This window comes from Notamacropus eugenii, chromosome 3 (assembly GCF_028372415.1).
Source record: "Notamacropus eugenii isolate mMacEug1 chromosome 3, mMacEug1.pri_v2, whole genome shotgun sequence".
Lineage (NCBI taxonomy): Eukaryota > Metazoa > Chordata > Mammalia > Diprotodontia > Macropodidae > Notamacropus > Notamacropus eugenii.
Window position 1 is genome coordinate 226,405,260 of NC_092874.1, and position 121,896 is coordinate 226,527,155.

At 45.3% G+C, this 121,896-nt stretch overlaps 6 protein-coding genes and 1 long non-coding RNA gene across 49 annotated transcripts; 4 read left to right on the forward strand and 3 right to left on the reverse strand.

Annotated features, from left to right (window-relative positions):
- Positions 1 to 5,507: 5,507 nt before the first annotated feature.
- Positions 5,508 to 13,309, forward strand: AMHR2 (anti-Mullerian hormone receptor type 2). Its single transcript, XM_072654816.1, has 11 exons — positions 5,508 to 5,663; positions 5,951 to 6,133; positions 6,365 to 6,556; positions 6,917 to 6,988; positions 7,390 to 7,502; positions 7,711 to 7,941; positions 8,877 to 8,991; positions 9,111 to 9,283; positions 9,506 to 9,653; positions 10,172 to 10,308; positions 11,807 to 13,309. Exons 1-11 carry the CDS (start codon positions 5,615 to 5,617, stop codon positions 12,041 to 12,043), a joined length of 1,650 nt encoding a protein of 549 aa, XP_072510917.1. The 5' UTR covers positions 5,508 to 5,614; the 3' UTR covers positions 12,044 to 13,309.
- Positions 13,310 to 50,297: 36,988 nt separating this feature from the next.
- On the reverse strand, positions 50,298 to 57,694 carry LOC140534154 (uncharacterized). The gene is made up of 2 exons (XR_011977181.1): positions 56,901 to 57,694; positions 50,298 to 51,739 (listed from the first exon to the last, which is right to left on the reverse strand). It is a non-coding gene; the product is annotated as an uncharacterized lncRNA (long non-coding RNA).
- A 67-nt stretch (positions 57,695 to 57,761) lies between these two features.
- PRR13 (proline rich 13) lies at positions 57,762 to 61,401 on the forward strand. The gene is made up of 4 exons (XM_072654859.1): positions 57,762 to 57,873; positions 58,282 to 58,318; positions 58,691 to 59,076; positions 60,768 to 61,401. The coding sequence occupies exons 2-4, from the start codon at positions 58,300 to 58,302 to the stop codon at positions 60,810 to 60,812; spliced, it is 450 nt and encodes a 149-aa protein (XP_072510960.1). The 5' UTR covers positions 57,762 to 57,873; positions 58,282 to 58,299; the 3' UTR covers positions 60,813 to 61,401.
- A 7,944-nt stretch (positions 61,402 to 69,345) lies between these two features.
- On the forward strand, positions 69,346 to 91,689 carry PCBP2 (poly(rC) binding protein 2). Of its 36 annotated transcripts, none has more exons than XM_072654825.1 (15): positions 69,355 to 69,607; positions 71,945 to 72,090; positions 73,259 to 73,282; positions 73,375 to 73,407; positions 73,834 to 73,950; positions 75,611 to 75,742; positions 76,580 to 76,707; positions 77,582 to 77,669; positions 79,627 to 79,719; positions 80,829 to 80,870; positions 82,169 to 82,241; positions 82,708 to 82,746; positions 83,708 to 83,760; positions 84,629 to 84,798; positions 87,802 to 88,528. In XM_072654825.1, the coding sequence occupies exons 2-15, from the start codon at positions 72,022 to 72,024 to the stop codon at positions 88,151 to 88,153; spliced, it is 1,413 nt and encodes a 470-aa protein (XP_072510926.1). In that variant the 5' UTR covers positions 69,355 to 69,607; positions 71,945 to 72,021; the 3' UTR covers positions 88,154 to 88,528. The 36 variants fall into 36 exon arrangements, with proteins under 36 accessions (XP_072510947.1, XP_072510934.1, XP_072510926.1 ...); XM_072654827.1 differs by having other exon boundaries at positions 69,356 to 69,607; positions 76,580 to 76,708; positions 77,595 to 77,669; XM_072654822.1 differs by having other exon boundaries at positions 69,356 to 69,607; positions 83,705 to 83,760.
- Positions 91,690 to 92,650: 961 nt separating this feature from the next.
- Positions 92,651 to 110,585, reverse strand: MAP3K12 (mitogen-activated protein kinase kinase kinase 12). Of its 5 annotated transcripts, none has more exons than XM_072654821.1 (14): positions 110,480 to 110,585; positions 100,246 to 100,726; positions 99,440 to 99,623; positions 99,040 to 99,231; positions 98,745 to 98,903; positions 98,214 to 98,372; positions 96,728 to 96,836; positions 95,781 to 95,890; positions 95,526 to 95,642; positions 95,214 to 95,351; positions 94,404 to 95,025; positions 94,111 to 94,181; positions 93,742 to 94,027; positions 92,651 to 93,387 (listed from the first exon to the last, which is right to left on the reverse strand). In XM_072654821.1, exons 2-14 carry the CDS (start codon positions 100,688 to 100,690, stop codon positions 93,289 to 93,291), a joined length of 2,691 nt encoding a protein of 896 aa, XP_072510922.1. In that variant the 5' UTR covers positions 100,691 to 100,726; positions 110,480 to 110,585; the 3' UTR covers positions 92,651 to 93,288. The 5 variants fall into 5 exon arrangements, with proteins under 5 accessions (XP_072510922.1, XP_072510919.1, XP_072510918.1 ...); XM_072654818.1 differs by adding an exon at positions 109,458 to 109,634 and having other exon boundaries at positions 95,526 to 95,890; positions 110,480 to 110,574; XM_072654817.1 differs by having other exon boundaries at positions 95,526 to 95,890.
- Positions 110,586 to 112,472: 1,887 nt separating this feature from the next.
- TARBP2 (TARBP2 subunit of RISC loading complex) lies at positions 112,473 to 118,501 on the forward strand. 4 transcript variants are annotated; one of them, XM_072654870.1, is made up of 8 exons: positions 112,473 to 112,669; positions 113,334 to 113,533; positions 114,041 to 114,143; positions 115,957 to 116,029; positions 116,309 to 116,426; positions 116,918 to 117,045; positions 117,732 to 117,924; positions 118,080 to 118,501. In XM_072654870.1, exons 1-8 carry the CDS (start codon positions 112,533 to 112,535, stop codon positions 118,235 to 118,237), a joined length of 1,110 nt encoding a protein of 369 aa, XP_072510971.1. In that variant the 5' UTR covers positions 112,473 to 112,532; the 3' UTR covers positions 118,238 to 118,501. The 4 variants fall into 4 exon arrangements, with proteins under 4 accessions (XP_072510971.1, XP_072510972.1, XP_072510974.1 ...); XM_072654871.1 differs by having other exon boundaries at positions 112,475 to 112,669; positions 113,334 to 113,503; XM_072654873.1 differs by having other exon boundaries at positions 112,491 to 112,669; positions 113,339 to 113,503.
- Positions 118,502 to 118,720: 219 nt separating this feature from the next.
- NPFF (neuropeptide FF-amide peptide precursor) lies at positions 118,721 to 119,603 on the reverse strand. Its single transcript, XM_072654875.1, has 3 exons — positions 119,394 to 119,603; positions 119,028 to 119,149; positions 118,721 to 118,929 (listed from the first exon to the last, which is right to left on the reverse strand). The coding sequence occupies exons 1-3, from the start codon at positions 119,499 to 119,501 to the stop codon at positions 118,812 to 118,814; spliced, it is 348 nt and encodes a 115-aa protein (XP_072510976.1). The 5' UTR covers positions 119,502 to 119,603; the 3' UTR covers positions 118,721 to 118,811.
- Between the last annotated feature and the right edge of the window lie 2,293 nt (positions 119,604 to 121,896).

A 121,896-nucleotide genomic window follows, 5' to 3' on the forward strand; every position in this document is an offset into this window, starting at 1 on the left:
GAATTAGCCAAATGGAAAAAGAGATTCAAAAGCTCACTGAAGAAAATAGATCTTTCAAAACTGGAATGGTACAGATGGACGCTAAGGACTTTATGAGAAAGACAGATATCACAGAACATAGTGTGAAGATTCAAAAAATGGAAGATAATGTGAAATATCTTATTGGAAAAACAACTGACCTGGAAAATACAATCAGGAGAGACAATGTAAAAATTCTGAGACTACCTGAAAACCATGATCAAAAGAAGAGCCTAGACATCATCTTCCATGAAATTATCAAGGAAAACTGCCCTGAGATTCTAGAACCAGAGGGCAAAATAAATATTCAAGGAATCCGCAGAACACCGCATGAAAGAGATCCAAAAAGAGAAACTCCTAGGAGCATTGTGGCCAAATTCCAGAACTCCCAGGTGAAAGAGAAAATATTGCAAGCAGCTAGAAAGAAACAATTCAAGTATTGTGGAAATACAATCAGGATAACACAAGATCTAGCACCCTCTACATTAAGGGATCGAAGGGAATGGAATAGGATATTCCAGAAGTCAAAGGAACTAGGACTAAAACCAAGAATCACTTACCCAGCAAAACTGAGTATAATACTTCAGGAGAAAAAATGGTCTTTCAATGAAATAGAGGATTTTCAAATTTTCTTGATGAAAAGACCAGAGCTGGAAAGAAAATTTGACTTTCAAACACAAGAATGAAGAGAACCATGAAAAGGTGAACAGCAAAGAGAAGTCATAAGGGACTTACTAAAGTTGAACTGTTTACATTCCTACATGGAAAGACAATATTTGTAACTCTTGAAACATTTCAGTATCTGGGTACTGGGTGGGAGTACACACATACACACGCACACACGCACACATACATAGAGACAGAGTGCACAGAGTGAATTGAAGAGGATGGGATCATATCTTAAAAAAAAAATGAAATCAAGCAGTGAGAGAGAAATATATTGGTAGGAGAAATTGAGAAATTGAATGGGGCAAATTATCTCTCATAAAAGAGGCAAGCAAAAGACTTATTAGTAGAGGGATAAAGAGGGGAGGCAAGAGAAAAACATGAGGTCTACTCTCATCACATTCCACTAAAGGAAAGAATAAAATGCACACTCATTTTGATAGGAAAACCTATCTCATAATACAGGAGAGTGGGGGACAGGGGCACAAGCAGGGTGGGGGGGAGGATGGAGGGGAGGGCATGGGGAGGAGAATGTAATCCGAGGTCGACACTCACGGGGAGGGAAAGGATCATAAGAGAATAGAAGTAATGGGGGTCAGGATAGGATGGAGGGAAATATAATTAGTCCTGTACAACACAACTAGTATGGTAATCATTTGCAAAACTACACAGATTTGGCCTATATTGAATTGCTTGCCTTCCAAAGGGAAGGGGTGGGGAGGGAGGGAGCTAAAGAAGCTGGAACTCAAAGTGTTAGGATCAAATGTAATGTTCTTACCACTGGGAAATAAGAAATACAGGTTAAGGGGTCAAGAAAGCTATCTGGCCCTACAGGACAAAAGAGAAGACGGAGACAAGGGCAGGGAGGAAGGATAGAGGAGAGAGCAGATTGGTCACAGGGGCAATTAGAATGCTTGGGTTTGGGGGGGAGGGGATAAAAGGGGAGAAAATTTGTAACCCAAAATTTTGTGAAAATAAATGTTAAAATTTAAAAAAAAAAAAAAAGATTTGTATCTCTCAGACTACAGGCCAATTCACTTACAGTCCGCAGCAAACAGTGGATGACAGTTTATACTCACCCATCATCCCCTGGATGTGACCATTCTCAGTTCCAGTTAATGTTCTCCAGAGAGCCATCCAAGCAGGGTCAGCTCTACAACTGCTTTTCAGCCTGAAGAAACTCCTGAAGCAGAGACCTTCTTTTTTCCCAAATGAATTTGGGTCCCAGCTCTTGGAGGGGGGAATAATGGAGTCCTAGTAGAGCTGCCCCCAGCCCCAGTAGTCTAAATTCATTACAGGCCTGCTGTACCTACCTAGCCCCTGCCCTCACCAATGTCCTGACTTCATACATATGCCTCACTGCTCAGGCGTGTCCCTGAAACTCATAGTCCTCACAGAAACAGCAGGCATAGGAACCTAGCCACTGCCTCTACCCAGCCATGACCCCCAGACCCATTCCCACAGAAACAGGGGTGTTCTTGTGGTCAGTCACAATCACATCATCCATCTAGCCTAAGACAGGACCACAATACCTAATTATCTCTCTTGACCAGACAGGACCACAATAGCTGGCTAATTGGAAGGCAGCATGGCCAGAATGTTTAACCACCAAACCATAGATGGGACCCCTCCTCCATTACCTAATCCTTTAACAAGGTCCTCCTGCCTTTTAAATATTAATCAGATTCCTATATTCTATGTAAATTTCTGTTATGTAATGGTATCTTTACCCTATAAGAATCCATCTTGTTTTCTCTGAAGTTGCTGGTTCCTCTTGGAACTTAGCCTGCTTCATGAGAGGCATCAATCTCAATAAATGCCTATACTTGGATTGGAGGTGGTCTGACTGAATTCTTGAGACAGTTCCACCACAACACATCATGACACCTCAACAGTTTTTGGCATACCGGGGTTTCAACCTCAACACCAGTGCGACTCTAAAAGCATCCTTGACCTGTCTGGGCCTCGGTTTCTTTATCTGTAAAATGAAGAAAGTTGGACAAATCAATAAGCATTTACTTACTATTGTGTGACACTGGATAAGTCACTTTACCCTGTTTGCCTCAGTTTCCTCATCTGTAAAATAAGCTGGAAAAGGAAATGGCAAACCACTCCAGATACTTGGCCAAGAAAATTCACAATGGGGTCATACAGGACTGAAAATGATTGAAAGGGTGGGGGAGGATTTAGGGGATATGAGTTATATTTTGGACGTATTTCAAGATGTCTACTGGACATCTAATTTGAGATGTCTGAAAAGTAGTTGGAGATGGGAGACTTGAGGTTTGTAGACAGGTTAGGGCAGGATAGGTAGGTTTGATAATAATGTAGAAATATTATAAATGAGTTATTTTGAATTATTTGTTTATAATTACTATAAATAGCAATTGTTTCTGTTTCAACCAGAAACTCTGAGGATCTTGTCCTCCCAGATTGATTTTTTTTTTTTTGACCAGGTTAAAGAAGTCATTCTTTGCCTCATTTCTTACCTGGACTTAATCATTGAGTGGGTATTGCCTCAGTCAAACGGAGACCTGGGAAAAACCTTAGTTTAGAAAGACCAAGGTCTCCTAGTGCATCCAGGATCATCTCCAGTCATCCTCATCTATATCTTGCCACTGGACCCAGATGTCTCTGGAGGAGAAAGTGAGGCTGGTAGCTTTGCACAGCCCTCCCTCACTTTAACCCAATTCACTTGCAAGTCAAGACATTACCTTCCTGATTTCATGGTCCTCTTTGAGATAGAAGAACAAGCAACAAAAATAGAAATGATAATTAAATTCATGGGAGTTGAAGAGATTATCAATATAGAGGGACAAGGGAAGGGGGCCCAGGACAGGGTCCTGAGGGTCACCTTGGTTAGATGGTTAGTACCTTTCAGATCTACAACAAATGCTCCTATGGTGATGAAAAGAGAATCTGTGTTGACTTTTGAAAGAACAGGTTCTATAGAGTGATGGGGAATGGAGAAATCTTAGAGATGGAAGAACAGAGGCTGACTGGCCTAACCCTTAACTGTCCAACACTGCCTTGCTCATCTGATGTTTGTCCTTTCTTCTCGAAGAGGACCGTGACATCAGGAAAGGTGATGCCATGACATGCAAGTGAATTGGATTTAAGTGAGGGAGGGCTGTGCAAAGTCACCAGCCTCACTTTCTCCTCCACAGTCATCTGGGTCCAGTGGCCCAGCTATTCATTAGGACAAGTGGAGATCGCTCTGGATGCTCCAGGAGACCATGGCCTTTTTGAACTAAGGTCTTCCTAGGCCATGTTCAGCCAACCTCTGCTTGAAAGACTCCCATGATGGGGAATTGGCTATCTCATGAGAGGCAGTTCTTCTTTGGAATAGCTGTTATTGATAGGAATTTTTCAGTGCTGCTGTGTTCCTAATCATAACGATAATCATAATAGTGGCATTTAAGCAGCATAGTGGACAGAGCACTGTGTCTGAAGCAAGGAAACTTGAGTTCAAATCTGATCTCAGATTCTTACTAGCTGTGAGACTTTGGGTAAGTCACTTAACCTCTATTGCCTCAGTTTCCTTTATGGTAAAATGAAGACATTATATATTATATATAGTTACATATATAATACTATTATTATTATCATTATCCCCTACCTCCCAGGGTTGCAGTGATATCAGCTGAGATAATATTTGTAAAGAGCTTAGGGCAGCATCTGGTACACAGTATAAATATACTATGTAAATATATATTATATAATATATATTATATATAATATATATCATATATAGTATAAAAATATATACTATAAAAAATATAAATCCTAACTATTATGATGACTATATCCTCTCACCCCCCTGACAAATCTTCTGATTTTCCTGCTAAAGTCTAAGAAGTCAACAAGCATTGATTAAGTGTCTACTGTGTCCCAGGCACTGATCATGCATCCCTTTATTTAATCATTACATATTCTTCTGTCTTCTCGCCATCCCAGTCACTGCATTTGGGATACAGTCCAGCTTCTCTAAGCCAGAATGCAAAGGACTGTGAATACAGCAGGTAGCAGGGAAGTGCAGGTTTTGAGCACAAACAACTTTTTTTCCTAGAAATTTAAATGTAATGAATCAGGGAGAAAGGGGATAGTGAGAGCAGAATTAAGGGGAGAGGTTTTTTTCTGTCTTTTACAGTGCCTAACTAATACAGGAGTGTAGGTGCCCAGTGAATATTTATCAGTTAATAGACAATTAGTAAATACCTGTTGATTGACTGATTTCATTGACTTAGGGTTTACACCTAGATGGCACCACCCCTCCTTCCCCCCATGGGTGCGCTGACCTCTTGTGGTACTAGACTAAATTACAACATAGCCCCTGGATAACTGTCTCCTCAACTGAGTCTGAAACCTCTAAAAGGCCAAACTGGGTCCTCATTCTAATGGGTGTATTGAGGCCATGATCTCCTGGATATTTTGGTGAATCATGGGGAAAACTGAGGCCTGGTTGGGAGGAGGAGGCATGCAGCCAGTTGAGGGATCTTTGGAGGGAATACTTGGGATTTCTAGCAACTGAAGACTGCGCCTTGGCTCTCTCCCTTCAGGCAGTCCCACACCTTTTCTTTGTGCCACAAAAAGGAGAAAAAGTTATAAAAAAGAGGTATCTCTGAGTTTTCAGTTAAACATCAAAGCCCCCCACTCCTTCTGACCAGACAAGGAAGGAGTGCATGAAGAGGCTGGAGAATCTCAGATTGGTCGTTCTCCTCCCTTCCTCTCCTTCCTCCCCCCCATCCCCACCGCTCCCACAGCTGCAGTCTCCCCCACACAGGCTGGGGAAGGAGGGTGGGGGCGGGCAGGGAGGAGGAGTTGGGGACGGTGGGATCTGAGAGCCCCACGGTGCCAGGCGGTCAAAGGGAAAACGCCAACATTAGCTCAACCTCTCCGAAACCTTCTCCTTCAGACCCCCTCCTCAGTCATGTTGGGCACCTTAGGGTTTTGGATGCTTCTCCCTGCAGCTGTGCAGGGTAAGTATCTACAGGAATGGGTTGTTCAACTGGCTTTCTGGCTTTCAAAGCAGGTTACCCCTGAGACAGACTGGGTGGGGAGACATTTGAGATAATTGACTCGTTGACTCTTAGAGAGAGTTGAGTGAAGGCAAAGGGGGAGGGGGTCTTATTTTAGACAGCTGCTGACTTCCTGGCTTTTCCACCTTGATCCTGAGATGTGATATGAGTTTTCTCTTTGACTAGATGTTTGTCTGTCTGGGGTATAATCCCACCTTCCTTCTTCCCTGCCTTTATCTTGTTCTCAGCCCCACCAGGTCACCGGACTTGTCTTTTCTTTGAGGGTCCTGGGGTACAAGGCAGCACAAGGGCCCTGGGGGAGCTACTAGATGCAGGACCAGGGCCCCCCAGGAGTATCCGCTGCCTCTACAGCCACTGTTGCTTTGGAATATGGAATCTGACTCAGGATGGGGCTCAGCTGGAGATGCAGGGTGAGTGGCCAAGTAAGTTGGCAGGGATGTAAGGGGAGGAGAGGGCTGTTACAGAAATGAGACATGGGGAGGGCGAAGCTAGCTTCTCTGAGAGGAATGATAGCACATCTATAAGGGAAGAAAGGCCATTTCAGAGATTGAAGGGACACTTCCAAGAAAAAAGCAGGAGAAAGGTCCCCTAAAAGTGGGCTTTATCGCCTTCTGTCCCCTTCTCCTTCCCATCCCAAACAGGTTGCCGAGACAGTGATGAGCTGGGTTGTGAATCCCCCCGGTGTGAGCCAGCCCGCCGTGCCCACCCAAGCCCTGGCTCCACCCTCTTCACCTGCTCTTGTGGCACTGATCTCTGCAATGCTAATTACAGTCACCTGCCACCTCCAGAGATCTCAAGGACCCCCAACTCTCAGGGTCCCCAATCTCCACCTGGTAATCCCTACTCTGGAGCCCAAGTGTCTAGGCTGGAAAGCTAGGCTGGGGTTGTGTGTACAAGGCGGGGGAGAGTGGGGATTGGATTGTAACTGGGAGGAGGGCCATGCCCAGTTTTCCCTCTGTCCATATTCCTCCCAGTCCAAGCCTCCTACTCCCTCCTCCTGACCTTGGGATGTTTTTTACCCTGGTGACAAGAAGATAACAGGAAAAATTCTATGGAAGCAATGGGAAGGGGATAAAGAACCCAGAGCATGGGTTCCCAGGATCTATGTCTTTCTTCCCCAAGGGAAGGGGAGGCTGGGAATATTCTAGAGTATTCCCTTCCTCCAGTCCTAAATTTATTCTTTTTCTGTCCAGGGGAGTCCTTTCTGGTGGTGGTGTCTCTGCTGGGGCTGTTTCTCCTTCTTATGCTGGGCAGCAGCATCTTGGGTACAGACTTGACCCCTGTCACCCCTCTCCCCCCCAATGCCCTTTGGGCATCCTTCTGATGCTTTTTTGTATCACCCACATACACACAAACACCTCCCAGGTACTCTCTGGGCCCTTTGCCCCTCTGCCATGACCATGTCCTCTGTAGCATGGAGCCATGTCCTCTGACCTTTCTCTGCCCCCAGCCTCCGCTAGATAGTAGTCCCTATCATCCCTCTGTCCTCAGTAATCCTCAAGGCCTTTTTACTTCCTGCCCGTGGTCTTGGCCCATGACCTCCATTTCCTCCAATCCCTTCCCATTACCTCTCAAGAACCTTGTACCTCCCAAGCCCCTGGTTCTGTGCATGCTGGCCCCTTGCCTCCCTACCCTATGGCACCCCCACCACCACCTGTATCTCCAGCCCTTCGACAGTGGAAGGCTCTTAGGGCCTCGGGGGGCCAGGAACTAGACCCGGAACCAGGCAGCAGTTGGAGCCAGGAGTTGCCAGAGCTGGAGGAGTTATGCTTCTCTCAGGTCTCTGTTCCCCATGTCATGGTGGGGAAGTGGAGGGTGGAAGACAAAAATCCTAATGCCTCAATTCCAAGGATTGGGCCCTAGATCGTTCCTTTGCTGTGATAGATAGGTTGATGAGGGATGAGGGCAAGAAGCAATGAATAGGCTAGAAGCCCAAAGAAAAGGTGGTGAATCCAACCCCCTTAGCATATTGTCCCCTTTTGTTCAGATCCTACAAGAGGGAGGCCATACAGTGGTATGGGCAGGACACCTCCAAAGGGAGCCGGTGGCCATCAAAGCCTTCCCCCCTTGGGCGGCACCCCAATTCCAGGCAGAAAGGGCACTCTACGAGTTATCTGGCCTGCAGCATGACAACATAGTACGATTTATTGCCGCTGGCAGAGGCGGCCCCGGCCCCCAGCCTCCTGGACCCGTGCTGGTTCTTCAGTTGTACCCCAAGGTAAGAGTCTAGTGATGGAGGAATTGTGATAATGGAAGGCCGTCTGGGGCTCTCTGCTCCCATTTCTCTTGTCCTGTGACTTTCCCTCCATCCCCCATTGTCCCTTTCCACCAGTCTTGGTGTCTCCCCTTAATTCCCTCCATACCTGTCTATCCCTATATCTACCTTGCTTTCTCCTTATGGATAGTTAGCTAGCTGATGACTTGTTACTCATTGCCTTCCTGTCTGATTTTCTACCTCTTTTTCTACAGTCCCATACACTTTGATATTGTCATTCAGTCCTTCATGTGCAGCTCTTCATGAGCCCATGGACCAAAGCACGCCAATATTGTCCAAGAGTTTTTGTTTATTTTTTTTTTTTATTTTACAAAGATAGAGGCGTGTTTTGCTATTTCCTTCTCCAGCAGATTAAGGCAAACAGAGATTAAGTGATTTACCCAGAGTCACAGCTAGGAAGTGTCTGAGGCCAGATTTGAATTCAGGTCTTCCTGACTCCTGGCCTAGCACACTCCCCACTAAGCCAACTACCTGCCTCAAACACTTAGTAGGCACTAAATAATTGAATTTCATTTGAAGCTATCTGTCTTCTTCCAATGTATCTAACTTCATCACGGTTTCTATATATAGTGAACTGGCATAAGAAATTAAATGGGAATTTTGGGGTTTTGCAGAAGCCACAGATGATACACGAAGGGCAGCAGACAACATGCAAAAAAAGTTTAGAAACTCAGAAATGCATAAAATGTATGCATAATATTGTATAATAGCAACACCCCACAAAAGAAAAAAGAAAAAACTCAGACTTCTCTGGTACGAAAGGAGGGCCAAAAAACTTTTACCGAGGAGGGGGGTGCTGCACTCCTGACCCCTGCAATGTGGAAGGGATCACTGTAATGATGTTTCCCAAGGCTCATGTGTTTTTCTCTTTCCTCTAGGGCTCTCTCCGCCACTACCTGGCCCACCATACCTGTGACTGGCGTCACTCTATAAACCTCGCTCTCTCTCTGACTAGGGGTCTGGCCTTCCTTCATGAGGAATCCTGGAAGGATGGTGAGCCCAGGGGAAGCTGGGATCCTGTCTCCTCCTGGGTATGGAAAGGAGGAATGAGAAATTGGGGGTTACAAAGAAGAGGGTAAAGGATAACCTTTGACTTCTAATCCCATCCTCAGGTCAATATAAACCAGGCATCGCCCATAGGGACCTGAGTAGTCACAATGTGTTTGTCCGGGATGATGGCTCTTGTGCCATTGGAGACCTGGGCCTCGCCTTGGCTCTTCCTGGTCTCACTCAGCCACCTACCTGGCTCCCCGCTGAACCCCGGGGCCCAGCCACCATCATGGAGGTGGGGACTTTGGGCAGAGGAAAGAGGGAAGAGGAATGTCCCCAGTTTGACGGCAAGGGTTTTGATGGAAGTGATGGCATTGGGAGAAATTGTATTACGAGTGGAGGAGGTGTTCTTTAGGTAGCTGCATGGAGTGGGTTGGGGCGGGGACAGGGGCCGAGTTGAGGCTTTTGTTACTGTCAGATTGTCACGGTAATAGTGCAAGGTCCTCTTTCACCCAAGGCTGGAACTCAGAGGTACATGGCCCCCGAGATCCTGGACAAGACTCTGGACCTTCAGGACTGGGGGATGGCCCTTCGGCGGGCTGATATCTACTCTCTTTCACTGCTCTTGTGGGAGACGCTAAGTAGATGCCCTGACCTATGGCCTGGTGAGGGGCTAGAGCACCCCTGAACATACCCCACACATCCCCACCCCCAGACATACATACCAGGAGCACTACCCACTCTTTCCTGCTTCTTATCTTCTCCTCAACTGCTCCCCGGCTCTCTCCCTGCTATTACCAAACACTCGCCTTTCTATGACATTGTACCTGTGGGATAGACCAAAAAGAGTTCATTGTTCTCATTTACTAGAGAAGGCTTGGAGAAGCTTATCTAATGTCATGATACCCAGCAGTGGGAAAAGCTTGGATTAGAACCCAGCTCTTTTAAGTTCAGTTTAGTAGGTCCTCTCGTCCGAACATCACATTCCTTGAACTTGATTCCCACCCCCATCCCCACCCCCAATTCCCACCGTCTTCAGAAGTTCTGACCTGTGTCTCCTTTGGGGGCTCCTCTCCTAAGCTATTCCTAAACCCTACCGTCCCCTTACTTCTCCCACCCCTCACCCATCCTAAGGGAAACACCTTAGACACTGACTCCTATTCCCCATCTGCCTGACCCCCAGACCACAGGCCCCCACCATTCCAGCTAGCCTATGAGGCAGAGCTGGGGAGCAGCCCCACCACCTGCGAGCTCTGGGCCCTGGCAGTGGCAGAAAGAAGGCGGCCTCGCATTCCCCCCAGCTGGTACCGTACCACCATGGTGAGGGGCATACAGACCAGGAGAGGAGAAGGAGGGAAGGGACAGTGCGTGGGTGGGGGGAAGGGAAGGGGGATGTTACAAAGAGGGAGGGACATGACCTTAGAGGGAATTAATTTCCACATTCTGCCCAAACTTCTCTATATAGACCTCCTTAAACCCAGCTAATCTCATCATCTCTTATGACTTTCCTTAGCTCTCCATTTCTCTTTTCTGTGACCATATAGACCAATTCCCACTCCTAGGAACATTCTTTGTTCTCCTTCTCTCTATCTGGCCCTGTTTCCCCCAAATTCCCTTCTTCTAAACCACAATGTTCATTTCCTTTCTTCAGGAAGGTCTTCCTGTCACACCTGCCGGCTCCCTCTGAGCATCATCCCTCTACTACTGGCATCCAGAGGAAAGTGCCCCTTGATGCCTCAGTTTCTCTTATTGGAGTTCTTGTTTCTATCTCTATGCTGTTTGCATTTGTGTCTATGCCCCTGGCCAGGCCAGCCCTTGGCATAGGTGAAATAAGTGATTGCCTATTCTGACTGGTTTGAGTAATGGGAAATTTTCTCACTCTCAAAATATCTTCTAATCATAACTCTATCATCTCCTTTCCTCCTTCCCCCTACTCACTGGGAATAACCATAATGCTAATTTCTATGAGATCCAGGGGTGGGGAATCTCTGGCCCTCTAGGTCCTCAAGGGCAGCCCTTTGACTGAATCCATAGAATCCTTCATAGAATAAATTCCTTAAATAAAATCCTAAATAATAATAAAAATAATAAATTTATAATATAAAGTTATGTGATAATAAATAATAAAATTCTGGGATTTGTCCTATGACATTTGGCTTCAGTCAAAGGGCCCCCTTGAGGACCTAGAGGGCCACATGTGACCTTGAGGCCATAGGTTCCCTACCCCTGGATTAGACAATAGGGGGAGATCCCCATAAAAAAAAGTCCAAGTTGTTTGGAAGGAGGGAAGATCTTTTTCCCATTAATATATCAGCCTGCACTAGTTTAAGAAACAAATTGTTTGACACCTTAGAAGGTAGAAAGAGCCTGTTCTTGGGGAAAATAATCTTTGTTACTTTGAAAGGGGTTTATGGGACATGAGTCCATGCCAAGAGTCGTGCTAATAATGATGATAACCCACATTCCCTCCATGATCCTCACAAGAGCTTTGTGAAGTGGATAGTACATTCTGCAGATGGGGAAACTCAGGGTCAAGGAGGCAAATTAAGACAAGGTGACAGAACCAGGACTTGAACCAGGGTCTTTGGACTCCAAGACTAGTGTTCCACACAGACTCTGAAAAGGCCTCAGTTTCCTCATCTGTAAAATGGGGTGATTGGATTAGGTTATTTCTAAGATTTATTCTAGCTCTAGATTCCAAAAACCTGTAAGGGATACTAGAGAAGAAAGCTGAGATGAGGAAACAACAAAGACATCAAGACAGGGGGGAGGAAGGGGCAGGAAGGAGGGTGGCCTCACTCTCTGTCCTTTCTCCCAGGAGCCTGGTGGGTTGCCTGAGCTGCTGGAGGATTGCTGGGATTCGGATCCTGAAGCCAGACTTACAGCTGAATGTATACAGCATAGATTAACGAGGCTGAAACACCCCCCTGAGACCCCTGATTCTGGAGAGGCCTCTCCCAATGTCCTTCCATCCTTGTGCTCCCAAGCCTGTCCTTCAAATCCTGGGATAGCAACCCCACTCCCTTGGCAAGGGACCCCTTTAGATCCTAGCTGAATACGTACAACACCCCTTTACCAAAATGGAATGTCTCAATATTCCCCTTACCAAGCATTGTCATGATCATGTAAATATGTAGATATGTAGTTCACCTGTAACCCATGTACATATAGGCATGTATGTACATACACCAAGACACATACAGAGTGATTGTATGACTGGTTGTTTAGCCACACAACCCTGCCCTTTCTATCCTACTGGCTTCTAGGTTTCCTGCTTCATAAATACCAGTGAATGAATCTGGAAACTAGAAGACTCTGGCAAAATGGTGGAGGAGGGGTGTACAGATGGGAAAGGGAAGAAAAAAGGGCAAAGAATAGGCAGCAAAGAGATGTGAACAGATTTATAGCTTAATGAAAGACCATTTTCTCAATTCTTATATTTTTTTACTTTCTAGACGCTTTTGCGACTGCTCTCTCTTGCATCTCTAGCACTGTGCTCAACTAGGTTTTGTCTGAATTTTCCACCCATCCTGGTTAGAGTAGGCCCTCTCACCCAGTGAAGGAGGGGCGGTGCCGATAGAGACAGCTAGCATGAGTTACCGATGAATATCCAAGAGTGAAACGACTTATTACCAAGAAGTTCTACCAACCCTGGTGTTGAGACTGGTACATAGGGGAGATAACCCGACTTCTGCTTTCTCAGAATTGTTTATTGTTTGTTCTTCATTCTTGAGGAGGACCAATGACACTGGGAGGATGATGTCCTGACTTGCAAGTGAATTGGATTTAAGTGAGGCAGAGCTGTATAAAGTCATCAGCCTCCTCCAGAGCCATCTGGGTCCGGTGGCAAAATATAGGTCAGGATGACTAGAAACGGCCCCTGATGCAGCAGGAGACCTTGGTCTTTTTAAGCTAAGGTCTTTCCCAGGTCTCAGTTTGTTGGAGGCAACACCCACTCAGTAGTTAAAGACTACGTAAGAATGGAGGCAAAAAAAAAAAAAAAGTCCTGGTGTTGAGACTGGTATATTAGGGGATAACCTGAGTTCTTTCTCAAAATTGGTGCATTTGTAAAAGGCCTTCCATGCCTCCCTTTGTAAATCAGCATAAAATAAAACCAAAAAGCCTCTAAGAGATATGGACCCTCAGACCTGGTCTAATGCTTGGATAGAGGTAGTGGTTTTAGAGTTATATGGAGCTTCATTTCCCCAAAGAAAGCCAAATCTGGGACCCAGAATGGCAGTAAGTCAGGGCACACATCTTTTACCCTTCTTAAATAAATCCATTCACTATTGTAAACTATCAATAAACCAATTGAATATGAGGTTTTATCTCTGTTCCTTGAAATCCTAGACCAGATGAACACACTGCCATAACCTGTCTTCGTTTTTCTTTGCACTCATTCTTTTTCCTCCCACTCTTTATTAGTAGGTATTTTGCAAGGCTCAGTCTTGGAAATTTTTATTTCTTTGAAGATGGTGCTAGATTGGGAGCCAAAAGATCTAAGCCCCAGTGGCTCCTCTGCCAACATCAAGCTGGTAGACCTTGGTTCTAGCCCCTCTCTGACCTTCAGGTTATTCATTTATATAGTGACTTGTTGGGGTAGATGAGTTCTAGCAGAGAGAAACTCTCCTGGTTTCAAGGTTTCTATTGTTACCACTTTCCCATTTTGTCTTGTTTCCCTTATTAGCCTCTAAGATCCTTCAAGGCAGGGATCTTGTCTTTATCATCCTTATATGGTCCCCCCTGCCCCACAGAATCTCATCTATAGCAAATATTTTAGTAATAAATGGTTTGAAGCAATGATTAATCATGACTACAAAGAATTGATGATACTACCCAAACACTTGACAGAGAAGTGATGGATTCAAGCTGCGGAATGTGAGACAGACATTTTTGGACCATGGCCACACAGTGCAAGTTTGTTTCATTTGACTGTACATGTTTGTTACAAGCATTAGGTTTTTCTTTTTTCTTCATCAGGGTGCAGGGGGAGGTGACAGAGAGAAAAAATGTTCACTGAGAAAATTAAATAATAAATATTTTTTGAATGTATACCATTCCCTCTACTTATGCTCAATGTGGGGGAAAATATACAGTTTGAGTCTCCATCCCATTCAGTCTCCAATATCAAAGTATGTAATTGATCATAGTAAAACAGCTAACAGGAAAACCTTTGTGATAAAATCATCCTTAACTCCCCCTAAACAAATGAGAAAGAACTTCAAAAAGTCCTTGTACCAGTGGGGAAAAAGAACAAATTCTTTTGGCAGGGTGCAGCAGGGCCTCAAGCTCCAAGGACATTGGAGGGAGAATTGCCTTGTGTCACTACAGAAATATTTCCCTGGGGAACTTGGGGCCACATTCCTCCTCGGATGCCACCTGCTAAAGAGGTGTCCTTCAAGGCTGTTATTCACTGAAACTCTAGCAACTTTGTTGTGGGTTGCTACAGCTCTGCTATTGAACAAAACTGGGCAGGGACAGCTTCCACCTCAGGCTGCTTCACTGACATCTGCAGAAGCTTTGCCCCTGAATTTCAGTTCAATGTTCTTCAAGGGTTGTTAGAGCTCTTTGAAAGTCAGCCCAACTGGGCCACATGCTGCTGTTGTGGTTGGGGGTGGACTCATCTTATTGCATGACTTGTGTCACTTGAGCTGAATATCCTCAAGAGGGGTCAGTCAGGGAGGGGTCAATCAGCAAGATTTTTTCTTTCACTTTTTGGTTCTCTCTTTGCCCCCTACTCCCACCCCCAGCTAAGGGTCCTCAACCCTCAACATCAGCTGAGTTAGGAGAAGTGGTTTCATCGACTCTTCTCTAGACTGCAGATAGTAGGACTCTCCTCCTCCTTGTCTCTGAGGCTGAGGACAAAACTCTTTGTGTTCTCCTTTCCATTCCTCTTGCACCCTCCCCATCAACTAGTGCCTGGCCTGCAGATATTTTTTGAAGATTTGCTATGCCTCAGGAAAAAAACCATTCGTGGTTTTTCTACAGACATTCCTACCTACATTGCCAAATCCTTGTTTCCCCTCACATGTAAAGGAAACCCAGATCTCTAACCATGACCTGATCTCTCCTCCTTTGACTAGTTCCTTATTTCCAGTTATCTATAAAATATCTTTCCTTGAATATTCATTCTGCTGTTACCACAAATCATCTTCATTTCCTAACTCTAAGAAGGTCCCTGTTACCATGTTCTCAACACTTTTCAATGGTTCCATGATTATCTCCTTTCTAAGGCTCATAATTATTTTTGATTTCTTCTATTTAAGACTTTACCAGTCAGCAAGTACTGCCTCTGTAGTTTCTCAGATTTCCTTTTTCTTCCAAGGTCCAGTCTATCAATACTTCAGCCTGGTTTAGTCCCCAAGTCTCCTTGCCCTCCTTCTAAGCTTCTGAAACAGTATATGACTACTACTTCCTGTAACAGCAAATTCATCACTTTTTTCCCCCTAATTAAGAACCCAGAATGACTTTACACTGCTTTTCTTATGAATTCAAAATTCTCATCTCACTATTCAAGGTCCTTGGACTCCATTACAATCCATATCTCATTTCCTTCAGGTCCTTGTTTTGATGCTTCAGCAGCTCTAAGATCTTGCTGATATCATTAAACCCTTTCTAACATTTCCTAATAGTGAGTGTATGTGCTTTTGGCAGTGTGTGGGGTTGAAGGTGAAGAAGGCTTAGGAGCAAGAGAGATAGGTACTGCCTTTTGGCTAGCACCAAGAGCCTTCATGTAAGAGACATTCTGTGTTCCTAACTCTTCACTTTTTAAAAAAATATTTTATATTTTCCAATTAAATGTAAAGATGATTTTTAATATTCATATTTTTAGAGGAGGTAGTCAGAATTAAGTAACTTGCCAAGAGCTACACAACTAGTAAATGTTGAAGGCTGGATTTGAATTCAGGTCCTCCTGACTCCAGGGCTGATGTTCACTGCGCCACCTACCTGCCCCAACATTCATTAAAAAATTTTATACTTTCTATGTAGAACCTATACAGAATTGTATGCAGTCATGGGGAGGGAGGGGGGTAGTGGGGGGTAGGTGTGGGGGGGATAAAATCTCAATTGTATGGCAGTGATTGTTAAACATTAAAAAATTTAAAAAAAATTTTATACTTTCCAATTTTTTTCCTCTCACTCCATCTTCTCTCTTCTCTCCTCCCCCCTCCTTAAATTTTATATGTGCAATCATATAAAACATACCTCCATATTAGTCATGTTGTGAAAGCAGAAACAGAACAAAAGGGAAAAAATGAAAAAAGTGAAAAGAGTATGCTTCAATCTGCATTCAGAATCTATCAGTTCTTTCTGTAGATGTGGATATCATTTTCCATCATGAGTCTTTTGAAATTGTCTTGGATCGTTGTATTACTGAGAAGAGCTAAGTCATTCATAGTTGATCATCACACAATGTTGTTGTTACTGAGTACAATGTTCTCCTGGTTCTGCTCATTTCACTTTGTATCAGTTCACATAAGTCTTTTCAGGTTTTTTTTTTTTTAATCATCCTGCTTATTTCTTATTGCGCAACAGTACTCCATTGTATTCATATATCTCAACTTGTTCATCTGTTCCCCAATTGATGGGTATTCCCTCAATTTCCAATTTCTTTGCCACAACCAAAAGAGCTGCTATAAATGTTTTTGTACATGTAGGTCCATTTCCTTTTTTTATGATCTCTTTGGGATACAGATCTAGTAGTGGTATTGCTAGGTCAGAGGGCATGCACAGTTTTATAGCCATAGTTTGGCTGATTTCTTTTGAGGCATTCATAGATCTATTTTAGGAGGCTCAGTATTTCTCTGGAGCTCCACCTAGCTGGTTCAGTGCATAGCGTGCTATACACAGAGTCAGGAAGATCTAAATTCAAATCCTACCTCAGATACTCATTAGTGGTGTGATCCCAGGCACTTGACCTCTCTCAGTCTCAGTTTCCTCATTTGCAAAATGGGGATAATTTCTCCTATGCCATAGAATTGTTATGAGGCTCAAGTGAGATAATATCTTCAAAGCATTTTATAAGCATTAAAGCAGTATATAATGTTAGGGCCGCTAGGTAGTGCAGTGAACTGGACCTGGAGTTAGGAAGACCTGAGTGCAAATACAGCCTTAGACACTTGCTAGCTGTGCAACCCTGGGCAAGTCATTTAACCCTATTTACCTCATTTTCTTCATCTGTAAAGTGAACTGGAGAAGGAAATGGCAAACCACTTCAGTGTCTTTGCCAAGAAAACCCCAAATGGAGTCAGGAAATATTGAACACAACTGGAAAGACAGAATAACAACAACAAATAGATGTTAGCTATTATTGTAATTAATACACAAATTAGGGCCCCTCACTGCAGCTGATTACACTCTGTGTGAATTCCTACATTGAGTGGCAAAGACTTCTCCAAATGAGTGATTGTGTGGTAACTCAGTGTCTGTACTAGGATACTGAGTGAAAAGGAGGCCTATTCACGAGACTTAGATGTTCACGATAGATTTATGAAACAATCTTTTTTATAGCCAACTTTACTGACAGCAATGGGGCTCTGTGGTCCTCCAAACCCCTGACCAGGAGATTTGGCTGCTCCAAAGATGGCATCTTAGCTTGCCCTTTCTGTACAGGACTTGTATCTGTGACATGCAAGATGCTTCATCCTGTAGAGGATGTGCCAGGTGGGGAGCAAGGCAAAAGGCCTCTGCATTCAATCTAGTCTTTGGAACTTTTGAATTCAGTAATTGTTTGAGAGGGATAATTTTATGGGATGGGAAGGCTTCTTGATTTATTCAAGGTTGGCTAACAAGGGGGATGTGAAGCATCTTATCTATGTTCCCAGGGGCTATAAGGCTATTTGACCCCAGGTGGACATTTATCTATGAAGTCATAATTAGGAAAACAGGGCAACCTCCTTTTTAGGAACTTTAGAACTTTTTAGGAACAAGAGGAAAAGAAAGCAGTAAGCAATTAAAAATACATATGTATACAAGATAGTAGCCAATTAATGTGAGCATGAGTTTTCTCAGGGAGTTCTGCCTCTAAACTGTTTGGCCAGTGCAATGAGAATGACCTTGAGTTGTTTTCTCAGGCAAGATCAAAGGCAGAAGAGTATATAACTTTTCCCTTGGCATTCTATAAATGAAGGCTAACTTAGATTTTAAGAGGAAGGAGGAAACCAACCTTCCAGTACACAAAGGTTCTATGGGGGACAAAAGACTCAATTATGTCTAAAGTTTGTAAAAGGGGGATGACACATGGTGACAAAATATGAAGAAATCATCATCTTCTTATACATATAAGAAATATAGAAACCACATAAAAAGGTTCTTTTAAATGAATCACTGTAGCGACAGTATAATGGGCCTTGTAGAAATAAAATTATCATAGGGTCACCCACAAATAAGAGCACCTAGATACTCTTCGTATTTATATGGAATCCATCCATTTATACGGAATCCATCTTGGACTCTGTGTTGTACACCTCTGTGACAATGAAAGAGGCTGGGGAAATGACTAGATGACAGCAACAACAAAAGAACGTGACCATAGAAAGTTACTGTGGTGACAGGGAAGATCAAGACAAAAATGCAAACGACTAAGAAGTCAAAACAGCTACATGCAAAGCCTCTAAGAAAAATGTGAATTGGTCACAGGTCTCAAAAATATTACCTGGAAGAACTCAAAAAAGATTTTAAAAATCAAATAAAAGAGACAGAAGGGAAAATGGGAAAGAAAATGAGAGTAATGGAAGAAAATAATAAAAATAAATAAATAATAAATAAATAAAATTAAAAAAGAGAATCAACAGCTTGGTAAAAGAGACAATGGTGTCACAAGGAAACCTGTGTGAAGTACAGCAGGTAGAAGATTCCTTCCCCCTCATACATACTCTGAATAGGAGTGTTTTCATCATATCTTGTGAGATTTTTAGGCATAGTGCTGCCAAAGAGGGAAATTGAGAAGAGTCAATAAAGATGAACTGGGGTAGTCAGATGGTATAGTAGATAGAGTACCAAGTCTGGAGACAGGAACAAATCTGGCCTCAGACACTTCCTAGAAGTGTGATCCTGAGCAAGTCACTTAACTTCTGTTTGTCCCAATTTCTTCAGCTTTAAAATGGGAATAATCTTAGTAGCTACATGTCAGGGTTGTTGTTAAGACCAAATGAGATAATTGTAAAGCACTTAGTAAGTGCTATATAAATGTTAGCTATTATTATTATTTTTATGTATTTTATTTTTCCAGTTACGTACAAAGGGAGTTTTTAACATTCACTTTTATAAGATTTTGAGTTCCAAATTTTGCTCCCTCCCCATGACAGCAAGCAATCTGATATAGGTTATGCCTGCATAATCATATTAAACATATTTCTACACTAGTCATGTTCTGAAAGAAGAATCAGAATAGAAGGGAAAAACCACAAGAAAGGAAAAAAACAACAAAAAAAAGTGAAAATAGTACGCTTTGATCTGCGTTCAGATTCCACAGTTCTTTCCTCTGGATGTGAATAGCACTTTCCATCATGAGTCTTTTGGAATTATCTTAGATCATTATATTACTGAGAAGACCTAAATTTATCATAGTTGATCATCATCATGATGTTATTATTAAGAATAGAAGAAGAGAGAAGGGAAAAAGAAAAAGGAAAATGACATTTACTTAAGATAGGATTAAAAGCAAGCAGCACACATTCTGATCATCCATTTCCCAAAAACACATCCTTCTGTTCTAATTTCAGGACAACCGAGTTCCAGATTCTCTCCCTGAAATTCTTAATCCCCTCTTCCACCCTTGTACTACTTCTTGGTTCAATGTTACAAGCAAGGTTAATGCTAAAGATATTATAACTTGCCCAGTGGATGAATGCTAAAAGCTCAGTGCCTAGGATGGTGTTATCTTTTTGGCCCTGGAAGACTCAGGTTCTAGCATGGATGATGATGCCTCAATATAGGTAGAGCACCATCACATTAGCCTCCAAAAGTCTAGCTTTAAACTGAACTGGGAAGCTCCTAGTTGTAGCAGCTAGAGCTAAAGAACTGGAATCCAGCCTGACGTGAATGAGGAAAACTCCCAAATATAGAACAAAAGACCTAGTTGCTCCTGAAAGCAAATCCCTGAATCTCCACCCCTTTTCCTTTCTCTGGCTCTGGTTTGGGTTTCATCAGCCACACTTTGTTTTTAAGCTAATTTATTTATTTTCAGTTTTCAACATTTAATTTCATAAGTTTTAAATTTTCTCCCCCTCTTTCTCCTCCCCTCTCCCCAAAATGGCAATGCAATTTGACATAGGTTATACATATACATTCCTATTAAACATATTTTCACATTAGTCATGTTGTATAGAAAAATTAGAATGAATGAGAGGAGTCATGATAAAGAAAAAAGAAAACAACAACAACAAAAAAGAAAATAGTCTGCTTTGCTCTTCATTCAGACGCCATAGCTCTTTCTCTGGATGTGGATGGCATTTTCCATCACGAGTCCTTCGAATTGTTTTAGGTTCTTGAATTGCTGTGAAGGGCTAAGTCTATCAAAGTCAGTCATCACATACTGTGCCATCAGTCATTCTTACTCTTCATTACCCAGCTCAGTCGTCAGCACCAGACCCATCTAGCCACCACAGCCTCCCCTTTTCCAAAGCAAAATGGAGTCCTGCATGGGGAGTCCACCCTGGCCTCTTTCCCAGCTTCCTTCTTTTCTTCCCCTACAGAAGTTTATCACTCTCTCCATGATCAGGAAGGGCTTGTAGGAGCACCTGGCTCTCTGAGTCACCTGACATTTATTGATCTATCTCTAAGGGAAGTCACTTAACCTTTGTTTGCCTTAATCCACTGGAGAAGGAAATGGCAAACCACTCCTGTATCTTTGCCAAGAAAACCCCATGGACAGTGTGGTCCACAAGGTCATGAAGAGTTGGATACAATTGAATAAAAACAATTCTAATTAATTTATTTTTCGTTTACAACATTCAGCTCCATATGTTTTTGAGTTTTAAATTTTTCCCATCTTCTTCCCCTTCCCCCTCTCCAAGATGACGTGCAATCTGATATAGATTCTACACACACATTCATATAAGACATACCACAACTCCAAGGGAAGGTTAGTACACTCCTCCTCAAGATGAGGGTTACAGACATAACGTTGGGCCATCTCAGTCTGGGATAGTTTTCTGTTTTTTTTGAAATTTGTGGAATTTCTCCCCTCCTCTACTTTCTTTAAGTAAGAATATTGTGAGTTTTGCTTCAGTTTCCTCATCTGTAAAATGGGGATAATAACACCTGCCTCCCAGGGTTATTGTGAGGATAAAATGAGATAATAATTGTAAATGTGCCTGGCACATAGGAGGTCCTATATAACATTAGCTATTATTTTACACATCAGAACTTAAAACGGCACTAAGACTTTTGGGACAGTAGTAATTTTCTAGGCTCTAATTAATAGCAATAAAAAAAAAACTCTCTCCAACCCCCTCAAACTCCTGCAGACCAATTATTATACATTATAATCACCCTAATCATTACACTGTTGCTTCACAGTGCTAACGAAACTTTGCTCTTGGTGCTATTGCTTAAATAACTGGGTTGCTAACACTGTATGTTGCCTTTTGAATAGTAGAATGTGTGTGTATGCGTGCTATTGCTGAAGTCATGCTGTTGAATCAACACAGTTGTGTATTTAAATAGTCACTGTGGGTTATTGTAGAGCTGGTACTCAGTGTCATGGCTTAACTTGATTGAAGACTCTTGGTTTTGGGGCTGTTTAGGGATTGATCTAGTGACTGGAAGCAGCGAGGTGGGTCAGTGCACAAACTGCTGGGCCTGGAGTCAAGGAGATCTGAGTTCAAATCTGGCCTCAGATACTTTCTAACAAGTCACTTAATCTCTGTTTGCCTTAATCCACTAGAGAAGGAAATGGCAAACCACTCCATTACATGCCAAGAAAGCCCCGTGACAGTATGGTCCATGGGATCACAAAGAGTCAGACATGACTAAACAACAAAAACAGCAACCGTGCCAGGAAATGTACTAAGTTATGGGACTGAAAATACAAGAAAAAGAAGGTCTTTGCCCTAAAGAGGCTTCCATTCTAATGTGAGGAGGTGATACATCAAAGGGAGCTGAAAGCAGTGTTGAAGGCCAGAAAGTCAGAAGCACAGACAATAAAGGAATGAAGTTTCTCTGTGCTGGTTCCTTCCCCAAAATGAAAGTCCTGAGAAGAACTCACCAATGGGAGAAGGGGGCTGGCATGGTGGAGGGATGTTCCACTGGGAGAAGGACTGATGATTGTTCCAAAATGAGGAGGCCCCAGGCACCAAGGGACTTTCCAGCAGGAGACTGCATTTGAGATTTAGTGTTGAAGTACTGATAAGAAAAGACGGGAAAGATTGTGTGCAGTACTGTGGACCCATTGGGAAAATATAGGGTACCATCTATGGTACCCAAGAAGGAAGATTATGCAGTAGCTCCATTGTGTAAGCTCCCTGAAGAGGGATACATCCCAGTATCCTCAATGAGACTGATGTCATTGGGGATTTTGGAACACCAGTTATTAAACTGTAATTTGGCAATTAGGACCTAATGATGACATTTAGACTTCTCAGACAAAAGAAAGTATCTAACGATTTCTTTCATTTATTTTAGTCTGACTACATAGCATGACTATAGTGAAAATATACTCAGTAGGAAAGTATATGTAGAATCTATACAGAATTGTATGCAGTCGTGGGGAGGGAGGGGGGTAGCGGGGGGTAGGTGGGGGGGGATAAAATCTCAATTGTATGGCAGTGATTGTTAAACATTAAAAAATAAAAAAAATTAAAAAAAACAAGTCAAAAAAAAAAAAGAACTACAAAAAAAAAAAAAAAGAAAGTATCTATTTGAAAGGAGAGCACCACCTCCAACATTTCATTATCAAGAAATGCCATTCTCTTCGACAGCTCCTTGTGAGGAAGGGATAGTTCGATCTTCAGCATCCAGGATGCAGTAACAAGACTTAGGAACAGAGTTCAGAATGTCAGCCTGCTCCAAGCACCATTTTGTAGACTTTGGAGTCAGATGACCTAAGTTCAAATCCCATATCTGGTACTTACTACCTTGGGGAGGTAAATTCACTTCTCTGGGCTTAAATTTCCTTATCTCTTAAGTCGGTGGGTTGGAATAGATGGCCCCTAAATTCCCTTTCAGCTCTAAATCGATGATCTTGTGCCTTATCATGGAAGGCAGCAAGACTTGAGAATTTTAATCAATGCAATGACCAATCAGGATTCCAGAGGACCAGTGATGAAACTTATTACCCTCATTCTGAAAGAAAGTTGACGGAGTCAGAGTGCAAGGTGCATATACATTTTGGTCAAGGTCAATACAGGACTAAATTTTGCTTGACTTTGCATATTTACTACGATGGTTTTGCATTTTTTCCCCCTAATGGTGAAGGTGGAAGCAGGAGAGAAAATTAATTTTTTTTCATTGAAAAAAATTTAATTTAATTAAAAAAAATGGAGAAGCATCTAACCAGCTCAGGGAAATATCCTTGTTTGCCAAATGAGAAAGCATCTGAGTTCTGACTATGACATTTGACTGAAGTGATGCAACAGTGATAGATGATCTACAGAGAAAAGAAAAGACCTCAGGGACTCAATTCCAACCCAATTCACTTCCTGAAAATGCAGTGTCCTGAAATCACCAGTAATCTGAGTGTTTACAATGCCTGGATGGACAATGTGACAGTGTGGAGAGCATGTTCATTTCCTCAGTGCCCTTTCTCCTCATTCATCCTGGACTATGATGAACTCTCCAGGGTCGTTAATAGCTTATAGGTCCTGCCTTCAAATTGAGGCAGGTGTATACTCCAGGGTATATGTTCTGGTTGGGAGAGTGTTGATATATACAGGATTCCCTTCCACAGGAGAGAAAAAAAGTCTCTGACTTTGTATTTCCTTCGAAAAGGTGACTTTTGGAGGGTGTTAGACCAGGGACTCTGGAATGTAACATCCCTTAGGATTGCCTAGGTACCAGCAAAGAGACAAAATGCTGGAGGCGGATGCCTGCCGGCCCTCATAGAAATCCCCTGCAGCATTCCCACCTAGAGCCCCCCAGGGAGTTTGTCCTACCCAGCAGTTAAACTGACAAGGCTGTCTTCAAATCCCAAAAGGGGAGAGTGGAAGTAGCATCATCATGCCTGAGCTCTGCTGATAGAGGAGAGAACAGAGATGCTAGCGGGGAGGAGACAGAGAGAATGTGGACAGCCTCGGTGCTCCTGTTGTGATCCTTGCAAGATGAGGAGAGGTACTACCCCAGAAGCAACAAAAGAAAGGCAAAACAAACCCTCTCCCCAAAGAGAAAACAGCCCCTTCCTCTCATGGAGCTCACAGTGGAGCGGGAGAGACACAAAGCAAATAATTATGTACTCACAGGCAGGATAAACTGAACAAAGCATGTCAGTAACAATCGGTTATTGGTTGTTGTCCTTCGTCTTCAAAGAGGACCAAAATGACATCACCATGATAAAGTGAAATTTCAGCGTGTCCGACTGTGGCTGATCAGACCAATACGAGCTCAGAATGTTCTACCACAGGTTGGGCACAGATAGTCCGTATGAATATTTGGGGTGGATATCCCAAATTTGTGCATCCTACATTTCCTTTGTGCTGTCTCAATTCTGCTTTACTCAAAGAGCACAGCACCTTTTCTTATGTGAGCACGCCATGCTGAACAGTCCTGTGCCAGTGTCTCCCATGTTGCACAATCAAATCCAAAGTTCTTGAGAGAGACCCTGAGAGTGTCCTTGTATTGTTTCTTCTGGCCACCATGTGATCGCCAGCCCCATGCAAGTTCTTCATAAAATGGTCTTTTTGGCAAGTGTACATTTTGCATTCCAACAATGTGGCCAGCCCATCAGAGTTGCGCTCTCTGAAGCATAGTCTGAATACTTGGCAGTTCATCTCGAGCAAGGACTTCAGTGTCTGGTACCTTATGTCCTAGTGATCTTCCCTAGGGAGGTTATAGTGGTCAGAAAGAAGACCGAGTTACATCTAAGACTAGTGAGCATCTCTGGATGCATTGATTAGGATTGACTCTACCTGGTGCAGTCACTACCTGAATACCCTGACAATCCATGAGTCCCCTATAGAAAATGAAAATGCCTGGATGGACAATGTGACAGTGTGGAGAGCATGTTCATTTCCTCAGTGCCCTTTCTCCTCATTCATCCTGGACTATGATGAACTCTCCAGGGTTGTTAATAGCTTATAGGTCCTGCCTTCAAATTGAGGCAGGTGTATACTCCAAGGTGTATGTTCTGGTTGGGAGAGTGTTGATATATACAGGATCCCCTTCCACAGGAGAGGAAAAAAATCTCTGACTTTCTTCAGAAAATGAAAGTCAAATGGGAAGGAAACATAAAAGAAACAACATGAGGAATCAAGAGGACCTGAGTTTCAATTCGGCCACGGAAACTCACTAGCTGAGTGACCCTGGGCAAGTCACTTATCCCTGTTTGCCTCAAAAAAGGAAGGGAATAGGAAGAAACACTGCACTCTTCAAGGTCAGGGCAAACCCAGAGAAGTTTAACTTTGATTGCTTTTCAACATCTAATGAATAAAAAGAAGGATGATGGAAGAAGAAACTCATTGAGAGAGCATGAGAATATATTCTCTTACTGAGTGGTGGGAAGTAGGGTTTTTTCATGGAACAATACACATAATCCACTCCAAAGATGGATAACATTTTGCAGAATGATTTTGGAAGATTTTGTAGGATAGAAAACCTCAGGAACCACAAGAAAGAATGGTTAGTGAACGGCACCTAAGAGTCCCATAATCCATATGCTTTGCTTGTAGCGATGTGGTGTGGACAAAGCTTGGAAACAGTCTGCTAAGACACCAAATGTTTTCAGTTTGGAATTTGCCCTGTGGGAACTATAAGACTCCTGTGGCAATAGTACTACTAATAATGACAGTATTTATAGAGTACTTTGAGGTTTGCAAAGCATGTTACATATATTGTTATCTCACTTGATCCTCACAACTCTGGGACATAGTTGCTATCATAATCCTCATTTTACAGATGAAGAAACTGAGGCAAACAGGAGTTTAGGAACTTACCCAGAGTCTTATAGCTAGGTAAGTGTCTGAGGCAGGATTAAAACCCAGATTATTTATTTATTCATAGTTTTCAACATTCACTCCCATAGGTTTTAAATTTTCTCCATTTCCCTCCCCTCCCCAAGACAGCATGCAATCTGATATAGGCTCTATATATACATTCCTATACAACACATTTTCACATTAGTCAGGTTGTATAGAAGAATTGAAATGAATGGGAGAAACCATGAGAAAGAAAAAAACAAAACAAAAAAGAGAGCAAATAGAATACTTCTATCTGCATTCAGATTCCATATTTCTTTGATGGATAAGGATGGCATTTTCCATCATGAGTGTTTTGGAGTTGTTTTTAGGTCCTTGAATTGCTGAGAAGAGCTAAGTCTTTTGTAATTAGTCATCACACAATATGGCTGTTACTATATACAATGTTCTCCTGATTCTTCTCCCCTCACTCAGTATCAGTTCATATAAGTCTTTCCAGGCTTTTCTGAAGTCCAGTAGTTCATCATTTCTTATAGAACATTAGTATTCCATTACATTCATATGCCACAACCCGTTCAGTCATTCCTCAATTGATGGGCATCCCCTCAATTTCCAGCTCTTGGCCACCACAAAAAGAACGGCTATAAATATTTTTGTACATGGGGTCCTTTCCCCATTTTTACAATCTCTTTAGGATACAGCCCTAGAAATAATATTGCTGGATCAAAGGGTATGTACATTTTTAGAGCTCTTTGGACACAGTTCCAAAGTGTTCTCCAGAATGATTGGGTCCATTCACAATTCCACCAACAATGCATTAGCGTTCCAATTTTCCCACACTACCAGCATTTATAATTTTTATGTCTTGTCATGTTAACCAATCTGATAGGTGTGATGCAGTACCCAGGAGTTGTTTTGATTCATATCTCTGTAACCAATAGTGATTTAGAGCATTTTTTCATATGACTCTAGACAGCTTTAATTTCTTCGTCTGAAAACTGCCTATTCATATCCTTTGACCATTTATCAATTTGGGGAATGACTTGTATTTTTATAAATTTGACTCAGTTCTCTATATATTTTAGGAATGAAACCTTTATCAGAGACACTGGTTGAAAAAATTATTTCCCAGTTTTCTGCTTCCTTCCTAATCTTGGTTACATTGGCTTTGTTTGTGCAAAATCTTTTCAATTTAATGGAATCAAAATTATCCATTTTGCATTTCGTAATGTTCTCTTGCTTGCTCACAAATTCCTCCATTCTTCATAAATCTGATAGGTAAACTATTCTTTGCTCTCCCGATTTGTTTATAGTATCAACCTTTATATCTAAATTGTATATCCATTTGGATTTTATTTTGGTATATGGTGTCAGATATTGGTCTGTGCTCAGTTTCTGCCATACTATTTTCCAGTTTTCCCAGCAGTTTTTGTCAAATAGTGTGTTCTTATCCCAGAAGCTAGGGTCCTTGGGTTTACTAAACAGTAGATTACTATAGTCATTAACTATTGTGTCTCATGTACCTAACCTATTCCACTGATCCACTTTATTTCTTAGCCAATACCAGGTAGTTTTGCTGACTGCTGCTTTATAATACAATTTAAGATCTGGTATGGCTAGGCCATCTTCCCTAGCATTTCTTTTTCATTAATTCCCTTGATATTCTGGACCTTTTGTTCTTCCAGATGAATTTTGATATTATTTTTTGTAGCTCTATAAAGTAATTTTTTGGTAGTTTGATTGGTATGGTACTGAATAAGTAAATTAGTGTAGGTAGAATTGTCATTTTTATTATATGAGCTAGGTCTACCCATAAGCAACTAATGTTTTTCCAGTTATTTAGATCTGAGTGTTTGTGTGAAAAGTGTTTTGTAATTGTATTCATATAATTCCTGGGTAAAACCCAGATCTTTTAGATTCCAATTGTAGTACTCTATCCACTGCTCCACCTAGTTGCCTCAGGGGAAGATAAGGAAAAGTGATTTTAATGTATTTTATAGGAGTCTATTGGTTTTAATGCATGCCCTCAAGGGATTTAGGGCAACCCTTTCTTTTTCCATGTACATGACACACTTTTTCTATTCCTTATAATTTTCTTTTTTATTACAAATTTAACAAACACCTCTACCTCTATAAGACTTCAGATCATGAACATGAACCTTCCTTGACAAACTTCTGGTCTACTGATACTCTTCCAGAATTCACTCTTCAATGGTTATCATACCTCCCTGTCCTTTATACTGTGGCAATCCCAGTGACGTTGATCCCCAGACTTTTGAAGAACAAATCCAGTTCCCCAGCTCCAGTTGTTCAGTCTTTTTTTCCAATCTACATCAACCCTACTTCACAATGTCCCACTCCAGATCTTCTGGCCCCTGGAACTCCTGTTCCATAATTAATATGCTTTGTCTCATCTTAACCCTCCTCCTCCTAGGCAAGTCACTTAGCTTCTGTTTGCCTGACTTTCCTGAACTATAAAATGGGGATAACAATAGTACTGTTCTCTCAGAGTTGTGGAAAAAATCAGATGAGATAATATTTGTTAAATGTAGCATAGTGCTTGGCAGTTGTAAGTACTTAATCAATGTTTGTTGCCTTGATCTAAGTACCTATGGGAAGGAGCCAGTTCATTAAGATAATACTTTGAGGAAGGGCAGTCTATTTGATGAAATCACTATAGATTTGCTGAATGCCAGTATGACTAAGCCCTATCCATTAGGACTAACGTGTTGTTATTCCCTCCAAGTCACTGGGCTTAGGGGTACCCACTCCTTGATCTGGAAAAATCCATGGAAAATTTTTGGCCCTCCCTTTGTACCAGAAGAGAAGTCTAAATTTTTTCTTTTTCTTCTATGGGGTGTTTACAGTACCATATTATAAAATTTGAAAAATAAAATAAAATTTGCGCTAAGCATTTGGTCATAATCTATATGTAGGTCAAAATTATGTACTTTTTTCTGTGTCATCTGCTGGCTTTCACGTGTTGTCTGTGGCTTCCTCAAAACTCCCCCAAAATTCCCATTTAATTTAGTATAGTGACCTGCAATATATCAAAACCTCTGTGGGGAAAGTCACGATGTAAAAGAACTGTATAACATTTATTCCTTACACCCTTATTCCCCAACCCTGGTTTGCATGGGTATGTAGGCAATCATGTGAGCACCTGGCAGTAGTGCTAGCAGTCAAAGGCCCCTCCCTAGTGCTCCCCTGCTCCCCTCCTACACTCCACCCCCCCAATCAAGTCCCCAAGTAGACTTTCTGAATGACAAGAAAAAGAAAGTGAAGATTCATTAGAACACACCTGTGTGAACCACATTCAAATCTGATTCAGGATCTGATCAATGTTACATATTCAGCCATATCTTCATGTATCAATTTCCTTCCACATAGGAAAAGTTCACAGAGTATGGCTTGGTTCATTCAAATAATTTCCCTCCCTAGAAGGAAAATAAAAGACCACAGAATATAAATATTAGAGCTTCAATGTTTTAATTGCTTTTCATATGAAAAAACAAGATGAAGTTTAGCATTGGATTATAAGGGTCCTTTCTCGTCTTGTCTACCCTAACTGAAAATGCTTATGTCTCTTAATGGCCAGCATCCTTTGAGAGCTGCCTCAATTCAATCATCTTTTTGACCTTGGCCTTTCTCCTTTTTCTTCTCCCTCCTCACCCCTCCCCCAAAATAACTAGCTTTGTTTAGCCATTAGAACATTTCAATAAGGATTTATTAAGCTCATACTATGTGTTAAGCATGGTGCTAGGACTACAAATATGAGCAAAAATAAAGACAGTCCCTCCCCTCAAGAAGCTTATATTCCAACAGGGGACTAAGGTAAGAAGGGACGGGGAGAGGGAGATAAAGGTAGGTTTCTGGAGCTTGGGCATGGGAGTGAAGTTCGAGTTCAGCCTGGTAAGAATTAAAAACATAACTGGCTGGGAGGGGCCATCCAATCACAGGGATGAAGGGTATGAATTCTAGGGCTCGAGTTATCTTCCAGGATTGGCAGAGAAGTGCAAAGTGTAGCCTGTTTAGAAATCACAGTGACTTTTTCTTTTATTAAAAATTAAATTTTTATTCTTTTCAAACACCTATTTTTTTCCCTCTGTCCTATGTCCTGACTCTGAAAAAAAAAAAAAAAGGTAAACCAATAAAATTCTTGTAATAAGTAAGCACCCAGAGTAACCACATCCAAAAATTTGTGCCTCATTCTACACAGTGCATTCCCTCTCAAGAGCTGGGCAGTACTCTTTATTCTCTGGAATTTGGAACTAGACATCTCTAGTCACCTCAAATTCAACATGTCCAAAACAGAACTCATCATCTTTCCGCCCCCCCCCCCCCCCCGGTATTCAGTACAGTGTCTGACACATAGTAAGTGCTTAATAAATGTTGATTGATTTGATTTCTCCAATAGGTGGAACTGTAGAGGACTTGGAGGGAACTGTGCCTTTCCCTTCTTTAGCTCCTCCTCTGGGCTACTTCCTCCGCTTGGCACTCACATTAGAAGGCTGGGTTTCCCAGAGGGCAGCTACTATTCTGAAATTCCAGACTGTAGGCTGTAGACCCAAGCTCCCTCTGTTTTAGGACATGAGCCCCCATCAGTGTACTTCCCATTAACAGCTATCCAAAAGACATGATTAGTTTTTCATTAAGGCATTTCCTAAAATGGCATAGTAGAATGGTAGTTACAAAAATAGTACTTACAAAAAATCCTCTCCCTTATAAACTTGAGTACATTCTTTAGTCTATACAATATTCGTAGGAAGAATGGACATCTACATAGATTCTAATGGTGGTAAAGCATACCTTTAATGAACACATGTGGCTAAGGCTACTCATTTCTCTAATATTGCTAGACTTCGAAATCTTTTCTCTTTTGCAGAGACCCCACAAAGCTCTGGCCCCTGGCTACAACATCTCTGCTGAGAAGATTGCTTAACTCAGTTCCTCTCCACAGTTCAACTCCTGATTGCCAGGGCTAGCTTTCCAAACTCGAGGGCATAGCAAGCATTCTTTTTTCCTGCAAGATGTCCTACTCCTCAAATTCTCTTCCCCCTTTGAGTGACAGTGATTCTCTATATCTATGTCTGTCTGGAGTGTGTGTCTGTACTCTCTCAACTATGCCTCAAACTCTCTCAGGGATGATTCTCCAAGTTCTCGATGAGAGAACTCCTTCTGGGTGAAGCTATAGCTAATATGAGTGAGGAGAGACTATCTCCTCTTTACCTTTCCTCCAATAGATGACTAGCTGGCTCTTGCTTTCACTACCTCCAAATGATGTCTTTTAAGAGTCACCTGAGAGTATGTCCATCTTCTGTTAGTTATAGAGATCTGATTTTCTAATTCAGTCAAGTATTTCTTACTTCTTTAAAAAAGAATTTATTTAAATTTTTATTCAGTTCCAAATTCTCTCCTCTCTCCCTTCCCACCACCACCTATTGAGATGGCTAGAAATATGATACATATGAAGTCATACAAAATATATTTCCACATTAGCCATGCTGCAAAAAAAAATAAAGTGAAAAAATGCTTCAATCTGACTTAGAGCTCATCAAATATCTCTTTGGAGGTGGATCACATTTTTCATCATGAGTCCTTTGGAATTGTTGTGAGTCATTGTATTGATGAGAGTAGCTAAGTCTTTTACAGTTAATTATCTTTATAGTACTTCTGTTATTGTATATAATATTCTCTTAGTTCTGAAAAGCCTCTCAGTTCCTAAAGAGTTAACATCTGGTTAATATATGATCACTTTATCTTATCATTACAATCTGTGACTATTTCAACTGAACTGGGGAAAGCCAGGACTTAACCAGAGAAAAGAAGCAGATCATGAGGTAGCAAACTAACTGTAAAGATGCAATCAGGACAAATGATCCTTTTATGAGTTACAAACAGATCCCTTGAGTGAATTAGAAGGCAAGCAAAGAGATATAACAAAAAATGACTGACCATATCTTCTGAGTGATTTTTAAAAGTCAATCCACATAGAAGTCATTCTGAAAGAGGAATCCAGCTCCTGATAAGATCCCTAGAAGATCCATGAAACTGAAGTAGTCACTAATATGGATGAAAGATTACAGTACTTTTGCAAAGAAGGGATCAAGCTCGATTGGACCAGAATTATTTTTTTGAGTGTGGGCCATGGAAGCAAAACAAGGGAACTACACTGATGACATAACAGCTACTGGGCCTGGTGTCAAGAAGACTCAACTTCCTGAGTTCAAATCTAGCTTCAGACAGTTTCTAGCTGTGTGACCCTAGGCAAGTCACTTAATCCTATTTACCTCAATTTCATGGTCAGGAGAGGGAAGTGTTAAACTACTCTAGTATCTTTGCCAAGAAAACCCCAAATGGGGTCATGAAGAGTTGTAAAGGACTGAAAACAACTAAATGATGACAGCAACTGATGTTACAGATTTGAAAGCAGTCCACAGAAGAGCGAGGTGAGAAAGGAAATAGTAGACAAAGCCATTCCTTATTAAAAAGATAAAGGACCAAGAGGATATACAGAAGCACAAAAAAAAAAAAATCTGATGCACGAATATCCCCATTGGGACATATCCAGAGAAGCATATTTATCTTCTGTTATAGTTGTGGATTAGATGACCATACTATTGAAGAGAATGTCTTGATCCTGTAGAATCTGAAACCTCTTGAATCAAGAGAATTGAGAATATTGAGAAAAGGAGACAGGACCAGAGAAGAATGTTCTCCCTTGACTCCAAGAACATTAACATTGACCTCATCATCCATTATTTATGCGTCCATGAATCCTAAACTAATACTACTGAGATTTACTGAGTACATATACTGAGATGATGGAAAAGATTGAGCATGTGTACTGCAGTGTCATCCTTGACAAGACGTCTCAAGTTATCATCATATTCTAATCATTCTATGGGAGACGTTTGAGGAAAGTACCCTTACAATCTACAAAAAGACTTGCACTTGGTGGGGTGAGTTATAAAAACTACGCATATCTGAGATGTGGCAGGATGAGCTTGAAGTTTCTCAAGAAAATTGCTGGCATCAATAGAAAGGTGGACACTGTAGCTCTGGTATGTTCAGACTAACCAGTCCTCATTAAAAGGTCAGCCTGAACTGGAACCAATTCCATCCCATTCAAAATATGTAAGCAACAAGCTAGGACCCAACACCTGTACACTTTGATCATTCAAAAAAGCCTCTGAGGATTTTTATAGGAGTAAAAAGTTAATATGCCCAAAGGGTTATAAAAATGTGCATACCCATTGACCCAGCAATACCTCTTCTAGTGCTGTATCCCAAAGAGTTCATAAAAATGGGAAAAGGACCCACATGTACAAAAATATTTATAGCAGCTCTTTTTGTGGTGGTCAAGAACTGGAAATTGAGGGGATGCCTATCAATTTGGGAATGACTGAACAAGTTGTGGCATATGAATGTAATGTAATGCTGTTGTGCTATAAGAAATAATGAGCTGGCAGATTTCAGAAAAACCTGAAAAGACTTATATGAACTGATGCTGAGTGAAGTGAATAGAACCAGGAGAACACTGAAATCAGTAACAACTACAGTGTGTGAGGACTGACTTTGATAGACTTAGCCCTTCTCAGCAATGCAATGATCTAAAACAATTCCAAAGGACTCATGATGGAAAATGCCATCCACATCCAGAGAAAGAACTATGGAGTCTGAATACAGAGTGAAGCAGACTATTTTCTTTGTTTTGTTTTCTTTCTCATGGTACCTCCCATTCATTCTGATTCTTCTATACAGCGTAACTAATGTGAAAATATGTTTAATAGGAATGTATATGTAGAACCTATATCAGATTGCATGATATCTTGGGAGGGGGAGAAAATTTAAAACTTATGGAAGTGAATGTTGAAAATTAAAAATAAATTAACTTCAGTAGACCTCATGAGAGCACTGGATTTTCAAAGACAGGAGTGGGTCTTGAGATATTTAACTTTGACTCCTCAGGATCAGAAGAATGGAAAGACTGGTTGAGGCAGAAGCCTAACAAGAGGACAGACACACATTATACAAGATTAGAAGCTGGGATGTGCCCAAGAAGCAACGCAGAGAATTTACCTCACCCATACACAACAATTCCAGGAAAACCTCTAGGAATATCCCTTTGTCTGTGATAAAAGATGTCAGGAATCATATTAAAAGAAGTTGACTAATGTCATCATTACAGTGCCCAGAAGCCTGTATACAACATAGTATTGATACCAAAGAAGAATGGAAAAATATGCATGCATATGGACTATTAGCCTTTGAACAAAATAGGTACACTATGCCAAGGGTTCAAGATATTCCACAGCCAGTGGTTCTCAAACTTGGATTCACATAATGTCTTCCTGTGACTTTCATATTCTCAGATGAATTTGACCAATCTGAGTGCACATCTCAAGGCACCTTGGGGGTACTTTCCACTCTCCAACAGCTAATGTATGAAATAGTTGGAGACATGAATTACATGGAAGTGTTTGTGTACCTAAACAACCTCATTTTCTTTGACATTAGAAGAACACGAGGAAAGACTAATGAGCATAAAATTGGCTGGAGGAAGCTGATGAGTTGAGCAGTACCAGTTTGGCAGAATCTCTGCCCAGTATGTGGGTCCCATAGTATCACAGCAAGGTATAAGCAAAGACTCGGAAAAAAGAAGTAGCCCTGACTTGGCCACATCCACAGAACCTTCAAGAACTTTTTGTAGGATTTAATATACATTACAAGTTTATTACGAGCTGTGCTTTCATTGCCAAACTGTCGAATCATCTCACTTGTGCTTATACGACTGGACAGAAGCAGAAGGTCAAAAAGAGGTTGATTTGTCCTTTGGAGACAGATGGAGGAACAGAGTTGGACGAGCTTTCAATGGTTTGGTCAATTGCCTAGGATATCCACGAGTACTGACCTGTGTGAATCTAAACAAGTCTTTTATACTAAGGACAGACAGATGGCAGCTTGGAGGGATTGAGAACAGTCCTATACCACAAGAGTGATGGAAGCCAGAAACTTCTGTCAACTGTGGGTTGAGTGACAGTCTCATTATCCCATACAAAATATGCTAAAGTTCTTAGCTTTGAAGTGGCCTGAATTGAGACATTTAAAGACTTACAGATATGGAGCAAATTTTCAAATGTGGGATGACAACAACTCATTGTTATAATCTGACCAGTGACAAGCTAGGTGCTTCTTGCCAGAGACGAGTAACAGCACAAGTTGACAATGAATTCAGCAAACAATACCATCAAAGAAGCCCAACTTGTTCAGGAGTGTGCTGGTAAATATTTAACAACCAGCTCTCTGGGAAGACAATGCACATATGGCACACTTTTTCCAACACACACTCCTGATGCAATTGCACTTTCCTAAACACCAGGTGATAACTGAAGCTATGTAAATACATAAGGAAGGAGTGGAGACTTTATGTGACACCCAGGAAACAGCTACAATCACGAGAAAATGAGCAGCTGGAACTTCCAGAGAGCATTCTAGAAGCATATATGAGAAACTTTTTTTCATTGAACCAATTTTCTTTATCTCAGTTGTCTGAAAGTGACTAGCAACTAGCACAGAGAACTGATGAAAGACTGTGATACATACAGTCCAAGAGGAAAAGATGTGATGCTACAGGACTCAAGTCCTAGTCCCTTAAAGGTACTTTCCCATTAAGATAATGGTAAAAATAGGAGCTGTGTGATGGAGTACCGAGCCAGTACTGATCCCAAGCATGGCTCCAAAAAGTGTTCTTGTTACCCAGATCACGTCATTCTATGGCCATAACAGTGCTGTGTGATAACTTTGGACATATGGGTCAAGAGAGTATCTTGGAGCAAGTCAGCAAAAAATAATTGACCAGCCCAAGTTGCTACTAAGAAGCGTGAAACTTGGACCCAATGTATGCCAAAAAAAACACTGCCAACTCATGCTGCATGTTTGGAGTATATAAGCAACAGCAAACCTTTGGAACTTGTCTGTGTTGACTTTTCCTCTTTAAAAGGAGATCGCAAAAATGTAAGTCCTATCTTACTGGTGACTGATCATTTCACCAGATATGTACAAACATCCCCAAATAAGAGGCAGAAAGTTTCCACAGTGGCTGTAGGATTGTGGAAGAAATATTTTTCAGGGTATGCATTCCTCACCAGCGTCCATTCTGACCAAGGCAGAGACTTGGAGAGAGAGCTACTCACGGAAATATTAACTTTGGCAGTTAACAGAAAGCATAGAACTACCCTTGACCATTTAAAGGAGACCCACACAGCCTGGGAATTTCAACCACATGCTGTTGAACATGCTAGGAGCGCTGAACCTGAAACAAAAGTCTCATTGAGATCAAGAGATGAAATATTTCTAGTATACATGTACAGTCCCACCAGAAATGAAGCCACAGTCTTTCCACCCCATTTGCTTACATTTGGATAAGGGTTAGGCCTTACCTATTGACTTGTATGTTGGCTTTTCAAAGGATGGAGATGACGCTAATGCAACCAGTACGTTGCTTAACTGAGAAGCTAAAATAAGCCTTGCACAATCTCCAGACTTCTGAAATTTTTTAGTGAGTGCCCCCTCTGTGCCTAGAATGCTTTCTGTCTCCACCTCTAACTCCTGGCTTCCTTCAAATTCCAGCTAAAATCTCATCTTCTCCAAGAAGCCTTTTCTGATCCCCCTTAATGTTAGTGTGTTCTCTCTCTCCATTATGCTTTCTTGATCTTACATCTGTTTGTGTTTGTACATGGTTGTTGGAATGTTTTCTTCCCCATTAGAAGGTGACCTCCTTGAGATTGGGGACTATCTTTTGTTTTTCTTTGTATCACCAATGCTTAGCACAGTGAGGGGCATACGGGCAGTGCTTAATTGTTCCTTCTCCCACCCCATGCCCAGTTGCTTACAGTCCCTGGGAGAGTTAAACTTTCTGATTGTGCTGATGAAGTAATTGGAATTTATCTCTGCAGACTGAGCAAAACAGACTGCCCATCAGATATACAAAGACAATCTGAACCAGATATTGGTTCGGAAAGTGGCATTTCTAGTGAATGAGATGCGCACTATCACTGGGTATCCTTGCTTCCAATGTGGGAAAGTCTCAGTTCAGAGAAGGTGAGAGAAATTAATCCAGACGCAACTCCCTTTCGTCCAGTTCAGTTACAGAGATCCTTAAACTACAGAAATAACCCACAGAGCACAGAAATCCTTGTTAGGTGAGTGCTGCCCATGGAAAATGTACATATGCAAATAGGTCATCTAAATGCCACTTTCAGGGAGGTATGGATAAACATCTCTGGAGTCTGACCCATCCCCAAGGGACTCTTTGATTCTTGTCTCCAAGGGAGCAGAAAAAGGACAAAGAGACTGGCCAATCTGTTCTCCCCTCTGAGGGGGTACTAGGTTAGAATTATATCTAGATGCCTCCCCATTTCCTCAATATTCTGGTTTAAGGTCAGGATTTTTATATCTAAGCCACTAACTTTGCTGGTCCCTGTCCCTCAAAGGGGAAAATAGCTCAAGTTAACTCTGTAGTCTTGATTCTTTCCCACCAAATGCTAGTTACCCTAAAAAAAAACCAAAAAAAAAAAAAAAAAACAAAACCCAACAACAACCCCTCACAAAAAGTTAATAATGAGTGAACCTATTTATCCAAGCAGATAGCAAACATGATTTGGAGCTCTACAGATTAAAATATAAAAAAAAAAATACACAAGGGCAAACTGGCTTTTTAGGTGAGATTGAGCTGTAATGCCAAGAAAGAGGTCACGATCTCCCTCAAGAGGAAATGTTTCTAGGGAGACAAGCTGGAAATCAAGGACATGTTTTGCCACTGACCCTACGTACATGCGTCTTCTCATGCTTTTCTCTTTCTTCTCTCCCTGAAGAGACCTGGAACATGTATCTCTTAAAGAAAGAATGAAGAATAATGTCTCTTCTCTTGAACCAACTCTACCTCTCAAGAGTACAATGTTAAGGAGCATAAGAGTCACAGTGGATAGGGTGTGTGTGTTCATCCTTCACTGCCGAAGAAGACCATGCCATCAGAGAAATGATGACATGACTTGCACTTGACTTTGTTTTGAGTGACGGAGCACTGTGCCGGTCACCAGCCTCACTTCTCCTCTAGAGCCATCTGAATCCAGTAGCCAGATATTCATCAGGATGAGGCAATTGGGGTTAAGTGACTTGCCCAAGGTCACACAGTTAGTCAGTATCAAGTGTCTGAGGTGAGATTTGAACTCAGTTCGTCCTGACTCCTGCACTGGTGCTCTATCCACTGCCCCACCTAGCTGCCCCGAAGTGGATAGAGTACTGAAGTCTGGAGGACCTGAGTTTTGAATCCTACTTCAGACACTTAATGGCTATGTGATCCACTGATCACTCACTCAACTTCGATTGCTTCCAAAGTGGGGAGAAAAAAAAGAATACAGTGTTGAGTAAATTATTCCCTCTACCAATTACTGTTGAGAAAACTGAAGCAGATAGAGGTTAATTGACTGAGACTGGATTCGAACTACAGTTTTTCTGACTCCAGGCCTGGCCCCCTCTTCCATCCTCTGTACTATCTAGCTGTTTAGGATAGGATGATAATAGCACTTACCTCCTCTCAAAGTTATTGTGAAGATCAAATAATTTTAAAGAACTTAACCCAGGGCCTAGCACATAGTAGGTACTTAAGAAATCCTTGTTCCCTTCTCCCCCTCAACCCCCAATTTTGAGTCATGCATGTCTAAACATCAGTTTGCAAAACTCAGGCTTGAAAAGTCCAGTTACATCCTGATAATCCAATGGGACATCATTAAAAGGTCAAATTTAGAGAAGTAGGCATATCGTTACGAAGGCAATGACTGATCATCCCATGTCATTAACCAGCACAAGTACCGCGCCCAGAGGTAAGCAGGTTACAAAACAGCTTAGAGGAGCCTTGGATAGAGCACTGGACTTAGAAACAGGAGAACTTATCTTCACGAATTTGAATATGGCCTCAGACACTTACTAGCTGTGTGATCCTGGGCAAGTCACTTGATCCTGTTTGCCTCAGTTCCTCATGAGCTGGAGAAGGAAATGGCAAATCACTCTAATAGAAAAAAGATTAAATAGAAAAAAAAAAACCCCCAGCACAGCACCATTTGGCCAGAGACCCAACTAATTTATGTTACAGATGAATCAGAGAAAAGAGTTACACATATAACTAGGAGGCAATTCTGGAGAATGTCCCTGCCAGAAATTGCATATAATTGCGTGACTTGTATATAATTCCATATAATGTACATGGCTTTGCTGCACAATTGAGTTCTGCTTCCTGTCTTATTTGGCTATTTGGTATATTTGCTTACAGGCTTATTCCATAGCTATAGAGCTAGATGCTGTACATGACAACATCTTGTTGTTAGTTTTGCACTGTTCTCACTGTTTATTTGTATGTCCACTAATGATCATACTTATATTTGTGCTTTAGAAGCTTGCTGATATTTTATAGCTCGTTTAAAAATTTTTTTTTTGGTATTTATGATTACTTGTAGACTATGGGTAAGCACAAACTCTTAGGATAAGCATGTCTTAATTACTGTGCTTGTCATTTAGATATTTAATCACTAAGCACCTTAACATGAGGCACTTTACGCCACATGCATTGATTATTTATTTATTTGAGCACTTAAAAAGATATTTTTTTTAATTCTCAAGAAGTGATTTTCTTTCCCTTCCACTTTCCCCATTGGAAAAATAAGAGCAAAAATTAAACCTTGAAACAAATCCGCACTTAGGCAAAATAAATTTCCACATTGGCCATATCCAAAAAATTTATGTTCATTGTGCATCTTGAGTCCATCACCTCTCTCCCAGGGGAGGAGGGTTATTGCATACATGGTTAATAAGCACTTGTTTTCTTTCCTTCTTCTTTAAATTTTGTTTTTATTTTCAGTGCCAAATTCTCTGTTTCCCTCCACCCCCTTCCCCACCCATCGAAAAGGCAAGAAACACAATACCCGCTATGCTGGCATATGACATCAGATGCATCTGCTTTCCATGGTACTGTAGAGAGACGTGAATGGGGTACCAGAATAATCTCCCTTGTTGAAGTGCTGCTGTTTATTTTGAAATTTGTGTTATTATAGAATCCAAGTACAACCCAGATGATTTTTTTCTTTGCAAAGGACTATAAAATATATGGCCCCTGAGGGGCATTGGGGGTGTGGGATATGAATGGAGCCCCCCAGCTGAAAGTGTTGCTGTGGAGATGGATTTGAGGAATTTGAATTTCTGGGACTCTGTTTTTGGGGGGCTTCTGGGCCAGAGGAGCTAAAGGCTGGGATGACCCAATAGACCCAGGAGGCAAAAACTGAACTGAATGTCTGCTCTCTGAGTGATAGCTCCAACAAACTCTAGTTTTTCTGGAAACCAGAAGCTAAGGAAAGACCTTGCCCTGGCCCAGAACTTAGGAGATATGCATTGGTGTAGAGAGGCTGCAGGGAACTATCTACTTCCTCTCATTTTCCTGCTGTTCAAAGCCGAACTCCTTGGTTAAGTTGGTGGGCATTGTCTTCATCCTTTGGGAAAGAGCTGAACTCAAGAGGAAAAGTGGATTCTGTCTTCTCAGTACCTGGCATCGTGCCGCTAGGTGGCATCATGATGCATAGAACACTGGGCCTGGGGTTAGGAAGACTCATCTTCCCCGAGTTCAAATTGTGCACTTAACTAGCTGTGTGATCCTGGGCAAGTCACTTAACCTTGCTTGCCTCAGTTTCCTCATCTATAACATGGGATAGAGAAGGAAATGGCAAGCCACTTTGCCAAGAAGAGCCCAAATGAGTCCAAAAATGAGCTGCTGGATTCTTCCTAATCCAGATGAACACCAGTTCCTCTAACTGCTCACCTGCTGCCCTTCATCCCTACAATCTTCTTTTATGTAAGAGAAAATCTGTTCGCCACTAAAGCAGTTTTGTGTGATTAGGGCTGGAGAGGATAGAGATTTGGAGAAAGGTTTGAATCTCAGTAGAGGGATGGGAGACCAATCCAACCTCTCTTTTAGCAAGGCTTTTAGCAGGCAGAAGGAAGAGCAGACAGAGCTTGGCTGCTTCAGAAATCACAAATGCAATGGAAATATGTTGAAATCAAAGCCATTAAGCAAGTACACGTTTTTGTAAAAAGCAATGCCTGGGAGGAGGGAATAATAAGTGTATTTTTACCCAGTGGGGCAGCTGTGTAGTGCCATAGTGCATAGAGTGCCAGGCCTGGAGTCAGGAGGACTCAGCTTCATGAATTCAAATCTGGCCTCAGACACTTACAAGCTATGTGACCCTGAGTAAGTCACTTAACCTTGTTTGCCTCAGTTTCCTCACTTGTAAGATGAGCTGGAGAAAGAAATGGCAAACCACTTCAGTGTCTTTGTCAAGAAAATTCCAAATGAGCTCATGAAGAATTGGACACTGTATTTATCTGTACATCGACAACCAGATGGGGAAGCTGTGGCCTTGAGGACACATGTGACCTTCTAGGTTCTTGGGTTTGACCTTTGGACTGAGTCCAACTTTTATAGAACAAATCTTTTAATTAAGGGGATTTGTTCCGTGAAGTTTATATTCAGTCGAAGGACCACACTTGAGGAATTAGAGGGCCACATGTGGCCTCGTGGACACAGGTTCCCCATACCACCCCCCCACCCCCAACCTAGAAGATATAAAACCTTGAGGTAAACAAGCAAAACTCAGGAAAGGGGGATGTGTTTGACTCAGACTATGTATTCCTTAAACCTGCTACAGGTGGAATACTCCTTTAAGGAGGCAAAATGCCATCCACATCCAGAGAAAGAACTATGGAACTGAATCGCAGAATGAAGCAGAATATTTTCTCTTGCATTATGTTTTGTTTTGTTTTGGTTTGTCTCATGGTTTCTCCCATCCATTTTAATTCTTCTATGCAACATGACTAAGGTGAAAATGTATTTAATAGGAATGTGTGTGTAGAACTTATATAAGACTGCATGCCATCTCAGGGAGGGAGGTGGGAGTGAGGGGGAAAAAGTCTAAGACTTATGGAAGTGATTGTAGAAAACTAAAAACAAATTCATAATAATTTTTTAAAAAGTATTTACTACATAGGGAAATATTCTCCATATGCTTTCCTTACACATGGGAGTCTTCAAACGTTACGTGTGGGCATTAACCCGCTGTATGGGGACAGTGCTTACCTTTCATCCCTGAAAGCCAGGAGTCCCCCTTCCCCCATTCAACTCAGTTCTTTCTGACTCCATCCCTCTTATGTACTTCTCCACCTGGCTCCTTCTTTGGAGAGGGAAAGAGGGTTCTTGTCTATAGAAACAATTATATCCTCGCTGCATATTCCTGCAATATTAGGTCTTGAGTAAACCCTTTTTTGTTACTTGTTCAATGGTCTATGACTGCCTTCCTTCCAGCGCCAGCATCAGATCTGGCTTAACATGGTACCAGGTCTGTCCCTAATATGTGAGTATGTTAGTCACTGAGACAAAAAGTAGAAGAAAAATGGTAGCCAAGGGGCATGCCTTTGAGATACACACATTGGTCCACTGAGGTATATACATACGCATGACGTATCTGTACACACATAAGCCTGGGAAGATTATTGTGCTGTAAGAAATTATGAATATGATAACTACAGATAAGTTTATGAGGACTTCTATAAGCTGATACATAATTAAGGAAGCAAAACTAGGAAAATAAGGCAATGAATGCAAGACTGCACATAAGAAGAAAATAAAAGAGAAAATTGGATGCTGTATAATTATATAACTAAACTTGGTGCCAAAGTAATAAGAGATGCACTCTTTTGGCAGCTATGATTTGGTGGACAGAGTGTTGTGCCTGGAATCAGGAAGTCTCATCTTCCTGAGTTCAAATCTGGCCTCAGACACTTACTAGCTGTGTGACCCTGGGCAAGTCACTCCACCCTGTTGGCCTCAGTTTCCTCAGCTGTAAAGTGATTTGAAGAAGGAAATGGCAAACCACTTCAAGAAAACCCCAAGTGAGGTCAAGAAGTGTCAGACACAACTGAAATGACACAATAATTTCTTTTTTTGCAGAGACGGGGAACTATGAGTATGAATCATCGCTTGTAACATTAGCCTCAAATGATGAATGTATTAATTTTTCTGACCTACTTTTTTATCTTCCTTCTTTTTCTTACTTCTTACTTATTTCCTTGGTACAAGAAAGGGAGGGATATATTAAGAAAGTGGAAATGACATAAAAAAGGCATGAATAAAAATTGTGAAACAACAAAATCTAAATTGTGTTGTGGCAAAGCAGCTCTGCTATGTAATAAAAATCTACAGGTTGACAAACTAAAAGAACTACGCTTGGAGCTCTAGAGCTTGAGAAAAACCCTCATCTCACATCACCCTGATGAAGTCTATCACTTTTCCCTCCTTTCTCACATGAAGAAGGGCTTCTAGGCTGACCCCTCTACATATGTAAGGAATCCTATCCTAACCTGTCTTGTTCAGCAGATTGTCTTCCTTCCCTGGCTTCCTTCAGGAGCTAACAAAAATCTCATCTCCTAAGACAAGCCTTTCCTGGTCCCCTGTGATTATCTCATTGATCAGTCTGTATCTTGTTTGTACATGGTTGTTTTCATGTCTTGTACCCTATTAGACTATGAATACCTTGAGAGCTGGGTCTGTCTTTTGTCTTTCTTTTTCTTTCTTTCTTTTTCTCTCTTTCTTTCTTTCTTTCCTTCCTTCCTTTTTCTTTCTTTCTTTCTTTCTTTCTTTCTTTCTTTCTTTCTTTCTTTCTTTCTTTCTTTCCTTTCTTTCTTTTCTTTCTTTCTTTCTTTCTTTCTTTCTTTCTTTCTTTCTTTCTTTCTTTCTTTCTTTCTTTCTTTCTTTCTTTCTTTCTTTTCCCAATACTTAGTGTCTACAAGCTTAATAAATGATTATTGACAGATTGACTGGAGTCAACACATGACATTTCTGGTGTATGCTTATAGTGTTCCCAAGAATGGTTGATGCTTGGGAATGAGGCACCTTTACCTACTGATTGGTGCTTTGGAGTCTCAGAAAACGGAGATGTTGAGACCCCCAGCCATCATAGTTGGAACTCCCATGAGACGGTTGTCTGACATCCAGTTCCCTCAACCAAGTCTCCTAGGGTATCACCTGCTCTGGCCTCCTCCAGGGTCCTGTGTCCATGACTAGCTTTAAAGATGGTTCTGCCTTCACCCTGTGGTGGCCTGCCTCAGTCTCTTGCCTGTGGTGGAAAGCTTGTACAGCCACCACATCCCCTCTCTCCTTAGTAAATTCAGCTCTGTCCAGTCTCTGCCTTCCTTTAACTCTCCCTTCCACTGTGGCTGGAGCCCTGCTCTCTTGAAAATCAACATCCTATGATCTCTTCCTTTCCTGTTCTTGCTATCTTTGCTTAGTCTGTGGTTTTTTCCTATGAAGGCACTGCTAGATCTCCTCTCCAGAGACACACAGGGCTAGGAGGAGGAGTCAACACTCTGCAATTACAATGACAAGACATCACAATCACTTGTTGCCTACAACAGCACCAATAACATGGGGGAGTTCATTGAGATCAGGAATCAGGAGGAGAAGAGCCGTAGAGAAGCAGTATCAGCTAAACCCCAGGAAACGCCTCTACCAGAGAAGCAGGTGGATTGTTGGAGTCCTATGGAGGAGACTCAGATAAAGAAGGAATTCTATTTTCGACTTCCTGAGCATCTAGATGTCAGGTGAGGTGTTCCCTGACCCTGAGGGGAACCCATGCCAGGCAATAGGGATGACTTATTCCTGTTCTAGCTGTGGAGACCCCAAAGAACTATCAGGTTGCTGATAGAGTGGGTGTCTTCTATTCAATGATGGGTTTGGGAAGACATGAATTCTAATCCTACCTCAGATACTTGGCAGCTGTGTGACCCTAGTCAAGTCATATGTAAAATGAGAAGGATAAAAGTGTCTCATGGTGCCTACTCTGTGCTTGGGGCAGCTAGGTGCTGGGTCCAGAGTCAGGAAGACTCATCTTCATGAGTTCAAATTCAGCCTCATCATTTACTGGGGCAAGTCACTTGACCCTGCTTGCCTCGGTTTCCTCATTTATAAAAATGAGATGGAGAAGGAAATGGTAAACCACACCAGTATTTTCATTAAGAAAACTCCAAGTGGGGTCACAAAGAGTAGGCCACTCCTGGAAATGACTGAGCGGTAACAGCTCTGGGCTAGGCTTTTACAAATTATCTGAGCCTCACAGCAACCCTGTAAGCTATGTGTTATTATGATTTCCATTTTACTGTTGTAGAAACTGAGGTTAAACCAGAGTCCTCTAACTAATAAGTTTCAGAGGCTGCTTTTTAATTCCAGTCTTTCTGAGCCCAGAGCTCTATCCCTCATGCAACCTAACTGACACAAGGGTTTTTTGAGAATCAAATGAGTTCATTTTATGTAAAGCATTTTGCAAATGTTATAGTGCTATATAAATGCTAGTGATTACTTCCCTCATCCCTGGACTTTCTCTCTCTCTCTGGACTCTTCCTCCACCCCTTTTTCTTCATAGAAGACACTCTGCCCTGAAGTGCACCCCCCCTGACCTCAGACCCACTGGTTCAGGAAGGCCCTCACTCAGGTGTGGACTCTCTCTCTGGACTCTGCCCCCTCCTCAGCTGCTACTTTGTTCCCACACTCACCCCCACTTTCCAGTGCCCCTAACATGTTGTCTTCTCTTATTGAAATGTAAACTCCTTCAGGATGGGGGTTGTCTTGTTTGCTTGAATTTTTTTTATGCACACTAGCACTGTGCCTGGCACATCATGCTTAATAAAAGCTTTATCTGTCTGTCTCTCTATCCATCCATCCACCCATCATCTGTGTATCTATGTATTTATGTATCTATCGTCTATCTATCTATCTATCTATCTATCTATCTATCTATCTATCTATCTATCTATCTATCTATCTACCTATCTACCTATCTACCTATCTATCTGTCTACCTGTTTATCTCATTTGTCTGCCTACCTACCTTTCTAATTTGGGCTGAGAAATGGGAAAGCCAGCCTGAGTCATGCAGGTCAGGCTTAGATCTGCAAGACAGAGGGCCTGAGGAGTCTGTGAATTACTCTAGGTCCTTGTTGCGGGCCAGGTCTGACTCAGGCCAGTCTGCTGGTTCAGGCTTGTGACTGGACTGAAAGGAGACCATAAAACATTTAACCAAAGAAGTTTGCCCACCAATAGCATGGAAAGCATACTTAGCAAGGATACAACATTGGTTCAGCTTTACGTGGCTCTCTTCTTCAAACCCCAACTCCCCAATTCCCCGTAGGGACCTGACCAGTCAGGGGAGTGTTTTGACTCACACAGCAGTGTGTGTGTGTGTGTGTGTGTGTGTGTGTGTGTGTGTGTGTGTGGAGGGGTCCTATGAAATTTGAACAAGCCCAACTAGACTTTCATGCCCCAGGAGACTAGAAAGCCACATCAATAGTTCAAGCCTTAGTACACTGGACAAATCAAGGCCCAAGGACAACTTTATCGCCTTCAAGGAAGTTCAGGGCATCTATGGTGAATTTCCAGCTTTGCAATAGGGTCTACTGTCATGGTTAGAAAGCTGGGTGATGTAGTGCCTGACTTGGAGTCAGGAAGACCTAAATTCAAATCCAGCTCTCAACACATATGAGCTGTATAACCCCAGGCAAGTTACTTCACCTCTGTTTGCCTCAGTTTCCTCATCTGTAAAATGGGGATAATAATAGCACCTGCCTCCCAGGGCTGTTGTGAAAATTAAATGGGATTATCATTGTAAAACAGTACAGTGACTGACGTATGGTAAGCACTATCTAAATATCAACCATTATTACTGTTCTGTTTCTTGCCTAGATTAGTAGTTGATGTCACTCCTACCATAGCCATCCCCAAGCTAAAGATCAAGACTAGAGGCTATGGGAAGACTTACACCAACCAATGTTGAGTGAAGTGAGCCGGAACCAGGAGAACACTGTAGACAGGAACAGTCACATTGTGCGATGATCAATTATGAAAGAAGCTCTTCTCAGCAATACAAGGATCTAAGACAATTCCAAAAGACTCGTGATGGACAGTGCCATCCACATCCAGAGAAAGGACTATGGAGTCTGAATGCAGATGGAAGCAGACTGTTTTCTCTCTCTTCTTTTTTTTGTTTCTCTTGGTTTTCCCCTTTTGTCCTGATTCTTCTTCACAACATGACTAATGTGGAAACATGTTTAATATCGTTGTACGTGTATAACCCGTATCAGATGGATTGCCTTCTCAGGGTTCAGGGAGGGAAGGAAAGAAGGGAGAAAAAATTTTAGAACTCAGAATCTTATAAAGTGAATGCTGAAAACTATCTTTCCATGTAATTGGAAAAAACAAAATACCATTAAGTGGAAAAAAAAAACCCCAAAAGGACTTCAGGTTATTGGGTGTGATACTGAAACTGGCAGTCATCGTAGCAGTTCTAGGATTAACTTTGCCCTATGACCAGGTCAATCCACGGTGCTTCAAGCTGTAAAACAACATAGGTTTGCATGCATAACCAGATGACACTTACTGATGGAATGTTTATATAATCCAGGTTTCAAGGCAAGTCTGGGAGATTTTTCATACCTGTGTGTATGCATGACCCTGAATCCTTGAGAGAATGCTGAACATAACTGACATATAAAGAGAAGAGTTGGTGTGAGAGTTTTTAGAGACGACACTCTTTATCCTGTCTTTGAGAGGATACACTGGCCTGGTCTGTGGACCAACTCCAAGCATATGAAGACACAGACCCAGATTTTGATAGCAGCAGACATGTAAAGGAAGTCAACTCCCCAGTGTTCTGATTTCTAGCTTGCCTCTCTAGACTTATGAGAATTTCTGCTTCGGTGAGATTGGGCCCTCTCTCTTAGCTGAACTGATATCTCATCTCATTCTTATCTAAAAAGCCCATCCACTAATGGATATTTTTTGGTACAGTCAAATCAGTAAAGTTCCATTTTCTGTTTAGATATCTGCTTAGATAAATGGGTTTACTCACTATTGTGATAATCATTTATGTAACCTGATTGGCTAGAAGAGGCTAAGAGGGCAGAGTATAAACTTGGAACAACCTGTCACCCTTTAAGGGATAGGAGCTAGGAAAGTAGCTTATTTTCCTGGACCCATATGCCCTTAGACCAGCAATATTTAGGGAGGCAGATAGATGTAATCATATCAGATAGATATAATTCTAATCCAGTACCCCTCTTTCAGAGAAAATAGAGGTGCCAACCTCCTGCCTCATTTCTTTCTGTCCTCAAGGCAAGAATCAAAGTCTCTCTTAGAAGAGTTGAGCAAAATTCCATTTATCAATGCCTCCTTCAAGTCTCATTACAACAACCCAGGTGGATATGTGTGTGTATGTGGAATATATATACACATATGTATATGTGCATGCAATATACACATACACATGTGTATGTATGTGTATATACATGTGTGTGATATATACATATATGCGTGCATGCACATATGTGTGATATACACACACATGTATGTAATACATACACATGTATATGTGTGTTGTATATACACACGTGTGATATATACACACATGTATATGCATATATGTGTGTAATATATACATGCATATGTATATGTCTATAAGAGTGTAATATATACATACACATAAGTGTGTAATATATACACACATATGTATATGCATATGTATGTGTGTGTGATATATACATACATATGTATATGCATATGTGTGTGTGTGTATATCTCACATGCGTAGCAAAGACTCAGGCTGTAGAGATCCCCACATGTGGTGAGGGCGGTGATTGTGTGGTTTGAAGAGAGGCAGAATGGATATCTCTGGCCTCTCCTCATCTACCCTTTTCCAAGGGAGACTTTAAATTCTGCCAGGAAGGGAAGCAGGAATTTGGGAGGGGGAGGCCACTCTCTATTCTCTTTAGAGAGCAGAGATATGAGGTATAACCAAAGCACCGTGACGCATCCAGGAGGGCCTGGGTACAGGTTCTTTGATCTGCTTTTCTGAAAGGAAAGCAGCTTTTGAGCAACTTTTAATCAAGCACATATATCATTCACTTAGTTCAGGGGAAAGTCAGCACCCTGAACTTCAAGGAAAATACAAACAGATCAATAGACTGGGCTTCCATGTCTGACCATAAGCAATACATACATAGTTAGCAGAGAGACAGCAGCATCAACGTCTAGATATTCAGGGGCGAGGGGATCCTTAGCAGCTGACCACAAACACTTATTCCAAAAACTAAGCCCCAAAGTAAAATCTCACCTCAAAGTATTTATACACTTTTCAGAGCCAGAGCCCAGGGCAGGACCCTCTGACCCAGTCCCTCAACAGAAATTAACAAAAGGTATTGAGGCCTATTAATGGGAGGAGAAGATCTTTAACTCTTCCCCCCATCCATCATTAACCTTAAATTACTATTTGCTCCCTTAAATACTATTAATCTAGGGCAGGGATGGGGAATCTGACCTTGAGGCCACATGTGACCCTCTAGGTCCTGAAGTGCAGCCCTTTGGCTGAATCCAAACTTTCCAGAATAAATCCTTTAAGGGCCTTGTTTGAAGACCTAGAGGACCACATGTAGCCTTGAGGCTGCAGGTTCCCCACCCCTGATCTAGATATGATCATGTTCAATCTAGCTTTCATGCACTTTGTCATTATTGGGGGAAAGGGGACCCCAAGCTCTATATCCAATGCTTGACCCCTTTTCCACCAAATAGCAGCTCCACAATGAACACATATAAAGATTAGCCAAGAATTCAATTCATAGAAAACAGAAATCAGAGAAGATATACACAGGAGAATATATACCAGCCAATATAGAGTGAAGGAAGTCTCCCATTGGGAGCAAATTCTGCTCAAGAGAGAGGGTCCTGGATTTCACCCAATGTCTCCAGAATAGCAAACTGGGAATGGGGAAGTGATGGAGACTGCCCTCTCCTCTCATGTCTCTTCCTTCAGCAACCTCAAGCGGGGTTGGCCTCTTCCATTTTCTCTCTCTTGAAGCCAGGATCACTTGAAGTAACTCAATGCTGGAAGAGTCCCCAAGAAGACTGGAAGTATAAAGGGTCTCAAAGAGGACTGACCTTAGAGTCCCAAAGGGGACTGATAAAGGCTGGAGCTCTCTAACCTCTCATCAAATTTGCCCCGCATTTCACACAGGGCAGAGTGCTCATTTCCACCAATAAGAAGAAATTTCTATATCAACAGGTTTTAGGATAGGGGTTACACATGGACATACAAATGCCTTAGGTTTGTAATGTATACTTTTTATGTAATTACAACACAGAAAGCATCAAAGTGGAGTGAAAAGAATACTGGTTCAGCAGTGTGTGTACCTGGGTTCAAATTCCATCTTTGTGCCTTCCTAACTGTGTTTGGGCAAGTCTCTTAACTTCCCTTTCCAAATTTGTAAAATGAAGGGATTAGACTAGGTCCTCTGATGTCCCTCCCAGATCTAGATTGTGGGTATTCTATGACCTTTGCTATATTATGTATCTGTGCTATATACTTACTGTATTATGTATCTGCATATGGTCTACACATCTAGTTATCATATGCAGACTTTATATGTTATGCTATGTATTATATGAATCTCAAGTATTTGTTCTATGGTGGGTAATTTTATTAAGACTGTTATTAGTTTGTGTGCTATGCATAATTTTTTCTTTGTGTGTGGTTTTTAAAAACATCTCATGCTACCATTTCCATACTACATACTTGAATATGCACAATATAGTCAGAAAAATTCCTTGTGACTATACCATATGCCAATTAATTAATGCTTATGGTAAATGAATGTGAGGGTGAGGATGGGGAGTGAAGGAGGGATATGTGGATTTATACCACCCCATGCTCTGACCACAAAGCACTAGACAACGAATCCAGGACCCTGAGTCCACACCCGTGGGGAACAGGCAATTCAACATTGCATATGACCCTGGAGCAGAGCTGCCTATGTTCATGATTGGACAGGGAGAAAAATCAACCGTGCTGGTGCTTCCTATAATTCAGACTTAGGTATCTTCTGTATGGAGTGTTTAGGGAGGTCTAGCATCTCTGGTGTAAGGGCTTCCTTTTCAGGGCTGCTTATCCACCTTTGGTGTCTACCTGATACCCAACTCTCACTTGTGGCTCCAAGAAGCTGTAGCATGTAGCACTGACCACATCCCTGTAAAACCATCTTGGCAGATGGACTAAACCAGGCTGAGGGTAACCCATGGACCTCAAATCTGTTTGTGACTTAGGAGAATGTCTACCCTAAGCATTTGAAGACTTCCCCCTGGCAGAATGAGTAGATAAGAACAACTTGTTCCAACAGCCATAAAGGCGATGCTTAGAGCTGGGTTAGATATCAAAGACACCAAGGTCATCTACTGCATCCCAGTCTATCACCAGTCATCTTGACTTTTGTCTTGCTACTGGACTTCAATGACTCTGGAAGACTCTGCCTCACTTAAATCCAATTCACAAGCAAGCCATCACCCTTGTGATGTCGGTGCTAGTCTTGAAAAATGAAGGAGGAACAATAGTCTTCTTGCCCAACGTCTGGCTCCTGTCTCTCTTGCTAATAGGCCAGAACCAGGATTTCATCCACGTCGGCTTCTTGTCAACTTCTCTTCAGCTGTCTGGGCTCTCCTCCTTCCACTTTCTTGCTGAACAAATAATAATCACATCAGTGGTATTATTCCTGTTGGGAAGAGCACGACAATCTACTGTCTGGTGGCTAACATACTTTATTTCTTTTCAGAACCTAATGATTCCCAGTCCTAGGCCACCTGGGCAGAAGCTTCCTATGGTGCTACCATTCTCTGATCTTCCTTATGTCTTTCCGTGCCCCTAACTTTCCATCTTTTCCTCCCTTTGTGCTCTTGTTTACAAACTGTCCTTCATATTAGATTTCTTCTTTTCATGATCCTTCTATCTTCTTGCAATCCTTGAAATATCTTCCTACCCACACCCCTTCCCTGGTTACCCTCTCTAGTATCGGGCAATACCATCTTTCATAACCCTTGACTATGTGAGCAAAGAGGAAAAATAAGCGGTATTTACTTGCAGATCCTTCACTTATTTCCACCAGTCAACAAACTGCATGTTTCAAGTTCATTCCCTCCAGATAAATCACCTTATCCAGATCTTGGTACCTGTCATTTACAAATTCCCAGTTTATTCTCCCAAGAAGTAGAGAAAATGACTTCATGGTCTTACTTCCACCCCACCCTCACCCCCATGCACTCTTTTACATGTTTTTTTTTATAATTTTTTATCCATACTATGCCCAAAGGGCTACAAAAATGTGCATACTCTTTGACCCACCAATATCACTTCTAGGACTGTATCCCAAAGAGATCATAAAAATGGGAAAGTATCCCACATGTAGAAAAATATTTATAGCAGCTCTCTTTGTGGTGGCCAAGAACTGGAAATCAAGGGGATGCCCATCAATTGGGGAATGGCTGAACAAGTTGTGGTATACAAATGTAATGGAATACTATTGTTCTATAAGAAATGATGAACAGGAAGACTTCAGAGAGGCCTGGAAGGACTTATATGAACTGATGCTGAGTGAAAGGAGCAGAACCAGGAGAACTTTGTACACAGTAACAATCAAAGTGTACGAGGAATTTAGTCCTTTATAGCAAAGCAAGGACCTAAAAAATTCCTAATGGACTTTTGAGGCAAAATGTCTTTCACATCCAGAGAAAGAACTATGAAATAGGATCTCAGAATGAAGCAGACCATTTACTTTTATATTATGTTTTGTTTTGTTTTATGGTTTCTCCCATTCATTTTAATTCTTCTATTCAACATGACTAAGATGAAAATGTATTTAATAGGAACATATGTGTAGAACCTATATAAGATGGCATGCTGTCTCAGGGAGGGAGTGGGGAGGGAGAGGAGTAGGGAAGGAAGGGGAGGGAGGGGAAAAAATCTAAGATATATGGAAGTGATTGTAGAACACTGAAAACAAATAAAATAATTTTAAAAAACCAAATTTTTGTCCATATTTCTTGTTTTCTTACACCACCTAAATTTCTCCCTGTATCTCCTCCTTCCTTGTTGCCCCTCCCAAAAAGAAGAGGAAAAAACTCAGCAAAACTAATCCATCCACCGAAAAAAACTGACATTTTATGAAGTCTGGACTCTTTCCTCATCTTCTCACTCTCCCAAAAGAGTAAGTGGAGATGTCTTCCTATGTCTCTTTTTGGGGATTGAGCTTGTTCTTTATAATTTTGCAACATTATTAATTTTCTATAAAAAATAAAAATGTATTGACATCTTTTTTTTTAACATGGCCCAAATTTCCCCCTGTAGCATTACTCAACAGCCATCCCATGTAACAAAGAAAGAAATTAGAATTGGGGAAAAGAATGAACAAAATTAATCAACACATGAAAAAAATCTGGCAAGACATGCAACGTGCAACACTCATGGACCTCCCACCTCTGCAGAAGAATGAAGGGAGAAATGTGGTGCTTTGTTTTGTTTAAATAAGCATTTATTAAACTTACTATGCAAGCCATGTGCAAAGCTTGGGGGACACAAATATAAGCAAAGAATAAGACAATTCTTGTCCTCAAGGAATTTCCATACTAACACCTAAAAGAAGAAATGAAAAGGTAGAGGAATATGGTGAGGAAGTTCTAAGAATGAAGAATAACTTGGCTAGGCTCTTCCCCAAAAGGGAGGTTCTGGGAAGAACACATCAATGGGAGAAGGAATGCAACAGAGGCGAGGCCGTTGAGTCTTGGTGGTCAAGTCCAGAGAATGGAGAGTGGCTGGTTTGGGTCCTCCCTCAAAATGGAAAGCCTGTTCTTTGTAGTTTTCCAATATTCACTTTCCCTTGTTTTGTGACTGTTATTCTTTCAATTTCCATTGTTGTAGTCATCACATATTATTTTCATGGTCTTTCTTATTTCACTTTGCATCGGTTCATAGGTCTACCCATGTTTTTTGGTATTTATTACATTCGATGTTTTTTATAGCATGGTAGAATTCTGTTACATTCATGTATAACAATTTGTATAGTTATTTCCCAATCTACTTTGTTTCCAGTTTTTTGCTACCACAAAAAGTGCTGCTATTGATATTTTGGGGGGTAAAGGATAGGCAGATATTCCCTTAAATCCCCTGATTTAATCCTCCCATACTCTTCACCTCCATCACACACCAGAATACTCATACTTGATTTAATCATCAGTCATAAATGTTCCATGACTCATAGTAAGTACTCAATAATTAATTAATATTTAATGATTAACACTATTATTAATTCTAACTATAGTTAATAATTAATTGGCATTGATTAGTGACATAATAATTGCTTGCATAACTGAATTTACTTGAGAGATGATGGACACAAGGTATGCGTTTTTGGACATGGACACTGAACAAAATTCTTTTGCTTGACTATGCTTACTTGTTACAAGGCTTCTCCTTTTTTCTCTTGGTTAATTAGGGGGCATAGGGAAAACAGGAGTTAGCAATAGTAATGTCCCCCCAAAATGAGGCCATCATATCATTTTTTAATGCAAAGAAGATAGTTCAGAAGAAAGCATACGCAAGTGAGACAATTTTGAAAATAACATGGAATTTATTACCATATATATTGTTTAAAAAACAAACCATATGAAATGGTGATTCAGCTTCATACAGAATCTGTGTGTGTGTGTGTGTGTGTGTGTGTGTGTGTGTGTGTGCGTGCGTTTATGAAAGTGCTATGTGGTGTAATGTGTATAAAAATGTTTCGGGGGGGAAAGTTTACATTAAAAATTTGAAAATAAAGTTTTTAAAAGAATTAGATTAAGTTGAATTATACCTTCTCTAAGCATAACTCTGAAATTCTTCTATGTCATTATAACTTCTTATCTGGCCATCTCTCCTTGTGCCTTATCTTTCCTGAACCCAGTCTCCATCTTCAAGACAAATTTCAGATACTCCAACCCTTCTGCTTTCCAACCTCCCTTATTCCCACCCTGTATTTCCCAGGCCATTATTTCTACTTTCGTCTTACTTTCCTCCCTTCTGAACTGAGCTGCTGAACTGAGTGGAAGTCCTATCATCCTATTGAATGGATCTACTACAAATTTAGGCCATCTAATCTCGAGTGGGCCTCCCCAGGGCACACCAATCTGTTTTCTCTTTCCTAATTGACTCTTCATCAAACTCCCCACAGTATTTCTTTCAGCCTTCATCTTTTTTCAAGCCACCTACTCCACTGCCTTCTCACTCTTTAACTACATACCTCACTTCACACTTCTACTGAAAAAACTAGGCCATGAGTCATAAAAATCCCTTTCCTTTGATTGCAATTGTGAATCACCTGGACTTCATACCCTATTGTCCCTTCCCTCCTGTCTCAGAGGAAATAGAGGCCTTAAGTCAATCCCTACTCATTTCTGCCAGTAGATTTCCCCTTCCATTATCTCTCCCATCTCCCAAAGGTTCTATTTGTCTTTACTATTGGTTTCCTTCCCTGCTGCTTATATGTAAGCCCAGATCACACTAATCCTTAAAAAAATTTAAATTAAATTTAAAAAACCACATCCTCAAGCTAACATCCTCTATCATTCCTCCTATTCACAGCCAAACTCCTAGAAACAAGCTGTCTACACTTTCTGTCTCAACTTTCTCATCTCCCAATTACTTAGAAACACTCTGTAATCTGGCTTTGAAACATACTACTCAATTAAAATTATGCTCTCCAAAGTCACCAGTGATCTCCTTATCTGAGGTTTTTGTCTCTTCTCATCCTTCTTGACTTCTCTGTCACCAAATGACATTATTTACTCCTCCTGGATTCATTTTTCTACTTGGATTCTTTTTTTTTTTTTGACAAAGGTAACTTATTTTTCTCTTACCTCTTTGGCTGCTCCTTCTCAGTATCCTTTGTAGAATCACCCTTTATGCCCCACTCTCTATGTATGGGAATACCCAAAGGCTCTCTCCTGGGCCTCCTTCTCTACCTTCTTTTTCTTTTTAATTTCATTGTCTCCCATGGGCTTGACCTACGCTTTTCTGAGAATGATGCCCAAATTTACATATCCAGTACTCATCCCTCTCTCCTGATCTCTAGTCTCCTTATCTGTAAAATTCAGAGAAGGCAGCTAGGTAACACAGTGGATAAGAATACCTTATACTGTATCTGTAGCTAAGAAGATTCGAGTTCAAATTTTACCATAGATCCTGGCTGTGTGACCCTGGAGAAGAACTTTTCTCATCTGTAAAATGGGGGTAGAAATAGCATCTCAATCTCCTAGAGTTATTGTGAGTCTCAAATAAGGGCTTTATAAACCTTAAAACATCATCATCCCATAGAGGGTTGTATATTATTACATTAGAGGCCACCTTAGATGGCTTCGAAGGTCTCTTCCAGTTCTAATCTATGACTTTATTTGAGCAAGACAGAACCGCTGCTGGGCCCAAAAGACTAGGACACTTGACCCTGGCCCTTTGTGGAAGGTGGGGCTCACCTGCTCTATGTACAGGCTCCAGTGGAGGAGTCCCACTTCTAATGAGAAAGGCTGGGACCTCCTTTCTCATACCCTTCAGCTCATTACACTGGGGGGCTCCAGGGACCACTTACGTACAACATAGGTTCGGTTCATATCTAGGGTCTCCACAAAAGGGAGGGTAAACAAAACCATCCGGCGTGCACTCTACAAGTGTTTATTTCCCACACACAGAAGGCTGCTAAACCCAGCATCCATGTGCGCCCAGTGACAGGCCTGGGAAAGGTCAGTAGGAACCCCGCTGCTCCCCGGGAGCTTACCGGGGAACACGCCTCTAAGGGAAGGAGTTTGGTGAGGAGTCGTTTTACCTTTTGCGTTGCTACAAGGAGAACTTACCATATATTTACAAGAAAAGGCAAGCGGTGCATACTGGAGACCCCCAGTGCCAGGCAGGATTTCTGCGGTGACACCTGCCCAGGACCATGGGCACGCCACCCTCTCCTTTTCGGAGGGGATGTCTCGGGACGTGTTATCGGGAAGGTCCATTTTATTTGGTGTTGGATGAGTCCATGGTTTTAAACAAGGAAAAACTGTCATTCCTGGGGGAAGGGCCAAAAGAGGGTCTTCGGCTCGCAGGGGGTCCAGGGGGTCCTTGGGTGCTGCGGGGTCCGCGTGCCAGCTCCCTTTTCCCCTCCAGCGCGGTCACTTCTCTCCTGTGGGCCAGGCAGGCCAGGCCTGGAATGCCTTCTTCCTCCCGGACCTCGGCCCGGCTTCCCCGGCCTCCTTGCCGGGGGCTCGGGGTCCCCGGTTGGGCCCGCTGACTTCGTGCATGTGCGCGGCTCTTTGCACTCTGCCAACCCCCTCGGACTGGGGCAAAGTATACCAGCCCCGCCCCAAGCGCTTGACACAAGGCCTGGCATACAACAAGCACTCAACTAGTGCCTTCATCGGGCGGGAGTCCCGAGGTTCCCGGCCCAGGCGGGGCCTCGGCTCTCAAGGTCTCGCATCCCAGACCAGCGCCCCCCGCCCCACGCCCTTGGCACCCGCTGCCCGGGCTCGGGGGCAGGGCGGCGCGCATGGGCAGGACTAGGGCCGGGTGGGGCCCTGGCCCCGCCCCCAGGAAGAGAGACCCCACCCGAGGCCCCGGAGCTCGGGCGGACACGGCCCGGTCCAGAGACAGTTTCCCCGGGTCCGGCACGCCCCCCGGAGATCGACGGGCAGTCTGTGCAATGACGAGGGGAGGGCTCGGCCCCGCGGCCAATCAGACAGCGGAGGGGGCGGAGCCACCGGGGAGGTGGGGACCAGGAAGCAGGCGCCGGGAGGTGCGGGGAGGAGAAGGGAGAACTCCGGCTCGGGTGGAGGCGACGAGGTGACGGGGTCTTCGGGGTTCCTCCTTCCCTTCCTTTCCCCGGGCGGGGGGCACGTCCGCCGGGCCTCCCTCCCAGCGGGGCAGGGCGGGCTGGGAGAGTCTCTCTCGGCGCTTGGAGATCCTTCTCCCTCCTTCCCCTCCCCGCCGAGGCTCTTGGCCGGGAGGCAGACCCCCCTCCCTCCTGGGGCCCCTCCTCTCCCCGCCCAAGGAAAGGGGAACCCCCCGCCTAGCTCCGGGGAGGGGAGAAGGGAGCCCGTCTGCCCCTAAGTGAGCGGAGAAGGGTGCCCCTGGAGTTGGGGGGGCAGGGGATCCGCCCCGGACCGCTGAAGTGGAGGAGGCTTGTGCCACCCGCCCTGCCCCCTCCGGACTGCCAGCCTTTTTTCTTCCTTGTTCCTTGTTCCCCTCCAGGTAACAGAACAGTGCAGCATGTGGAACCCCAGTGCGGGTGAGTGCTCCCTTTACACACCCCCCGCTCTTTCTATCCTTCTTTTAGAGGAGCCTCACGGGGGTGGGGAGGGGTGGTCTTCCTGTGCCCATTTTTTCCCTCCCATAGTTGCCAGTTAAGGCAAAAACTTGACCTCTCTTTTTCCTTTTGCCCCCAACACCCAAGCCTTCCCTCTTTGGAGCTCATTTCATTTTCTCTTCCTTCCCACCGGAGCTGGCTGTCCTTTTCTCTCTATATGCCCCCCTTTTTCCTAACCTCCCCACTGCCTGAAGGAAGAGGGGGCACAGGAGGTACCAGTCCCTTCTCCTCCACTTGTAAGAGGAGCTAGACCTTGCTGCCACTATCTTATTCTGTGCTTCTCTCCCCATCCAGGGCAGCCAGGGATGTACCCTCCTGGGGGTCCTATACCTCCTTCAACTTCCGGGTGCCCTGGGGTTGCCAACCCCATCAACCCACCATCAATCAATCCTGCATACCCTCCAGGTACCTGTCCTGCCCCACCTGGGTGTTTCCCAGGTAATCCAGCCTATCCTCCTGGCACTGCTTTTGGCCCTGGGCATCAGCCAGGATACCCAAGCTGCCCACCCCCAGGTCCCTACCCACCTCCAGGTCCCTACCCACCTCCTGGCCCTTGTGCGCCTTCTGTGAATCCCTTGGTCCCAGGGATAGTGGGGCCAGGTATAGTGGTGGATAAGAAGATGAGGAAGAAGATGAAGAAGGCTCATAAGAAAACGCATAAACATCACAAACATGGCAAGGTCAGTTTCTCTGGGAGCCCTGCTGGGGTTGGGATGGGGAGCATTTCATCAGAGTCTCAGGGACACAATTAGATGGCCACGCCAGTCTGGATTTGCCTTCTCTGTTGCTATCCATCCATGCTGTGGGTGTAGACTAGCTACACACACACACAGAGCATGCTGGCCTTACAAGCCAGAAATAGAAACTGGGTTAAATTCTGCCTCATAATACTTCCCTAACTCTCAGTCCCTTCATCCCTTTAAACCTCCATTTCTTGAGGAAAATAAAGTGGTTGGTATAGATATTCACTGAAATCCCTTCTTTTCAGCTCTAAACTTAAGTTTATGGATCTTTGGCAGATATCTCAGAATTTCTGGGGTTTAATTGCTTCCAGTTGAACAGGATTAGTGATCCATACCCTCCCAGAATGCTGAGGCATAGCTATAGATATATACATACATATGAAAGGACTTGGGAATCTTGGATGGGGTTATGACCACCAAGCCAGTGGGTTAATTAATTTTGTCCTTTGACTCTGTAACTGAACACCTGGAGCTAGGCTCCTATCTCCTCTTGTGTAATCTAAAGAAAGCTAACTAGAATTGGAGCTTAGAGAAACCAGAATTTGAATCTTGGCCTTGGTCCCTTACTGGCTGTGTGGCTGTGGGCAAGTTCTTTAACTTCTCTGAGCCTTTGTTTCCTCATCTGTAAAATGGGGTTAAAAATAGCTACTCCACTTCCCCCATGGTGTTGTGAAACTCAAATGAGATAAAGAATGGGAAGTACTTTATGTACCTTAAAACCTTATTGACACATCATGATAACGATAATGGGCCTTGGAAATTGAGACTTCAAAGAATTGAATGACTATTCTGACATCAGGGAGCCAGGCCAGAGTAGTCTGGGAATCCAGGATTTCTGATCTCTAACCTTGGGGGCACTGATCATTCAAGTACAGTGTTCCTTAGAATGGAACTGAGCAGGTCATATGACTATACAAAGAGCCTAAGTCAACCTGGGACAAGGAAAGAGAAAGGGTAGAAGGTGATGGTTATGGGGCATGTCTAAATTCACTTCATTCCAGTGATAGCTGGGATGCTGCAAAAAAGGGAGAGGTAGAAACTATTGGAGGACAACTCAGGAGCAGCAGTTGGAAAATAAATGTTTACCATTGCTGATAAAGTTGCTGTGCATGCAGGCAAACCAGATTAGATAGTAATTCACAATTTTATAGTACCATAAAGCTTGCAAAGCACTTAATGAGTCTTATTTTTATCCCTCAGTACTTTTGCCTAGGTCTAAGTTACTTAAGAGTAGGGGTCATTTTCATTTATGTGGATTGTCTGTACTGAAGGTGCTGGGGGCTATTCATTGCTTCAGTTATTAACATTTATTTGCCAATTCCTATGCCTTCCTCAAAGAGGTTTTCCCATTCATGAAACCCTTTGACTGAGACACCTTGTTTCAAGCAAAATTATTGAAAAGTCCCTGCAACAACGTGGGTTGGTTTAAACTACTGTTGTGGCATTAATTCCAGGGGGAGAAACTTATTTTCAGTCTGTCGGTGACATTCCATGTGTGGGTTATTGGTCTTAAGTGCACCTTGTATGGGAGGGTACATATTAGAGAGATGGGGAATGGGGTGGGACTTCATGGGGTCAGAGTTCAAAGTCTGATAATGTGTCCTCTCCACTTTCCCATTCCCCTGCAGCATTCTTCTTCCTCCTCCTCCTCTTCCAGCAGTGACTCTGACTGAATCCTGGCCCTCTTCCCCCCAAGTCACACCACCCCAGCTTCTCCCATCAAGCCTTGGACGCCATATTGTGCTGGGGGAAGATAGCCTTGCAGCCCCAACCTCAGTCCAACCTCATTCACCCCTTTGCCCAAATTGGCTGGTGAAATTGAGGAAAGGATCACTATTGGCCTGAGGAAATCCATTTTCTTAACTTCTAGATTTAATCATTGTGGGGCATTCCTTTCTGAAGATGTATGCCCTTTGAGCCAAATGCTGAAGAACATTTTAGGATTTGAAAAAAATGTGATTTTTAAAAATTTATCTTGTAATTTGTGTGGGAGGAGAAGAAAGGGTACGTGGCATTACCATGGTAGTTGGTCTGGGTATGGTAGTCTTACGATGATGGAATGTGGGAACTACATTTCCCAGCAGACTGTGCAGTCTACTAAGCCCACTGCCTTCTGGGAAAGAGAGTTCTTTTGAATAGGATAATGTGGGTGCCATTTTGGAACCTCATTTCTTGGTGAGCTCCTTCCATCCCAATCATTCTCAGATCTTACTCTGTTTCTCTCACTGTGCTTCCCAATAAAGCTGTTTATCCCAGTCTCCATTCATCTGTGCCAGTAACTTGGGCTGTTTTCAGTAAGTTCTATTGCTTTTACTGCCCCTTTCTTAAACAAGTAAGAACCCAGCCTACAAACCAGAGCATGAGTGAGGAGGGTACCTTATTTTCACCATGTTTGTTTCTTGAATGGAAAGTCATGCAGTACCTTCCCCCTCCAGGACTGATGCAAGGCTAAGTTGAGCCCTCTTTGCTGATGAAGCTGTTTTTGAGGAATAAGGAGAAGTATTGTAGAATGGAAACCCAGGGGTGCAGTTGGATATGGTAATGGGCTCTTTTGTTCCAAAAGAGGAAATCTGATCTGCCCTTTGTTGAAGACACCCAGCCCTGCTTTAGTTGATGCCAGACCCTTTAAACTGACTTTTCTTTAATGTGTGAAAAACTATCAATTGGTACTGTTCTCTCTGTAGAGAAATAGGCCTGAGTACGTCTAGACAACTGGTGTGTTTCTAGTAAGTTGTGTCCTAGGTGTCTGAGGGTGTAGAGCCAAAGGGAGGAGTAACTAGTTACAGTCCTTGGATGGCCTCCTAAGCTAATGAGAAGGTCAGAATACAGACCCAGACACTGCAACAGACAAAAAAAGGACAGACCTAAGAGAACTACTGGACAACTTAATATATCATGTGATAGAGAAGGCTTTAGGAGGATGGAATGTCTATTTTGAAAGGCTTCCAGGTGGAGAGAAGTCCTGGATTAAACATGCAAAGTGGAAGGATGAAAGGTGGCATCCCAGGTGAGAACACCTCAACATAAAGGCTCATGTTTCAGAGAGGATGCAATGTTTGTAGCAGAAAGGGCAGGTTTGCCTCGCTGAGATAGAGAAACAGGGTGTGTGTGGCCGGGGCGGGGGGGGGGGGGGGGGGGGGAGGGGGGGGAAGGAGGATTGGAAGTAGGGGAAGGGAGCACTGTAGGTTACTGAACAAGGGAGTAAGCCACCTAGAGGACTTCTAAGTCTGTGATCTTATGACTTCAGCTGATGTCACCATGAAGCCTTTGACTTACCAGAGGTGGGGGGCAGTACAGAAGGAGAAGCAGTAAAGTGATCTCTCCCATCTTAAATTACCTATACCTCCTTCACTTTCTCTCCACTGTAGCATAGGCTTATATATTTTGTGGTTTTTCCTTCTTATTATAGTGTAAGCTCCTCACGGAGCTTGTCTTACATTTCCTCTAGCCTAATATCTCTCATATATTAAGTGCTGAATAACTGTTTATTGAAAGTTTGGATTAATTCAGTGAAGTTCAACCAACATTGATTATCAACAATAATTAGAGTGGGTCCCAAACCAAATAGTCCCCATGGCTATATTCTGTTGTGGGGAACAGTTGAATGGATGGGAGCAACGGTATCAGAATGAGGCCCTTCTGGGAGAGAGAACTAGTTATATGGTGATATCTTAGCAACAAGACGAGAACCTTGTTATTTTTGAGCCCACAGAACAGAGGTTAGATCAGTGGAATGTAGCGTGAGAATTGGGGTCTGCTGGATCACAGAGAACTGGGCTTAGACAAGATGCATCCTGGCGGATCATCGTAGATATTCCTTTATTCCAAGGCCAATTGTGACACAGTTGGAATCCTATGTTCTGTAGCTTCCTTTTGGCTTTATTTTGATTTCCAAGGCCTGAGCCCTCTTTTTAGGTGTTGTGGCTGGATTTATTTTTTGCTTTTCTAATAGTTTTCCTTTCTCACATATACTATGATCTCATTTCCTCCTCTGCAGACCTCTTCCTTTCCAGAGAAGGAAAAGAGACAAGATGGACACAGTAACAGAGGGACATGGAAAATACAGAGAGAAATGCCCAGATTGAGAGGAACAGAGCCAGAGGGAGAAGTTAAGCAGTGTGTCATGTGAGAAAGTGGTATAGGGAGAGAAACGAGAGAATGGTAGGGGAGAAGGACATAAAAGAAGTCTAAAAGAAACATGAGATCCAGAGATGCTGCCCTCCCCCCACTACCTTTCCCTGCCTCGTCTCTCCATGTTCCCTAAGATGATTTTCCCCTACTAGGGACAGCACTGCAGTATTTCCAACTATAAACAGAGGGCCTTGGTTCTCCTTCAGTGGTCCTCCAATGCTTTAATTATGCTACCAACCTACTCTCCCTCAGGCTTCTGATTTCTCTGACTTTGGTCCCTCCCTACCAAAGAAAGTGTTTTGTTTTCAGATTTCTACTCTGTTGGAAAATGGTAAGTTTAGGAAGGTTTTTTGTGAGACTTGAAGAGTAAACTGACAGTTTAGCTTTGGGTCAGTGGGGAACATGTCCCTTTTCAGTTTGCTTTGCTCCTGGCAAGAGAGCCTTGGGTAAATCACTCATTTGTTCAGTTTAGCCCCACTTCTCCGTAAACATTTGTGGGAAATCTGTCATTCCATCCCTGTCCTAGGAGCTGTTTTTCGCTATATTTTCCCCTCACTGCTACCCTTCAGGTCCAAGATTGAAGCTTTATCTTGTTCGTATGGGAAGTAAAATTGGTTAGGAGGAATTTAATTATCTTACAAAAACTTGGTGAATTTCAGTTTCACAACTTTATTAAACACCAGTCTAGTATAAGGCATATTACAAAGATGCACTCTAGAATTCTGTCATTCCTTCAGAAGCTTAAAATTTCATTGGAGGAAGAGACCAAGACACAATGCAGAATGATTGATTAATTGCATAGGAGAGGTCAAAGGGGGTGGGGGGGTGGCATGAGCACCATGGGGGGCAGGGCTGGGGAGCTGGAGGGACATCACTCCTGAGGGGATCAGAGAATTCTTCATGGAAGAGAAGGCAGAACTGGGCCTAGACTGAGAAAAGGGATTTTATGGGGAGAGAAGAATCTCTTCCAAGCATGTGTGAATTTGTGTCAGTGGGATGAGATGGGGCCAGAGGGGAAACCACCAGAATTTTGTTAGAGTTTTGGTTGTTCCAGCATAGAATTCTTGAAGAAGAATGACACGGGATAGGTTAGAAAGGTAAGTTGGAACCAGAGCATGGATGGGCCTGGGCAGGATAAGAATCATGTATTTTATGAAATAATAATACCACCTGAGGTTTATATATGGCTTGCTCTGATTGACAAGTCACTTTCCCACCATTATTTTTTTCAGTGTCTTATAAACACGGTGAAGAGATGTGAGTTAGGTGATAGGAGAATTAGGTGGTTCAGAACTGGATAAATGACAAGATACAAAGTGTGGTGATTAATGAATTGATGTCAGACAGCTTTGTACAGTGGAAAGAGGGCTAAATTTGGAGTCAGGAATGGATTGATCTCAAGCAAGTCATTTAATTTCTCCCCAGGTCTCAGTTTCCATATTTGTAAAATGAATGAGCATATTCTCAGGCCCCTCTCAGCTTCAAGTCTGTGATCCTGGGAGGAGAGATCTTTCATGAAGTAAGCCAGAGATCTCTTGTTGGCCCTATGTTGTTGACATTTTTATCAGTGACTTGAGTGAAAGCACCATGTTTAACGGATTTGCAGATGACATAAATCTAGGGAGGATAGCTAACACAATATATGGCACAAATACCTCTACAGGCTAGAATGATAATGAGCCAAGTCTAATAAATTAAAATGTAAAAGGGATAAATGCAAATTCTACATTTTGGTTCCATAAAATCAATCAATCACCGGATGGAGGGTGGAACATAGAATTTTTGGACTATAAGTTGACAGAAAAAAGATCTGGAGGTTTTAGTGGACGACAAGCTTAATGTGATTCAACGGCCAAAAAGCTGCTATGATATTAGGTGATATCAATACAAGTATAGTGCCCAGAACAAGGGTGATAGTCCTACTAGACTCTTGCCTGGTCGGACTGCATCTGGAATGTTAATAGTCCAACCTGAGGGTCACATTTAGGAAAGGAATCTGGAGCAATTCTCAAGTAGGGCCATAAGGATGATGACAGGAGTAGAAAAAATGCCATAGAATTACTGGTTTCAATATTAAAGGACAGCTACCAACCTACCCCGCCCCCCCAGAGGCCTGTCGTTGGTCTCATGCCACTCATCCTTCTTAATCAGCGACCTGAATGAAGGCACAGATGGCATAAGGACCAAACGTACAGATCTTGAGCTGGGAGAAGACTGGAGAGATATGTTCAAATATTATAGGAGCCGAATATGGAGGAGGAATCAGGACTCCAAATTGTTCCACTCTGGTGGGCAGAGCTAGGAAGGGCAGATATAAGTGACAAGCGATGCTGTTTTGGCCACTTGAATGAAAAACTGCCTAACCATCAGTGCAACCCAAAAGTGGACTGGACTACCCAAGGAGGTAGTGAGTTTCCCATCACTAGTGGTCTTTGAGCAAAAGCTATAGGACTATTGGTCATGGGTGTTATAAAGGGGATTCCTGTCCGGCTTGATGGATTAAGTGAGATGATTCTGAAGGAGATTCTGTGATTCCATAATGGGGGATTAAATGATACATTTTGAACAGGGGACTGACATCATCCTACCTGCACACCAGGAAGATGAATTTGGCAGCAGTGAAGTGAAACTGGGGAGGGGAGAGCTGGAAACAGGGAGGTCATTTAAGAGGCTACTGCATTTTTATACAACAGCACAATAAGAAGTCATAGAAGCCTGAACTATAGAGTGTCAGTGAAAATGGAAAGGAAGAGAGATTTTAGAGATTTCTGAGTATAGAAGCTAATTGATTGTTAAGGATCAGAGAGGAGGGAGAGATGACTGTGAGGTTTTGAGCCCTGGGGATTATAAATGGTAGTGTCATTAACACAAATTGGAAAATTAGGGGACAAGTTTTTGAAGGCAGTACAGTGATTTGAACCTGTTGCAGTAGCCCTGAGGTATATGGAGATAGCAGACATGATACTTGGAAATAGGAGAATGAAACAGAGTTGGTCAGGGCTAGATATGAAGATTCAGAAGTCATCCACCATGGGAGTGGATGTGATCATCAAGAACGACATCCTAAAGAGGTAAGAGAGTTGAGGACTGAGTTTTGGAATTGTTTGCCCTTTGTGAAACAAGAGGAGTCGGAGATGCCAGCGAATGATCAAATGGGAGTTTTCAGAATGTCACAGAAACTAAGAAGATGGAGTGCTCAGCACTGCAGAAATAAGAAAACTGGGAAACAGCAGAGGAAGCCTGAGGTTCTAAGCTTGGATGATAGGTAGAATGATGTGTTGTTCCATGAACAATGGAAGTCGAAGTCAGTGAGGAAGCATTTGTTAACTACCTCCTGTGTGCCAATCACAATACAAAGTGCTGGGGATATAAAGAGAGGAAAAAAATCAGTCCCTGCTCTCAAAGTATGGGAGACAATGTACAAACAACTACCTATAAACAAGATGTGTGTGTGTGTTAGAGACGATCTCAGAAGACACTCGTAGCAAGGCAGATGGGGTGGGAGTGGGGGGGCTTCTAGCTAAAGCTTGAAGGAAGCCAGGGAAACTAGGAGGGAGAGCACATCTGGCATTGGGGAAAAGCCAGTGAAAAACAACTAGGGACATGGTGTTCTTATTTAAGGAACATCCAAGAGTCCAGTGTCACTGGATCAGAGAATACTTGAAAGAGGAAGGTAGGAGACTGGAAAGGTATGAAGGGGCAAAGTTACATGTGAATAACTTTAAGACCCAAATAAAGAATTTTATATTTTAGCCTGGAGGTCAAAGGGAATCACTAGATTTATTGAATGGAGAGGCCGCTGTTGAGTCTACATTTAGAAAGATCAGTTTGATAGCTGCCCAGAAGGCTCTTGAAACAGTCTGGGTGTAAAATGATGAGGGCAGCGTCAGAGGAGAGAATGGGGTATATACAATAGATGTTATGAAGATAGAACTGATAGGACTTGGCACCTGATTAGACACGATAGATGAGAAAGAGTGGTGAGTCAAAGATGATACCTAGGTTTTGGGCTTGGAGACCTGGGAGGTTGGTGGAATCTGCAACAAAAACAGGCAAATTAGAAGGGGTGAGTCAAGGAGGATAAGGACTGAGAGTAACCATTTGAGGGACGAAAGTAAAGTCAGAACAAGGATGAAAAACTTGGGGAACTGATGTTAAGGTGACACCAAGGAACAGTTTGGGAACTGAGGTCAGAATTCAAGATCTTGGAGGTTGTGTAGATGATGTGGTCTATGTATGACCACCTCTGTGAGTGGCCCAAGTAGAATGCTGATAGAAGAGGAGGTGAGGAGCTTACTTAAGGCCAGTGTCAGAAGGGTCACCAAAGGGAATACTGAAGACTCCAAGGGACTAGTTGGAGAGGCTAAAAGAATGCTAAACTCATTAAGGAAGGTGGGAGAGGCAATCCTGGAGGGTAGTAGATAGTGATTAGGCTCAAGAAAATGGATTTCAATTTATGGCATAGATTTGTTAAGCTATGGTGGCAGAACAAGGACTTGAGGGTGTCCAGCAGGTAACCTGTATCTAATAGAAACCCGAAGCATTGCAGAGTGGTTAGTAATGAGTTGTGCACAAGGGAAAGGAGTTACTAGCTTGTCTTAATAATAATTAATATTTTTATGATGCATAAGGCTTACAAACTACTTTCTTTGTAACTGTACTCTAATTAGTACTCTGAGGCTGAAGTAGTGTCACATAAAGAGCTAGAAGGTGAAGAGGAATTTGTTGACTGGTGGTCTAAAAGCCAGTGGAAAGGGTCTGTGGGAGAGGGGTTAAGGAAGAGGTTATGTCCAAGAGTATACAGAGGGTTGACAGGGGGAAAGGGTTTGAGACTAGAGTGGATGAGAGAGATTAGGGAACAAACGTTTTTATACTTTGTGAATGGGAAGGGACTTGGATGACTACATAGAGCAAGGAGAAAATGGATATTAGATCATCGATTTCTGCAGTCAAGCACAGACTGCCTTGATCATTCTCAGGGTTCTAGGGAGGGAGGGAGCTCAGTGTCATGCAGGATCTTTAGAGCTAGAGGACCTGGGTTCTGCTGCTTCATCACTCATCACCTCACTTTCTGAGTCTCTATTTCTTCTCCTGCACAATGACCAGTCAAATATGATGACCACCTAGATCTCTTCTTAAGTGGCTCCCATTAGTTTGAGTGGAGCCAGGGTGGTGTGTCTCTTCTGGATCTCTCAGAGAAACCAACGTTGATACTTGGGGAAGCAAGTATTATAGGCACTGGCCCTGAGACAGGAAGATCTGAGTTTGTAGTTTGCCCCCCAACTTCTAAGAGCGATGTGACCCCAGGCACATCACTTGATCGCCGTGAGCCTCAGTTTTCTCATCTATAAAATGGAGGTGAAAATCATCCAGGTGCCCACCTCAATTTGAGGAGTACATGAGACAGTGTATATTTTGTATAGCTTTGTAAACCTTAAGCATTATATAAAATATTAGCTATTCCTATTCCAATCCATTGAGTCCTTCACTGCTCAGAACTTCTCAAGATTCCTCCATCAAATCTGACCACCTCTTGGAGAGAGAGACAGACAGGCACAGACAGAGAGAAATTGGGGGAAATTCAAAAAGTTTCTCTGGAACTGCGCTTATTCAGAATCCTCTATTTGCTGGCTCTCCTAGTCCTTCTCTTAGTGCTGGCAATTCTGACCTCTTGAGTACACTGCTCCCCCATCCCCACCCCCACCCCGCCCCCATACACACCCTTGCTCTCTTTCCCCCCACCTCATTCTTTCTCACTTCAGTCCTAGCAGCTTTGCTGCCTCTTTCACCAACAGTGCCTTCCCACTTCCTTGCCCACTAGGGGTCGCAACTTTCCTCCTCGCCCCCCCACCGTGCCGCTCTAGCTCAAAACCTTAATCGGCTATCAGTCTTCGTCTCGTTGATCCCGACGCTGCATATGGGGCCGCTCTAGGCTGGAAGGAGGCCATCCGCTGTGCGTGGGGGAGGTTTGGGCGCTGCCGTCGCCTCGCCGGCCCCCGGGGCGGTTAGCGCTTCCGGGGTCGGAGGGTGCGCGGGGTTGAAAGCGGGCCGCTCCGCCCCGTCCCCCTCCCAGACCAGCAGAGGCAGCAGCCGGAGCAGCCGCAGCCCGCGCCCTCTCCCGCCCGCCCGCCCGCCCTCCGCCTGCCCGCCCTCCGCCGCCCTCCACCCGCCCCGGGGTCGCTCTCCCCCCTTCCTCCTCCACCCCCCCCTTCCTCCTCCGCCCGCCCGTGGGTACCCCCTCGCCTTCCCGCCCGCCCCTATTGTTCCGCCCCCGGCCTCCCGCCCTTCCCTTTCCCGCCCGCTCCCCCTTTTCCCTTCACTCGCCTCGCGCCCGAAGGTAAGCCTCAGAACTCCCCCTCCGCCTCTGACTTTATTTCTTATTCCCCTCCCCCCATACCTGTTAGACGGCCCTAGGCCCCGTCACGAGCCCCGGCCTCGCGTAACACCGCGTGACCGCTTTCCCCCTCACCCCGCCCGTCCGGCGGCTCACGCGAGGCCCTGGCTTCGGCGCGGCCTGCTAGGCCGCGCGCAAGGCCCTTCCTCACCCCCCCCCCCCCTTCTCTCCGGCGGCTGCGCAAGAGTCTGGGAGGGCGCGCGCGCGGCAGGTTGGGGGGGGCGGCGGGTTTGTTGGTTGACGGGGGGGCGGGGGTGAGGCGATGGCCGGCTGGCCTGGCGGGTGAACGCGGCTCCCCGCGGGGGGCGGCTGCTGGCGCAGCCACACGAGGAGGCGCCGCTGGTCCGGCCCCTCCCCCCGGACCGCAGCGCCCTCCCCCGTCCGAGCCGTTTATTTTTTTCTTTCCCCCTTTTTTTGGGGGGGGGAATAGTGGTGGTGGAGGAATTTTTTAAAAGTGGGAAATGCCCGGATGAGAAGTGACGGAGTGTCAGGATCGATGGAGAAAGGGTAGACTGCACCCCCCCCCCACCCCAGTTAAAAGGTTATATGGGATATTTTCTAATTGGGTAACACTCAGGGAAGATTAGGCATCATTCTCCTTTTAGTTCTCCACCGAGATATTTATGGGGCATTGGTAGGCGCCTGTAATTGATATGCTTAACATCCGTTCGTACTAACATTCGGAGGTGGCAACAAAGTCGGCAGTGTTGGGGTTAAAAAATGCAGCCTCCTACCTCCCCCAGGTTAAGAGGGAGGGGGTGGGGTGAAAGACGCCCCAAACTGAGGTTTCAGAAAAAGAGAAAATCCACTTCCCTAAAATCCAATTAATGGTTTAAAATTGGGTGAAATTTATCTTAGCTTTTCAAACTTTGTTGAGCATCATTGTTTCTAAAATACGTCTTATAAAATTTAGATAGTGAGTCTTGATGTTAGAAATCTAAACTTTTGAAGAAAAGGAAAAGCCACAAACCACTTTGTAGATGATAGATGAATCATTCCTTTTTATTTTATTTATCTTTCACCACCTTTAATATGCTCATCTGGGCTCTTGGCTATAATTCACCAGGCCCTGCTTTTAGATGGTTTTCTCCAGGTTGTTGATAGCCAAGGGGTAACTTGCCACTTTAAGGGGGTGAAGGTAAGGCAGTAGTAATTTTAAAGTCTTTTCAAAATTATTTGGACTTACTTTTTTATATTAAAGTATGATAAAGAGGTAGTAAATTCGGTGCTTTCAGGACGTAGAAAGGTTCGTGTCAGTGAGAGATAACGAGGTGTTGTTTGAAAAGTCATTGAGGAAATAGAAGGATGAGGGGACATCTTGTGTTAGGATGCAGAAATGGTTGTTGTAGTTTGGGAAGTAATTGCTGTGGCTAAATTGTAGCATGGTCTCAATAGCTCTCTTCACCTTGAAGAAAGTATGTGTGAGGGGCAAATCATTTAAAGCAATTTAAGAAAAAACGTTATTAAATAATCTGATTTTGTGAGTCTATTCTCAGTAACTGGGGAGGGGGAAATCAAATAAAATAGGTGGGACATACTGTATTTTTGTTTCATAGTTGACTCTTGTTAAGAGGTAGTGTTATGAAAGAACACTGGAATCTTTTCTGTAAGGAGCCACAGATCCTAGGTTTGGGTCCTAATAAGACCAGTAAAATTTGATGACCTTGGCCAAGTCACTGAACTCCCATAGCTTCAGTGTAAAGTGACTATTTAGTATTCTACCTTGTCAGGAACATCAAGTAGTATACGTGAAAATTTATCACCTATCCAAAGTTGATATGTTAATTATAAGTAGGAACTCCTCTCTTGACCTAGGATTTGCCTCTAGTAAGGAATCTGGCTTGATAAACTTAATTTGGGAGGGGGAAAACCTTGGGGCTCCCAGATTTGAGGAGACAGACTGGTAAGATTGTAGATGGTTTGGAAAGAGATATGAGTACGGTTCATTTGAAGTTGTAGCTGGAGGGTAACCTTGTGGTCCTAAGATGGTATTTTATTGAAGGATAATCTGGTGCATCTTCAGCAATTCTCTGCCAACTTAATGCAAAAGCCATTACTACCATGAAATTTATTCCATAGTCCTATGTATGAATAAATTATTCTAAGAGGTTGTAACTGCCATTTTTTTTTCAAAGTAGGGGGTCTGTTTAATTGTAGCAGATGAAAACCAAAAGCATTAATTTGTAGAGACTGTCATCAAGGATAAAGTAGCCCAGGTGGCAGAAAGAGTTTTTTCATTAAGTTTTTACTGTCTTACCTCTTTACTATTTGCCATTCCAGTTTTTGGCTTCCACTCCCACCAGTGACCAAAGACTTGACCACTTTACAAAGTCCAAATCCCCAGAACACTGCTCGACATGGACACCGGTGTGATTGAAGGTGGATTAAATGTCACTCTCACCATCCGGCTACTTATGCATGGAAAGGTATGTGCCAGCTTCTTCCTTGGTGGGAAATTGGGTCATAGTAAATGTTAGGGGAGGAGTCAGGGTGGTGGTGGGGGAGTGCCTATTTTAGAATTCTTGAGATTAGCACAGCAGGATGCTTTGCTATGGCACTCTTTGCCTACCACGGTAGAAAGAAATGGGAGATGGTGAGGAAAAAGGCAGGGATTCTTTCTGTTCGAACTCTTTGTTTGCGGAAAAGGTTGGATACATTTCTTAGGCAAGATAATGAGAGACCACCCCATAGCCCCATGATAGATAGATCAGGGATAGAGGACCTGCACAGTATTGGGGAATCTATGAAATCTCTGTGAAATTATTCTTTAAACTGAATCCACAGGTGTTGTTTTACCTTTGCTTGAAAACATTTAGTTTTGGGGAACTCATTCTTCTCCATATATACTTGTAGACAGATAACTTGTGAGCACACAACTATAAATAAATATGCAGATGGCTAACTTAGCAAAACTGCTAATTAGGCCAATTTCTATCAGTGCTATCTAAACATTGAATCTTCCTGAGCTAGTTGAGAAGCAGTTTGGTGAACTTGGTAATGGCCCTAGAGAAGAACTGAGTTCAAGTCCTGCCTGGGGTGTAATAATGGACTGTGTTAACCCTAGATTCCAAGTCATAAATCCCCAGTCCAGGTCATTGTCTAGCATTGGTATGGAACTTCTTTACCAGGAATTACTATAACAGTGAAGTCACAGGACCATTGCTTTCCACTCAAAATGTAATAAATTTGTAGAATTAAATTTATTGAACAGGAATAATAAAAGGACCTGAAAAAGGTAAAAATGAAAAAAGAGGCAAGATAGTTACAGAATTAGCATTAAAAAGGGGATATGAGAGGGTTTTCTAGTCTAAATGGTGAAATCATCTCTTTCTTCCTTTCCTCCCCTCCCATAGTCATTTTTGGCCTTTTGAGGAGGAATTCACTGTCCCAAAGGTACCCAGTTCTGCCTTGGGGTGGCTATAACTTCCCATTGAATCCACTGTTGCTTAGTATCTTCAAGATAATGTTACTGTCTGACTTCGTAGTAACTGAAATCCAAAGAGCAGTAGATTAGTTGGACAGAGGAATGACTATTTCCATTTCACTAGATTATTTAGTATTTCTTGTTATTGATAATTATTTTCCTAATTACAGGAAGTTGGAAGCATTATTGGAAAGGTAAGACAGGTTCACTTCGTCTTATTTACTGTTTAGCCAACTAGGGTTGTGAAGCAATTGGAGTTTATTCTTGTCTTTTCCTTGGGTTGCAGAAAGGAGAATCGGTCAAGAAGATGCGTGAAGAGGTAAGTTTCTTAGGCATGGGTATTGGAAAAGTAGGTAAAAACCTCCAAGGAATTAGAAATTAGGCATTGGTAGGAGGAGGGTCCCAATAGGAGATTTTAGAAACTGGTATTACTAGCTTGTTTACTTGAGCTTGTTCTGGCAGCAAATGATAATTCTGATGTGATAGAAAGGAATGCTGGGAAATGTAGTTCTGGCCAATCTCAGCCTAGATCTAGCACCTAAAATGGCTGCTGTAGTCTGGTAAAGGAGAGCTAAGCACTGGATGGATTTGAGAATAATAATGGCTTTGCCTGTTCCCAGAGTCAAATCTTTATCCCTTCACACCTAAATCTAATTTGAGGGTGGGGGAGGGACTATGTTTGATGTTTTGTGTTCTTGATTTCTTTCATTTGTTTTTTAATCTTGTGTTTATATTTTTTTCCCAGAGTGGTGCTCGTATCAACATCTCAGAAGGGAATTGTCCTGAGAGAATAATTACTCTGGCTGGACCCACCAATGCCATCTTTAAAGCCTTTGCAATGATTATTGACAAACTGGAAGAGGTTGGTTTGTTACTCTGCACAGCAAGGGCTCTTTGTTGTTAAAAGAAAATATGTGTTTGTGTCTCAATAGTGTTTGGAGAGATCCAAACAGGATCTTAATTTAATTGTCTTAGTTTTTTAGGCTTTCATCATTCTGCATATCTGGATGGAAAGACCCTTTTTTCTAGTGCATATATCCACCCAGTCTCTCCCCCCAATAAAAAAACATACAAAAACACCTTTGTGGTCTAAAATTAAATTTAAATACTGCTGTGAACATCACACCAAAATTAAGCTCTACTAACTCCCTCCATATTGGAAAATAGTGCTTCATATTTAGAAAGCATAATTCCAGCAATCCTCTTAAGTAATCTCTTAAGCCTTCTGGTTTTATGCAAAAGCAAAAATTTGGAAAATGGGGGAGAAAATAAGATCTTGATTTTATAGCTGGATGGGGCTTTATTGAACATTGAGTTTAGCACTCATTTTAGAGATGAGGAAACCAAGGCTCAGAGCTTTAGTGACTTACCTAGGTCACACATCTTAAAAAAAAAGTTTGAGGCAATATTTAAATCCACGTTTTCTTCACTATCCAAGGCCCAGTGTATTATGGTTTACCATTAGTACGTTACATTTTTTGGTCAGCTCTCTAAAGAAAAAGTGTGAGTGTCTATTAGAAATAAGTATCAGCTGCCCTGTCCTCAGTCTCCTCACCCTTTTGTACTGCAACTGATTGTGCAATTGATACCACAGGCAAAGGTTTCATCTGGCTGCTGCTTTGGCTTGTGGTCTGTGCTTAATGGTACATGAAACCTTATCCTTTTAAGGGTCAGAAACTTTTCCTTTAAATCAGCAGGAATTCTGCTAAACTTTTAAGTGTTGTGTACATTCTTCCTTCCCTCTGTCGTTTTTTTTTTTAAGGTTAAAATATTTTTTTTCCACACTGCCTGATTTCTGCTGATTCCTGGATCAGGTTCATTTATTCCCAGGGACACAGTATTATTTTCCAAAGATGGAACTCAGATCTGCTTCTCAGTGACTTGGAATTAATTCTAGTACAGACCATATACTTTGAGAAGTCTAAAAGGGTTGCTTGGTAGGAACTTTTGTATTCCTAATCTACTGATAATGCTAGTCTATCAAGGTAGCAAGTCTTTCCCTTTAAGAAATCAAAAATCAAAGCAATTTGCTGAGCAGTTGGATACCTTGGATTTTTTTCATTTCCTGTGTGTTAAATAGGTAACAGTTTGTAGTAGTGTTCAAGTATTTGGTACATTGGAACAATGGGACTCCAGTACATAGTTCTTTCATACCAATAGGCTGTCACTATTCAATTCCCTTTTATTTTTCCTTTGTCTAAGTGTAAACTCTTCCAGAAAGCTTGTTTAATTGGTTATTTGTGGCCTCTATTTGACAGGCCTAACCCTCCCCCTACTTAGTGCCCCTAACTAATCATGCCCCGATCCATAGGAGAAAGAGGACAAAAGCCCAGAGAAAGCCACTGTGGATGGAGCATCTTCTCTGCCTCAGAGATGATCTCTCAGAGAAATGTGCCATATACTTAATGGGTCTAACATGGAATGCCAAGCACTAATTAGTTAGTAGTTTCTGTTTCCTCTTGACTGCAGAAGATCTGATTGTTTCCCTTTAGTTTCCTGACCTTACTTCCTTCCTCTTATAGGACATCAGCAGCTCTATGACCAATAGTACAGCTGCCAGTAGACCCCCAGTCACCCTGAGGCTTGTGGTCCCTGCTAGCCAGTGTGGCTCTCTCATTGGAAAAGGAGGATGCAAGATCAAGGAAATAAGAGAGGTTGGCACATTTTGGGTACCTTTTAGGAGCCAGAATTATTCTGTCCCATTCCAAATATATTTGCAACTCTTTTGGCTTTTAGAATTGTCAGGTTCTGGGATGAACAAAAAATTAGGCTTCTTTCAACCCTGTTAGAATTACCTTGGATTAATTAATGGGATGGAGACCATTACTAGTTTGATTCTTAGGCTTTTGTGATAGAGAGGATCTTGGGGATCTTAGGAGTCAAGGGAGTTGTGATACTGGAATGTGAAATAGAAATTTGAGCAAGTAATTTGTTTGTTGATCAAACCATTGTATGATGGGGAAGTAGAAGTCCTAGGTTTTAGGTGGAATTCTGTCTTACTGAGTTATAGAAGCAAAATATTTCATCTGTTCTGGTGGGAGGTGTGTTCGAATGTTAATGAAACTTGAATGGCTCCTAGAGGAATGCTACTCTGTTTTCTGGGGGGGAAAACTCTTGTTCTGGAGAAATAACTGAGACCTGTAGAGACCATGCTTCCTTGGTATTATTTTTCCTCTGACCAGGAAAGGCAAAACAGTAGGTAGGTCATTAGCTTGGAGGCATAGTCTTGAAGGAACCTTTTCTTGGGATCAGGTTAAATTTAGTCTGTTACTCAGCCCCCGGCTTCTGGAGCCTGACTTATTTTCAGCTTGGATTATTCCATTTCATCTGGAATGGGGGAAGAGTAGGAAGGGAGTGCTGAAGGGGGGAAGGGTATATAGCTTATGAGAATAAGGCACTATTGGGGCTTGTAACTTCCTGCTTGTACCAGTAAGATGGTAATGATGTATATGGTTGTCTAACTTGTTCTGTTTACATTTTTTGCCCCAAAGAGTACAGGGGCTCAGGTCCAGGTGGCAGGGGATATGCTACCAAACTCAACTGAGCGGGCCATCACTATTGCTGGCATCCCGCAATCTATCATTGAGTGTGTCAAACAGATCTGCGTGGTCATGTTGGAGGTAAGCCCTCAGGCTCATGCTGTTGGGGGATGGAGGGCAACACATAAAGTAAATTTAGATAGGCTAGAAGTAGGTTGGGGGTATTTGGAAAACACCAGTTCCTGTATTTATATTTTTCTTTCCCTGTGGCTTTATAAAGTCTACAGCTCTGAAATAGAAACTACTGAGTGGCAGTGATCTCTACCCATTGAACTTCCAAGAGGAGGGATGTCATTAATTGGGCATGTTGGCTGACAGGAATGCCCTAGGTTAGACTCACAGGACAAGGTGTTAGCTTTTAAAAGTCCAGACTTAATGAAATCTAGCACCTTGCTATTGATCTGATCCCAAATAGACAACAACGGTTTGAAGAAGAAACAATCTGAGGTTGTAAAATTGGATTTGGTTTTATTAAAAAGAAAAGGAAATTTAATAACATCAGGAATTAAGAAGCAATGATCAGTATGAAACAGTCATACTGTGCTATCTCTCTCTGTAGACAAACCTATAATCAAACCAGAAACAAACTTCTGGTTTTTATTTAACCTTTGGTCCAGATGACCCAGAGCATAAAAAGCCCTGAACATCTTTGGCTTATCTGCTTAATAAAAATAGGTCTTACTCAGATTTTCTTGCCACAGGCAGACTTAGAAGAGTCATTTTCAGCATAGTTTAAAATCTTTTTGGAGACCATTTTGGTTTGAATTCTAATGCCCAAACTTGCATAGCTAGAACTTGGGCCAGTACTATTGTATGTTCTTCATACTGTTTTAAGATTATACTTAGGCAGAAGACTGGGTGATTTGCTATGTTTTTATTGTGACCTGTGTGAGCATTAGCCACACAGCTGAAACAGCTTTGAAACCTTATCTCTTTTTGTTTTTTTTCCCCTCTGACTCTCTCCCAGTCTCCCCCGAAGGGCGTGACCATCCCGTACCGGCCCAAGCCGTCCAGCTCTCCAGTCATCTTTGCAGGTGGTCAGGTAAGAAACTTGATTTTTGTGGGCATTGCTGGGTTGGGGTGGGCAAGGTATTCAGCTGCCAACTTTGCCAGCGACACACCAGGCCACTCTGCATGTTTGCTGTACTCAGGTCACCATATGACCCTCCTGCTTTTTGTATTTTGTTTTTCTTTTTGAGTTAAAAAAAAAATTAAAAGTTAAACTTTTTGTCCTCTTAGAGAGCTATGTTGAGCCCCTCTTTAATTTTCAGCAGGTATTGGAAGTTCTGTAGGCACTCTGAAGAGGTATTTATATTTGGAGAAGGGAAACTAGTGGGAGGATGGGTTAGCAGAGAGAGGGTTAAATAATCTGTCACTTCCCCTCCTCCCTCCCCCCCCCCCCACCCCATTCATATTCTGATTAAAATGGGATGATCTAGAGGTCTAGTTGGAGGTCTTAAAGGACTAGACCTCTCAGAAAGATTATCTTGGATGGTGGTCTGTCAAATCGAGGGTCCTGAACTTGAGTGTCCTACAAACTTCCCCTCCCCCCTCACCTCACCTCCCCTGCTCCTATCCCCTTACCCCCAAACTCCAGTGTGTTGTCTCCCAGGCTCTTAACCTCCCTAAGCACTGGTTCTGAATCCACATGGTGTATATATGTATATATGTGACTCAGTTAGGGCAGTGTATAAGAATTGAAGGGAGCTTCTTGTCCTCGTTGGTGTTAACCTCTGAAGGTACCAGAGCACCCCTTTTACGCTAATACTCCCTTAAATTTGCTTCCTGCAGTGTGGTTTTAAACCCAGGCCATGCTTGTGATAATCACAGGGGAATTGGCCAGCATCCTGTAAGAGCCATTCCATTAGGATTTGAAATAATAATAGGTAGGCTAGTATGGGAGCATTGCGGTTCAACTTGAAAACATAACTTGTTACTTTGGTAGCTGACTGGGGCAAGTGGATGGAGCTGAGCCCTTTTCCACCCCGAGCATGACCTGTTTTCTACCTCGGCTTACCAGTTCTACTTTGTTTCCATTTGACCTGGAACCAGATATAAAGGGGATACCAGAGGGGCCTGGGATCAGACCATCATAGTCCTGAGGTCCATCTCATTCACATTTTGAGAGAATTGGCACAGGGTTTAGGCTCACTTGGAATCCTAAAATCTCACAGGGCCCTGAAGGCAAAGCAAATAGCTCTGGTTCATTCAGTAGGTACACACACAGCATACTCACTGTTAGCACTCATACACCACCATGAAAACTGCTTTTGAGACAGGGGCAGATAGGCGGGACAAGCAGAGACCCAGTCAGTACAGTGAGGAGGGGTAGGTGGAGGACTTTTCTGCTCTAAACTGGAGGTCCAGGTTACTACTCCTGGATTGTCCAATCCTGGTTTGGGACTTGCACCAGTCCCAGCTATTGCGGTCCATTTACATGTCCTGCTTTCAGTTCCTTTCCGTTCCCCAAACCTACCCCCTTCCCGTTCATACCTCTCTTTCCTCCCCTCCCTTTTTCCCTGGCAATTCCCTTTCAGTTGACCACCCTCTAAAGGCCTGCAGCTTCTTCCGTGAGTGGCCCAGCCCTGGAGCATTCTTCTCAGTGGCCTTTTTGTTTGGACCAGCTTCCAGTCTACCCACAAGTGGACATATGTCCCTTCTGCTCCTGTGTGGTGGAGTGGACTCCAGGGTCATTTTACTCTAAAGAATCCCTGGAACTGCCCTAGATCTGGTTCCTTAAGCTCTTCCATCCCTGTCCCTTTGTTGAAAAACAGCCCAAGCGCGCGGCGTGAAATCTGCCACTAGGTAACTTTTTTTAAAAAAAAAAAAAAAAGAAAGAAAGAAACAACAAACACTGCGGCTCGTTTCAAACCATGTTGTGAGCTCCTTTTAAAGGAAAAGGAAAAAAAATTAAACGACTTTTTTTGTGTGAATTTCATGCTGGTGACAAGGTGCCGGATTGACAGCCCTGGAGACTGAAATCCTCTATTTATCCACAGGACAGGTACAGCACAGGCAGCGACAGTGCGAGCTTTCCCCACACCACCCCGTCCATGTGCCTCAACCCTGACCTGGAGGGACCACCTCTAGAGGTGAGAGGGGATGTTCAGTCTCCAAGGCTCACTCAATCCTTCCGCCTCAGCCGAGACTGCCAACACGAGGGGGGCCAGTGGCGCTGGTGATTTTTGTGCTGTGGACACCACCTGTCCACGGGGACCTGGACTGACCCCCCCCTCCCCCAACCTCATTTCACACAGGCCGCGTAGCCCATCAGATGGTAACACCAACTCTTTTTTTGTTGTTGTTCAACCCCTTTCCCCACCCATTCCCACTTCCTTCTACCCCATCTCCACCCTCCTCCCACCCCTACCTGGGTGCACCTGGGAACTGGCAGCTGATGGGAGAAGCTTGAGATGCTTCTGAACATCTTCTTAACCAGCCACTCCCATCTCCTTCCCTCACTTCCCATCTCTTCCTCCCCTTCTTGACCCGTACCCCACTGCCCCAAAGGCTCAGCTAACTTGTTGGGGAGGTTGTGGTGGGGGGGGGAAGAGGGATAGTGGATGCTACAAATGACTATCGTGGAGGGGAGGGGGCAGAAAGTAAGGCTTGAATACAGGAATTCCTGTACTCATTTGGGTAGTTCCCAATCTCAGGGGTCCAGCTAGCTTTTCAGCGCTTCAGAGTTCTTTTAGAAGACTATAGAGCAAGCAGAGGGATAGGGACAGGTTAGTGACTCAAAACACCACATAGACACAAGTCATTCATGTCACCTAGAGAAGAGGGGATAACCACAGGGTTGTTGGGGTTGAGAAAAGGAGTTATAAGTCTTCCCTTCCTCCAAGGATGTTGTGTACCCAGGGAGGAGGAGGGTTGGTCAGTCAAGACACAATTTCCTATACCGCCTCTCACATTTCCATTGAGAAACAGATCTATACACACTTCATATTTGCAAGGACCTCAGTTCCTTTCCCTCAGGCACCCCAGAATAAACAGGTCGTGCTCAGTGTCCATGCAAGACCAACTTGCAGGCCCATTCATATATAGGAGATAACCTGTCTACTGCCTGAATCCCTGGCTCCCCTGTTCCTCCAGTTCAGCTCTCTGGCTTCCTGGCTAGTTGAAATCTTTGTCTTTTTTCCCCCCATTGGGTGGCTGTCCACGATTGGTTTTTAATAGGACTGTTTTCCTCCTTTTGTAGGCCTATACCATTCAAGGACAGTATGCCATTCCACAGCCAGATGTAAGTTTTGTTTTCACTTCTTGTTTTGAAAGCTCCCTCTTCCATCAGATTTTCTGAGTGCTTTCTCCCATCCAAGTAGCCGGAAGTGAGCTGGGTTTTAAAATCAGATGTGATTTAAAACAAGTTGTTTTCTTTAAAGTACTATTCCATGACTTAAGTCCTTTAATAATTTAAGAAATCACATCAGGGCATTATGCCACCTCCTCGTCCCTGTTGGCATTTGTACCCACCTGAAAGGTGCAGCCCAAAGATGCACAACTTGTACTTAACCCCATCTGGTTCTAGTGCCCTCTGTTAAAGAGAAAACAAAGCAGACACACCATGATAAGTTGTCATTGTTCTCTCAGGGCACAGCAGATTTTGACTGATATAGTGGGCTGGGATCCCTTCCTCTGTCTTTCCTTGACAAACTCCTCGCATGTAGTCCTCTTTCTATTTCTGGTGGTGGGGGTGGGACCAGAGTATTCCCAGAGTCTTGGGAAGGTGGGTTGAGGGTACTTATTAATCGATAGGGATGGGACAGGAAGCTGAACTTTACTAATTCAGCTCCTCTATTAAATTGGGAAATGGAAGTACTCTATAGAGATTCTCATGTCCAGGTTTGGGCATTTTCTTCTACATTCTTCCTTCACCCTTACTAATTGTTTAGGAGCTGAGCATTAGCCTTGGGGAATTGAGAAATTGGTATTCTTTTAGTGGGAATCCCTGTGAGGGGAAAGTGGATATGGAGGAATTGTTTGCAGCAGCTGCAGGGTAGCTTTATGTAGAAGAGGGAAGTAGCTTTTTGGAAATGTTCTGGAGAAGCGGGTGGGCTAGTGCCAAACATAATTTGGTTTCTTTTCTTAATCTGCGGTCCTTACAGTCTCCCTGCCCTCTAACTTCCCTCCCTTTTTCCCAGTATACTGACAGAATCCTGCATGGTGTGTTTTCCTTAGTTCCCAACTGCACAGTTTGTTTTCCTAGGTTGTGTGTACTTGTCCCTGGGGCAACGGTTGCACTGGCTGCAGAGGCCTCCATGGAGTAGCACTCAAAAGAGTGGGTGGGGGTGGGTACTCCTGCTTATTGTATAACTTAAGCTTGTTTCTTCTCTTCCCTTTTTCAATCCCTCTCTTCCCTGTCCCAAGAGTGCCCATCCCCAGGAATTATTTAAGCTTCCCATTTTTAGTGGTGGGGAAGAATTTGACAATTTTTGTGGGTTGAGTATTCCTTTATTTCTTAACTATAAGTTAGTACTCTTTGATTTGAGTTCTGCATTGTTACTTTTTTTAAGCCTGTTATTTCTTTGCTTTCTTCTCCAGTTGACCAAGCTGCACCAGTTGGCAATGCAACAGTCTCACTTTCCCATGACGCATGGCAACACCGGATTCAGTGGTATGGATACCTCAGTATTTGTTCTGTAAGGTATAATGCAAGCCAGAGGCCAGGCCCCAAGGGCCCAGCTTGCCTGTAATAAAAAACAAAAACCAAAACTTCGATACCAGGCATCCTGCTGTGTTTAAAGCCTGTCTAGTGTGCCTAGACCCCAGGAGGTAATGTCTTTTTTTAAACATGGTTTTCTTTTGGGATGAGTTGTTTTAACATGGCCCTGGAAGGTTGGGGGGGAGGGCTGGGAGTGCTTGTCAGGCCCAGGGTAGGCTGACTGTATTTCTTCTCACCCATTCTGATTGCTGCCTCCTGGATCTGACTGGCACCCCCTTTCTCTCCACCAGCTATTCCTAGACCTGGGTAGAGACTATCCATTGTGCCAAATTGTGTAGAGTTTTTTATAATAAGGATGAATTGTCCCTTAGGGATTAGGACGAGACCACCAAACTCATTTTCACTTGTATCTTAACAGGCATTGAATCCAGCTCTCCAGAGGTGAAAGGCTATTGGGGTAATGATTAAAAAAAATCTGTAGTATTCTACTGTTATATTAATAAACTGGTTGGAGTCTTTTTTGTTTCACTGCCCACAAACCATACCAGCGACCTTCACATGGCAAAGGAGCTGAGAGAGCATTGGTGTGGGCCTGAAGCCCTGTGGTCCCTTGATGGATCTGATCCTTCCCCTTTTAAAACTTACAGAGACAAGCAGCCACAGCTGAGAGCAGGATGGGGTTGTAAGGGTTAATCAGTTGGACTGGTTTGTTTAGTCCAGGTCCTGTGCTCCTTTCTGAAATTGCTGGGGAATGGAATTCATGCTGGGGGCGGAAAACTTGGTTTTTAAAGAAAAGAAAAAGAAGAAAATAAATTGATGACCATTTTATAGGGGGAGAATCTAGAGAAACCCCTGCCTTAATTCCCCTCACTTGACTGCCAGTTTTTATCCTTTTGAGCTTGTCTAGGCTAAACTCTGGGGTGTGTTACTGGTGTGGTTGTACTTAAAATACAACTCTGCATGTGTGCCAAGCAAAACCCTGGCTTCCTGATAACTGGCCTGGCATTCTTGGTACTGGTGTCAGTAGGCATCGGGTAAGATTGGCAGAGTTGGAACACACCAACTGTGGTTGCTGATGGAGTGGGAGGGTAGCTGAAGCTTTCCAAACAAAGCCTGGTGTTAATAATGGTCCTGTGTGAGGGTCCCCTGCACCCTCTTGTTAGCTGCAGGCCTGGTTTGAAAGGAAGGTGATATGAGGCCACCTCTTTGAGGGGATGGGTTCGTGTGGAGGAAGCATTTACAGCATTATCTACCTTTTCCTCCTCCTTGGGAGCCTAACCAAGGGAGTCATGAATTCCAACAGTCAAAGCTGGGTTTTGTGGTCTGTTCTGTTTCCTATTAAGGTTAATATGCTACACAGTGGGAAGCCTGCTCTACTATGCATTAAATTTTCCCTGGTCTCTTCTGTCTTTTAGCAGGTTTGGATGCATCTGCTCAGACTACTTCTCATGAACTCACCATTCCAAATGACGTAAGTTTATTTGGTAGATGGTGGGAGTTGTTCAATAACTTAGCAACAAAGAAATTATGGCAAGATGGAATGGGCCATGAAGCCCATTTAAAGATAGAAAAATTGTAAGCTGAAATTGAAATTGTTCATCCTAAGTAGAATTCCTGTGCTTCTAAAATCAAAGGCAAAGGATGCTCTTGAATTTTTAATGTTGAATTTTTTTTTTTAATTAAACCTGGAACTGATGATAGTAGGTAGAATTGATTTTTTTTTTCCTTCTCGCCAGACTTACAAGTCCATGGTCTTTCAAGCTGTCATTAGAACAGCTAAGGCTTATACAGTAGAGTTACCTCAACAGTAGATGGGCTTGATAAGTAGTTGAAATGTTGGTTCTGAGTCTTAAATTGCCTATCTAGGTAGATGCCTTGAACAATTTGCCTTTCCTTGTCCCCTTTAGTTCTTAGGGCTCATACATTTACATAGTATAATTTTCAGCTTAGATATGTAGGTGTACATGGATGTGGATCTTGTGATATAGAGCAAGATCTGTATATGTATGTGCTTATGTACACGTATGCATACATTCACTAAAAGCCCTGGGGGCTTCTGGCCTCTCAGGTGATTAAGTGGGAAAGAAAAGGGGAGATAAAGAGACCTGTAACAGAAAAGTTCACATCTTCTGATTAGAAGTATATGGATAACAAACCCACCTTCACTCCCCCTTTCTCCCACCCTCATTGAGGATTTATTAAGCACCTACTTTGTTCCAGGTGTTCAGTTGGGTGAATGGGGAATGGGATAGGATTTCCTAGGATAGGTATGGAGCTGTCCTTAATTTGGTTTGCCTTTCTGTTTTTCTCCCCTCCCTCTTCTGACCCCTCTCCCCAAGTTAATTGGCTGCATAATCGGGCGTCAAGGCGCCAAAATCAATGAGATTCGTCAGATGTCTGGGGCTCAGATCAAAATTGCCAATCCAGTGGAAGGATCTACTGATAGGCAGGTTACCATCACTGGATCTGCTGCCAGCATTAGCCTGGCCCAATATCTAATCAATGTCAGGTAAGAGTTCTCCCAATTTGATTTACTGGTTGGGGTATATGTGTCTTGTACTTATGCTTGGGGCTAAGGACACTTAACTTTGATAGAGTATTAATTTGGAAAGTGCTTTTGAGGTACAAGGAAGCAGGGGGCTGCTGTCCCTGTCCTAAACTAAAACCATATTTTTCTCTGTTTGAATGTGTTGCTTAGGTTCTTTTCCCTCTTACTCATATATTAAAGGGATTGGCCTAATCTGAATGAGTTTATGAGGAAAAAAGAGAAGTAGCTATGCTAAACCTTAGTACTTTGGTTCAACAAAGGCATGTAGTAGCATGAGACATAACTCATTTGTGGGATCAAGGAGAGGAGACGAGTAGTGTAGCTGTGGTATAATGTCCCCACTTTATCTCGTTAATTATAATAGTTTGGCCAGAATGAACATGACTAGCCATCGTGGCTCCTATCATCGTTGCCATTTGTGGTCTCTTTCTTTAAATAATTTAATTAAAGGAATAAAGTTCACAATGTTCTCTAATTGAGTTAAAGAGGAAAATGGGATGTGACGGGCATGACAAACAATCTGATGACTGAGGACTGAAGCTCAAAGTTATTTAATGATAGTGTGAGATTGCCCAAGTATGTTACATTGCTTCAGGTAGGACACAGTTGAACAGGAATGTTGTGAGAGCATCCTCTTTTAACTCCTCCATCTAGTCTTGTGCCCTTGATTCTTTCCTTGTCTTTATTAAAATCAAGTAATGCTCCTTTGCTGTAGTAAATAAGCTTTTGTGGCTACTAAAAAAATAATACTGGAAGAAGCAGTTTCAATTTTCCTTCTTCCTTTACGTGATGTTGTCTTTTATGCTTCTGATGGAGAACTTAAACCACCCATAGATCCCTTCCATAGAGCCATTATGTCTTAAAGCTAAACTGGCTCCTTGGAGGGTGTGGGACTCAGCTTACACTGGAGACAACGGGATGCCTGTGACAGAGACAGGACTGGATGATTGAGCCAGAGGGGTCCCTTAAGAGTATAGTTTGCCTCAAGGTTTCCTGAACAACATGGGGCAGGGGGGAATACAAACTTTGGTCCCTTTTCATGTTTAGCCCAGTGATCTATAGCATAGATATTTGTCTCAATGCCTTAGGCTGCTCTCCCCATTTTATGTTTTGGTTCTGTTTTGCCTCCATTTTCTATCCTTTTCCCTTAAGGGTATGTAAATTCTTAGTCCTTTCTGATACACCATCCATTCCCTATGTACCCCACCTCCCCCCAACCAAAACAGAACCCAGAAATGGAAGGGGCCTGCACATTGGGAGTTTACCTTTGTTTTGTTCATAATTATTTCCCATATTTAATCCAAGGGGAAGGGAACTGACAATGTCTTTATGTCATTGCTCTCCTGATCCTGGATTTTATCATAAATCTTGTGCCCAGCAGTACCGTGGATTTCTGACCTTTCTTGAATTCATTATTTATAGGTCAGTGGCTAGTGATTTTCTGCCTCATGTCCCTGCTCACTTTTTTTTTTTTCCAAATGATGATAGGCAATATTAAAGGATTTTTTGGGCTCTTTAAGAGTGAGCATATTTGGGTTTGTGCAGAATGGATGGTTTGAATATCATAGGGTCTTCATATTCATGCATGTCATTTAACTTACTGTGAAATGGTAGTCCTCTTCAGAGACGATCTTTTATAAGTTAGAAGTTTATTTCTGAGATGGGGCAAATTTTGAGTATTGGTTGAATTTTGAAAGTAATTTTACATTGTTTTACTTTAAGCAAGCTTGCTATGAATGTAGCTGGTTTGCAAATATTCAAGTGCTTGCCCTGTGCTGGCTCTTACTGGACAGAGTGGTGCATTTTAATAATACTGATTTTTTCCCTGCTATAGCTCAGATTAGGTCATCCCGTTGACTCTAGATAGTGTGCACTCAGTTTTGGAGAATGAGAGTGGATACCATAAAACTTACCCTTTCTAACTCAGGTGCACCACAGTGGTTTGAGAGTAGTATTACTTAAGGGCATGCCTTCCTTTTTTCTCGCACCCTGAACTTTTAAGACTTTCAGGTGGCAGGAGTCCTGGCTCCTCTTGCATTTAGATGCTTAATGTTTGTTCCTTATTAGACTACATGAAAAAAAAAAATTATGGGGAATCTGGTTTGGAGAGGATGAACTGTGCTTGGAGCTGCCCCCTCTTCCTATACAGACTTTTTTTATGAAGGATCAATTATTTTCTCACCTTTTGCAGGGCTTCAGCATTGTATTAGTAGAAACAATAATAAGCCTTTTTGTAATCTTGCTGGTTCTCTTGCATCCGCTGGAGAAAATTCTGGTATTGCTCCATTAACACTTTTCAAGGTGCTACTCTCTTTACAGAATTTTGGAATTAGGAAACACCAGTTTAGTGGCTTATGAGCAAAATACTGGGCTGGGTTTCATTCCTGCTGTCTAGATGACAAGCAAATTTAGGGTTACACTTTACCTTGTTGTGTATTTTTTTTAATGGCTCTACAATTAAGAAAGATAAGAAAATAAATGATGCTTCCTAAAGTTACATTGATTTTAAAACGAGCCACAAATATACTTCCTTATGTTGATGTGAATAGTTGGATCGACTTTAAAGGGCTCAGCATTAATGTCTTGAGGGGGAGGGATGTTGACCTCAAATATCCAACTCCCCTTTTTAGCTGGTCACTTACATATCTTTGGGGATGGGGTTGGGGAATAATAACCAGTGGATGGGTGGCTGCCTGTAGTCTGCAGCAAATCTGAGGGACTCCCTTTTAGGCAACACTAGAAGATAAAAATTCTAAAGGCAGAAATGGGGGTGGGTAGGGGGGATGGGGGTTGAGATTGGGCTACAAATAAGATGTAGTTAGCAGAACTGCTGGTTTGAGACCCTCCTGTTTGACAGCCAGAAGCACTTACTGATGACTGAAGCCGTTGTCCTGTACTTTTTTTTTGTGGTCTTCCCTTCCACCCACCCGGTTTTTTTTTGTTCCTTTTTTTCCTCTGTTACAGTTTAGAAAACGCTAAACCCTCCTCCCAGGCAGCCTCCGTCACGATCCCTGATCACCTCAGCATCAACCTCTCTCAACCCTCCACCCCTTCTTCTTCTTCTTCCTCCTCCACCACCACCCCCTCGCTCGCCACAGCGGGGACCTCCGACGCACCCTCCAGCCTCCCCAACCCTCTTCCGACCGCCCCTTGTGTCTCCAGTCTGCTTGGCATGAAACCCATCCCTCTCCTGGCTCTAAATGTTGTGTCTGCTGCTAAGGGTCCTGGGGCTTCGGCTGCCACCACCACCACCTCTGCCGTGCCATGCGTAACTAACAAACTGAAAGCTGAGAAACAGAGATTTTCTCCCTACTGATGGCAGATTTCTGGGGCATCCCTTCAAAAGTGTTTCTGGGCTTTATTTTTTTTCCTTTGTGTTAATATTGGTGAAAACCAAATAATTGTGAGCTTGTGACCTTCCTTGGTGCTTTTGTGGGGGAAGGGGGTGGGGGGGAGATCCTTGCTTAGGTCCAGGCCAGTTGAGCTGAGTGTTTGCCTGTTTCAGAGTCTGTGATTTGTTGAATTCCTTATCTAGAGCCGTAGCTGTTGCTTCCTCCCTTCCCTCTCCCTCCCCCAACTCTTCTCTCCCTGTCCTCCCTTTTTCCTTCCCCTTTTCTGTAGCTTTTTTTGCCTTGCAATATGACAATGTGTTTAGGGTCTGTGTTTATTGAATAAAGGCTACTCCGTTAAACTTTTTTTTTTTAATTCTTTCTTAGTTAAGTTGCTTAGCAGGCCTCTTGGCTGGAAATAACTTTGTGTAGCTGTAATAAAGTTGCCACAGTGAGAATCATGTTAGTTATCAATGTGCTATTAAGGGGCAAAGGGTGGGGAGAGGGGCCCTTGTGTTGACCTGAAAATTAGGTGTGTGTATGTATACCCCTAAGACCTTTTCTTGTTGTCTGGTTTCATATTTTATCCATCGTGGGATTTTAGGTAGGAGGGGTTGTCCTGTGGCAGTGTATATTCTTATTCCCTATAAGTGTTATCAAAGAGTTTCCTTTTCTTATCTGCCCCTCTTAAAATTGGTAAAATGCTGGTGTAGTTTCATTTCTTTTGTTTGTAGTAGGGATGGTGGTCATATGATGATTTACATCTTGTTGAGTTCCCTGCGACTTCCATAATTTTAGAGGTCTTTGATCATACTGGATTCTTAGTCTACTGTCTTTTTTTTTTTTTCAAACTCACATTGGATATTCCACTTTGACCCATTCCCTCCAACCACAACAAAACTTGGGGAAAATCCCATGGAGAATATTAGAAATTTTAAAAAGACCTTAGTGATTTAATTTAAACCACTTATCATACTGAGGAAAACCCTGTGGACACAGAGGTGAGGTCATTAGTCCATGTAACTAGTTGTTTGTCAAAGCGGGACTGGGAAAATTGCATCAATAGAAAATGAGAGTTAGGGATATTAGATGACAGTTGGATTCTTTTATTAAGAATTCTGTCTCACCTTTATATATATATATATATATATATATATATATATATATATATATATATATATATATATATATATATATATATTCACCCACTTTTGGTTGGTTCAACCTAGGAACCACTGGTCCAGTTTTATCTCCTAGAAGCAAACAGGATAGTTGGGAATTGGGGAAATTTTTCTGTGGCATTATTCATGACCACTTAGAGAAATGTGCAGTTAGCTTTAAAAGATACTGGGAGGGTGCATTGGAGAGAGTGAAGTTTGAGAAGGGACAGGTTGACTTCCTTATCCAGTTTAGCTTTGTATTTCAATTCAATTTATTGTTAATAATCATCTTGGCCATTTTCTCTGTTCTGCTCATATATAGTGTCTGTTAGTCCAGGATATGAGCCTGTGTACTCAGCATGTGTCCTGAATGGGTTTGGCCTAAGGGAGGGACAAGGGTGGTTCCTGGGGTGCAACCAGGAGACGATCTATTCCAGTTCCCAGGTTGAAGGTATTTTAAAAAACGTTTGATAGAGGAATGAATTTCCTCTCTTCCTTATAGCCCTGCTTTCTTGGTGTTTGTGTCACTGGTACTGTGGCATTCTGAAACCATTACCTTCTCTCTCTTCTAGCCCATGCTTCTATTTTTAATCTACTTATTTTATTGAGTGGGACTTTTAGATCCTTGAGGGATCTAAGAGAAAGTTAAAGGAAATTGAGAGATGATGTGTAGGTGTTCAGGACATGCTCTCCTTATCATATAGAAATTAGAGGCTTGGGGCGCCCCCATGTGGTCACTCTAATAGTGACACTTTCTATAGTTTAGTATTGGCAGATAACATAAAAGGCTTTGTTGGATTATGGCTGCTTTCCCTCACATCCTTTCCTAATCTCATCCGTACAGTAACAAGGGGACAGCTTGGGCTCTGCAGGGGCTTGGGCCTGTGGCCCAGCTCACCCTGCTGGGACCTTGGGACCAATGTTGCTCTTATGCTTCCATTCCATCCATTCTCTTCTAATTACTTTAGCCTGTCTTCTGCCTTGGATCCAGGCCACATCCGACAGTTCCTTCCTCTGAACTCCTGCTTTCATCCTTTACTAGCAGTATTGACTGACCTCAGTTGCTCCAAATTCCTCCCCTCCCTTTTTTTATTTTTTTTTATTCCCCTGCCCTCTCTGAATTAATATGGCCAGTTTTTGCTCAGAGACTTGTGGGTCTAGGCTCTTTTCTTTTACTATTTTTCAGTGTAATGCTTCTTTCCTCAATTGGCCTTTACATATGTTCATCGTATAAAGCAGTGTCTAAATCAGGGTGTGGCCTTAGCCAGACTCTGGATCAATTCCAACCATCCCCAAAGTGCATGCATTATACACAGCATGTTACCAGATCCTTAAATTGAATTTGTTTATTACTATACCCAGAATGGCATATCAGTTGGATTATGAATTGCCTTTGTGACTAGATAGGACTGGTATATCTCTTGCACTGTGTTTAAAAGGAGTAATCACAACTGTGGAACTGGAAAGAAAGTCTGAGGGAAAACCCATTTGGACCATATTCTTTTGATCAGTACTGTTTTATGCTTTAATATCTAAACCTAGAAGGTAGAGATACTGATAATTCTTGATCTCAAGTTCTATTTCTCATTAATCCTACTGGTTCTTTGCTGTATTGCTTTGGCTACAAAAATTTATATTCTAGAAATCAAAAGCCCAAAGATTTTTTCAAAATCATCAGCCCCTATGGATCTGTTATCTAACGGGTGCTTCTTAACTGATTTGAGTTAACATAAAAACTCAGGAGACTAACCTCACTAGCTCTTAATTCTGAGGTAATTTGGCAGGCTTTTTTTTCCTTTGACCTCCTCCTTTTAAACACAATTACACACACATGCCTCAGGAGGATTTTGGGGAAAGGTGGGGGTTATTGGGTAAAAAGGAAAAACTGATTATAAGCTTTGTCTATTTCTGTGTTGCAGGCTTTCCTCGGAGACGGGTGGCATGGGGAGCAGCTAGAACAATGCAGACTCACCCATAACCCCCTTCTGCTGTTCACCACCCATGATCCATCTGTGTAGTTTCTGAACAGTCAGCGATTCCAGGTTTTAAATAGTTTGTAAATTTTCAGTTTCTACACAACTTTATCATCCACTCGTGATTTTTTTAATTACAGCGTTTTAATTCCTTTCTCTGTTCAGCCGTTAACGCTGAGAACCATATTTAGTTTTATAAGCTTCTCCCTGTTTTTTTTTTTTTTTTGGTTTTTTTTTTTTTTGTTTTGTTTTTTGGTTTTTTTTTTTTGGGCTCATGAATTTTTTTTTTCTGTTTTTGTCATTGAAATGTAAGAGTGGAATATTAATACATTTCAGTTTAGTTCTGTAATGTCAGGAATTTTTCAAAAAAAAATTAAAAGATGGACTGGAGCTTTTTCCTTGTGAATAGAAACTGGATGCCACGGTGCTTCATGTGGGTTTTATTCCTGTTAACTTCCCTTCTGTCTGTGTCTCTCTCACCTGAATCACTGTGGGATCCGGAATCCCAGTCATTGAGGATTGGAATATAGAGCCCTTCCCCAACTAAGAATGTTGCCTTCATCTCTTCTGTTTTGCCTCAGACTTAGGTTTCTGAAGCCTATTGATCAGGATTCTTGATCTCTCTCCCATTTAACCTCAGTCATAGTTGTTTCTGGAGTTGGTAGTAGGAAGGAATCCTGTGTGTTTCATTCCCTAAGAAAGGCTATAGTTGGCAATTCTTGGCTTCCTTGTTAAAACCTTTGTTGTGCCAGAGATTTACTTTGGGAACTAGACCTAAAAATAAGAGGGAAAATAGAAATTGCATTATAGTGGAGTGGCAACTAGTATTCATTTGGGTCACTAGGAAGAAGCAGCCTTCCCTACCTCTCCAATCTTCTATTCTGTTTAATCTTTCCACTGTTGGGAAGATAATGTTCCTCTTGCTTGTGCCTGAATCTGAGGTTACCTGACTAGTGGGACTCACACAGCATAGCTAAGTTATAATTCTTTCTGCATGGATTAAGTCTCGTTCCCCCCCTCCCCCCAACTGCCATGGATTCTTTCCAAGTGAGAAAACCTAGGCATAAAGATACCCATTTTAGCTTCTTTGGGATTTTTCCATTGATACCTTGTGACAAAAGGTGGTGGTGTGAAATATAGGCATTTTAAGAAACCTAGATCAGAACTAATTGTATTTGGTGGATTAGGGAGGAATTTTTCAGGTTCTGCTCTGTCTTCAACTTTTCACATTTCATAAAGTGCTAGTCCCCTATCCATCCCGTGTCCTCCCCCATGTCCCCCATCCCCCTGCCCAATTCTGTACTCCTTTATTCTGTAGCGCTTCTCCCACTTGACAAGAAAACTCAACAGCTGAGCCTGCATGGATTGAGTATATTTCAAGGTATCTTACAGGGGTTACAACAGTGACATAGTTCCCATCCCCAAAAGGCAGGTGGACTGGGTACAGAGGACCCTATAATGCCATTTTCCTGGCCTGAGCCATCGTCACATGCTCTTTGCTACCTGTTCCTCCTGAGTCCTTTAGCCAGTGAGAAGGGGAGGTTCTTTTAAAAAGGGAGGGAGGGTGAATAATCACCTGAGAAGCCCCAGAGGAGAGGACTCAGCCCTGGCCTCTCTCCTCCCAAGTGCAAAATTTGTAAACAGGGTAATAAAACAAAAAAAAGTGCAGTGTTAGGCAGTTGCCCTACCCCTACCCTCAAGACTTTTGGGATGGGGGCAGGGCTAAAGGGAGGGCAAACAGGATTTTTTTCTCTACCCCAGAGACAGCCAGCTGACCATGGAAATGGGTGAGGGAGGTCCCTAGGTTGAACCTATCCCCATAGATACCAGTCTCCCCCAAGTCCAGATGAAGTTTGGTTGGGGGGGGGGTGGGATGTGACCATTATCCTGATGTCAGGCTGGAGCAGCCCTGTTTTTTCTCTGTTGAATATGTGTCGAATATATATAATTTATATAAATATTTCTCTATACATTGGGCAAGGGTGGCATTCACGGAGGGAGGGAGGCAGGTGGCTGCAGAGCATCAGCACTGCCTGAGTTATCCAGTTCGGTGCTATCGCAGTCTGAGTCCTCAGAGTTGAGGATGCCCTGGGAGAGAGGAGAATTAAAAGGGTGATAAGTCTGACTTTGTTCAGAGAGAGAAGCCTGAGGCTTGAGGTCTTTTCTTTTCCATGACTGGAGTCACATCTGCATCTAACTTGGCATGCGTCCTAGTGTCCAGCCTTGGTTTCACTACCCCTTCGTACCCTTGTGCCTGATCGTTTTCATCATCCCCCTCTTCTACTTTCCCATCATCTCGATTTCTGATCTTCAGCCTCCTGTAAATGCTGGATGGTCCCACCTGAGTCTATCCATTTCTGAAATTTGGTATCAAAACTGATAACTTAGGAAGCCCCTAAACTGTTTACTCCCCTTTCCCATGTTCCCCTGTTCATATCCCACCTGTTCCCTTCTGAGTAGGGCTTGGTTTTGCACCTCCTGTGGACTGGGCTGGGAGCCAGGTTCATGTCCCAGGGCTCCCTCTGGAACAGGTGGGTCCAGTGGGATCTCAGAGCCCTGAGAGCACATATCATCTGACCGCTCATCAGGCCGCTCATCTGTGTTGGTACTGCCCACCTCTGGGGTACCACTGGGTGATGGTTCACTAGCAGTACCTTCCTCTGCATCAGACAAGTTTTCTGAACTGAAGGTGGATAGTGACTGCCGTTTGTTCAGGCCTTGAGGCCACCTGTGAGCCAAAAAATGGGGTTTGGATTGAAGATATCGTGCAAGTCAGCCTTATTCTCTTGGGCTTTTGTACTTCATGCTCACCTCTGTCTTGTGGGCAATTCCACTTCACTATCTACCTCTCCTTCCTCTTCCTCTGAGGATACGCCACGTTTCTTTGGGAGAGGAAAAAGGATCCAGTTTAGGTTGTGGACCAGAAGCCAAGAGGGGAATTTCTAAATTTGGGAAAGTGTTATGGTAGGGATAGGGAAACAAAAGGGAGTCCAAGAAGCGTGGAGCTGTACGCCACCTGGGATTTGGGACAATTGGGTACATGGATGAGAGGGGTTAAGGGGCAACAGGAAGTAGTTGCTCCAGACCCTTTGCCTACACCTCACCTGACTTCTGGTGACAGCAGCTCGATACAGCATCGCAGCAGGGGTCAGGTGCTGGGCACCAGCCCTGCTTCCTCTTCCAGCAGTTCCCTCCCTGCTAGAACCCAGCAGCCCTGCACCTTCACCTTGGCCCCCTGCTGGAGGTGGTTCCCCTTTGGCCCCTCCTGGTGAATCTGGGCTGGTAGAACCAGGAGCTGATCCCTCACTGGGAGGGGTGTCTTCCTGGGCAGGAGGGGGAGAGCTGGGTTCCATAGCTCCCCCTCCTGCCCCTCGGCCTCGGGCTCCCAGTGCAGCTGATAACAGGTCAGGGGAAGAAGATGACATCTTTCTGAGAAGGAGGTCATGATGGAGGCCCCGGAGGGCAGGTGGGCAAACCTCCCAAGCTGAGGGTCCCCCTCCTAAACTCCCTGGGTTTCCTGGCCCCCCAGGTTCAGGATTAGGTACAGATGCCCGAAACCCAAGCAGGTCACCACAGCTGCCCTTGGAGCTGGCCTTCCGGTGACGGGTTTTGCCACGACGGCTACGTCCTGGAGAGGGGGGCCCCTTAGGGCAACCTGGGAGCCCCACACTGCTCAAGGCTGCATCTAACTTGGGGAGCAAAGACTCCGTTTTGAGGATGTCTGGCCTAAAGGCAAGAGAAGATAGGGAAGGTTAAGTAAAGGCGAAGGAAAGGGTCAAGCACACCAAGGGTTTGCTACCATGATATTCTGCAAACACTAGGGTGTTCAACAACCTCTGTCAGACACATTGCATGTTCAGGATTCCTAGTTTTCTTGCCCCATCCTGGGCCCCCCCCCCGAATGTAGGCCCTACCTCTTGCTGTGAGGCGATAGCTTCTGTGGAACATTCCTCTTCTTGATGAGCTTCTCCACTGTGTTGCCATGCAGAAGGCCCCGGGGAGGGTGTGGTTTCAGGAGCCCAGGGCATCTCCGTTCCAAGGCCTGCTCCCGCCTAAGAATCCAGGCACCCACTCAGCTAGGCACATGAGAACATGGGCTCAGCAGGGACCCACCGGGGACTGGGCACTGGGGCAGTGGGGGAGCCAAGACATTGTCACCAGAGCTGGGTCTGGTAGAGGGGAAGGGCAGAGCCCAATGGGGGAAGCGGGGCCTGCTTGTGGATTACCTCAGCAGCTCCCTCTCTTTGAGCTCCAGCTGCAGCATCAAGGCATTGAGTTCCATGTACAAATTATTGGCACGCTCCAGCTTCCTCTCGTAGTGTTCCCGGATGTCCAAGGCATGTCTAACAAAGTTTATGAGGATGATCTGACAACTGCCCATGCCCAGATGTTTCTGGGAATGGGCTGGGACTAAGGATTTTCTGCCCCCTGCCCCTTGGGTGACTTCCATAGGAATCGTCATTGCCCTTCTTTCACCACACCTGAGTTCCTCTCTCCTTCGAGTCACCAGCTCTTCCTCTAGCCGGTGCAGACAGGTCCCTTCTGACTTGATCTTTTCAAAATGCAGCTTCACTTCTTCCCTCCACTCTGCCTGAGGGGGAGGAGAAGGTGAGAAAGAAGAGCCCTGTTAGTGTCCTTGAGCAGCCCTCAAAAGGAAGCTGGTCCTTTGCACCCACAGGGCTGGAGGATGAAGGTAACATGGGGTTTGGAGGCATAGGACAGAGTCCAGGTCTCCAAATAGATGGCATTGATAGCAGTGAAGGTGTTCATCTCATTTCTCCATCAAGTCTGCTGTCCAGGGCAAGGAAAGTCATAACCTGTCCTGTGTTATGGGGCCTGTGTGTATAAGGCCAAACGGGAACCCTGATACTCTTGGTTTTACCTACTGTGATGTAGTGCCTCTCAACAGGCAGGTACTGCAAGGATGAACCCCACTTTACAGGTGTGGAAACAGAAGTTACACCATCAGTAATGAGCCAGGGTGTGAGCCTAGGTTTCCTGATGTCCAGTTCAGCCCTTTAGCAGTTAACATTACTGGGAGTCAGATGTGTTTTCAAAACAGCTGCACAGTCTTAGGCAAATCACATAAGCTCTTGGAGTCTTGTTTTACTTGGGGAAAGGGCTGTGATTTGCACTGCAGAAGGGGAACCCCTCACCCAGTTAAGAGTGTCAAGTGTTGAGATAATAGACTTATCTCCCTCTCAACCTTGGGAGGGGTTTTTCTTTGAAATTATCAAAATGTGAATTTGAATTATTAGAGCTGGGAAGGACTTAAGGACTTAAGCCTAGCTGATTAATCTATTCCAACTCATTCAGATAACCCCAGAAATGTGTCATGACTCAGAACTTTCCATTCTTAGGGGGAGCAAGGAGGGAAAGATGGGGAGGGGAGATGAGGACTATCAGTGTACTCCTGCACCCCACCCACCTGGGATTTGAAGTAGGTCTCCTGGGGCGTGGAGAGCACATCAGCTGAGGCAATGTCCAGGTGCAGCAGGATCTGCCTGAATGAAGGCCGGTTCCTGGGCTTACTATTCCTGAAAGGAGAAGGAAATATGGAAGGTATATGAAAGGAAACCATCACAGGACAGGCACTGCAAGGACCATGTTGAGGTAAGAAATGAGTCCCATCCCACCTAAACAGATTTGGATAGTCTTTTCTGGCTCTATCTGGCACCCCCCTTCCCTATGATTCTAAGATCCAACCAAGCATTATCTCAAATCAGTCTCCTTTCTGTTCTCATTACTCCCTGACTGCAATTGCTGGCCAGTTGCTCAAAAATTGATCATTCCTATTAACTGACCAGTAACCATTCGCTATCAGTCCTGCCCTCACATCCTCCAGAAGACCAGACCACTCACTGTTTCACCAACAGGTCCCATACTTGTTTAGTTTTTTCACTCATGTCCAACTCTTTGTGACCCTATTTGGGGTTTACCTGGCAGAAATACAGGAGTGATTTGCTATTTCCTTCTCCAGCTCATTTTACAGATGAGGAAACAGGCTAACAGGGCTGAATGATTTGGCCAGGGTCACAGCTAGTAAGTGAGGCCAAATGCTGTCTTGTCCCATTCTTGCCCCTGCCTTTGTTCCTGTTCTCTACACATGGAATGGATATCTCCATGTCTGCTTACTGACATTCTACCCAGGCTTCCAGGTGAAGCACCACCTCCTGTGGAAAGCTCCTTCTGCCCTTCCTTTCCCTCCTTCCAACTTCATGATGCTTGGTAGCTCGCGGGCACTCCCTCCAGATTGTGGTAGTGGTGTTTTATGCAGATGTCTATCTGAATGATTATTGAAAAGGGGCGTCAGTTTGTAGTTAGTATTTCCTCCAGCACTGAAACACACAGACATGTGAGCTGTTAATAAATGTCTGTTGAATGTCTGAATGACTGACGACGTTCAAGTTCTAGCCATACTCTGTGTGTGATCTGGGGCACCTAAATTCACTTTTCTCTACAAGTTTACATCTCTGTAAAAATCATGAGAGAGACTAGATGGCTTCCAGGGGCCCTCACAGTTCTAAATTCTACAATCCTATGAATGGTCATGGTCTCTCTCGGCACATAAATGTCTTTCTGACTTCTTGATTCTGGGTTCTAACCCTGGTGCCCCACAGAGGCCGTTTTCGATTTTCCATTCTTGTCTCTGGTTCCACTCCTCAAGGGCAGGAGTACAGGGAGAAGTTCACATCCCTATTCTGCGCCTAGGCCCAGTTTTCCACTTTTGCACGAGTGTGTATGGCTGTGGCCAGAAACATACTCTCCACTCAGGTTCCAGTCCCATTCACCCTTTCTAGATTTTTTTCACCTCCTCAACCACTTTCTTGTTCCGAGCCTCTCACGCTTCAGATTTCATGCCCCATGGGTTTTAGTTCCTGCATCTGGGTACTGGATCTGGACCTGGGCCTCACCAGCACTGACGGAGGAGAATCTTGAAACCATCAGGGCAGCTGGATGGCACAGGCAAATGAAGGCTGTTGCTGCCCACCCCCCAGATGATGGCAGATGAATCCACATCTTTGTAGGGGATTTCACCAGTCAGCAGTTCCCACAGCACCACACCAAATGACCTGGCATGAGGAGAGGAAGCCTTAGGATCCCACAGATCTTTTCATCTCTCCTTTACTGCTCATGCCCACACTGTCTTAACTTTATTGTCTCACCTGCCCCCTCCTAGGTAAGTGACTGGACATTAGCCCCCATCCCTCCCCAGAATCTGAGGAAAAGCCAGATTTCTCACTCCAAGCTAAAGTCCAGAGTCCTGCGTTTGGCCTTGCTCCACCTCCCCAGACCCCCTGGGGGGATGGGGGCAAGGGAAGAGTAGGAGGGGAAATTCACCAAACTCGCCTCTGCTGGTTCATTTCTAGGCTGTCCCTCCTTCATTTCCCTTCTCTTAGACATGCCACTTATTTCCTGGCTCCCACCCCCAACCTGGCCCTCACCAAATGTCCACCTTCTCAGACACAGGCTCATTGCGGATCACTTCTGGGGCCATCCAAGCCACTGTCCCTGCAAATGACATCTTAGTGCTTTTGTCGCTGAGCTCTTTGGATGTTCCGAAGTCTGAGATCTTGACCACGTCGTCATAGGTGATCAGCATGCTAGCAGGGAGAGGGGGTCAGTCACTTCAGGAAGAGTCCAGAGAGACAAAGGTGAAGGCCAACCTGACTTGGGCTAGTAGTGGGACGGGAGGGGGGGGTCACTGAGACACCTCTGGGAAGCCCCTTACTCACTCACTTTGGGGATTTGAGGTCTCGGTGGATGATCTTGTGCAGATGCAAGTAATTCATCCCTCCAGCAATGCCCATGGACCAGTCGACTAGCAGAGATGGAGTGACAGGACGTCCTGCCCGCAGTACCTCGTATAACTGGCCCTGGGCACAGAACTCCATCAGGATACAGTAGCAGGGAGCCTGGGTACAGACGCCCCTGGAAAAGAATGCAGGGTAGTCTCAGCACCCCACTTCAGGACTTTAGTGGGAGATTGTCCCTGTTCTGTTTGAAAGGGCTCATGCTTGGGAACCATTTTCCCATCTCTTCAAGAGAGATGTTTTTTCATGTAAGGCACTTATTTGGGGACCCACTCACACCCATAATGCCACCATGTCCCCCTCCGAGGTCAGGGCTTCCTCCTCACTTGAAGGTAATGATGTTGGGGTGCTTGAGTTTCCGAAGGTGTTTGATATCAGTCTCCTTCAGGTCCCGAACTTTTTTCACAGCCACCTCTTCCCCGTGAAAACGTCCCAGGAATACAGCACCTTGGGCCCCAGAACCCACCCACTGCAGGTCCAGGATCTCCTCAAAGGGCACCTCCCACAGGTCTATAGGAGGAGAGGATTGGATCAGGAAAACAAGGGATTCAGGCATGGGTGGGGGGAGCTGGAGACTTGGGAATCGCCCTGAAATGTTAAGTGTTCTAAGCTGCTTGTGAAAGGAAGGTCTATTATACGTTCCTGTCTGACTGACTCTCAGCACTTGCAACACAGGTGCTTAATAAATGTTCTTTTAAATGAACTGATGAATTCAAAGTAAGTGAATTAATCAGAGAAGGTTGGGTCAGGAAAAAGATGGCAGATGTGACCACCAGGTGGATAGGAAGGTACTCTGATTTTTAAGGGAGTATTGCTGATAGGCAGTAAGTCAACAAGTGTCCTTATCGTCAGAGTTTAGGGTGGCAGTGAAACTTGGGTGTCATTTTCCACCCCTTGAACTTGCCAAAGTCTCAGGGCCTGCTCTGACTCTGCCTGTCCAGGTAGGGTATTAAGAGGGCAGAACTAGAGAGCCCAGAACATTGCATAGGCTGTGGGAATTACAGAACAGAATCCAAGGGGAGGAGGGAGTTAGGTGCCCAGAACCCTGTTGAACAGAGGATGGAGGAGGGGGAGGGTCAGTATCTTAAGCTCTCCCACAAAAAGGACAAGAGTATCCAAGCATACAACCTACCTTCCTGTTGTTGCTTGTGCTCTGTGGAATAAGCTTTGCCAATCATGGTCCAGACTGGACGAAGGCAGCCAAAGAGGCCCTCCAGGAAGCCGCTGCCACTCTGACACTGCAGCCTGACTTCATCGGCTCGGAACCGGGGGGTCCGGCTTTCCGTGGGCCCTGCAGCCCCTCCTGGGCCCCCAGCCTCCTGCTCATGCAGTTGCAGGACACTGTTGGCAAAGGCCTCTGTGGGGGCTTCCCCACCTGGGGAAGGACTGTGCCCACTCCCCCCTTGCCCACCCAGGGGCACCACATCCCTCAACACACACTGAGTGGGGGTCAGGTCCTTCTCTGGAGTGCAGTCCGAAGTGTCTGGGTCAAGTTTTCGAACAGAGGCCTCACTTAGGGCTGCCATGAAACCGCCAAAGGAGGGTGAAGGTGTTCTCGTCTCATGGAGGCAGGCCATGGTTATTGTGGAGGAAGGGACAGAAAGGAAGCTGCCCTGTGGGGGGGACAAGAGCTATCAGAACATAGTGGGAAGGATAGGTCACATCTAGGGAGCTATTGACAACTAATTGTAGAGATACCGAACTCACATGGTCACATGCCTTGAACATAACCTATCAACTAGGTTAGACTCTTGTAGCTATAGGTTTGAAACAGCCACACTAGAAGGAAGGGCACCTGGAATCCCTTGAAGATATCCAGATTACATGCCTGTGCTGCTAATCTCACTAGGGGATATTGGGTTAAAATAGTAGCTGCACCAATCTCAGGTAAGAATGCAATCCAAATTTCTTACAAAAGACACTGGTGACGCTATTGTGTCTCCCTCTTGGATCTTACCATCGCCACTTGTTGGCACATGAACATCGCTATTTTCATGTAAATCTAATACCCTCATGCACTTAAATGTATACTGGCTTAAGTGCATAGATAACTTAGATAAATTGACTAAAGTGGTGTTTCTATGGTGGGTGAAAGCTTGGCGTAGGCTACCTCTCATACTGACATCCTCCCTTTCCCCCCAATCTGGATGTTAGCTCCTTGAGGGCAGGGATTGTTCAGGTTTTTTCATCCTACAGCCTGACATAGAAAGCACTTAAATGTTGATCAATTGACCATTTGTGGTCTCTGTGATCTGTGGCTTCGTTGCTCTAGAGATTTCTACTGTCTGTGACTTAGTGGAGAAGTCTTAGGGAGGTGTCTGAGGAACAAGGATGGCAGCTAAGGGCAAGACTAAGACCGTTTGACGTTGACTCCAAGACCAGCGCTCTCTTTGCTCATTCAACAACAGTGCTTCTACAGGGATGGCCAAATAAGCTGCAAAGACAAAGGCACCCGGACAGGCGCTGTGACTAAGGGAAGAGCATTCCCTCCATTCGGATCCCAGGTCACTCACCCTATCTTAAGTTTCCTCATCTGTAAAATGGGGATATGGCAGTAATAGTGGCACTGCCAGTCTCGGTATTACTGTAAAGAGAGTGGGCGGTGTCAGAGAAGTGAAAGCTGTTATCGTCCGATGGGAGGGTTGGGGAAGGGGTCGGGGAGCTGATCCTACAGGTTTCCCTTCCAGTCTCCTTCGCTTGATTTACAACCTGACCCTCAGCACTCGGTGGATGGGATCATGTGATCAGTGTCTTCACCTGTAAAATGGGTTGTGAGGGTTCAGTGAGACAGCTTGTGAAGTGCTTTGCAAACCTTAGTGATTGATACATGCATGTGATGTGTATACATACGTATGTCAGCTACGTGGGGCAGGGGACAGAGCTGGAGAAGGAAATGTCAAAGTGCTCCAGGACCTTTGCCAAGAAAACCCCAAAGGGCACGACAGAGAGCTGGGCACAGACGAAGCCACTAAAAATACACACACGCACACACCCTGCATCATGTACACGGCAGGCGCTACGTTACACTGGGGACAGGGGTGCGCTTCTGCCCCCCGACAGCGCTCCAGCCTGGGGATTCCCGATCATCTACGTGCCCACTCCGTGCCCTGTCTCCTGCACCAAACTGCACCCATCCCCACTGCCAGCCTCCTGCCAGAGCTCCTGAAGAACCTGTGACGCCACCTCCGAGGCGCACTCTGGGGGGTCCTCGGGCACCCCAATGGGCGGTAGCCGCCGAAGCTCCGCGGGCCTGGGTTCAAAGTTCCCGGCTCTTGTCTCCCCTTCGCCTCACCCCCGGTCCAGCTGCTAAACTGATGAATTATTAGATTACTGCAGGGCGACTTCATTAGCAACAGCAGCGCCCCAGGTCCAGTAAGCGGCCCTGGCCGCCCTGCGCTGACACGAAGCGGCCGGGATCGGAGCCTGCCCCTGGGCCGCCCCGCACAGGCCTCGCCCCGACGAGACTGGGCTCCGCACGTGCTTCTGCGCCCTCGTCTCAGCTCCGCCTCCGGATCCCCCCACCCTCTCTCCGCCCGCGTTAGGCCGGGAGGCCACGGAGGGCAGAGGCTATCTTGGTGCCCCCGCCCCCCGCAGGACGGGGCACACAGGGCAGCTAAGGAAGCCTTGCTGGCTTGGCAACCGTTCGGGAGCGGGAGCCGGGACCGAGAGCCTTTGACGGGCCCACCTCCACCTCCCGCCCGGGGCCCTCGAGGGCCGACCAGAGGCCGCCCCCACCCCACCCCGCCCAGGGCGCTTGGGGGTGCTTGGGGGGGCGCCAGAGACAAGGTCACCAGTCAGGAATAACGAGGCACGAGCGAAGGCGACTTAGGCCAGCCCCGCCCCCAGGGCTCCAGCCAGCTCAGCTCGGGAGCCTCGGCCTGGGTCCCGGGGGGGCGGGCCTCGCTAGTCACGTGGTTACCCGGGGCGCGTGGGGGAGGGGAGGAGCTGAGGTTGGTTGTGGCTGGTGGAGTGGAGGGAGGGAAGCCGATTGGGGGAAGCGCCGGGGGTGCTGCCGAGTAACTATGGCGACGGGGCCAGAGGCGGCGCTGAAGTCACCGGGACAAGATTAGCCCGGGGGTCACGTGAGTGGCCACCCAGGTTGGTGGGCGGGGCACGGCCGCAGGCCCCGCCCCTCCCCAGCCCAGCCTCTCTTTCGCGTTTGCTGTCTGCTCGCTGACGGGCCTCCTCCCAGATCCCCTCTCCCTCCCTCTCGGTGCCCCGGGACCTTCCGCTGTGGGCTTTGGCACTGGGAGTGGGGCTGGGGAGCGTCAAGTCCTAGGTTCGAGTCCTACCTCGGATCCCATTGCGACCCTGGGCAAGTCGGGAAGGGGAGACCTAATCACCCTAACCTGCCTGTCTCGCTGTAGCGGGGGAAGAAGAAACTTTAAGTATTAAGAGAAACGAATTGTTTTTCTCTAAGTTCGGGCCAGGGACAAGCCCGGCAGAGATACGGAAAGGCGGGGCCGCTGCTGAGCAGTCCACCCCTGAGTTGGCCAGGTGTCTGTCCGCAAGCGTGCCCCGGCCCCCCCACCGCGCAGAGCCGGAGCCGGCCAGACCGTCCGAAAGCCAGCCCCGTGACGCCCGGGCCCTGGGGCTGGGGAGAGAGGGGAGGAGGGGGCCTGTTCCACCCGCTTGTTTGTGCAGCTGCTTTCAAAGGGCAGAGGGAGCGGCGGCCTTGGGGGGCACCAGGGTGGCCCGGCCGGGGTCCCCGGATGGGGGCCAGGTTCGGACCCTGCCCTGCGTGTTTGCTGCCTAGTCCAGGCTAGACACACGGGCTGTCCGGGGGAGCTCCCTTCTCTCCTTACCCCCTTCCCACTAAAAGCTCCTCCTGTGCTCCGCCAGCTGAGTCCAAGTGCCCCACCGGCCCGCAGCGGGACCTCGGCGCCAGGGCCATCGGGGAGGGAGGGGAGGCGAGACCGGGCACAGACATTCTGTCCCCCCGGGGAGGGAGGGGCCGCTTCCTAGCTCATCAATTATTCAGAGACCGAGGGTCCCAGAGAACACTGGAGGGGGTGACCATTCGTGGGTCCTGGCTCTTAGCTGAGCCTAGGACGTAGGCACCCGCTTCCGAGAAATCCGCGAGCTGCCAACTGTCAGCGCTGTGGGCGGAAAGCGCCCGGGCAGGTGCAAACTGGGCTCCCCGGCCCCGCGCCCCACGGCGGCAAGTGCCCTTTCTCCTTCAGTCTTTCCAAAGACCAGCCTTCCTCAATTCGAGCCCAGGTGCCACGTCTTTGGCGGAGCCTGCCCTGACTACCCCCTGCTCTGGCCCTGCGCAAACATGACTTACCCCTCCAGATCTCCCCCTCTTCGGGCTCTCCTAAGGCTTCTTGACCGGGTCTCCCTTTTGCCTTCTCCACTGTCCACTCTGTATTACACCTATCTGTGTATATGGTCTTTGGTGAGGGGGAAGGTTTCCCCGGGAGTTAGTTATCACAGGAAATATTGCTGAAAATCAGTGGACAGGGACTGGACACCTGTGATTTCACTGGTATAGGGAACTCCAAACGTGGAGGGTTGCCTAATACACTGAGAGGGTTAAAAGACTGGTCACAGAGTCAGTGTTTGGGGGGGTGGGGGTGGGACTTGAACCCAATCTCCCTGGTTTGCAGGCTGGATCTCTCCCCATTTATGCCACCTTGCCTCGACTCAATAGTTACTGAATTTAAATGTTGAAGCGGGTCCACCAGAAATTTAGCGCCTATTATGTGCCAGTCACTGCACTAAAATGGGGATTCAAAGTAAGGCAGAATACAGTCCCTGCTCTCCAGGGCCTCCCAGACTAATGTAAAAGGCAGACATTCTTCAAGGGAGGGTCTCTTCATCTAGCCAGTGAACTGTGGAAAAAACCCGGAACTGGAGAGTCAGAAGACTCGAATTCAAATCCATCCTCTCCACCAGCTACTGTGTGACCCCGGGCAAGTCACCTCAGCCTTAGTTTGCCCCCAAGCACAGCGGAGATACGTGCACCCCCAAGTCCATGACGACATGTGGGTTATTTATTTCCCCACTCTGAGGGCTGATGGAGCAGAACTTGACACAGAAACGATGTCAACCACACCGTCAATGAGAGGACACCAGGTTTTCTCACTCCATCTCTTAATCTAACTAAATTCTCTCAAACCCTATCAGATGAGCAGATTGGGGGGGGAGGGGGAGAATAAGCAGGAAGAGGGAGAGCTCCTTTCTCACAGCTGCATACAGATTTGTAATCAGAATATCCATTGGTTTGGATGCTAAGAATACTTTTTGCCTCTCCATCCAGGTTTAGTCCTGGAACCCTGGATTTAGAGTCTACAGAGCTGGATTTCAATCCTTCTTTGGGTACTTCCTTTATAGGTGACCTTGAATAAGTCTCTTATTATCCCCTGGGTGCTCCTCAATGAATAAGGTTGGGTAAGATGACCTTTAGGGTTTCTTCCAGTGCTAATTATGGTCTTTGGAACCCACCTCAAAGTTGCCTGGTTGCCTTTCTCTTAGGGATTTTGGATGAGGAGCTCAGGACAGCTAGTTCTGATTCCTGGGATATTCTTTTCTCTTTCAGTGGGTCCCAACTTCCCCCCTCTGAATCAGTGGAAGACTACCCTCTTGCCCTGTAGCATCTATAACCCTGAAAGAGACCTTGGTAATTATTTGGTCTAAAATATTAATTTTACAGTTGAGGAACTAAGCCCTAGAGAGAGAGGAAGAGAAGAGTGTCTCTCAGTTGTAAGTGGCAGAACTGAGATTGGAACACAGATCTCCCGACTCCTAGTTCTCCCCTTTCTTCTGAAGGGTAATTTAGGGAAAGAAGTGATCCATCAATGTAGGTCCCTAGTTTCCCCAAATCCCAAAGACCTTTGGGGAGAGTAAGTGAAATCTTTGTGGGGATGCAGGATCTCCCCGCTTCCCTTTCTCAATACACCCAAGAAGCAGAGCAGGACAGAGTTAACAAAGGCTGCTTTCCTGGTTTCCAGCCAGAGCACCCAGATTCAAATCCTGTATCTGCCACTTAGTACCTCTAGGCCTGAGTTTGTCTTTATATAGAGTATTATTCCCTAACTGGAGAAATTTCCCTTTCTGGAGGTGGCTAGGTGGTATAGTGGGTACAGTGCTGGGCCTAGAGTCGGAAAGACCTGAGTTCAAATTCAGTCTCAGACACTTAATGGAACCCCAAAGAATTTACTTAAACTTGAATTTCCTGAACTGTAAAATGGAGATGACAATAACTCACCTATCTCTCAAGACTGAGGATCAAATGAGATAACATTTGTAAAGTGTATTTAGCACCGTGCCCAGCACATAGCAGGCACTATATGTTGTTGTTCGCTCGTGACCCCATGGGTTTTTCTTGATAAAGAAACTGGAGTGTTTTGCCATTTCCTTCTCCAGTAGATTAAGGCAAATGGAGGTTAAATGACTTGCCCAGGGTCACACAGCTTGTAAATGTCTGAGGCCAAATTTGAATTCAGGATATCCTGACTCCAGGCCCAGTGCTCTATCCACTGAGCCACCTCCAACAGCTATATAAATGTTAGTTATTATTATAGTACTTGGCACAACACCTGCCACACACTAGGTACTTTCATCCCTCCTCTGGATACCTTGGAGAGCTAAGGATACCCTACAAGTCCAGGCTCCCACTGTTTAGGCCCTGAGACACCAGGGTCAGGAGAGTGGGCAGGCAAGCCAGGAAGCTTGGGTGGATGCTTCCTTACTGTAGAGGTAGAATCCACTCGAATCCCCTCTTCCTTGCCACACAAAAGATCTGGAGGCTTATTATGGGTGGGAATAGGGCAAAGGATTCTATTATGAGATAGTGTGAGGATCTAGAGGAGATGGGAACAGGGCTTTCTTGGGGCTCGGGGTACAGGCCTGAGGGACAAAAAAAGCTTTTGACTTTACAAAACACTTTCTTCACAACCATTCCATGAAGTAGCACAAAGATCATTAGACCTGTTTTACAGATAGGGAAGGAAATGCACTAAGAGACGATACTCACAGGTGGCCAAGTTGGGACTCACACCCAGGTCTTTCCACTTTATTACAGCATGCTGTCTTATTTTCCACCCCAATTCTTTTCCTCCTATTATGCCTTCTTACTAGTTCTCCTCACTCAATTTAAATGGAACAACACGAGTATTGAGTGCCTACTCTGGTACTTTGGGAGATGGATAAATATACCACTGTCCCTGCCCTGGAGAATCTTATAGTCTAGGAGGTCATCAACTTCTCTTTGGAGAGTCTTTTCCCACACACAGCTCTCATCTCCACTAACCCCTCTGGGGTGCTCAGTTTGACTTCAGGGGCACACAGATGCAGGATACAAGACGATAGAGCATACGTGTTTTGCCTCGGTTCACGCCACACGGCAAGCACAAGGAGCAGGCCTAAGTCCAAGTTTTCCTGACTCCAAGTCCAACATCCTCTAACTGTGCATCTCAACCACTCTCCTTGCCCAGACTGGAATAGCTGAAGGCTTTGTCCTAGATTTCTTCATCTTTCAGTCTTTTATGGGATATCTTGGGGATCCCAATGCCAGGTTCAGAAACATCTACTACCTGGAGTGTAATGGTTGTCATGACTGTGTCTAAGGGACAGAAGGTAGGATTCAGGACTCATTGGTCTCAGTTTTGGGATCTGGTCTTGCCATTCATACTTGGTACCTCTATTTCCCTTCCACTTAGCACCAAGAAAAATCCTATTTCCTTGGGATCATGGCTGGGAGTCTTACTAAAAGTTCAATGTAGCACAACAACTATAGATGAAGTGATGCTTCCCATACCCAGCAGCCTCAGTTCTTTGAAATCCTCAGAGAAAGAAAAAGGCAGAAAGGAAGGAAGACACAGGAGATGGCACAGAGTAAGGGTAGGGAGGGGAGACAAGAGAAGAATGGAGATCCCCAAAGGAATCTGATGGTTCTTTCTTCTGGATTCAACTCTACTTGAATCGTTATAAGAGCATCTCCCCTCCCCCCTCATCTCCCTAAAGGGCTCATGAAACAGATGGAGGTTGGGTCTTTAGGGATACCCCTGGAATTACAGGGGTAGCAGAGGCTGGACAGTAGATAGAGTGGGGAGGAGCCAAGGTCCTTGCTGGCCACCTGCCTCCCCCAAGATTCTTTCAGGGGTCAGATTTCTTGTCTCCCTGGACTGAAAAAGGAAAGAATAGAATGGGTTTTGAGGACAGCCAGGGCTACTAAGAACCAGAAATCCAAGGTTTGTGGAACAGAAGGAAAAGTCTTATTAAGGAAAGAAACTATCTAGTCCAATCTCATCATTTTACAAATAAGGAAACTGAGGCATGGAGAGATTAAATATGGCTAGTTAGCAACAGACCAGGATGTCCAGGCTCTTAGGTACATCATTCTTTCTGTTATACCATCTTCTGTCTTTCTTCCTTTAATTACAAATCACCAAAGAATGAGCTGCTACCTTAAGGATCTCCAAGCACTTATATAACTTCCTATGCTTTCTTTCCTGCCGGTCACTCCACTCCAGCTCAGACATGCTGGTTGTCTGGCTGTGTGGCGGTGTGTTAGTTGGGGGGACGCATTGGGTAGTTGTGGGAGGGGAGTAGCTGTGGGAGTGGAAGTCTGCCTCTGGTAACCCCAGTTTCCAGGATGGGCTGAGGGACAACAAACACTGTTCTCATCCCCTAAATGAAAAACAGGCTTGGAAGGAAGTAAGCATTTGCTGTGTGTAACAGTAGCATCCAGCATAGTTAGATACTATGCTTAACACTTTACAAAGATTCTCTCATTTGATCCTCATAATCATGGGAGATAAGTGCTATTATTATCCCTACCATACACAGCTATACGGTGCAGTGGATGGAACAGTGGGCCTGAATTGGACCTCAGACACTCACTAACTGTGTGACTCTTGGCAAGTTACTTCACCTCTATTTGCCTCAGTTTTTTCAACTACAAAATGGGGGGGGGGGAGGTGCAGTAATAGTAGCACCTACCTCCCAGAGCTGTTGTGAAGATCAAATAAGAGAATATTTGTAAAGCTCTGGGTACACAGTAGGTGCTATATATATAAATGCTTATTCCTTCTTATTTTAGAGTTGAAGAAACTTCAGCAGCAGCAGAAGTTAAATGACTTGCCTGCGGTCACACAGCTGATAACTATGTGAGGCTGGAGTTGAACTTAAGTTATCCTGACTCTAGGCCCAGGGCTCTATCCATTGGGCCCCTAGGTAGGGCTCTTTACAGGAAACACTGAAAGCAGTTGGGCAGAGGAAGCTAGATTTGGCCTTTTTTCGTACCTCACTAATCCAGCTGTGTCACCAATCTGGCTAAAACCCCATGTGTTCAGAGGCTGAGAAAGGACAGAGTTTAATTCAAAATAAGGGTTGTCAAACCTGGAATCAGGGCAGGTGGCTCTATCTACAGGGATACTGGTAGGATCTGGGAGAAATCCTTCACTGTGGCATCGAGGTAGAGTCAGGAGGACCCCAGTTTGAATCTTGCCTCAGACATCTGGTAGCTCTGGGGCCCTGAGCAAGTCACTTATCTTCTCTCAGCCTCAGTTTCCTTATCTGTAAAATGGGGGATAATAACAGTATGGAGCTCCCAGGGCTGTTGTGAGGAGCCAATAAGATACATGTACAGCACTTTGTAAAGCTTGAAGTGCTATAGAAATGCCAGCTATTATTCCTAGCCTGACAGAAAACTGGGTTGCTGGAGAGAACTCAGCTGGATCTTTCTTCCCACCTAGAAAGATAGGCTTGCAGGGTCAGGGAGAATCCCAGCGTCCCACCTAGAGATTCGGCTGCTCTCATCCCAAGGAGTTGGTGAATCTCTGCTCCCGGGGTGAGGCACCCCCTCCCTTCTTAGGGCCAGCTCCTTCCCGGCCCCTCATGCCCTACTTCCTCCGTTTGGGAGCCTTCCCCCTCCTCTGTGCTCCTGTCTTCATCGAACCCAAGGCCGAGGCCAGGGGAGGGATGAGGCGGAGAATGGATGTCACATTGGGGGGGGATGCAACAGCTGGATGGAGGAGGGCTATCCCGCGGGGAGCCAGGCGCCAGGGGGCCTAAGGTCTGGGCACCCAGGAGCAGGTGCCTTCGGTGCTGCAGGCTCCGGCTCTGCCCTGCCAGGTGCGCCAGGCCTTGCCCTGCCCTTCCCGTCTCCCTCCATCCTCCTCCATCCACACTCGGCTCCTCTGCCGGTCCTACCCCCCCCCCCCCCCCTCCCCCGGCCTCCCGCCCGAATCGTCTCCCCCGGCTCTGCCCCAGCCTCCTCCTCCGATCTCCACCCTCCCGCCCCCACCGCCCTGGGGCTCCCATCCCCACAAGCTCGCGGAGCCCCCCATCCCGCCGCGCCCCGCCCCTCCGGGCCGCAGGACCCCCCCACTCCGCGGCGCCCCCCCGGGCCCGGCTCTCACCTGGGGGGCTCGGCCGCGGCCTCAGCACAAAAGGCGGCGCTGCTGCGGCTCTGCTCCGGATGCTGCTCTCGGCTCCTCGCCTCCACCCCTCCCTCCTCCTCCTCCTCCCTCCGCCCCCGCCCGCTGCCCCTGACCGGAGCCGGGGCGGTGTCACGGGCGATGCTCCGGCCCGCCGCGTCCAGGGCCGCGGCTCCTTCCCCCGACCCCCACCCCCCCCCGCCGGCCCGGCCCCCGCCCCTGGCCCTCCGGGACGGACACGCCCTGAGCGGGGGAGATGCGCCGGGAGCCGCCGGCTTCTTAAAGGAGCCCGCTGCTCCCTCCCCGGCCCAGCTTCTAGCTCATCCCCCCGCTCCTGGAACCGAGACCCCTCCCCGCCCCCTCCCCCAGCTCCCCCCGCAACTCGGGTATTGGTTCCCGCTCTGCCTCTCCCCAGGGCCGCCCCCCGCGCCCCTCAAGTTGCCTCTCCAGTCCTCGGGGTCTCCCATGTCCGCCGTCCTCCCTCCAAGACTCAACATTAGTCACAGAGCACCCCTTTCTTCCCCCCCTCCCCTCAAACTCGCCCCAGCTCTCTCATGTTCCCCCATCACCTGGGTCCAGCCAGGCCTTTTCCTCTGCCTACATCCCAGCCTGACGGGATCCCGCTCAGGACCCCTCGGGGCACATTTTTTCAACTTCTTTCCCCCCACACAGATGAAAATAAAAACGGTCTTCCTTGCTTCCCCTCTGTCCCTTCTTTTCCTCCAAGACCCCCCTCATCCTAGAGCTCAACAAAGGAAGCTTTTGGATTCAATGGGAGCCGCGGCCTGGGCCTCTGGGCGGACTTCCTCCAGACCTCGTTTGGACCCTCGGGCCCCTTCTTTCGCCGGTCGGCCCGAGAGGCTTAAACCCGTACAAAGATGGTTGGCTGGGGTTGGTTAGGAAGAGGAGGGGTCTCCATAGCTCTTCACCCTCACCACCCCACTCCACTTTCCATCCACAGCTCTAACTCCACTACCATGGACAGTCCCCGAGTGAGTTTCCTTCCATCTTTCTCTAATTGGTCTTTTGGCCCAAACGCTTTCCCCTCCCATCGCAATCCTGTACCCCCCAGCATACTGGTTCCCCGGGATGGGTGAGAGGGAATGGCTAGAGGGCAGGACTTCTCCCTTGCCCTGTTGGCACCTCTCTTTCAGGCTTCTGGGGACAAAGGAAACACGAGGAATTTGGGGGTCCTCTGGGAGGGGATGGGGTTACTTGGTGCACAGGAGTTTACCCAGGCAGGGTCAGGTGAATGATGCACCCGGGGGGGGGGGGGAGCGGGGAAGAAAACAAGGACTGGGGCTCAGAACACCGAAGCAAGAATGGGGTGCGGATTCTGTAAACTGGGGGACGCGATGGATTTCCAGGAGCGCTCACTGCCCCCGCTCCCCTCCCGTCTCCAGCAGGAAGCCCTCACTCCCCGGCACACTGCAGGGTTCTGCCGGCTTCTCCAGGCTCCCCTCAGGGGGCGGGTCCCTCAGCCAATCACAGGTTCTCCTGGGAAAGAGTCCATAGCGCCCAATGTTCCGTGGTGCCCCAACCCCGCTCCCCAAGTCTCTGGTCCTCTCGCTTTTCCCTTCGGCTCCGAGCGGGCCAATCGCAGGCAGCTGGCTCGGAGGGAGTTGGCAGGAGGAGCCAATCGACGTGGCTGTACCCGTGGCGCGTGCTGGGCACCACCCCTTCAAGGGGAACTCGCTCAGCGGCCACGAGACTTCTGGATCTTGTAGTTTTCCAGGCTCCGCCCATCATCCTCCAGCACGCATGCTCACAGCATCATCCTCGCACACCGAGGAGGGCAAAACAGTGAGCGAGTTTGGGGGGGGGAGGACGACTCTTCCCAGAAGCCACTGCGACCTGGGTGGGCTAACTCCCCCGGAGAATTGTGGGGCGGGTAGCCTCGCTTCTCATGGAGGCCAATGGAATGGGGAGGATCGAGGACTACAAGTTCCGGCATGCTCCGCGACGCCCCCCCCCCCCCCCCCCCCCCCCGCCCACCTCTTTCCCCCGGCCCCGGCTCCGGCCCCGGCCCCAGCCCATGCTCGTTGGCGGCGGCGGCGGCGGCGGCTCGGGGCGCGCGGAGCCTGCAGTCACGGTGGCGCCCGCAGGGACGGAGGAGGGAATGAGTGAGGAGGAGCAGGGTTCCGGGATCATCACAGCCTACGGACTCCCCAGGTGAGTTGGCCGACTCACACTGACCCCTGCAGGGCGGAGGCCGCAGTGCGGGAGGGAGGCGGAGCGCGTAGACCCAGCATGCACCGGGTCTTGGAAGGCTGGGGCTGGGGGTTGGGGGTGAGGAGGGGTGGTTAGCCCAGCCACGGGACGGGACGGGACGGGACGGCACTGCGGTGGGGGGGGTTATTCCCAGCAGCCACCACGGCACGGGCTTTTCTGTTCCCACCATGCACCACGGTGGTGGCTGCTAAGGACCCACCATGCACTTGGGTGGAGGCTACCCAGCTTTCAGCGTTTACTTGATTTCCCAGAATGCCCCGAGACAGCGGCCCCCTTTGTTCCCCGCATGCCCCAGGGCTGTAGGCCCTGAGTTTCCCATCATGCACTTGGCCGGAGGAGCCAAGGATGCTAGACTCGGGGGCATTGGCCATGAGCCCTCTGTTCCTCACTCCCTAAGGGCGCCCAGGGGGTGGTCGTCAGCATGCCCCTCCCCGCGCCCTCTGGCTCCCCTCCCCGCCTCTGGACAGCTGGTGGAGCTGCTCCTCGCCTCCGCCCCGATACCCCTGGGCCCCTAGCCATCCCGCACCCCGGGTGCCAGCCGGCAGTGCCCGTCAGTGGGGGGTCCGAGAGGGACCACGATGCAGGCCTGTGTACCTCCCCCTAGTATAGAGCAAATGCTGGCGGCCAGTCCCGGCAAGACCCCAATCAGCCTTCTGCAGGAGTATGGCACCAGAATAGGCAAGACTCCCGTGTACGACCTCCTCAAAGCCGAGGGCCAAGCCCACCAGCCCAATTTCACCTTCCGAGTCACCGTCGGTGACACCAGCTGCACTGGTGAGGGGGCGTCGGGTGCCCTGGCCAGGGGTGCGTGTTCTCAGGACCTCCACCGGGCTTCGCCTGGGGGGAGGGGCCTTTACTTTCCTCCCAGGGGCTGGGGGCGGGGTGTCTGAGCCTCAAGTGCTTCTGAAAGTCAGCTGGAACCAAGAGCATGCTTAGGTATGGGGGAGGCGGGAGGAACTTAGGAGCCTCCTCTTGGTCGGGGTGTCATCTGCAGCCCCAGAGGGGCAGAATGCTGTCAGACACAGGGATCACCTGATTTTACTTAAGTATGCTTCTCCAGAATAATGAGAAAGAGTTCTTTTGGTGGGAGGGCACTGGAAAAGGATAGGTTTCTTAAAAACATCGATGAAGTATTTTTAAAGGACTGAGAGTAGATTGTGAGATACTAGAAGAGATTAACAGACACTGCTAGGGAAGTGTCTGTCTGGAATGGCCTGATTCTAGTCCTGCATGGTGGTGGGTGGTGGGGGTAGCAGGAGATGGGGATGAGGGTTCTTCTGGCTCTTGTGTAACCTGCCACCCCTCTCCCAGGTCAGGGCCCCAGCAAGAAAGCTGCCAAACACAAAGCAGCTGAGGTGGCCCTCAAACACTTGAAGGGAGGAAACATGTTGGAGCCGTTTCTGGAGGATGGAAGGTGAGGTGTGTCCAAGTAATTTTTGAGCCCTTGAGAAAACTGCCCTACCCATCTGAGCACCACTTACTACCTGAGTTAGTAATAGGCAGTTTGATCTCTCCCACCATCTACCAACAGCTGAGTCCACTCCCAGGGCATAAAGAGCTGTTTAGTGGCCCCTCGAAGGATCAGTCCTTACGGACCCTGATTTAGGGTTGAAACTTGAGGTCTTAGTCTAATAGGGGATAACCTCCAAGCAAAACTCCTTTTTCCTATTGTTTACATTAGACTGTGAAGGAGTCTTAGTACAGTGGTCATTCACATTGGCTGAGCCGAGCCCCTATTGAGGGGCCCTTGTTTTAGTCATGTCCAACTCTTTATGACCCCATTGGGGGTTTTCTTGGCAGACATACGGGAGTGGTTTGCCATTTCCTTCTCCAGCTCGTTTTACAGAGGAGGAAATGGAGGCAAACAGGGTTGAGTGACTTGGCCAGGGTCACACAGCTAGCCAGTGTCTGAGACAGGATCTGAGTTCAGGAAGATGAGTCTTCCTGACTCCAGGCCTAGTTCTTTGTCCACCACTGCCCAGAGAAGAGGTCCTTAGGGAGGGTAATTGTTTGAGGAGATTGATTCCCACAGGGACCTCTGCCCTGTCCATATTTCCTCTTCTCCTGCCAGTCTAGACACTTCTAAAAATGCTAAATCCTAAATACCTCCAAAATTCTAAATACGTCTTTTGGCTCTTTGAGTAGAAAAACTTCCCCATTCCGCTGAGAGGCCATTGGCTCTGTCTTCTTTTGGGCTTCCTTCTGATGGGTGAGAAGACAGTACAGGATGGGGAGAAACATGTTCCCCAGTCCTTGGGAAGTTGTCTTCTTAGAATGCCCGCTCTCTGCTGATACCCCTGTTGCTGGGCCTGATTCACACCCCACCTCACCTCAGCAGCAAGCAAGGCTTCAAGGAGTGAAGGGAGTTGGGAGTGGTTCACCTTCTGCCTTGGGCAGGTCTTTTCTGAGCCCCAACAGGCTAAGACTGAAACCAAGCCGCCTGTCTATCCTTGTCACATAGTGAAGTCCAGCAATGCTGGGGGATGCCTGAGGGGAGGAGTGGTGGAGCTGATACCAGCAAGTGGAGTTGGGGGCAGGAAGACTGCCATGTGTCCTCAAAGAGATGGGCTGTTTCTGTGCCCTACTCTTTGGGACTAGAGATAGTTGGCTTGACCTGGGACAGATGGTACCTGTGACTTTCTCTCCTCTCTTTGGTCAGAACATGTTCCATATTCTCAAATCTAAAGTCTAGAGTTCTTCAAAATAGCTATTTCGAGGGGAGCAGACAAGTCTTCTATGGTGTGGGAGTCTTTATTTCTCAGGGTGGGGAAGCCTGTTTTCAGCAGCGGAGACTAAGGCCATATGTTTGGAAGGACTTCCTGCCCATTAGGGCTGGGAGAGGCTGAAATTGGGGTATGGAGAGGAGATGTGAGGAAGGAGACCAGATGGTAGTAAAGTCTAGAGACTGGTAGATGAGAATTGGCTGAAGGAACCTGGAACAATTAGCCTGGAAAGAGGAGATGTCCTGTGGATGACAGGGAATGTCCCGTAAACCTGTTCTATACGACCCCACGGGGTGCCTGCACAGGGGGGAAATTGCAGAGACAATTCTGGTCCATGGAGGAAAACTTCCAAATAAAAAGAGCTCTCTGGGAGAGGAATGGGCTTTCCCTTATGGGAGGCTAGATCAGCCCATGCCCAGCCTGCCTGGCTTTGGGGGACTGTGCCATCTCTGAGGTTTTGTGAGGCCTCATTTCTGACTTTAGTTCTACTTATATGTGTGGTAGGAGCCCTTCTGTGGAGGTCAAGGCTCCGGTTTCTCCCCAGCAGTCTGAATGTAACCCTGTGGGGGCTTTACAGGTATGTTCCTTCCCTTTCCTCTGCTCTCCACTGGGTCTCAATCATCTCCTTTCTGTGTTGCTGGGATTGGGGAGGTAAATTACCCTGAATTTGGTGTTTCAAGGTAGTTAATCTCTGATTTGGGAGGAGCATGGAGTAGCAAGCCAGCTTTTGGGTTCCCCTTGTGCCCAGAACCCTAGACCCTTGGGGAGCATGGCAAGGGGCATGCGAGTGCCCACAAGAGAGGAAGGGCAGCTTCCTCATGCCATCTCCCTCTCCTCCCTCCACCCCCAACCTCAGGAGCTGGTGGTACAGAAAGGCTGGCGGCTGCCAGAGTACACAGTGACCCAAGAATCAGGCCCAGCGCACCGAAAGGAATTCACCATGACCTGCCGGGTGGAACGTTTCATCGAGATTGGTGATTCAGAAGGGTTGGGGGTGTTTGACTCATGCTTTTCAGGGCCCTGTCTCTAACTTCTCTGTCCTCTTACCCCTTTCTGCCTTCCTTCCCCCTGTTTCTGTGGCTTCTCCTGAGCCCCCAACTCACAGACATCCCTACTGTCCCATCCACTCATCCCTTCTTTTTTCACCTCTTAGCTGCTTTCTATCTCAGTGACTCTCTCCCAGCTTCTTCAGTGCCCCCATTTCTTTCCCAGATCTCTTTCCCGTTTTCTCAGCCTCTAGGCCTCCTGACCCCGAGGTGAGAAAACAGATGGGATTGATGGTAGCTCTTTTCCTCACCTTCATTTCCAACTCCTACCAATAATCCAGCCTATCTTGGAGGGAAAGGTGTGGCCCTGTGTGGGGCATCCAGGGATCTATGCTCTTTCTCAGCACCCCACAGGTGGGAGGTGTTGGGAGGACCGGGGATCATAATCCAGGATGCCAACCTTATCTCTGTTCCCCCAGGCAGTGGCACCTCCAAGAAATTGGCCAAACGCAATGCAGCCGCCAAGATGCTATTGAGGGTGCACACTGTGCCCCTGGACCCCAGGGATGGGCCTGAGGCCGAGCCTGATGATGACCACTTCTCCATCGTGAGTGTCTGTCCCCTGAGGGACCTCTCCTTTGCATCTTTCCCACCCAGGGTCAGACAGGGAGCACAGGGACCTTGGCAAGGTCATTCATTTGGCCTCCCTTGATTTCCCCTTTGTGGGGGAATTGGAGTGTCTGATCCTGATGTAGGTTCAGTTGTGCCCAAGCTTCCCTGGCTCTTTGGCAGGTGCCCTGTGGCCCTTCTGATCTCTAATGGTGTCAGCATGCTCTGTTAGACCAGGGCCCATGAGAGGGATGAGTGCCATTTTTCTCACAACAGGTGGTGCAGAGAGGGCTGTCCCTATTTTAAGCCTGAGAAGGTTACTGACTTGCTCCGGGTCTAATAAGCTGTCACAGAGCTTGGGAGGGCTGGAGCTTACCCTCGAACCTGTGTCTTTTGACTCCAGGTTTTGTCACAGAATGTTGTTTTGGTTAAAGGGAGATTGTGAGCGTTTCTGCCTCTAGTTGGTGATGGGTCAGAATGGGGCCGGTTGCTGGGATTCCCCCCTTGGTTGGGAGAGGAGAGTAGTCTAGTGGCTGGAGAAGAGTGGGCAAGTGAGGTCGAGATGGTGGCTGGAGAAGAGTGGGCAGTGAGGTCGAGGTGGTGGCTGGAGAAGAGTAGGCAGTGAGGTCGAGGTGGTGGCTGGTCCCAGACCCCTTCATTGATACACTCCCCTCTGTCCATCAGGGTATCGGCTCCCGTATGGACGGCCTTCGGGGCCGCAGCCCGGGCTGCACCTGGGACTCTCTTCGCAATTCAGCTGGAGAGAAGATCCTGTCCCTCCGCAGCTGTCCCCTTGGCTCTCTGGGCCCCGGCTGTTGCAATGTCCTCAGTGAGCTTTCTGAGGAACAGGCCTTCCATGTCAGCTACCTGGACATTGGTATGGTGGGGCAGGGCTCTGGGTCTGGGGAGGACAGCTCAGGGGGCAGAACTAGAGCCAGGCCAAGAGGAGGAGTTTGACCAGCCAGGGAGCAGAGGGGAGAAGCATTGTGAGGGCGGTGGGTCCTCTCTGCCTCCCTTCTCTCTCTCCTTCAGATGAGCTGAGTCTGAGCGGGCTCTGTCAATGCCTGGTGGAACTGTCTACGCAGCCAGCCACAGTATGCCACGGCTCGGCACCCACCCGGGAAGCTGCCCGTGGGGAGGCTGCCCGTCACGCTCTGCAGTACCTCAAGATCATGGCTGGGGGCAAGTGAGTTCTCTTGGTCAGACTGCTGCCCTTAGCTGGCTCCCACTGCTTGGCCCCTCTAGGATTCAGGGGCTGGCCTTCCAGCTCTGGTGCCTAGTGGAGGTACCTTTTCTACCTCTGATACAGACTCTGTCTGCCTTGAGACCTGGGGAGGGGCATCCAGGGCCCTCACCTTTCCTTGAATTCCTGCTCATGTTACTTAGGTAATTGGGTGATTGGGGAGAGGCCCCTGCTGTTCCTCTTCTCGGAATAAACGTGGTTCTCCAGCTGCTTTGTTAGTGATGGTGGCATGTGTCTCTCCCAGGGCTATGGTGGAGGGTGGAGACGCCTTTGCCTCTGGCTTCCTCCCTTTTCTTCCTTTCCACCTTTCCTTGTTTCCCTTGCTCCTTTACTTCATCCCTGCAGTAATGGGGGGTGGGGGGGTTGTCAGCGGCTGTTGGGGTAATGGGGAAGGGGACAATCCCGAACCCTCAAAGCCAAACACAGACACAGAAAACACATCTGGTGAGGAGATGCTTTTATTAGGACAGATGGCATGGATGTGGGCTTTGCATGCAAAAACACGTCTGCTGAGTGCAACATCACTTCTTGCCAAAGCGTTGTGGGGCAGCCAGACTCCAGAACAGAGGGTTTGGATCCTCCCCGGCCAGGGGGCTCAGCCATTGCCTGCCAGGGCTCCTCCGGGCATCCCGGCCAAACCTGTGCAGATAGTCAGTGGTCTCACGTTGCTCTCCTTGCTCACTTTCCCTACTACTCCCAGCCCCTGATTTATCCAGCTGCCCCTTTTGGACTCTTACCTCTGGGGCTGGAACAGAAAGGCTGGGCTCCGGTCAGGCCTCTGCATACTTTGTAGCAAGGAGCGCAGGAGAACCTCGGGTGTCTGGGCATCGGGTTTAGGAGGGGGCATGTTCTCTTCCTCCTACAACCCAGTGGGCAGCAGGATTGTGACAGATGAGGGAGCAGACTGAGGGAGGGCTGAGAAAAGCTGACTCATGCAGGAGCCGGGGCTGGATCCCAGGTGGAAGGGTAAGACAATGTGAATGAGAATGCCCTCCCTGCCTCTGGACCCCAGAGACCGCTGCTAAGACTGAATTCTTGAATTCATACCTTAAGCCCCATGCTCCTTTTCTCACTTCGGGAAGCCAGTGATGATATTCACTTACCATGAGAAGATGGTCCCCGACTCCTTCTCTGGCGCTCTCTGGTCCTCCAGCGTGGCCCCTCCCCACTAGCATCAGCGCCAGCAGCACCGCCACACGGCCAGCCTCCATGTTGCCTTGTCTCTCTCTTCTGCCCGTCTGCCCCACCCGCCTCTTATACCTGCTGTCCCCCCGAAGATGAGATGGGGAGGGGGGCCCGCTGAGCTGGCAGTGGAAATGCTCAGCCCCATTAAGGGCCGCCTGGGATCCCCTCCCATGGCTCTCCTGGGACTCCTAGCTCTCAGCCCCAGGCCCTCAGCCCCTAAGCCTGGAGCTCTTGACTTTATTAAACACTTAAATCTTGTCTCCAGAGCTTAGGAAGCTCATTAATTGCAGGCATTTTGTCAAAGTCTGGCCATTCCTCAACAGGTTGGAAAGCTCTGACTGGTTCTTTGTTCTCCACCCCCTATATCCTCACCTCCAGAAGGCATTTAGGAGAAGCGGGGTGGGGGAAGACTGCTTTGGAAGGACTAGGAATGGAGGGTATGATTCAGAAAAGGGGGGAGCAGCACTGGGGCAGGGAACAAAGTTCTAACCATGGTTGTTGGGGAGACCCCCTCCACCATGTTGATTGGATTACAGAGAGGGGGCTGGATTTCATGACCAGATGGTTTCTGGGGACTCCTCCTACATCATGAGGGGGTGTGGAGGATGGGGCAAGATAAGACCATGGCGCTAGGCTCCCCCATGGTAGCTCTTCTTCCCCCTGTACCCCTTTCTGGCCCTGTGGCCGGGAGTCAGGATGACAGGATCCCTTTAGCTCCTGATTGCTTCCCTCCAGGAAATCTGGCACTCTGGCATCACCAGTGGATGGGGCAGTGTGGTTTGGGAGATGCAGTCCATCGGGTTGGGTTGACCGGAGGAAGGGCCCCATTGGAGAGAATTCAGGGAAAGAACTTTGCCCAGTCCCTGGTCCCACCTTGGAGCACAGGTGGAGTATTGCTGCCACCCAGTGGCTACTGCTCCCCATTGCAGCGCCAGCATCTCATTGCTGTGGGTACCATGCCTTTTTGCACCTTGTGTGATTCCTGCTCATACATTTTTGTAAATCCCAATGTACTGGAGGCTTTTCTGGTCCCCTCTGTAGAAAACATTTAGTAGATACCATCCAGCTATGAATCCTCAATCTTGCTGGCTTGTCTTTGATGGTCTCATATATTTCTTCCCATTACCTACTGGGAAACCTGAAAAATTTTACATAGTATTTTATAGAATTCGGCTCAGGGGGAGGATTGAAAGATAGATGTGAAAGTTGGAATCCTCTTTCTTTACAAGGCCTTTAGCACTCTAGCCCCCTTGATGGTTGGGGCAGACTTCTAGGGTCTGTCCTTGCTGCGTGTCCTGACTCGTTAGACCTTCTGACTCCGAAACATGGGGATTGGGGATAACCTTTCCTGAAGTCCTCTTGCGTCATGCCTCAATATGCCTCAATCCTGTCTGCTTTACTGCAGAACTCAGAAACAAAGTTTAGGACAAAGCCGTTTTCCTCTCACCTCCCTGGGCACCGAGCGTCTCTTAGCCCTGCACTAGAACAAGCTCAGTCGGCTTCTTACAGCAAGAGATCATCTAGTCCAACCCCTTCATTTACAGATAAGAGAGTCTGAGGCCCAGTGGGATCAGTCACTTACCCAGGATCATACAGGAGCGAGTGAGGATTCATCCCCCCCCCCCCCAAACCTGTATTTGGAAACGTTCTGCTGGAGAGCAGGGATTGTTTACATCCCCAGCACCCAGCCAGCGCTACGTGCTATGTGTTTATTAAATGTTGTACCTGTTGATAAATACCATTAGAGCTATGGTTGTACCTGTTACCCTCACCAAGCTGAGAGCTAAGGGTAGTCTGATGCCCATACCCGAGGCTAAGTTTTAGGGGTGACTAAAAGATGAGCCCCGAAAACACCAGATGACACTCGTCAGCCCTTCCTCTGCTTTGGTGGGCCATCTCAATGGGTCCTGAAGCGCTCTGTTTCAACAAGAGAGCATCTGAGTTCTAGCCATATGGTGTTTCCTTGGCTGCATAATTAAGTGACCTCTTCTGGACTCTATTTCCTGATCTGCAAACTGAGGAATATAATCCCTCTCCCTTCAGGGATAGGATATGAGAAAACATGGATACAAGGTTGGTGCTTTTCAGTTGCAGTAAAGCATGGTGGATATTTGAATGATTTTACCTATTAAAGCAGCAGCAGAACACACGATCATTTCTCTCGTTAATAGTTTAATGTTATATTTGCAGCATTAAATAAGGCACAATATATGTGGGGGAAGGAGGGGAAGGGATAATGGCTAGGAGGAAACAGCTAGAAGGCAAAGGAGAGGAAACTTGGGGAGAGCAGAGTGAAGTCTTGCCCAATCCCCTTCCTGGGAGATTGTGAGAGCCTGCTCACAGGGTATTTCCGTCATGCAGATGAGGGGAACAGAAGGGAGGGAGAAGGGAAGAAATCTCTTTGTAATAAAATAGCTGGCA

Excerpts from the sequence above, each read along its gene's own strand:
- TARBP2 (XM_072654870.1), top strand. The coding sequence starts at position 112,533 with ATGCTCGTTGGCGGCGGCGGCGGCGGCGGCTCGGGGCGCGCGGAGCCT. Across the intron at positions 112,670-113,333 it reads ACAGCCTACGGACTCCCCAG|TATAGAGCAAATGCTGGCGG; the intron begins GTGAGTTGGCCG and ends ACCTCCCCCTAG. Across the intron at positions 116,427-116,917 it reads GGAACGTTTCATCGAGATTG|GCAGTGGCACCTCCAAGAAA; the intron begins GTGATTCAGAAG and ends CTGTTCCCCCAG.
- MAP3K12 (XM_072654817.1), bottom strand. The coding sequence starts at position 100,690 with ATGGCCTGCCTCCATGAGACGAGAACACCTTCACCCTCCTTTGGCGGT. Across the intron at positions 94,028-94,110 it reads GAATTGCCCACAAGACAGAG|GTGGCCTCAAGGCCTGAACA; the intron begins GTGAGCATGAAG and ends TTTGGCTCACAG. Across the intron at positions 93,388-93,741 it reads CCCTACTCAGAAGGGAACAG|GGCATCCTCAACTCTGAGGA; the intron begins GTGGGATATGAA and ends CCTCTCTCCCAG.
- PCBP2 (XM_072654822.1), top strand. The coding sequence starts at position 72,022 with ATGGACACCGGTGTGATTGAAGGTGGATTAAATGTCACTCTCACCATC. Across the intron at positions 80,871-82,168 it reads ATGCCATTCCACAGCCAGAT|TTGACCAAGCTGCACCAGTT; the intron begins GTAAGTTTTGTT and ends TTTCTTCTCCAG. Across the intron at positions 83,761-84,628 it reads AACTCACCATTCCAAATGAC|TTAATTGGCTGCATAATCGG; the intron begins GTAAGTTTATTT and ends CCTCTCCCCAAG.
- NPFF (XM_072654875.1), bottom strand. The coding sequence starts at position 119,501 with ATGGAGGCTGGCCGTGTGGCGGTGCTGCTGGCGCTGATGCTAGTGGGG. Across the intron at positions 119,150-119,393 it reads TCGGGGACCATCTTCTCATG|GAGGAAGAGAACATGCCCCC; the intron begins GTAAGTGAATAT and ends ACTGGGTTGTAG. Across the intron at positions 118,930-119,027 it reads TTTCTGTTCCAGCCCCAGAG|GTTTGGCCGGGATGCCCGGA; the intron begins GTAAGAGTCCAA and ends CTATCTGCACAG.
- AMHR2 (XM_072654816.1), top strand. The coding sequence starts at position 5,615 with ATGTTGGGCACCTTAGGGTTTTGGATGCTTCTCCCTGCAGCTGTGCAG. Across the intron at positions 5,664-5,950 it reads TCTCCCTGCAGCTGTGCAGG|CCCCACCAGGTCACCGGACT; the intron begins GTAAGTATCTAC and ends TCTTGTTCTCAG. Across the intron at positions 8,992-9,110 it reads TGAGGAATCCTGGAAGGATG|GTCAATATAAACCAGGCATC; the intron begins GTGAGCCCAGGG and ends TCCCATCCTCAG.
- PRR13 (XM_072654859.1), top strand. Across the intron at positions 59,077-60,767 it reads AACATCACAAACATGGCAAG|CATTCTTCTTCCTCCTCCTC; the intron begins GTCAGTTTCTCT and ends ATTCCCCTGCAG.